Source organism: Rhinolophus sinicus, linkage group LG10 (genome assembly GCF_036562045.2).
Source record: "Rhinolophus sinicus isolate RSC01 linkage group LG10, ASM3656204v1, whole genome shotgun sequence".
Classification (NCBI taxonomy): Eukaryota; Metazoa; Chordata; class Mammalia; order Chiroptera; family Rhinolophidae; genus Rhinolophus; species Rhinolophus sinicus.
In genome coordinates this window covers 104,276,696-104,419,564 of record NC_133759.1, presented here as the reverse complement: position 1 = coordinate 104,419,564, position 142,869 = coordinate 104,276,696, and the positions used below count along the sequence as shown (strand labels likewise).

The following is a 142,869-nucleotide window of genomic DNA, read 5'->3' as shown; positions in this document are numbered from 1 at the left end:
GGAGAGCTATTTGAGAGGCTAAGATGGACAGACCACTTAGAACAATGCTTGGCACACATGAGACCTTTTGAAGCGCTTGTATTCGTATTAGTCTATATTAGTACTCATATTAGTATTAGCTTTAGGATTCGGATTAGGATTACCACAAACAAAGCACTGAGGATACAGAACAAAGACACCTAATCCAGCATGGAGATGGGAGTGGGAGGGGAAGACTTCCTGGAGGAAGTGACATTCAAACTGAGCCCTGAAAGAATGACTAGGAGTTCACTGGGTGAATGTCATGGCAGAAACGTATTCCAGGAAGAGAAAACCTTGTGTGCAAAGGCCCAGAGTGGAGAGAAAGCAGACGGCACACAGGTAACTTCAGGATGTTGGTGCGGGTGACGCACAGAGGTGAAGGGAAATGTGGTAGGAGATGAAGCTGTGGAGGGTAGCAGAGGCAGAGACCAAAAGGCTTGCGAGCCAACTTGGGGAGTTTGGGCTCCATCATGAGGTCACTAGGGCCTTTGATTGCAGAGTTACATGATCAAATTTGGGTTCTAGAAAGCCTTTTCCACGGGCCATGTGGGGAAGGACTGAAGAAGGGTTGGCTGGAGGCAGGGAGGCAGGGAGCTGCCATCATCTAGGGGAGGGCCATCAAACTAGGGCCTTGACCAAGAAGTGGAGCGAAAGGGGCAGGTTCCAGAGATTCAGGGGACTGAGACCAATTATCAGAGCCTACTGGTGATGGGATGAGGGGGAGGAGTAAGCCAGGGGTGGGCGGGCGCCTGGCGTGAGTGACAAGAATTTTGGTTTAAGATCTGTTTTTAACTTCTCATGTTTCCCGTCTGTATCCATAATAAGATAATGAGGTTCTTGGAGGGCAGGGACTGTTTTAAGCATCTGTGAATCCCCAGGGGCCTGGTACACAGTGGGAGCTCAATGAAAGTCTCCCTGACTCTGGCCCCTCCCAGCCACCAGCCAGTTCCCCTGGGCTGAGCCCCTGCCAAAGCCTTTACCACAGAAAACCAAACCGCAGTGGGTTTCCAGAAATGTGGAAAACATCCCCTCAGGAATCCAGACGTCCCCACAGCTCTCCTGTGCTAAAGAGAGGGAGGGGGAGGGGGAGGAGAAGGCAGGCTGGTGAGGAAGGCTCAGGCTAGAGGCCACTACTGCCCAGGAGAGCCGGAAGTGGCCCATGGGGAATGCCTGAAGAGGATTAGGGAGGGAAGTGCAGACCTAGCGTACAGGCCTGTGAAGGATCCAGAACACGAGTTCCCTAACAATCCCAGGCCACCAAGTAAGGCCAGGACGAGCAATAAAAATGTCCTACCCTCCCCCACCCCCCCACCCCCCCACACACACACCACCACCACCACTACCAGCACCCCCTCACCAGCTATGGAGCATCTGTGAGGTGCCCAGTGCTGGCTGGGCTAAGTGTTCTGCACATATCATCTCCCATGATCCTCTACATCCCTAAGAATGAGATCTGAAATGATTGACAGATGAGGAAACTCAGGCCCAGAGAGATGAATTCACTTGCCCAAGATCACACAGCCAGTAAGGGAGGGATGGGGGTTTAAGAACCCAGGCCTGTGTGGTACTAAAGCCCTTGCTTTTAACCACTGGTCCAAAAGGCCAAAGCCTGGAACTGGTGGCCCATGAGGTCAACTCAGCATGCAGGTATGTTTTGTTTGGACCCAATGCTGCTTTAAAAAGTGGGAAATTTCACATAAAAATCCAGATTTCCAGCTTCTCTCTAGAAACTGGGTCTAGCAACCCGGGGCCCACATTTCACAGGGCCCCAGCTGGCTGGGCTGAGGGGTGTCTGCCCTTTAAAGGCAGGGAGTCAGGGAGTGCCCTGCGCTCCCCACGCCCAGCCCACATCCCACATTGCCCCACCAAGTCCCTGAAAGCATCTGAATCTGGACCCCCACAGGCCCAGGAGCTGTCTATCAGGAGGGAGACCCAGATCATAACGGGAAGGTTCTGAGGCCCCTTTCTCAGCATCCTTCTGCATCCCCTTTTCTCTCTTTCCTGTGTTAAGTGCATGATCTTTAAAGTCAGGCCTGGGCCCATGACTTCCCCTTTCTGAGTCTCAGTTTCCTCATCTCTAAAATGGGGATGTGTTTCCCGAAAATAAGACCTAGCCGGACAATCAGCTCTAAGGCATCTTTTGGAGCAAAACTTAATATAAGACCTGGTCTTATTTTACTATAATATAAGACCAGGTCTAATATAATATAATATAATATAATATAATATAATATAATATAATATAATATAATAATACCCAGTCTCATTTTACTATAAAACCTGGGCTAATATAATATAATAAATATAATATAATATAATATATAATAAATATAATATAATATAATACTGGGTGTTATATTAATTTTTGCTCCAAAGGACGCATCAGAGCTGATCTTCTGGCTAGGTCTTATTTTCAGGGAAACACGGTAGTACTTATCTCACAGGGCTATGGAAAGAATGACATGAGCTTCCAAACTTTGGGTTTGGGCTCCCTTCCCCCTTCTGTGGAACAGAATAGGTTCAGGGGATGCTAACAGCCGCTCAGGCCACGGCCAGGCAACATTCGTCAGCGTCAGCTGGGACAGACCACGTTGCGGAGGCCCTGGGCTGGATGAGACACCAGCTCTGGGCCCCGACCGTCCTTGGTCTGACCCTCTCCTGAAGCTTGTTAGCCGAGTGAACTTGCTGGCTTCATCTGTGCATGATGCCCTCTTTCCTTTTCATCCGTATGCTAAGGTCTCTCTATATATTAGTCAAATCTTTTAATAATGGAGAGCCTGAGGCTCAGGCCTTGGTGCTCATCTCTTCTCTGTCTGTGCTCACTCGTTCTGTGATCTTTCCAGTCTCAAGGTTTTCAACACCATTCGCATACCAATGACTCCCAGATTTAGCCCAGATCTGCTCCTGACCCCAGACTACATCTCTAACCGCCTACTCAGCATCACCACTTAGATATCTATTGGACACGTCAGACTCAATACGCCCAACGGGAACTCCTGATCCCCTCAAAACCAGCTCCACCCACAGCCTTCCCCTTCTCAAGTGATGGCAACTCTATCCTGCCGGTTGTTCAGGCATAAAATCACAGTCAGCCTTAATGCCTCTCTTCCTCCCACACCTTACATCGGAAACTGATGTCACTTGCCACCTCCTCTGCTATCAGCCTGGTCCAAACCAGCATCATCTCTTGCCTGGACTGTTACTGTAGCTTCCCTACTGGTCATCACCCTGCTTACACCCTTACTTTGTGACAGGCTACTCTCCACGCGAGAGCCAGAGCGATCCTTTAAAACTCAAGTCTGATCTTGTCTCTCCTGTGGTCAAAACCCTGCAATGGTGCCCCCTTACTCAGTGTAGATGCCCCAGTTCTTAACAAGGGCCTACAAAGTCGTCCATCATCTGGAGCCCTCTCTGACCTCACTTAGTAGCTTGCCCCTGCTTTCACAGAGTTTCAGTGACTTGCACAATGTCAGCAAGCTCGCAGGACAAAGAACCAAGACTAGAACTCAGGACTGTTTTGACTTCAATATTCTCAGTCTTTCTATTACAAAGCACAACTTACCAGGAAGTCCCATTGCTTTCCCTGGACTGAAGTTTCCTCAGCTCTAAAATAAAGATACTCCCTCCTACCTGGACTACATAAGAAGGGGGATGGGATTAAATACTTTCTAAGATTACATTACACCTCCAATATCTGAGGAATCTGAATGAGACTTGAGCAGGAGCTGTGTTCTAGTCATTTCTATATCTCTGGTGCCTGGCACTTAGCAAACATGGAATGGGTGGATGAATGGATGAATGTGTGGGTAAAGGATGGATGGATGCATGGTATACGGATGAGTGGATGGATAGGTGGAAAATGGTTGGATAAATGGATGAGTAGATGAAATGTGGGTGAGTGGCTGGCTGGCTGGATGGATGGATAATGGGTAGATGGAAAGTGGGTGAGTAGATAGATGAATGGATGGTTGGATGAAGGAATAAATTAATGGATAAATTAATGCATAAATAAGGGAAATGCAGAAAGCTGAGAAGAGAGAAAATATTGCTAAAGAGGTGGTTTCCTGGAGCTCTGATTTGGATTGGAGAACTAAGACCATGTTTCCTCAAAAATAAGACCTAGCCGGACAATTGGCTCTAATGTGTCTTTTGGAGCAAAAATTAACGTAAGACCCAGTTTTATTTTACTATAAGACCAGGTCTAATATAATATAATAATATAATATAATATAATATAATATAATATAATATAATATAATATAATATAATATAATATAATACCTGGTCTTATATTAATTTTTGCTCCAAAAGATGAATTAGAGCTGATTGTTCGGCTAGGTCTCATTTTCGGGGAAACACGTGATCATACCAAGGACAGGAGAACCTCGAATACTTGCTTGATGGAAGACCAAACTGAGCAATGGGTCGACAGAGCACAAACTTTCGGGTTAGAAGGACTTGGGCTCAAATCTTGTCATTGCAGCTTACTAGCTGTGTGACACAACCCCAGTTTTCTCAGGGACAGTGGGGATAATACAATCTTCCTCTCTTGTGGTCACTCTAAAGACTAAATGAGATAGTATGTCAGTATCTATTTTAAAGTGCCTGGCACATAATAGGTATGCAGAAACGGTGTAGCCATCATGCTTCTGAAAGGCCTGTACCAGGGAGAGGGGCCTCGGCCAGGTCTGGCACCTCGGAGTGGATTCCCTGTCTTGACACTGCCTGACAAGCTTTGATGAGGAGAGCCAGAGGCAAAGACCAAATGCTCTGTCTCCACCTGCCCACCTCCTGGCTACTGGCTCTGCGGTCCGGCTGGCCAGGGACCTTGTAAAGTACACAGGTCAGGCCTCAAGGCAGAACAGGCCTGGCTGTGCCCCTTCCTGACAGGTTCAGAGGGCCCACTTAAGGGGCCAGCCACCTGCCCTGCCCCCTTTGCACCCCCCTTCCTACGGGGAGAGTTTGGCCTCAGGGTCCAGAGCCCCAACTTCTCAGGAAGCTCTCAGACATGAGGAACTTTCCATCCACATTGCAGGAATTTTTGGTAGAAAAGAAAAAAACTGAAAACCTTCATCCTTTGGCCTCTGGGAGAATATTCCTTTTATGTGAAACTGGCAGGGAGGAAAATTCAAGATTCCTTCTCCTTCGCCTAATTGATATCAACATAAAATATTCTGGTGTTGTTTTAATAAGACTTTGGTTTTCCAGCAAGAGTACGGGAAAAAAAGAAAAAAGATCTTCTCCTGGACCAGAATATTTTTAGCAAAAATATTTTGCTTGCATCTTCCCCACCCCCTCCCGCCCATGTGCCTGCCCTGGCTTCAAAGGCCCACAGTGCCTTCTGGGGTGCTAAGCAGCCGGCCCACACTCGGCAGCCCCCACCCCTCCTTGCATGGCAGGCAGGCCGGCCAGGGAGTGCCAAGCCAGGAAGATATTTTTTCCAGAAGCGGCATCTGGCTCCTTGGCAGCCACACAAGCAGTTGTGCTGGCAGCCAGGGCTGGCCGGGGTCTGTCCAGTGTGTTTAGGCTGCTGCCTCTTCTGACTCTCTCCCACAGACACGATGTTCTCTCTGCTAGGCTGGGCCCCTCCTGCCCTCACTCCTCGAGAGGGTGAGGGGGCCGCAGAGTACCTGAGGGCTTTGCCCCTTGCCTCCCAACAGAGTTTGACACTGGAGACCCACCTGGGCTCCATCTCTTGCCAACTTGACTTTGGGCAGGTGGCTTAACCTGTCTGTGTCCTCAGTTTCCTCAGTTGGGAAAAATGAGTCAGCACGATCTACATAAACGAATCTGCCTGTCTGATCTGGCCTGGACCTGACTTTCCAACAGAACGTCTTACACTCTTCCTATCACACACTCCTCCACCCCACCCCCACCCCCACCCACTAGCATGACCTCCTTTACTTTCTCAAGCTTCCAAAGTCTGCAACTCCAGGGCCTTTGCACTTGGTTGGCCCTTTTTGCCCAACGTTTGAACAGCTGGTTCCCTCTAGCCTTACAGGTCACCACTCAGAGGCCACCTTCTTCCAGAGGCTTCCCTGACTTCTCCATCTCAAGCGCCCCTTGAGCAGCTCTCACAGCCCCCTGGAGGTTTCCTTCAGAGCACGCATCACTGGGTATTTGGTATTCTTTGCCCCTCCCTGCTGCCAGTCTAGGGGGCTCCGTGAGAGCAGGCACCTCGTCTGTTCTGTCACTGCATCTGAGCACTCTGCACAGTGCTTTCCCAATGGCGCTTAGAGGAACGCACAGACTCCCTGGCCTGCTGGAGCTGCCTCCCGATTCTTCCGACAGCCCTCCAGTGTCATGACGTCCCCAGCCCATCCCCTCCGAGAAGGGGAAGTAACAGGATGCAAGCACTCAGCCTGTGCCTCCAACATAACATGTCAAGACTGCCTCGAATATCCTCTTCATCTTCACCCCAACCCTGCACGTAGGAATTACCATCACTGATTGACAAGTGAGGATTCTGAGAAGCTGAGGGACTGGGCTGCTGTCACACAGATGTGACGTTGCTGCTCTGCCTAACCCCATGGCCTCTATCTTCTCCTCCCCAGGGCTGGTCCTGCCACCATGCCTGTCAGCTAGAGGCTCAGGCGTGATGCCATGATACGTACCAATGACAGTTCTCACAGTCTCCTATGCCACGCTGGGTGTTCTCCAATCCTCACCTCATGAAATTCACAACAGCACCACAGGTGGTGACCCTGAAACCCCACTATACAGAGAAGGAAACTGAGGCTCACAGGGATGAAGTGGCTTCCCCGGGTACACACAGGGAGCAGGGAGTTCCTTAAGTACTAAATGGAATGGACCCACTGCCAGAGTGAGGTCCTTTGAGCCTTTGTGCCATGTTTTCTAATGCACCTTCAATAGTCATTATTGATCACACGACTATAATATACCTGTGCTCAACAATTAGTCAATGGATGGATGGATGGATGGACGGACGGACAGATGGATGGATGGATGGATCCCAGAGCTGGATATGAATCTTGGTCTCCCTGGAAAACAGGGACTGAGGTCCCAATTCTGCCTCTACTCCCCACCGCAGGCCTAGACCAGGGTCTAAAGCCCATGGATATCCAGATGCCAGCTTTCAAGCTATGTGGCCTCCTCTGGGGGCTGGCTCCATAGTGAAACCCCTGCAACCAGCCTGTGCAGCTCGCAGTCTCCCCACCTCTCAGAGGGGCCAGGGGTCCGAAATGAAAATCACAGCTAATTAAATCTACTTCTCCAGCCACTGTCTATGTGGCCACCCAACACCATCTCTCCTTGAAACATCAGAGTGAGAATATTGGAGAACATCCCTGATCCTGCAGGGAAACTGAGGCACAATGAGGGGAAGGGACTTGTCGAGGATATTCAGCTTTGGGTCCTGTGGTTAAGCTTGGTCTGGGTGGGAAGAGCTTCAAATGCTGTTGAGGGCCAGGCCAGGCCATTTTCATTATCAGTCAGGTGGGGCCCAGCAGCTACCCAGACCCTCTACCATGGGTACATTATTACAGCTCCATCTTTGCAGATGGTGGCATGTGTGGCCCAAACACAGCCCTAGAATCTGTGGAGAGGAAGGCTGGTCAGCCTCGAGACATCACCTTGCTCCATGGGCAGCTCTTATCCACTCACCAGACACAACTAGACACATCTGGAATGGTTTTTGACACCAGGAAATAAGGCTGGAATATTTCTCAGGTCGAGCTGCCCACCCCTAACGTCCTTTCTGGGTTTAGGCCCACAGCCCAGCCTCGTGCCCCCTGCTGACATTCTAGGAATGCGATCGCACCTGCAAGGCTTTCACAAATACAGATCCTTCTGCTAAGAATGCCCTTCCCTGCTTTACCCCTGGTGGATCCTCACTCCTACCACATCCTCCCATGTCCTCACCTGGGAGCCTTTCCTCCTACCTGGCCCCTCCCACCTCTCTACCTCAGCTCGGCTCAATGATGGCCCGGTGATGGGGTTGTTTCCCACTGGTCCATAAGCTCCATGCAGCAGAAACCTTGCCCAATAATCTCGATACCCACCCCCTTCCTGTGCCAGCCCCAGGACCTGGCACATTTGGGTGGCAGTAACTGATATCCTAATTCTCCCAAGGCTTTATCTTTCCTGCAGTTGCAGAGTCAGTGTTGAGAAGTGATTCGTTTGTCAGTGCTCTTGCTAATTTCAAGTCATCCTCTGTACTGCCAAAGAATGCAGCCTGTACCAGCTTTTTCACATGACCCACCAGGGGCTGGGGATAATTAAGGGGCAGTGCCTCACACAGTGTTAACCTTTTTTCCTCTCTGGTCCCTAGAACCTCCCTGGTCTGCTTCCAGCTGTCTCTCCAGCACCCACCACGAGCCTGGCGCTTACATCTTTGCAGAATGAAGAAATGAATGAATGCAGCTCTCAGCCCAGCAGCCTCTGAGCTGTCCAGATGTGCAGTTTCCCTATCCCCTAGGGCCATAGAGTGCAAATATCATAGGTTTGGAGCTGAAGAGGCCCCGGAGTTGAATCCTAGCCCTGCCTCTTCCCAGAGAGGGAAAGTGCGCAAGTCGCAGGAGTGCCAATGCCTAATTCTAGAGAGTGTTCGAGCCTTAAAAATGTGAGGGCACAGATGGCACATACGACTGCACCTTCAGAAGGGTCTGTCCTGCCCGTGGTTGCCCTGCCTGCCCATAGGCTCTGCCTGCTGTTGCCTATTGCAGGGGCAGGTGGGTCCGGAGGGCCTGCTGGGCCATTTCCTTTCTTCCCACCCCACCTCCAAGCCTGTGCCTCTCGGCAGCCAGCTGTGTGGCAGACATTCCTGGGCCTGCTCATTGATATTCAGGAATGGAACTCGAGCAGGCTCGGGCGCCCAGATCGGGCAGGCACTCAGGCCCTCTGCCTGGGCAATTCTGCCCATATTGGGAAGGCCTAAACACCCTCACCAGCCAGAGAGAGCATCCCAGGCCACCGATACCCGCAGCTGGACAGCGGGAGAAACTGAGGCCTGAAGTGGTGACCTCTCTGCCCCAGGACACTCAGAAGTCGGGGGAGCATGGCTGGATATGTCTCCTGACTCCCTGCGCAGTGCTCATTCTCAGGCAGTCCTCTGAGCTGCAAAGAGTCCCCGGAGCTTCCTGCCTCCTCCAGGTGTTTCCGAGTCCTCCCCAGCCCCACACTGCTCTCCGGAGGCCCTGCCGGAGGCCCCGTGGCAGGAGGGGCGCTGGATTGCAGGCAGGCTCTGGCTGGCCGGCCTTCCCACACTGTCTCCGCAGGAAGACTGACTGACCCAGAGGCTCCTCCCTCACAGCCGCCGGTTGCCAAGCCCCCACCTCACACCTCTGGGTTTTTGCAGATGGGCTTGTTTTTTCTTGGGGTGTGAAAGAGCCGGTCATTGCAGGGGCCTTCTTCCTTCCAAGCAGCTGGCTCAGGCCAGCCACAAATTCCCAGCTCCTTAGGAGATAGGCCTCTGACCCAGGGGTCATAAGGTGGGGAGGGGTGGCACCTCCCAGAGCCAGATGGGACCAGCCCTAGGGGGCCCAGTCCCTGGGACTCAGGGCTCTAACCCAGGAGGCGGAATAAAGGTCCCTCTGCCCGATACCACAGAACCACCCCCCACCACCACCTTGCAGCTTCTGTCACATTGCCAGGCCTCAGCTGAATCCTGCTGGGCCCAGGGGGCCACCCTCTTCCAAGTCACTGGAAGGACCCAGAGCAAGGCCTCACATCTCTGAAGAGAAGCACATCCACTAGAATTCTCATCCCCACACTCTGCCCAGTCTTTCCCCCTGGCCCAGCTTCCCACCTCCCCTCTTTCCAGAACCTTCTCCTGGTGCCCACCAGAACTCCAGCTCCATAAACAGCACACTCCCTCACACACACAGCTTCTGCCTCTTCTCAGACCCCTCCTCCAACCTGCATCAGAGCTGCCTCTCCCTGAGGACATGTTCCTGTCTTGCCCACCCAATGCGAGGCTGGGTTTCCTCTCACACCTCAGAGAAAGAAGCAGAGGTGGCCTTGAGTGGCTCCCCGGGGTCACTTTCTGATCCCCGCTGCTCCACCCTCTTCCCCAAACACCCTGCTCCTTTGGGGTTCAGGCTGACTGGCTGCACCTCACCCCATTATTAATCTCCACCAGCCGCTCAGTCACTCCTCACTCACTGAGGACTCCATCCCCACCCTGCCTCTCACCATTGCCCTGGGTCACACGGACACGCAACCAACAGCCTGGCCTCCCTGTCCTTGGACTTCCTTGGCACCAATGCCCCCTCCTCTGCTCTACCTCCAACAGCAGGCGTTCAAGCCTTGGTTCTCCAACTACAACCCTTTGTCTTGGTGGTTCACTGGCTCCCATCCCCCGCTCTCGAACAGTTAGTTCCCAAATGCATCCCAGCTCCTGATTTCTCTCTGTCCCTCAAATTCCTGAGTCTCTGAGGCTCTTCTCCCCCAGCCCAGGACTGAGGGGTGCTTGGTCATCCGATTTGGGATGCTGCCTGCTCTGTCTATATTAAACTCCCTGAGCTTGAATTTCAACACCTTTTTCCCCACGTCCCCGCTCTGCTCTCCTTCTCCCCGTGTCTCCCACCTTGTACATTACATAAAATCTGCCTGTCAGTGATTCCCATAGGTGGGTCTGCCACCCCGCCCGCTTGTTCACTCCTGGGAGCTGTTTATAGGGCAGGGTCACATGTTACTTGATGCTGCGTCCCCACTGTCTGATGGTTGCCTTAGAAATAGCAGCGGCTAGCACGCAGGGAGTGCTCACCAGGTGCCTGGCGCAGCTTGAAGGGCCTTCTATGAGGTAACTCATTTAATTCCCCATTTTAGAGAAAGGAAAACTGAGGCCATGGAGGAGCAGTGACTTGCCCAGGATCACACTGATAGGAAGCATGGAGCCAGGATGTGGAGCCACGCAACCTGTGTGCAGCTTTACCTGCCTGACCTCCGCACTACGAGGCGTCTCCTTGTGTAGCAGGGAAATTCGCTTGTTTACTGAGCTGAGGTGAACTCAGTTCCCTCCCCACCAGACTCGAAGCAGAGATCCTAGAATTCAACCAACCTCCTCCCGCTCTCAGAACCGTAGCCAGAGGTTCCATTTGCCAAGAACTGAAGAAATATGTAAGGGAGTGGTTAAAAGCTTAATCTGGAAGCAGACATTACTGTTTTTGAATGCCAGCGTTTCACTGCCCAGCTCTTAGACCTTCCCTGAGCAAGTCGTTTATTTCACCTCTCACTTCTCATCTTTAAAATGGGAGCTAGTAATAGTAAGGTTAAGTGAGATCCTAGGCATACGGCACTTAGCACAGCAGCGGGTACAAAGCTGCTGATGACAGATATTTAGTGAGCACCTACTATGTGCTAGGTACTGAGCTGGATGCTGGAGTACAAACTAGGCAGGGGGAGGAGCATTTACAATCATCCGTGTAGGAAAACCAGCTCCTGCAAGGTTTGATTTCTTTGATAACTGAGTTGCTGAGCTGTGGCTAAAACTAGCCTATGCCTGAGGTAAAAAGGAAGCAACTTGTTCATTTGCTCTCACCTCTATGCTTTTGCACAGGTATCTCTGCAAAGAATACCTTTCGCTCGCCCTTGTCTAACTGGTAAACTCCTACTCACTCTATAACCCCCAGTCCAAGTAGTACCCCCGCACCATGCAGTTGCCTCTAATTCCTGCTAAGTCGATCTTTCTTTTCTCTGGCTACCTCTGGCACCTTGTATACACTCTTACCAAAGTAACTCATTCATTCACAAATTTAGTAGAAGATGGTAGATAGATAGATAGATAGATAGATAGATAGATAGATAGATAGACATTTGCTGAGTACCTAGGTACGTACTTTGGGCACTGAGTTTACAAATAATAGCTAACCACTAACATCTATTGAATTCTTATGAGCCAGGCAGTTTTACAACAATTTTATAACGTACAATCTTCACAACAACCTCATAAGAGCTATGATTATCTCCATTTTATAGATTGATACATTGAGGTACAGAGAAGTTAAGCCTCTTACCCAGGTCCCCCAGCCAGTAAGTGCTGAAGTCAGGATTGTGTCCTGGACTCTTACCTACTCTACCACACTGCCTCTCACAGGCTGGATGAGTCAGTCTTTGTCCTTGGGTTTTAGACACATCCTCTGCTTTTTTCTAGGGTGACCCACCCACCTGGTTTGCCTGGGACTGGGGTATTTCAATGTTAAACTCAGGAAAGTCCCAGGCAAACAGGCACAAGTTGGTCACCCTCGTCTTCCTTTGAAAATATCATGGAACCAGATTCACGCCCACACCTGGTTAGACTCCACACTCACCCTCCCAAGCTGCCTCCAAAGGAAAGAAAGAAGGTGGGTCCAAGTGGGATCTTGTCCAAAGACAGGGAAGCCCCTCCTGGCTGCTTGTGACGGCCCACACAGTTCCAGAGGTCGGCAGGCTGGCAAAAATGGACATGCGGAGGAACTGGAGGTGGCCCAAGGGCCAGGAAGACGACCTCAGAGCAGGTGCTGGGCTCACCTCAGGGGCAGGCTTTTTGCCTCGGCCCACTGTCCTTCCATGGCCTCGCTCAGCAGGACTGAGGTGATGCTTTTCCCAGTTCAGCCAGGAACTGGGAAGAACTCCTGCTGTCTCCCAGGCTGAAGGAGATGGAGGCCACCAGACAAGCTAAGATATCTCCCATCTGCCCATTTCCTCCTCCTCCTCACCCACTCTCTGCTCCTTGGGACCCACTCAGACACCCTCCTCACCTATAGAAAGGAGTTACTTAAAGGCGAAGAGAGGGGCAAAATTCTTAAAGTTAATGAGAAACAAGGATGGGGTAAAAAACACTATACCTGGAAAGAGAACACCTTCAGTAAATGCCGACTCAATCCCATTCGCATAAAAATATCCCACATAGTCCTTAGCTTAGAATTAATAAACTCTGTGACTCCCACACCATCACCAGTGATTCCCCCCAGCGTTCTCCTCTCCTTGTGGCAGAAGGTCTCAGAAGAGTCTTGTTCACGATCTCCATCTCCTCTCGTCCCATTCTCCTGACCCACGCCCTTCAGGACGACCACATTTCTGTACCGCCAACGACCTCTGGGCACCACATCCAATGGTGAATTTGCCGTCCTCCTCCACCCAGTAACCCGGCAGCTTTGACACAGGTGATACCTCCCTCCTCCTACTGTTTCTGGACCTGCTCTCCTGGTTCCCCCTCCTACCCTGGCCACTCCTTCCCTTTCTTAGTCTGCTGCTCCTAAATATTGGAGAGCCCAGGGGCACAGTTTCTCACCTACACAGCTCCCCTGGGGGTGGATGCCGGTGGCCTCATTCCTTTAAATACTGTCTCTGAACACCAGTTGCTCCCAATTTACATCCTCAGTCCATCCGGGCCTTTTCCAGAATTGCTGCTGTTTGAATATCCCAGGCCTGCACTTCCATCCAAATCTTTGTGCTCTCTGACTCTTTCTGTAGAGTTATCGCCTAAAGGTCTGCGGCACAAGCTCCAAGGCACCTTCTCCAACCACTTTATATAAAGTGGCTCATGCCTCCCTGAGCAGCTCCCCTAAAACCTGCTCTATTTCTCTTCAGATCGCTTATTACAGCCTGTCATATTATATATTTCTTTTATACAATATATCTCACACAATATAATTTCCTTCCTTCAGTGCAGGCAGTTCCCTACTTTGTTCACTGCTTTAGCTCCAGCACCTTTAAGAAAGAAATAGCATATGTATTCATAATATATGCTCTGGTGCTATACCAGAGCTGTACTTGGCATGGAGTAGGCACATGGTAAATATTTGTGAAACGAATGAATGAGTGAACAAAGCAGTAAATGATAAGCAAGAAAGCAAGTGTTTGAATATGAGTGAATAAGTTAATAAAGAAATGTATGAGTAATGAATGAAACGTGGTATACAATGGAATACACGTCAGGAGTGGGTTACTGAGACCTGCACCAACATGGATGAACCCCCAAAAGCATTAATCAGAACGGAAGGCGACAGACACCAAAGAGCACACACTGATTCCATTTGTACACAATTCTGGGAAATGCAAACTTGTCCACTGTGGCAGAAAGTAGATCAGCGTTTGCCTGGGCACGGGACGGGGTTGGAGCGGGGAATGCACTGCAAAAGGGCACAAAAGTGGAAGTATTGTGTATCTTTGATCGTGGTGGTAGTTGCACTGGTGTGTACACGTGCTGAAACTCTTCAAATTGTTTGCTTTAAGTCGATGCATGCGTGTATACGGTTTATAAATCATACCTCAGTTAAGCTGATGTTTTAGAAAAGAAATAAGTTCGTGAATGAATGGATGAATCCATGTCCTCGCCATGCTTCCCCCACCAACCACTCCACCAGGCTCCAAACATGTAGCTGTAACCCAAAATGACACACCTTACGTCTTTCTTGCCCAGCCAGACTTTTTCCAATGAGGATGAGAACTGGTATTAATTTAGTGCCTACTATGTGCCAGATATTTTGTCCATAATTATTTCAATTCTTCTTCACAAAGGCCTTGTGAGGTGGGCAACATTATCCCATTTTAGAGATAAGGGCACTGAGTCTTAGAAAAGGAAATGACATCTCCAAAGTCATATAGGCCCAAAATGGCAGAGCCAGGATATGAACGCAAGTTTCTCAGACTCCTAAGCTCTATCACAAACTTGTGTGTGTGTGTGTGTGTGTGTGTGCGCGCGCGCGCGCGCGCCTGTGTGTGCACATGGGGCCTTGTACATGTCCCTCTTTTCTTTGGGAGGAAGTATTGCCACTGCCTAGGGGACCAAATGTGTTTCTCATCATCTCTGAGTACCATGAGAAGATTCAAGAAGATTCAAGCAGTAGCCAGGCCCAGATGTTATCTCTGGTCCACTGAGGACAAAGAAACCATCACAGCTGGAACAAGGGGCTCAGCCAGGGGTGTCCGTTTGGGGACGAGGGAGGCTGGGCGGGGAAGGCTGTTCTAAGCCTAAGTGTGGAGCTCAGAGGTCCATCTCAGCCATGTCAAGAATATGCTAGTATTGAATCAGGGGAGAGGAATCCAGAGGACCCTCAGTACAACATTGCCCTGTGCGCCATAAGCTACGCCCCAAGTGTGAGGAAGAAGGAGGCGGAAGGACAGAGGCATGCATAAACTGACATTTTGGAGGCTTTAACAATATTCAGGGCCCTGAGCCAGATACTTGCACACATATCTCGCTTGAGCCAACAGCACCCTGCCAGGTCGAGAGGATCTTATTTCCCCTCTTTTGAGAGGAAGAAACGGAGGCCCAGAGACATGAAGGAGCTTGTATAAATCACATAAAGGGTACATATGTTGCTTTCCTTCTACCAACTCTTTCTTCCATGATGAAGGTTTTGCTGTCTTTATCATTTTCCCAAAGGAATCCATTCCCAGTACATCTATTCACACACCCATGCACTCATTTACCTTCCCTTCCTTGCATTCATACCTCCATCTAATTTATACACTCAATCAATCAGTTATCCATTTACGATCTCATCCACTCATACAAGCAATTCTCACAGCTGTCCCTCAGTGCGTGTATATGTAATCCCACTAGACAACATTCCAAACAACCATTCAACCACCCACTCACACATTCACTACCCAACTAACCACCCTCTCATACACATATCCACCTATCTATCTATCTGTCCCCCCACCCACTTGTTCAACCAATTATTCCACGATGTATCCATCCATCCATCCATCCATCCATCCATCCATCCAAAGTATAACCAACCACATACTACCCACATGTCCAACCATCCACTCATTAGTCATTGATCCGTTCAGTCATCCAAATTCCATGTATCAAAAACACATACTTACTGCAATGTTCATTACATGTGTCATCTTGGCTAAGCCATGGTACCCAGCTATTTGGTCAAACACCAAGCTAGACATTGCAGTGAAGGTATTTTGTACCTTAGATTAACACTGAAATCTGTAGACTTTGAGCAGAGCAGCGTAGCCTGCATAATGTAGATAGGCTTCATCCAATCCATTAAAGGCCTTGGGAGAAAAAATGCTGAAGTCCCCCAAGGAAAAGGGAATTCTGAGGTCTATAGATTTGGGAGACATTTTTAAAGCAGCATTGGAAGGACTTGGTGACTGACAAAAGACAATGGCGTGAAGGAGGACCCCGTGTTTCTGGCTTGAGAGATGAGGTCGGTGGAGGGGTCACTGCCAAGAACAAGGAGAGAGGAGAGGAAGGGAAGGCAGTGGACAGTTCAAGTTTGGCCACACTGGGTTGGCAATTCCTGTGGAACGTCTGGGAGGACATTCAGGAGATGGGGAGATAGGAGCCGCTGGAGCTTAAGGAACAGAGAACTGAGGGTAGAGGCTTGAGTTGAAAGGAAGGAGTAGGTGACAATCCTATTTGAACGGAGGGGCTTCAGGGCCATAAACAGGCTTCTATACGGGGAGCGGCGAGGGGACCCCAGAAGACCTGATTCTCCCTTGGCTGGGGTCTTGACCTCCCCCTGCTCTGAGCTCCTAGAAGAAGTTTGGCCCCTACCAGGGGGCCCTCCAAGTCGCTCCGTTTTTCTCTGGGGTTCATGGAAGGTTCACAGGAGCAGACAGACCCCATAGGGCTCCTGCACAGATGGGAAATGGGGCCATCTCAGGCTCCAGCCAAGGGGTGGGCCCCAGAGATGCAGCTGGAAACCCCATTTGGGGGCTGCAGGGTGTGTGTAAAGCTGCTCCCTGGGTGGCTCAGGCCAGTGCAGCTCAGAGAACAAACTGTTGTCTCTGCCATAAATCCCCTCGGCCATAAAGCCCCTTCCCACCCCTGGCCTCTTGGTTGGTGTGAGAAACTGAGAGCAGGGCAGGGCAGGGCAGGGTGATGACCTCCTGACTCTGGGGCCACTGGCCTCCCAGCCCCCATGTTGCTCCTTTCAAGGCCTCCTAAGCCCGCTCAGGACCCCAACACTTAGGGACAGGCCTGGCCTGGGAGCCCTGGTTGAAGACCCAGCAATGCCCTGGTTTCCCCTCAGGGTCTGTTTTGTCCATATTTCAATTCCTTAATAGCAAATTGTCTTTGTGAATCCCTGTCTTGCCTCTGGAGGGGACAGTGAGAGTCAAAGCAAAGGGGCAGTTTAGTGTCACAGATAAGAAAGACGTTAGCATGCCCCAGTATCATCCAACATCTCTTGGCCTCAGTTTCCTCACCTATAAAATTGAGACAATGATAAGACCTACCTCAAGGGGTTGTGTGGGTAAAGAGATGCTGAATGAGGCATCGCAGGTGAAGTACAGAATCCCAGGCTTTATGGCAAATCCTTTTGAAATGGAAAGCACATGTGTCTCCCTTTGCACAATGTTTAAAGAATGCTAAAATGCTGATACTCGTACAATACTTTGATGGCTAAGGAAGATGTAATTAATAATGATTTTGTAAATTGCCCGGGAAATTGATATTTTTCATGATGTTTTTCAGCACTTCATTTTCCTAGGATTTTTGTTAATTTATTTTACAAATGTATGTATGTACATAAAAATAAATGCTCATAGTACAAAACTAAAAATGTTGAAGTGGAAAGTAAGCCATCTTTACACTCGTCTTTTCCAGGTATCAGCCGTCCTTGACAGTTTATGCGTATTCCTCAAGAAAACTTCACATACATACACACGTATGTGGAGGAGGGAGTAACAGAATGATGAGAATTGAGGTCACTGATGTGGATAACAGGGACCCTGAGAAGCAAGGAAGTGGGAGAGAGGAAGCTGTGACACACCGCAGAGACTGTCCCCTTCAGGACCAAGTTCCCCCAGCGGTCTGCAGTGTTGCCTGATGATGCCACATAGCTGAGTGTCTCTCTAGGAATTGCCTCCAGCCAAAGTGAGCTGCCTCACCCACGGCTCCATCCTTCCCAGGGGCAGCCCATGACTGGACCCTTGCTTCAATTCCAACAACCTGGAAGTGCCATCCCCACTCCAGAGAGCCCCAGGGGATGGGCAAAGCCTTTGTTTCCATGGCATGGCAGCTCAGCCTCTCCCTCTGCCCAGGCCTGCTTTCCTCGCCCCCTCAAAGGACTCTCCTCCAGGCTGCAGTCTGAAAACTGTCACCAGTGGTAAAAGGGGATGGGATGCTGGTGGAAGGAAATATAGCAGAGGTGCAGTACCTCAGACATTGGAGAGGAAACTGGTCATTATAACAATCCTAGAAGCAGATGACTGTTACCCAATGTCACCAATACATTGGAGGAAGACAGTGAAAGGCTAAGAGTTACTAATTACCAATTGAAGGTGAGATGTGAAAATTAGAAGTTCTCCTTGGCACATAAGAAGGGATTCTATCTGCTGCAGGAGAGGTCAGAGGAAGCTGAGGATCAAGCCCGGAGTTAACTAAAAGCGGAACTTCAGAGAAGGTTGAATCCCCATCAAGCTGCAATGCCAGAGTCACAGTGCTGCTTGGAAAGAGGGGGACCCTGAGGGTCAGCATGGGGACATGCGGGCTGCTTCCCTCTTTCTTTCCCTCTGTCTCCATTCTGAGCTGCACGGTGACTGGGGAGCCGTCACTGCTGCAATCCATTCCTAGGTACCTCCCTCTTTCCTAGGCTTTAATGCCATTTGCTCCCATCTCTTGGGTGGTGCAATGGAAAGAACCTTTGGCGTGAACCTGGGTTTGAATCTGTGCTCTGCCATTTATAGTCATTTAATGAGCATTTACCATGTTCCAGGTACTGTTCTATGTGCTTTAAATGTATTGCCAAACTGCAGCCTCAAAGTAGGCACATGACTATCCCCACCAAGGTCACAGAGCCGTAAGTGAAGGAACCAGGATTCACACCCCATCAGCCTGGCTCCAGAGCACAGGATCGCAAGCGCTGCCTCCCTTCCTTGCTCACTCCCCAGGCATAGCCCAGTTTCCATGTCACTTGGTAATTGGATCTGAACAGTATTTCCAAGTGCGAAATATGCTGCCTCCAAGAACCCAAAGAGTCCTACCGGCCACTGTGCTTTCTTCATCATGGTAGCTATGAGATGCAGGAAGTTCTTTACTTTAGAGGGAGTTGACTCAGCCTGCCCCTGGGCGACTAAACCCCTGAAAATGTCACTGATATGGAGGCCCCTGAATCTGCATATAGTTTTTCTCCTGCTCTCTGTAAAGCAGGTTTCTTATCAAAGTCTACAACATACTTGCCAGTTCTTGTTCACCTGGACTGATTTGTGTGCTGTAGCTTTCTGATCTAATGGTCTGCTCTGGTAGTCTATGCAATGTCAGCCTCCCTGTCTCTGAGAGTGGAGATTTGGGTGGGTAGGTGGGTGGATGCGTGGATGCATGGACACATGGAAATATGGAGGGACAGATGGAGAAAAAATGAAGGACCCTTCTTGGGTGTTCAGGGAGGAGAGGTGACTCACTGTCTCTCCAGGTCTCGGGAAGGGAGACAGGTAGGAAGCAGCAGGCGATGGGTGAATTCTCAGATGCTGTTGCCTGACCCAGCACTTCTCCTGCTTCCCATGTGCACACAGACCCTCTCCAAGGAGGGTTACAATTAAACCCAGCTGAACACCGAGCCCCGGGGATGGGAACTCGACATTCTGCACCCCAGTTGACAAGCAAGTGGGGTTGTCAAGCAGAGAGAGGGCGGGCTGCCCAGTATCAGGGCACAGACCTCCCCACTCGGCTGAAGACTTTAATCGGGGGATTAGGAACATGACTATTTTTAGCCAGGTGAAATTTGTGGAAAGCAGACAGGGCTCAAAATGCAGCAGAAACCTGCTTTGAATTTATAGAGCTGACCTCCATGGGAGAGGAGGGGGGTTGACTGAGGGCTCCCTTTCCAAGAGGAGAAGGTGGAGGATATTTGAGAAAAGGTAGGAGAGGACTCATCCTCACTGGACACACATCTCACGTCAGGTAGGATGCTAAGAGGCTTAGAAATGACATCTCGGCGTGGCCCAAACTCCGGTCACTCCAGCCATCCCTCCACCACCTCCATATGCAAGGACCAGCTGTATGTCACCAGTGCTAAGAAGGCAAGCTCTGATCAATAGGAAAAACCACAGCAATGAACTGGACACATCAGAGAGGCCAGCAAACTCTCTGTAAAAAGCCAGATAGTAAATATTTGGGCTTTGCAGGCCATATGGTCTCTGTCGCAACAAATCTACTCCACCATTATAGTGTGAAAATAGCCGTAGACAATAGGTAAACAAAGGGGTGTGGCTGTGTTCCAATAAAACTTTATTTGTAAATAAAATACATTTTAGTTTGGACGGGATTTGGCCCATTGGCTAGGGTCCGCCCAAATGTCAACTTAAAGTTACAAAACACCATAGGCTGTTTTAAATATTAGCACTGAAGAAATTTAAAGATGTTTAACAAGATAGTCCCAAGGTCATTTCAGGATTTTTAAAAAATATCAGCACAGGCAGGACAGTTAGTAAGCCGTATTCTCTTAATCCCAGTGGGGTGGTTCTGGGGTGGTGTGTAGGGTGGTGTGTAGGGTGGCCAGGCAAAGCATAGGATGCCCAGTAAAATTCAAATTTCAGATAAATGACAAATAGCATTTTAATATAGGTATATCCATGCTTGAGAGTTCGAAGAAACTAGAGTATTTGGAACATAGTGACATTGAAAACAATTATTTGTTGTGTTCCTGAAAACGTTGTTTGCTCAATCTGGCGAGCCTAACGGGATGTGTCATCTCATCTGAGGAGTTTGTTGAACATCTGTCTGTATCTATGCTCCCTTGTGACTGTGAGGTGAGGGCCAAATGGAACCGGTGTCCCCGAACTCCCACCACCACCCACAAAGGCGCTGGGCCCAAGCGGGAAGGTCGCTTTTGAAGCCAGCAGATCTAGGTCGGTACACCCATCGCCTGGCACCCAGTGGGAATTCCACAAATCGCGGTTGTGGTTTTTATTCATGGGCAGTGTCTTGATGCGTCTTAGTCTCCCTTTATAAAGTCTATCACCAGTCGTGTGACCTTGGCCAAGTTCTTCAGCTTTTCTTGAGCTTTACTTTCCCCCTCTGTAACATGGGGCTAACGAAGGCACCTCCTTCAGGGGTTGGTGATATGAATTAAATGAACCAGAGTTTGTCAAGTGCTTAGCATCATGTCTGGCACCTAATATGCACTCTACAGATTTTTTAATAAAGTGTAATAACTCATTCCAGCTTGCCATTCCTTCTTCCATTAAACCCTCAAAACAATCAGGGAGGTGGCTATTAAGATCCCCAGTTCATAGACCAGATGAACTGAAACTCTAAGAAGTGACATCACTCACAGGAAATCAGCAGCAGAGATGGGATTTGAACCAGCAGCCCTACCACAGCCAACTCAACAACAGGCAGGGCTAGGCCTGCTCCACACGGCCAGACCATAGAAGGCGACTAGGTTGCAGTTTGGCATCCACAGACCTCAGACTAACGTCCCCCTCACCTGCTGAGCAAGCTCCCAGCTGCCCAGCAGTTGCCACTTGCCTGCAGAACAGTTTTACCTGGATCAGGTTGAACTGCTGGAATCAGACCACCCAGGCTTTTCCTGGCTGCTGTAGAGGAGATGGGGGAGAACCTCTCTGCCCCTCAAATATCCTCTTTCCTCAGCCCTGAGGACCCCTGCCACTGCTCTAGACAGGAGCCCTCCCTTGTGCCCTGGGGCACGGAGGCTTCCTGACCTCCCTCCCCAAAGCACCATCCTTACCCATTTCCAGCCCTGACCCGACCCCATACTTCTCTCAGGAAGCACAAGACACACTTGAAATCATCCATTCAATTATGTGTAATGATTTGCTTAGTGCTTATCTTCACCCCTGGGCTGTGAGCTCTACGGGGGTGAGACTTCATCTGTGTTCCCTTCTAGATCCCCAACACCTAGTGCAGTGCCTGGCACAGGTACGAACCCATTAAACCAGGGGTGTCCAAACTGCGGCTCGCGGGCCAACTGCGGCCCGCAATCCATTTTTAATTGACCCGCAGCAAATTCCAAAAATATATTTAGTTTACTTAAATAAACTAGGTGAGGCAATACGTACTTCACCTCGAGTGAGTGGCCCGGCTGTTTGTGTATTTTACTGCATATGGCCCTTGGTAGAACATGTTGAAAAAAGTTTGGACACCCCTGCACTAAATGCTTGTCAAATGACTGATAAGCTGAAGCAACTAATATTTTTCAGGCATCACTATGTCTGGAGCGCTTTACCTTCATTTTCTATGTCGTTCTATCAGTTCTCTGAGGTTGGAACCAGCAGTCCCACTTTCCAGAGGAGGAAACTGAGGTTCAGAACCACAGACATAGGAAGCACTATGACATGGCAGTTAAGAGTGTGGCCTCTGCCACTTGCTGGCTGTGCAGTCACAGGCAAATTCCACATTTGTAAGATGGGAACAATAATCTTACCTAGTTCAGAGGGCTATCGTCAAGACTCAAACAGAGAATGATAGAAAGTACTCAGCCCAATCTCTGGACCACAGTTAATGCCCCATCGTGATTAGAGTTATGACTTTTACTCACTCACACAGCTAATCAGTCCTGGTGTGGCCGTCTGATTTTACTGTCTATTCCATTACGTCAGAGAGAAGCAAGACAAGAAAAGGGCAGAGCTAGGAGCCTGGAGATCACAGTCCTTTCGTAGCCTCAGCCAGGACTGGACCTTTTCCTAAAAAGCAAGGTCTGGCTTTGCCTTTCCTGACTCTAGGGAGCCGGCGGGGCTGGTAGGCCCAAAAGAGCCATTTATCTCTGTTCTCCTCCAAACCTGGAATGAAAGCTTGATTGCCTCCTAGGAAAAGTATAGGACTCAGAGTGGATGAGTCTTCAAGGGAGCCCGTGCCTGGGTGTATCTCTAGTTCAACAAGCATCGTGGGAAAGACCCAGGCTCTGGAGCCAGACACACCTGAGGTCAAACCCCAGACTCCCCCCACCCCAGAATGTGTGACCTTGGTCAGGCAGCTTCAGCCTTTGGGCTTCGGTTTCACCCACAAAAAAGGTAGAGAAAACATAGCACACTGGGTTGCTGGGGGTCGAATAAAACTAACATAAGAAATGTACTTGGCACACAGTAGGAGCTCCCTCTACGTCAGGTGGGGTTCCCTCCCCCTCTGCTCCCACCTCTGTCTCCCAGTCCCCAGTTCCCTTTGAGTCTCTCTACCCAGCTCATTTCAGGGCAGGAGTTAGAAGAAACTAGAAGACCATCTTGGAGGCAAGCCTGAGGCCCTGCAGAAGGGATCTAGGGCCAAACACAACATCAGGTTATTAAAAATGTGGATTGTAAACACCAGCATAACTGGCCAGAACACAGTGGCCACCAGACCACAGCCCAGCTGCTCCTCATGCCCGTGGCCACCCCTCCTGCCGCCCCTGGATCTGGCTGGGCCCAACTCCACAGGCACCAGGCACAGGCTGGTGCATTCCCCCTGAGGGGAGCCCAGGGGCCCTGGCCAAATCCTGCCCTCATAGTCAGGAGGACTAGGGAACAGCTACAGGGTCTGTACTGAGAGGGGAGAGGGCTTCCCCTATCCCCACCCCCTACCCTTGGCAATCAGACAGGCCCTGAGGAGGTGACCAGAGGGCAGGTACCATGGGGACTGTGACATGACCATGTGGCAGTTAGTGCAGCACACAGACCAGGACGGGAATCCCAGAGCCCCCAGTTAGCAGCTGTGTGAGCTTGGGCAAGTCACTTTACCTCTCTGAGCCCCAGGGTCCTCACCCTAAAAAATGAGGATTTTAAAAATCTTCTCTTCCCCGGATGATAGTATGAGGGTTAAGTGAGATAGCGCATTTTAAACACAGTGCCTGGCAGAATCAAAGGTGGCACTGGGCCTCCCGTATTCTTGGTCCGGACCCAGCTGGACAAGAATGAGGCTGGAGACCAAGGTCCCGTCGTAGCTGGGGGCCATGTGGTCATGGGAGTGGCCACCTCCATTAGCACCCAGAGGTAAGCAGCCTGGGTGCAGAGGTGGTGCCCAACAGCTGGATTTGGACACAACCTGGTCATTTTACAGTTGTCACTGCCACATCTGAGCTCCGATAGCACCCCATACAAATGCTGATATTACCTAGCTCACTGGTCTCACTCGCTCATTCAGTGAATTACTGAAATGGTTGTTGAGCACGGCATTGTGTGCAGCTCGGGCACTCACAGAAGAATGAGGCTGGGTTCCTGTCCTCCCTCAAAACCGTTGTAACGATTCAAGGAGATGCTGTATTCAAGGACAGTGCCTGGCATCTGGCAAGCGCCCAGTAAGTTGCCTTGTATACACTGAGGACTGCCGTTCCTTTCCCTCCCTCCCTTCCTCCTTCCTTCTTCTTTCCTTCCTTCCTTCCTCCCTCCCTCCCGCCCTCCCTTCCCTCCCTCCTTCCTTCCCTCCCTCCCTCGTTCCCTCCCTCCCTTCCTCCTTTCCTTCCATCTTGAGGCATGAATCAGACATTGGACCTCTGGGAATCATTACATGGAGAATGGGGGTAGAGGGTCCAACGTCCGCCATCCCCCTTTCCTCAAACAGGTGCCAACCCCTACTGGCAGGTGCAGACTGGGGCCTGGAAGGAAGAGAGACTCCTCGGCCACAACAGGAGAGAGGGTTTAGAAAAACAACACACTCAAGTTACATTCCTAGAGTTACCTTCCTAACGACTAAAGCTTTGGCCTGCAGACTTTCCTTGTGTCCCTGAAGTTCTCTGACCCTCAGCTCTGAGAGAGAAGGCTTGGGGCTTGGATGACTCAGCAGTCCTCTTAGCATTTTGTTCCAGCTCAGGGGCCCGGGGAAGCCCCTTTGTGGGAGAGGAAATGTTGGTCGCACAAGCTGGGACTGGCCCTGGGACTCCCCAAAGTCATGCCAGGGTCATGACCTTACAGAGAATGGGGCTGCAGGGCCCTCCTGGGCCAAGGCCTCACTGACCTGCCCGCCTATGTCACCGCCCAGCCTGGCTGAAACCGGAGCCAGAGAGATAGAGCCCGGGCCAGCCAGCCAGTTATGTCTTAATGTAATTTAGCTGTAATCGCAGCGTGTTTTCCTTTGCTATAATTAGTAAAATGTGGTTGTTTTCTGTGTTCCTGGAAGATGTCTGAACTGGAGCCAGCTCCCCGTAGCTTTTCTGACAAGCTCTCCCAAACAGGCCCACCAGCAACACGGTGGGTTTACCAACATGTTGTTTTTTTTTCTCCCTTAACTTGAGTCCTCCTGATTCCTGAGCTGGGGCCTCTCCCTCCTGACCCCTGAGGACAGATTTCCAGGGCTCAGCACAGTGCTGGGCACCCTGTAGGTGCCCCCCACCCCCCTATATATATGGGTGGGTATGGAGCCATCAAACCAGTAACAACAACAAAAAGTCACATGGGGAAGGAATTCCTTTTTCACTAATTCTATGAGACCTTCAAAGAAGTGTGTGTGTGTGTGTGTGTGTGTGCGCGCGCACGCGAGCGCGCGCTCACACACATGCAGCTGTCCACATGTGGGTGTATCCATGATAACAGCTATGTGTGGGGCTCTACCAGCTCCTGACGCTGTCTGTGTGTGCCCATCTGACAGCGCTGGAGCCCTGTGTGTAAGTATGAGCACTCTATGTGTCTTGGGGCCCCCTGGAGGATCCCAGGACTGACCCTGAGTGCTCTGATGACCATATGGGAGGTTGGAACAGGGCAAAGGTTGGCAGCACCCAGTCCAACTGTCCTGCAATCCATTTCTCACGTTTTCTGCCTTGGATTATAATTGGGCACAGTCCTTTGTGCTTTCGCTCAGGCATTCAGCAAATATTTATTAAGCCCTACTGTGCCCAATTGTCGCCTGTCACTCTTGGTGGCTCTCCATTGGGTCTCCAAGTAGCATCTTACTCCCCCATTTATTCATTCATTCAATGAACTTTTATTATATAATTACATGGCTAGACTTGGGGAGGGGGATTGGTTTTTGTTTGTTTGGGTTTCCTTGTTTTGTTTTGTTTGCATGAAGGATCAAGAGTCACATTTTCTGCCTTTGTCAAAGTCTCTCCCAATGGGAGACATATTTAAAAGAAGTTTCAGATTTTTAAATTATTTGATCAGTCACTATGTAAAAGGAAACAGCAATAGCACACACTTCATAAAGTTCTTGTGTGCAGTTTACGCCCAAAGTACCTAGTACAGTACCAGGCACACAGGAAGTACTCATTAAATATCAGTGATGACAATTACTGTCTCATAGAAGGTGGTAGAGCCCTTGGGACATGAACCCCACCCCACTGTGTGACCTCAGGCAGGCTACTTAACCTCTCTGAGGGCATTTTGAATGTGATTGATGTGTAAGTGCTCAGTAAATGTTACTGATTATGTTAGTAATTACATGGGTTTTACTTTTCAATTGACTTATAATTCTTGGAAAGTGTTCCCATCAACCACTTCTCCGTTTGAGCCCCAAAAGTTCTGTCATTGGCAGAAGTCAATTACTATCTGGGCCAGCCTGATGCTGCGTCAGAGGAATGCTGAGCCCTGGTTGGCTGAATTAGGCCAGACTGAACATCCTGATTGGCTGGAACATTAGTGGGTGTTACCCATTCTCCAGAGTGCACTTAGCAGTAATTTTTGGAGGGTGATGTCAGACTGTGATTATTGTCCTTTTTATCTTTTCTCAGTAAATCTCACCAGGGTCCAGCTCTATGATATTTGCAGGTAAATGCCTCCAAAACACGTCTCCCCTTACAAAGTGCATAAATGTGGCATTTACCCCATGGGCACTTGGATGACTGCACTGGGAATGTGCTTGTGTGTGGCTGCCGAGTTCCACATTCTCACACGGGCAGGAGGGTGTTCTTGGGGTCCTGGCACCAGGCCCTTGCTCAAGTGAGGAGCCTCTGGTTCTCCTTGAGATAGGGTACCTCCCTCTGCCAAGCCTGCCTCTGGCCAGACGCAGGAAGAGATTCATTTTTGAAACATGAAACCAAATGGATAATTTCTCCACACCCTATACCATCTCTGAGACCTGAAATGGTTATGCTTTGTCATTCTTTCTTTCACTCACTCACTTGCTATGTCTTAGATACAACACACGAAGGCAGTGATACAGAGTGAATATACAATGTGAAATGGCATTTGAAGACAGTACAGAGAACTACAAAGGACCATTGAACATGTGAAACAGTTCTTCACCTCATTGGTGGGTAATCGTAAAACTATATTTAAACAAAAAGGCCCAGGCCCTTCTTCTGCTCTGCCCTGTGCCCTTGGCCACATCCTTGCTTCTCCCTGGGGCCCAAGAGAGGAGGGATGCACCGCTCAGGAGTCTTTCACCAGTGGCCTGGGGAGCCTCAGGCTTCTGTGACCCCACCTCCTCTGCTTTCACCCACTTTTCTCTCTTAAATATTGAATTCCAGATAAGAGTCATCTACAACAAGACAGGCGGCATAGTGGAGACAGTTAAGACTCACAAGCTCTGGAGGCAAACAGACCTGGGTTCAAATGAGTAAGCTTGGGCCAGACAGTTGGCCTCTTTGAGCCTCAGTTTCCCCATATGTAAAATTAAAATCACACTAGAAACATCCCCATTGGGCAGTTTCAAGTATTAGGTGAGCTCATGTCTGTAGAACACTTGGTACTGCGCCCGGCATGTGGTGAGTGCTTCGTGGATGTTACCTACTAATATAATTATTTTTAAAACCTGCTGAATGTTTTTTTGTTGTTGTTTTTTAAGTTTGCAACCATTTCCTTTGGTGGTCTCTGAGTATCTCAGTCCTAGCTGCCATCTCTAGTTCCCATCTCAGCCATCATCCCTCACCTTGATGGCTGACTCTGGGGGCCACTGAGCCCTCAGCTCTGGGCCTGAGACAAACCCTGGTTGGATTTGGATGCTGATCCCAGCTCTGTCTATGACCAGCTGGGTGACCTTGGGTCAGTCATTTCACTTTTCAGGGCCTCAGTTTCATCATCTGTTAAGTGGGTATGATGGCACCCTCTACTTTCTGGGGGTGCTGTGGAGATTGGTATAGCACCTGACTCATATACTCAATAAATGGTGTTTTTTATCATTAAGTTCAGTTGGGGTGAGCATTTTGGTTTTGTTTTTTTAATCACAGTTTGGGGAGTGGTGGGTGCCCTCTAGTGGTGGAGCCCCACATGGAGGGGTGCCTTAGCCTTTAGCCTGGGGGTAGGAATGGAGGACGCTAGGGACCAGATCACACAGGTGAACCTTCTGGACGCTAGGGACCAGATCACACAGGTGAACCTTCTGAAGACTGGGAATGAGTCTCAACCCAAGACCACCACAGCGGTCCTGAGACCAGTGATCTGTAAGCTGGTTTGGAAGGGAGGACATAGTAGAGAGGTCCAGCTTAGACCCTTGGGTAAACTTCCTGCAAAGAAAAAAGAGTGCCCCCCATGGAGGTAGGAGACAGGCATGAGAGCGTGTAGAGAAAATTCTCCTTCCTTCTACTACTAGATCACCCTCACCACTACCCTTCCACTCCATTTAACAGATGGAGAAACAGGCCCACAGAGATGAAGGGACTCTCCTGAGTCATACAGCGTATCCAAGGCAGAATGCAGACCAGAACCTGGACTCCAGGTCCAGTGCTCTCTACCCTACAAGGTCAGCTTGGTCAAACCACGCAATAGGGAGCAGAGGACATTTCATTGAATCACAGAGTGAAGTTTCAAAGGAGAAGGAAAAAAGAAGCAGCCGGCGGAGTTCCCAGGGCTGGAGCCCTGCCCAGCCTGTCCCAGGGCTCAGGGAGGGCGGGAATGACGCAGCCTGGGCCCATGGCGGTCTCAGGAGCAACTTTCGCCGGGAATCTGCCTGTCGAGGCAGCCAGGACTGCAGAGGCTCCGGGAAGGACAGCTGAGCCAGCAGCCTAGGCTGACTCCACGGGGGCCTGTGCATGGGGCACAGTGTATGCTTAGGGTCCCCTCTGTCTCAGCACCCAAGAGAACCCCCACCCACATTCCCAACACGGAAGCACCCAGGCCCGACAGACAGGGCATACCTGGGTGGGCAGCAGGAGCCTCCTTAGCAGCGAAGAGGTTAGCCTGGAGCAGGGAAATCCCCAGAGGCCCATGAGAGGGGCGGCCACGAGCAGGAGTCCAGGCCCGGCTGCGGGCCGAGGCCAAGGTCTGAGGCTGTGGACACAGCCAGTTTACTCCCCCCGCTCCGAAGGCTCCCTTCCGTTCCTCCAACCTGGGAGGCCTCGCTCACTGTGTGTCTTACAGCATTCTCGCACGTTGTAGCTCAGCTGAGACTCATGCTGTCTGAATCTTCCCAGCCTACAGATGGGGAAGCTGAGGTCCAGGGAGGGGAAGGGACTGCAAGTCTCTGGGGCCATTTCTACCTTGTGTGACTGTCCATCATTCTTGGGATCCATGAAATTGGGCTAGTGGAGAGAGGAGTAGATTCTGTTCAGCCAAAGAAGGCCACTGGCCTCCAGGACCCTGGTGAGATGCCAGCGCTAGCCCCCACCCCAGGGCCACTGGCCACCAGCTCCCAATGAACATGCAATCCCAGGGCACATGGTGACAGAAAGCAAGCAGGCTTTGGCACCAACTAGACCTGAGTTCAAATCCTGCCTGCCATCTAGTGTATTTGTTCTAATCACTCTAGCTGCATTAACTCATTGAATCCTTTCAACGGTCCTCTGATGTAGTACTACTGACAGCTCCATTTATAGATGAGGAAACTGGGACAGAGCTGGGAATGGGCAGAGTGGGGCTTTGAACTCAGCCTGCCCGGTCCCTTTAATACAATGTCCATTTATGACGCATGAAAAGCACATCATGCACGTTAGATGTGCTGTGGGGCTGGAAACTTTGGATTGAGTGGAGGTGACATCACCAGAAGAGAAGACCTCAAGGAGGCAGGGAGGGGAGCTCAGAGAACAGCCAACCAGGGAGCACCCGTCCCTGCCAGCATCCTGGGAGACCAAAAGCAACTGAGTCAGGGGAGGGCTCTGGCTAGAGTCTGGGGTCCCACCTCACAGCGCCAACCTCATGCCCTCACCAAAGTCATCTGGACACAAACAACAAGGGAGACAAGGGGCCAACCCTATGGCCTGCTCAAGTGGGGCAGGGCCAGCTAGACGCCATTATGGTGAGGAAGCAGGAAACCAAGGCATCTCTAAGAGGGGCAGCCCCACTAGTTGTGGGAAGGCACTGAGCTCTGACCCCAGGGCCACAAGGCTGAAATCGTCCATGGCCCCTGCCCAGCCCAGCATGCCCCTTTAAGAAGTCTGGCCCTTTAAGAAGAAAGCTGGGGTCAAGACTATTCCTACTGTGTACCACCTCTAGCTGCAGCTGTAAGATTCCTGACTTTCACACCGTGGCAGAGTTGGGGATAGGGAGACCCCTTGCTCCTTGCTTGACCTCCAGGCCACCCCGCCCCCCAGCCCACCCCAGTCCCAGGTCCCTGTGCCTGGGTCCTGGCCCCTCTGCAGCCCCAGTCATCCCATCCACTCTTGATCCTGTTCCCTGGCTGGGACTCCTGGCTAGGGCTGCAGCAGCCCTTCCCTTCCCTCTCCGTGCTTGGCAAAGGGGTGAGTGTCTGTTCTCGAGCCGGGGCCCAGGGGGCCGGCCAGGGCCAGCAATGCAAACGGGGGTGGAGGGCAGGGCTGTCTAGAGGGAACCCCCTTTCCTGAGGAGCTAACTCCGCCCACCACAGGGCTATGGGGTTAGGGCCAGCTGAAGGGAGACCAGCCCACACTGGAGGCTGGAGAGCATCTATCTCCACAGAAGACCAAAGCAAGTGGTTAGGCTTCTAGAGGAACTGACTGAGCAGGGAGAGTGCATTCTTCTGCAAGGACAGAGACCCATCTGCTGCTGCAGGCTTAGCCTTCGATCACAGGAAGGCAGAAAACCGGGAGACTGGGTGGGCACCCACTCTGAGCCTGGCACCTTATAGGCAGATAGCAGTCTGCACCTGTGCCTGCCCCTTCCCACCTAAAGCTCTCACCCAACTAGGAGAACGAGCTCACACCTAGGCTTTGGAGTCTGACAAGTGCTGCATCACATCATGGCTCCATCACTTCTACCTGCGTCATCTTGAATAAGTCATGTCACGTCTCTGGGCCTTACTTCCTTCATCTATAAAATGGAGAGAACGGTACCTGCCACAGGGGGCGGCTGTAATGACTGCCTGGCATGTAGAGCCTGCTCAGTCATTCAAGGTCCTTGTCTTGCGACAGCCTGCCCTGCACATCCACCCAAGTCTCATCCATCCCGTGGAGCCCCAGGCGGGGATGGGACCTGCGCAGCGGTCAGCTCTGCCATCCTGCCTGCGTACAGCCGGGGTTCAGCAGGGGTGAACAAGGTATATCGGAGCTTCTTGCAGAAGCAACTGCAGACCCTCATCCAGAGGCTGCGTAGGACCCAGCCCAAGGCCTCCCTGTGCTGGCACCCCTGGAATCAAAGTGCGGTGGAGAGGGGCCACTGTGAGGGGAATGGTCCTCCCCAGATCCAAGTTAGAAGGCCCAGGGTCAAGTGTCTGCCTGCTGCTCTTAACAGAATGCTCTTGGCCCTTCTCGCCCTGCTTTCCCATTTGAGAAGTGGAGCTCACAGGAGGGTCCCCAGAGACCCCAGCGTGGAGGTGGCTTGTGAGCTCGGCTGAGCAAAGCCAAGGGCTGCAGATTCAGGCCTCAAGGCTGCCCTCGCCTTTGTTTGCTTTATTGAGTAAAAGAAAATACTTTGAACATTTTATGGGGACTTGGGGAGGGGAGGAGGGGTCAGGGAGAGGCTTTATCCAAGAGAAACAGCCTCCAAGGAGGATCCTGCCAAGAAAACCCAAGGGCGGGGGCCAGGAGGGTTCTCCTCTGAGCATGGCCAAGGAGGAGCCTGAGGGGACACAGGAGCCAGGAGGGAAGCCGAAGCATTGTGCATGGTGGAAGGGACCGCTCAGCCGTGAGGTCTCGCCAGATCACGAGCCGAGGCAGCCCCTTTCCCCAGCCCACCAAGGCCTCCTTTCCTGCTGCTGCTGCTGCCTCTGCTGCAGGGGACACCCCAGAATGCCCAGCTCACCCATTCATTCCCACTGAGGCAAGTTCATCCATTTTCTTGCACACTCATGGACTCATTCATTTATTCATTAGCAAAAGCAGCGACTTTTCCGTTCATTCATTCATTCATTCATTCTCTTACTGGTTCATTCATTCATTCACTGACGCACGCACTCAAAAGTGAACAGTCACAGACCTGCTCCCCACAGAGTATCTGAAGGAGAGCCCACTGAAGCTGTAAAGGCCGTGGGTCAGCTGCGAGGCCTCACAGACAAGGGGCCATGTGGAAAGGTGAGTGGAGGGCACCAGGTGGTGAAGGGGAGGAGAGGGCAGGTCAGGAAAATGGCAGAAAGGTGGGCAACAGCACTGTGTATTGCAGAAAGAGGAGAGGAGACCAGAAAAGGGGTGGAGCTCATCACCTATAGTGCAAGGCACTTCACAGGGTCCCCCAGGATTGCTGGGGGCCCTCACCACTGAGCTGGGCCAGGATTCCTGGAATTCTCCAGCATTCCATGTGGGCCTTCTCTCTCCAGCTGGGTCCAGGCCCTTGCTTCCCAGGGGACTGAAGTCAGCCTCCAGCTGGGGCCCCTCCCCTGCAGCCTGGGGAAACCCTGGAGTGCCCTATCTCCCCCAGCCCTCAGGAAACCCCAGCGCTTCCTGCCGTCTGGGTCTCAGAGCTAAAAGCCTTCCTTTGGGCTCCCATTCTCAGAGGCCTCGGGTCTTGAAATTCAAGCTCAGAGACTGCCAAAGCAGCTTGAAAACTGCTGAGTATTTTTCTGAAGGAGGAGGAGGAGAGAGAGTTGAGAGAAGCAAAGAAGACCTGGAAAATGGGCAAAGGGGCCGCATGGCCATCGCTCAAGCTGATGTCTGTCCCCCCCACACACTCCCCTGCAACAAGGGGTGCCCCAGGGTGTGGCCTGGCTCCTCCAAGGTGGGAACCCTGGTTCCAGGCCATGTCTCCCCCCTGAGAGGTCGTTCAACCAAATGTAGGTTTCTCCCCAGGAAGGTCACGCAGGCCCTTTGCCTCGTCTTAGTGCCTGAAGGTTCTAAGAACACCTAGGTCGCCACTCCAGCTGGGAACACTGGCTGTCACCCGGAACTCCAGGGGGAAAGCTCAAGATGACAGACAAGCTCTCTACTTACTCCTCAAAGTGCAGCAGAAAGAGGAAGATCTGAATGCAAGAGCCATCTCTGCCCCTTAGTGAGTGGTCTTCAGTCCATGAAGCAACCTCCCTGAATTTCAGTGTCAGGATAAGATAAGAGCTATGATAATAATAAGAGTTATATTTACTGAGTGCTTACTACTTGCCAGGCTCTGGCTAAGCACATGACTTCATTTAATCTTCATGACAATTCTATGAAATAGGGACTGCTACGATCTACCACTGTACAGATCAGGAAACTAAGCTCAGAGAGGTGACGGAACTTGCCTAACTGAGTTCCAGCAACAAAAGAAAGAGCGAGGATTCCAACCCAGCCACTCCAACTCCAGAGCGTGCAGACTCGACTGTTATGCCGCACGTCACAGAGTTTTCATGCATCCATTGAACAAACAAATAAGGAACATCTTCTGCTGGCACCGCACATAGATAAGTCTTGTAAGTGCTGCCAAGGAACTTCCAGGCTTGAGTGAGACAGATAAGGAACCAATCATAATTCAGCATGATGGTTGTTATAACAGATGAATTATAAGATGCTGGGTGTATTAGTCAGGCCATTCGCTGCAAGCTGCTTCAACAAATAACCCCAGCATCTCAGTGGCTTAACAAGACAGCACACGGTATAACACATCAGTAGGGGCTTCTGCTCCATGAATCACGATGAGATCCAGGCCTCCTGGGAGTCTTCTACTGGAACCCTCCACTGGGTGTCAGCCAACAAGCAAGAGAGAGGCATCATGGACCGCAGGGACATTTTATGGCCCAGAAACCACGTACCTCACTTGTCCACCTTCCCTTGGCTAGAACCCGTTACACTGCCCCACTTGACTACATGGGAGGCGGGGAACAGAGCAGCCAGGATGATGAGGACCTAGCAGGTCTCTGCCATAATGGGGGAGACAAAGGAGAAAGAGATGAACCCTGTCCAGTTGAGCCCAGCAGCTTTCCAGAGGAAGTGAGAATGAAACGGGGTCTGGCAGTGAAGAGGGCAGCAGGAGGGCACTCCAGGCAGAGAGAACTGAATGTGCAAAGCACTGTGTAAGATCATCGATCCAAAAGTGCTTTGCAACGAATTCTATAAATCTCAGTTATTATGATTGAGTAATTTCCTAAGAAATAGAGGGAAGGAAGGTATCTTAGGTCAGACTGCCCAGAGCTGATTCAGCTGAGTGTTTGAGGGCAAAGGGTTTACTAAGGATATGCTTTCCGAGAGGGAGTAGAAGGACCACAGGGGAGGGAAAGAAGCCAAGAGAGGGTACAGCCTCAACCTGAAACCTCAGGGAGACTCCAGAGTGGACAGTGCCCCTGGCATTTGTGCACACAGAGACATGGGCACTGGGCTTTCATACTCCAGTACCAACCAGTCCCTGCTAAGGGAGCCATGGTGCAGGGTGGGAGGAGAACATAAGTTCTCAGGCCCCACTGTCTCTTGACATCTGGGTCAAGCATCTCCAGTGCCAGGAAACCCTGCAAAAAGGGTGCAGGCACAGGCTGATAGGCACAGAGAATGCAGAAGCCAAGGGAGGGGCTCAGAGAGATAGGAAAAGGGAACAAGGAGGGATCTGGGTAGAGTGACAATGGCGGATAGTTCTGGGGACAGACAGTGGCACCAAAGGGAGAGTGGGGACCTGGGGTGAGACTGGAGCTTGGCAAATCCCCATAAGTCACAAAGCCCTTCCCCTAGGGCCTCTCTAACTGGAGGCAGGTGGAATTGGGGAAAGAGCTGTGGAGGCAGAACCTGAGCTCTCATCCAGACTCTGCCACTTGGTGAGCGTGCGGTGACCCTCAGGTCAGCGCCCTGGTCTGTAAATAATAACGAGAACATTAACTTGAAGGGTTGTGAGTTGAGGTGGGGCAGACATACACAACAGGCACTCAATAAGTGGTGACATCCTTGGCATTTTGCTCCTTGAATCCACAGCTCGAGCCGTGGGTGTTCCCAGCAGTGTTACCTGCACAGATTGTGAGGGTAATGTTTAGTCTGTGTCTCAGCACATGCTCTGATTCCCATCCACTTCCCAGTCCTGAAAGCCCCAGGAGGAGGGGGACGCGGGGGCTCCACCTAGACCTGAAAGCCTGCACTACAAGGTATCTTCCCACCCAGTGACTGGAAGATCGTCCATTCCCACACCATCAGAACTGAAACGCACCTTACAGCTCATTTGGGCTGTATTTAATAGGTTGGAAAACTGAGACCCAGAGAAAGGAAGGAATTTTCCTGGGGCCCCACAGTCCCAAAAACAGGACTGGCAAATAGGTTTCAGCTCATGTGTCAACTCTGGTCCATTGGCTGTGGCTGCCTGAATGCCTGTGATAAGATTTCTGGAGCTTATCTGGGCTCAATGGGAGAGAATTCCAGAATTGATTAGTCATGTCTGCCATGAGTGGAGTTTAGAGACTACAGAGTAGGTGTTTACATTACTGCAGAATATGGGGGGGGAAAATGCGTTGGACTTCCTCACCAACCTCTCTACCTTCTCCCTAAAAGGTTTAGCAACATTCTTGTTCATAGAAGATGGTTCCAAAAATAAATCAAAAGGCTTGGGGGACAAACACCTAGTGTCCAAAGTTGCAAAATCACTTAATAAAAGCTAAAGTGTCGCACCTGTAACTCTTGACCATCACCCCAGCACGAAACCTTAGATTCCAGTAAGTGGTCCAAGTAGCCTGAATTATAAGTAGACATTTGTTGTTCCTATTTCCCCTTCCTCATAGTATCCCAACTTCCTCTTGTGGAATTGCCTGTTCCCCATTGTACACAGTCTATTACGTCTCTTCTAACTTGCCTCCCATCCCACCCAAGCCTGGAATTTGAGTCAGAGGCAGGGAGCTAAAGAGACTGGAAATAGTGGAGGCTTGTCGCCTCCAGTGGTGGCTTGCTGAATGGCTCGGAATGAGAGGTACCCGCGTCACAGGTCATTGCCATGGTCTGTGTCTTGTGCTAGTCACTAAGGTCCTTAGGGACAGGGATGCCGTCTTGTTTACCGATGTACTTCCAATGTCCAGCAAGATCTCTGCAGACAGCAAGCATTCAATCGTTTCTGCTGTTGTTGGATGAATTAATGAATACATGAATATAAGAAAATATACCACTTCTGAATCAGAAGACAGGACGTGAGCACTAGTCTTGAGACCTTGGGCAAGCCTGACCCTCACTTCTATCACCTACAAAATGGATACAATTACACCCACCTCCCAGGCTTGCTGACAGGCTTAAAGGAGACAATGGATGTAAGAGTGCTTTCTAAACGGTAAGTGTTACCCTCCTCATCAAGGTAGGTAAGAAGAGGTTGGTAACAGACCTGGATAATACAAATAAAAAGCAGATAATTAGAGTCAGGAAGAAGCAGGCACTGTTCTTGTCCCAAAACAGTTTGTGATTCAATGTCTGTGTCCAATTGAAAGTCACAGAAAACTTCATTCAAACATAAGAATCTGTTAACTCACGACACTGGAAAAACTATTACACTAGCTTCAGTTAAGTTTAAATGAAGTAGCTTAAATAATATCACTAAGGAACTAGCTTCTAAGCACCAAAGAGTCAGTGGCTACATACTAACCAGTGGCCCAGTTACTGAGCACATTTCTGATGAATAAAATAAACAAAACAAAATTGTCCTTACTCCGACATACAGATCACATATAATCTTTGATGATTCAGGAGTCAGGGTCTTTGCATACAACAGAAACTAAGTTAGGAGAGAGAAATTGATTGCAAGAACTGCTGCGAGACTGGAGAGTAAGGTTTGGATGGGAGATGGACAGGAATCAATGATTGGCAGGGCCAGGTCAGGAAGGGCATTGTAAGCCACTGTGAAGAAGCCCAAGGTAAATAAGGAAGCATGGAGGAATTTCAACAGGAGAGAGACATGCTTCTATCTGCATTTGAGAAAACTTTTTCTGGAAAGATGGAAGGGAGAAACAGGAAACAAAGGAGGTCAGAAATGGGGCAGTTGCTGTGCTCCGGGTAAAAGGTGACATCTAGACGTGGTGGTGCACAGTAGAGCTAAAGAAGTGAAAAAATATGAGAAATGGTAATAAAGGGGAATGGAGGTAGATTGGATGTGGCAAAAGAGTCAAGAATTACCCACAGCTGGGGGTGGGGGAGGGAGGGACAATGACACCATTCACTGAAATGGGGGACATGGAGAGGGGATGGCTCCACCCCACCAGTCCATGAGTAGGGATGGTACAGCTGGTGCCATTTGTCCTGCAGAAGACCTAGGCCAGGCAGCCTGCCCAGGGAACTGGCCAGAGAGGGATGGGCTAGCGAAGGATGCCCAGTTTGGTATCAGACGTCAGGGTAATTCCAAACTCTTTTGGGTACAGACATGGGCCTCCAGAGCCAAGTTCAGGGATGCTCTCTGCCTCTGGCATCTCGCCACGGGCATCATCTGCAGAGAATATTCAAAGATGTAAACATGATGATTTCATCAAGGTCCACGTGTCAGGGGACACATGTGCAGGCGATGGCAGCCCATCAAACTGTGGAAATTCTGACCCGGGAGGTTCAGACACAACAATGTGGAGGCCTCCCTCCCCCGCGTCCCCCCTGGCCTGAGCCCAGTGCTCAAACGTGGTTAATTAATGTAATGAATTATGACAAACGTGTATGGCGCCTCTGATTTGCTGACAGCTGATACAAACAGAGGCGGTGGCCAAGAATCCCAATGCGTACATTACACACACACACACCACAACTCCACCAAAAATAGCTTGCAACTGGGTTTGTAATTCAGCGACTTTTCCATCTGTACTGGAACATGGCAAGAAGTGACTGCTGCTGCTAGGGGTAAAGGGAAGGGTTGAAAATATGTTGCTCCACTTTTTTTTTTTTTTTTTTTTTTTACAAAGCCCGCCTTCTATTCTCCAAGGCCTCTCTCTATGACATACATTCATTGGTTACCTTTAGCCAATCCTGTATTCCATGAAAGAAGGGAGGGACCCACATTCACTGAAGACCTACTGTGTGCCAAGGGCTTTATATAAAATCAGAACTCTTGGCTGCAAGCGACAGAACTCCAATGGAATCAGCTTAGGGTAAAACAAAAGGAGGTGGGATGTAGAAATGACCTTGAAATATGTCAATAATCAAACAAAAATTGAATACTCAAACCACAAGAAGGGCAGGAAAGCAGCTAGAGCCAGTGACTCAGACCCTACCAGAGCTAAGCTAAGCTAGTGTTCTCTCTCTCTCTCTCTCTCTCTCTCTCAGTCTCTCTCTCTCTCAGTCTCTCTCTCTTCTCTAGCATCTATCTATCTACAGCTGATTCTCATTTTTCACGGATTCTGTTTTTGTGAATTTGTCTACTTGCTAAAATTTATTTGCAACCCCCAAATCAGTATTTGTGAAATTTTCTCATTCATGGACATACTCAGAGTGGTGAAACATTTGAGTCACTCAACGCACATGTTCCCAGCTGAGGTCGAACAAGGCGACTCTCTGCCTCCTTGTTTCAGCTTTCATACTGTAAACAAGTGTCCTTTCTGTGGTCTGCTTAGTGCCACATTTTTCTCATTTGCGTGTTTTTTGTTGGTGGTTTTACTGTTGAAATGGTCCCCCAGTGTAGTGTTGAAGTGCCTGCTGTCTGTGTTCCTAACCTCAGGAGGGCTGGGATGTGCCTTCTGGAGAAAATATGTGTGTTAGATGGGCTTCCTTTAGGCGTGAGTTACAGCGCTGTTGGCCATGAGTTCAGTGTGAATGAATCAACAATGTATATTAAATAAGGTACTTTCAACAGAAACACAAGTCAAACCAGGTGAAATGATGACCAGTTGGTGAAATGTTGTGACCAGGGGCTCCCAGGAACCTGGACCGCCTATAGGAGCAACGGTTCCATCGTCACTAATTCAGTCCCTGGCCACTTTATGTAAGTCCCGTCAATAATGAGAAGCGACTGTATCTCCTATTTCTCCTTCTCTTTGCCTGCCTCCCTCACTCCAGGTCACTGCCCTTAGTAGGGAAAGGAATAAGACAATGTCTCCCAAGCCTCATGCCTCATAGCTTCTGCCACTAGACAGGGGCTTTTCGTGATTTGAAAATCCTGAACCGACTGAATATGGTGCGAGTAGAGAAGGGCATATATGGACACGGTGTCTCCCAGTGAAGCCACATGAAGTTCAGAAGCAGTAGTTCCTAAACAGGAGTCTGTTCTCACATATTGGAGAAAAGACCAAGCACACAAACATCACGCACGCACACACGCATGTGCCCACGTTAATTATTTCTCACTGCATGAGTTTTACCACAGCCAAGTACCACCTGTAACATTACCGACTAGTTTTCTATACATTCATTCTTTTTTCTTTGCTTAAATATATTGAAAAGGAAGGTTGATCGTTCTGCCATCCATAGAGAAAAGGATTATCAAAATAAACTCATAACTGTTAAAAAGCAAATGTTAGCCTGTGAACCATCTAAAACCCCCTTAGCTGAAAGTGATCACACATTCAGAAACATAGATTTATGTGTTTGTCTCTGTCCCTGGACTGGGAGCTCTGTTCAGAGGGGACCATATCTTGTTCATGTCAGCCCAGCACAGGGACTGGCACAGAATGAATACCTGATAAACGTTTGATATTTAGATTAAGATTGTTGCTACCTGATTCCCCCACTCCCCACCAGGTACATTTGGAGAGGAGACTGATTGAAGAAGGGGAGCCCCGCAAGAGCAATGGAGGGACCGTGACGGGAAAGGTGGGTGCTGCCTAAGCGGGCTGAACCCTGACTGAACTCACCTGTCAGAATTACACCTTCCACACACATACTGTCCCCCCTACCTCATGCACATTTCCTGTTTTCTCAGCTCCTTTGTCTGGGCTGTATCCCTTCTCTTCATGACTCATTCAAGTTCTGCCCCCTCTTCTGTACCAGTTGGGAAGTTTTCAGCAACACATAATAGAAAACACAACTGAAAGAGACAATGTTGTTGCAAGAAAACATTGTTATTTCAGGCAATGAGAAGGCTCACGGCAGGAAGGCCCCATATGGCTTAATTTAGCAAGGGAGGCATCAAAGACCCAGGTTCCTTCCATCTCTTTGCTCTGCCAGCTAGTGCAGAAGCTCATTCTCCTCGTGCTTACAAAAGGGCTACAACAGCTCCAGCCATCACATCCTTACCAAATTCCAGACTCAGGAAAGGGATCATGACTTCCTTTTGTCTGTTTTTAAGAGTTAAGAAACTTCCCTAGAAACATGCCCCGCAGACGTCTCCTAATTCACTGGCCAGAATGCAGCCACCTGCCCGATCTTAAGGCAATCACTGGCAAGGCAAATGCAATGAGCAGGATTGGCTTTGATGAATCAAGACTCACCCCCAAGGAGGAGGATGACACAAAGCTTCTCTGAAGTACATGACCCCCCATAGGAGAGCAGAGGACCCCAAACCTGTGTTCAGTAGTCAGAAGTCTGCCACGTTCTTTTACACAACGAGCCTTCAGGCCACGTGGATAAAACCGCTCTTCAGTCTATGGAAGCCTCATGTCTGATGATTCAAATATCTCTAGTCTTGCCTCCCTTTCTAGGCTCTTCTGCACAAAGACCACTCCATACCAGCCATCTCCATTGTCTAAACTTGTTGAATTACTTTGCCCTTATCACACCGCAGTCAAATTTATAATTTATCTGTTTATGCATCTGTCTTTGTCAATAGGCTGTGAGATCCTTCTGGGGTGGGCCAGAACCATACTGGGACCTAAGGACCTGGCCCGCCCAAGGGGTGCCTGTCAGTGAATGCCAGTTACATTGAATTTACTGAATTGAATTGTGAGGGCAAAGGGCAGAGGTAAGAGGAGAGGAAGCAAGGAGGAAGGAGAGAAGAGGACAAAGCAGTCAATAAAAGACAGGCTTTGGTTGCTGACAAAACATAAGATGCCTGGGGGAGCCCATTCGCTCTCTGGGATGGAGCCTCTCTTGTGGGAAGTAATCATTTGTTAGCTTCAATAAACCCTTTTACCTCAATTACCTGTAACAGAATACAAAGATATTGACTCAGCCTGGGGAGGAAGGCAGAAGTTCAAACCCACCACCACTTCACCAGCAGGCACTAATTGCCCCAAGGTTTAGGTCAAAGGTTATTGCAGGGTTAAAATGAACAGTGAAAACAAAAGCAAGGCCTTGACTCCTGAATTAGCTAATTGCTCCTCTCTTCTGCAGGCTTACCCTGGCTTCTTTCTAATGGACTAGCGCTCTCTTGGCTGGCAGGTCCCTCTGCCCAACAAAGCCACTCCATGCAGCCCTCCCCTGGCCAACCTGAACCCTCCTCACTCACTCAGGCCCCACTCCAGACCATCTGGAGGTCCAGAAAGCAAGTGTCAGAATGCACAGGCGGCTGCGGAAAGCAACTTGGAGGAGTTGGTTTTTGTCCTCAAAATCATTCGATGATCACTTACTGTGTCCCACGCACCATGCTAGCCCAAACCGGCATTTCCCAGGATGCTCTTTCCAAATCTTGAATACTGTCATTCTAATAAATTTCTTTATTGGCTCAAGTCAGTTTTCATGTGTTTCTGTCACTTGTCGCCAAACGAATCCTGAATGACACAGGGACAGAAGTGGAGGGTAGGGAGGAGCGGAGAGGTAGGATTCTAGAACCCAACAGACCTTGTTTCAAATCCTGGCTTCACTAGTCAATGACTATGATTTCGGGCCACTTCAGCTCTCTGACCCTCTGCCCTTGGGTCAAACGGTAACAACAACTCCCTGGAGCTGTTCTGTGGTGTCAGTCATGTGTAGGATTGGGGGCATCAGACAGATGACCTTCAGCAAGTGACTCCCCTTCTCTGAACCTCATTTTCCTCATTGGAAGGAAGCAGATAGAAGTATCTTGGAGGACTGGTGAGAATTACTTAAGAGAACTGGGTGAAATGCCCACACAAAGCTGGCATGCTACAGATGACAATTAGCCCCACGTGGGGTGGGCAAGTGGCACTGAAGTCTATGACAATCTTTTAAAATCAGCCAGCACCTTTGACCCGCCCCAGAGGGTGAAAGAGGGCTCCAGCTGCAGTGTGGTCAGCCTGGGAGCTGGGACATTGAAAGAGTTGCTCCCTCCACAAGCAGAAGAGCTGAGCAGAAATTCTAGCAAGTGCTAATTAGGTCCTGAAGCTACCCCAGGAGGGGGAGGAATGCCTGATTAATTACTGGCCTGCTCTGCAGGGGGCCACACACCGGGCCTACCTGTGGCCTTCCCTCTTTGCCAGAGCTGGAAACCTCAGCCAGGAAGCCAGGCGGTTCCGGACAAGACGGCAAGGGTGAGCCTTGCCGCCATCTGGTCCCCAACTCCCCGACTAATGTTTGTAACAGACCCGCTACCTAATTGCATGGTTGGGGAGCAGCCTTCACATCTTTAACACCTAATTCACTATTGTTTCTTTGGGAGCCCCAATCCTGCGGCTGGCTGCAGAGGGAGGGTTCTGCCAGTTTATGGGGCTTTCAAGCCTGGGGCATCACAGGCCCGCCTTGTTAGGCTCCAGCTGGGCAGGCAGCCAGGAGGGCACCTCCCTCACCTCCTGCATGCAGCCTGGGCTTTATATCCCCCTCTCCCCACAGCTTACCTGGTAGTCAAGAATACCCCAGACACAGCCTCTCCTCCGTGTCACGTCCTCCTCACCCACCCAAACCCATGTCTCTCCCTGACATGGGGACCCATCCCATGATTCTTGCCGGATGGCCCCTTGAAACGCTAGGGCAAGAGTCCATCTATACTCATTTCTGACACTGGGTCACATGGCTCCACTGTAGGGGTGAGGGTGTGTCCAGGGACAGAGGGTGAGGATCTGGGACCCAGAGACCTCAGCTACCTCCTCCCTGCCCTCTGCTTCTTTGGGTCAGAGAAGCAAATTTGGGAAGGATGCTAACAGGGGGAGGCTGGCCACTTAAAGTGTTCCCTGACCTTGAACTCCCTGGAAGAGTCCTGACTCACCTCCTTTTGCCATATCCCACCATGTTTATTGCCACAACCATCACTGGTCTTTGGTCATCTTCCAGGCTCTGTCATTAACCTGTGAGGTGTCCTGGAGCAAGTCACTTCCCCTATCTGGGTCTTGGTTGCTGCCTCTCTAAAGTAATGAGGGTAAAGGAAGATGGAGAGAGAAGACTGACAGGGTTGAAACACCTACATGGGTCCCCCTCCCCAGCTCTTCCTGGGCAGGAATCATCCCGTTATTTTCTCTGCTGTCTCTTTTGAACACCACATTGGCCCCGCAAGGTAAGAACAATTGGAGCGATGAAAAATACCACTCATGGAAAATACATGACGTGCCTAAGGTCAAAGTGGCCAAGCTGAAAACAAACTCAGGTGCCTTGGGTCCCAGATCCCCATACCCTCTGTGACACTGGCCTCCTGGGGAGGGTCCAGACATTTGGGGAAGGGCTGTCATTAGGCACCTGGAAACGGGGCACACCTGCCTCTCTCTGGTGGGTTGAGAGATGATGGACATCACGACTGGATCGGGGGTGGGAGGAAAAGACTAAAACCCTGGACAGATGCTAAGAGCTCCAAGAATCCCAGCTCGGGTCAAGCCACAGCTCTAGGGACAGGTGGACCTGGGTTCAAATCTCAGCTCCACTAATTACTAGCTGTGTAACCTCTGGAAAAGGATTCCATTGCTCTGAGCCTACTAAAGTGTGACCAAAAGTGGCCACCCGAAGGGCTGGATGGGGGGGCTCCAAAAAAGACCATGCTTGGTACATTGTAGGTGCTCCGAGTGGTGGCTGTTATTACTAGGGTTCCCTCCTCACTCTCACGCGGCTCCTCCCTCAAGCGAGTATCCTAAGGAGACATCCTCCGCGGCTGGGAAATCTTCCCGCCCATTCACCGTGCTTATCAGGAACATGTTTCTCATAGCTTGGGAAACGTCCAGAACACTCTGTCTAAAGTAAACAGAAGCTGGGCCCACATCTTCCGAAGTCGGGGAATCTCTAGAGGGGCAGGAAAAGGAAATCGCCACTGGCTCCATGGCCTCTGGGTGGAGCAAAGCAAGGTGTTGGGTATGAGAGCTGCTGGCAGCCTGTGGGCTGGGGATGGAGGACACGCTGGGGACGGTGGGCAGAGCCAGCAGCAGGAGGCAGCAGGGGGTGGTGAGAGCACAGGTTATGGCATCACACCAGGCTCTGCCCGTTCTCTCCACACAGTAGCCAAAGCAGTGCCCCCAAGTGTAAGCAACATCGTGTGGCTCCCCTTTTCACTTTGAATAAAAGCCCCAGTCATGGTCTGGCCCCTTCAAAACTGCTCCCCCTTCCCCCGCTTCACTCTCCAATAGCCTCACTGGCCCCCCCTTATTGTATGACAGGCCTCCAGACCTTAGCACTCTCAGTTCCCTCTTCCTGGAATGCTCTTCCCCTCAGTGTTTGCATGGGTTCCCCTTCCAGAGGCCTCCTAAAATAGGAGCCCCATCATGCTCTATCCCCTCACCCTATTTTATTTTTCCTTATGAATTACCACTGTCTGACACTATGTTTTGTGTCTATTTGGTTTATTATTGCCCTTCCACAAGGGAATGTACGACCATGAGGGCAGGGGCTCTGCTCAGGCCGCTGCTGTATCTTCAGCCCCTGGAAGCTATTCCAGGGCACAGAGTAAACTCGACACACATTTCTTACACGAATAAATGAATGATTGATTGGATTCTGGATTCACGACATTCTAACTTGCTTTGGGAAGGTCATTTCACTTATCTGAAACTTCCAGTGCAAAATACAGTGCACACCCATCTCACAGGGTTATTGTTTAAATTAAATACCAGAATGTGAAAGGAACTAACACATAAGAGGTGCTCAATAAACAACCACCACAACTGCAGTTATGATCACCAAGGGTCTCAGGCTCAGTCACCTGCTCGCTGAGGCCTTGGGCACCTCATGACCTCTAAGCCTGTCCCTCTGCCACATGTGGAAGTTAGGAGTCCCGGTGTCCCACACAGTGATGTATGGTGGATGGCCAGGCAGTGCATGTAAAGCACCTAGCAAGGGGGCTGGCACACAGTAGGCACTGACCGAGTGGCAGCTCCTGCAATCCTGGAGAGCCTAGGATTTGGATACGGCTGCACCATTTTCTTATTCTGTGATCTTGGGGAAGCAATTTACTATTTATGAGCTTCAGTCTCATCTATAAAATTGGGGTAACGGTAGTACCTTCCTCACAGGTTGTCCTGAGGTCACAATGAGATTATGCACTGAAGCCAGGAGATGTGCTGGGATAGACACATGGGACAAGGCCCCAGATGAACAGAGAAATCCTCACAATGCAGAGTAAGGACAGAACCAACAGTTGTGCTTGGACCAAGCTCTGAGGCGGGTCGCAGAGGGAGCACAGAGCTCAGAAGCAGCTGAGCCCTCTCCCCAGCCAGGAGCCCTCTGGAGAGAAGGTACTCCTGCCCCTTTCCACCTGCCCGTCCCCTCCTCTCTCCAGAGGGTCTCATGGGGGACCTCTCCTGGCCAGTCTTGGCAGGGGGAGTTCTCAAGGGAGACAGGTGACAGCAGCGGGACCCCAGAAGAGGCTCCATTCACTTCAGTCATTTTCCTGCCCAATCTGCTAACTAGCTTCTCCCCAACATCCTGAGGCAGCCCTGGGAAAGAAGTCCTAGAACAGGGGTGTCCAAACCTTTTTCAACGTTTTTCACCAAGGGCCATATGTGGTAAAATACACAAACAGCCTGGCCACTCACTCGAGATGAAGTACGTATTGCCTCACCTGGTTTATTTAAGTAAACTAAATATATTTTTGGAATTTGCTGCGGGCCAATTAACAATGGCTCGCGGGCCGTAGTTTGGACCCCCCTGTCCTAGAAGAAAGGACCCTGGAAGTCACAGAGACAAGACAGACTCCTCATGCTCCAGCCTTAAACAAAGCAGATTGAGAGATTACATTCTAATGAGTCACTGATTCGATGATTGATTCAGTTATACAGTCACATACATGTACCCATGAAAGAAGAGAAACACCAGGTCCACACCTGACCTGGGCCCTGTGACTTCTCCACCAGGAGATGGAGGAAAACGGGGACCACCACTGCCTTGATCAACCTGTGTCTGGCAAATGTCAGATATCCCTAGACTGCAAGCTCCATGACGCATGATTTTTTTGGTCTGTTTTGTTCTTTGATGAATTCCCAGTACCTAAAAGAGTAGGCACTTAGTAAGTGCTTAGTAAATATTTGTTGAATAAGTGCATCCATGAATAAATCAATGAATGGAACAATGAGTTGCTGTAAGAGAAGTGCCCTGCAGCTTGGGTGATGTTTGCTTGTGTTCCTTCATAAACTCCCAGTGCCTTGAATAGAGCCTTGGCACATACGAGATGCCAAGTAAATGTATGTGAGAGTACATGTATGTGACCCTATCAGTGCATCAATCATTGAATCAATGACTCACTAGAATGTAATCTCTCTGAAGGCAAGGAGTTCCATCTTCTTTGTTTAAGGCTACATTCTCAGTGCCTGGAGCATAGCAGATGTTCAATGAATCAGTGAATGAATGAATGAATGAATGAATGAATGAATGATGAATGAATGAACCAACTAACGAATGAGCAAGGCACCAGCTCTCAGTGCAAAGACCACAGACCAAAAAGAACAAAACACAAAGGGGGCACCCTGCCCCTGGCCACCACTCAATGCCTCATGGTTTTTTAAATAATTTGTCGATTGTTTTTAATGGTTGAGGCAGTAATACTTGGATCATGAAACTGCAATATACAGAGAGGTGAAATAAATAGCTTATATATATATAATATATATAATATAGCTGGTTTTAAAATATTCCCTTATCATTGGTGTGCTAGGTCACGTGAGTCACGGAAGGTCGATAGCAGCATCCTCCAGAACTGCGAGCAATGCAGGGTCACCATGATTGGACGAGGCCGTCTGTCGTCGGAGGTCGAGGCGCCGAGAATTCCAAGGGGCACGCCTTCCCTGCGCGGTGTCTCAGGACAGCTTGCAGCAGACAATAAATAAATGACTGCAAACCAGAGAGCGATTTTTGTTGGAGTTTGGGGCAGGGACAGGGGCTTGGGAAAGAGGGGGAGTTTGTTGGGGGTGGGGGGTGGGGTGGGTACTACTTTTTCTTTGTTTTTGTTTTTGTTTTGTTTTGTTTTTTTTGCATTTTTTTGTGTGTTTTTTTCTTTTGCTTTCAGAACCTTTGGGAAAAAGGACTTTGGTTTCTTAGAGTGTCGTTTTCCTCATTCAAGTCCTCCTCTGGGGACAAGTTTAGAGTTGTCTGTTCCAAGAGAGAGACAAGCACCTGTGCGTTGACAACAGTCCCTTTGCGTGAGGCTTTTGTCATAGGGGGTTTCAAGTCAACAATAAAATCCTTATCGTTCCCCTTCCCCCAAGAGTTTTGGTTCAGTTTTTGTCTTCTTTTAAACACAATGTACAAAAATAGAGCTTCTTCCTTATTTTTCATGTAAAAATATTCCTCTGATGCAGTTCTCTGTGAGTGTGAGTGTGGGCCAGAGCCACCTGGGGGGCACGGTGGGGAGGCCTAGCCGGGGTGCGTGGGGCGGATCCGCCGAGACCTCTTGGTCACTGTGGTGTACTTGAAGGGCTTCTGCAGCTCTGCCTGCCCCTTGGGGTAGCGCTTCATGAAGTGCACGTCCTGCTGGTTCTCCCGGGTCTTGGGGCCCTTCCTCGGCCGTCCCTTCTTGGTGAAGCCCACGTACCAGCCGGAGTACTTGGCTGACATCAGGGCTGTGTAGTTGTTCTCCAGGACCTTCTCGATGAACACACACTCCTTACTGGTGCCATCAGGCTGTAGGGGAAGAGAGCGGAAGGAGTAAGAAGTGGAAGGGCGGGTACCAGGGGCACAGATACATGGGCAGGTGGCCAAGGTTTGGGGCAACAGAGTAGAGAGGGCCTGACCCAAACTTTGGCCTCAGCAATTTCACTTCCTGGATCTGTGGAGTGGACTTGTCCTATTGGCCCCTATATCCTTCCTTACCGACCAGTTAGGTAACAGACTCCCATATCATTCAGAAACTCATCCCTTCCCCACTCTCCACCCTGTAACCAGCGGCTTCCACCTCAACTCTACTAGAACAAGTGACCCAGACCTAGCCAATCATAACATCATTTCCTGCGATTGGTTCAGGGCTGGACATGTGGCCTGAGCCATCCAATCGGTGCTCTTCGAGACCTTTGTGTAAGCGATGCATAAAAACATAGGCCAATTTAAACTTGGGGAATATGTATGGCTGAAGTGAATGCAGCCATGTTACCACCATGAGGGGAAATACTGTCTGACAACAAAGCCAGCAGGGAGAAAGCAAAGCCAAGAGTAAGAGGATAACAGAAACCAAATCCTCGCCACATCCTTTAGCTTCTGGGCTGAGCTGCATCTGAAGCTCCAGTTACCTCACTGTCACATGGGCCAATAATAGCTCATTTCCTGTAATCCAGTTGAGATTGTGTTCTATCACAAAAGAAAGGAAGTCCAAACGATGTACACAAATTTAACATGAAGTCAGCTGCTCAACTCCACTGTTATATAGTTAAATATAGATCACACTTAAGGTGCATTTAATGTTTGGTGTGAAGAGGGGTGAGAGCCTCCCCAAAATAAGAGTTAAAGCATGGCCAAACTCCAAAGCTGGTGCCTTGCTTCTGAGAGTCAAGTCTCCTGAGCAGATTCATGAACTCCTTGGAAAACAATGCCAGCCAAGGAGCACGAGATTCAGACTCAGAAGCTGAATCAACTAGAATGCTCCCTGGTGTGACCTCAGGTGAGCTAATTCCACTCTCTAAACCTCGGATTCCTTGCCTTACCAAACAGGGACTAGGACCCCTGCATCACAGAAATGTAATGAGGAATGAAGTTTGTAAGTGAGCCTGGCACACAGTAGTAACTTGCTGAAGTATTTCTGAAGACCAGGTGGTTCGGACGGTCTGGCTTCTTTCCTTGGATCTGATCTCAACAAAAGGTGGTTGGGAGGCAGGCTTTGAATCTCCTCCCTGAGAAGGCTGAATTGCTTGATGTGGAAGAGTGAGAAACACACAAAGTTGGAAGGCCTGAATTAGGAGCACTCGAGTTTCCAACTAACATCTCCAAATTTAGGCCGGGCCCACTCCTCGTTCCGGGCAGATGCCCAGCCAAGTTGGAAGCCCAGCAGTCTGGCTGTGCCTGGAGACTGAGGTGCAAGTTCCAGCCTTTTGTTTGAAGTGGAAAACGGGCTGGAGCTTCCAGGAACGTTCACCTTTGAGCGGAGGGCAAGCTTGGGCTCTGCAGACAAAGTGCTGAACTTTGCAGAAAGGGACAGGCAGGGTAAGAAAACATTCTCTGGAGGATGAGATCTTTCGAGGAGGCTGCAGAACAAGCAGAGGTGGGGATGGGAGGACGGTCTGGGAGACATGGGCAAGGTAAGCAGAAAGGGAAGGCAGAGCATATGTGTAATGGGGGTAGAAGGCAGTGGTCTCTGGACTCTGGGTTCCCCATGGATAATTCTGGAAACTGCCTATCCAACCTGCCTCCAGGTCCCTTGGCCGGTCTTGATAGAACAGTTAGAGCAAATGGAACAAAGGCTACACCATGCTGCTTCCCCACCCAGAATACCTGCCTGGAAAACTGCTTTCATCCTTCAAGGCTCAGTTCAGTAACTGCCCCCTCTAGGAAGCCCTCCCTGACTGCCATCTGTCTCCCTGGGTATTTCCTCCTCTTCCTTCAAGATTCCATTCAAGAATCAAGCTTTATTGGGCTCACATACTCCATCATCTGGACTCCCTTGGCACCCATTCCTCCTCTCATCCCCCAACAGAGCAATTCCATATGTGCCTGCCTCCTCATCAGCCCAAGAGCGGCAGGAGGTCAGGGCTGCTCCTCAGTTGCTCTCAGGGCTCAGCACAGATCTTTACCCAAGACAGCGGTGCCCAGAGCATTTGTGGTTCAATGGATGCAAGTTCTGCTGGGATAGAAATGGTGGGGGTGACACAGGAAAGGGTTTTCCTCTAAAAGAAAACAGACTCTGCCTCCTGGGTCCCTTACTAATGTCCCAGAGACAGTCATGAACTAGGAGAGGCCCCTCCTGGGGATGTCCTGAGAAGGCGACAGAGAGAGCAGAAGGCTGGAGCGCTCTGCCTGGCCCACTTGGTCTCATTCATTCAGCATTTATTAATAGCCAACCACAGGCCAGACATTTCCACATCCATTATTTCATTTAATCCTCTTCACTCACCAAGGTAGATTCTACCTGGTAGAAGAAAACAGAGTTCAAAGAGGCAAAGGGCTTGGCCAAGGTCATGGAGCTCGTAAGTAGCAGAGCCAGGATTTTAACCTGCCACCGAATTTGAATTTGCCACCAAAGCTCGCTTCTCCTCTGTCCAGTTCCAGACACACCCACAAGGAGAAAGGGTACAGCAGAGCGGGCACTGCCCATGAAAACACCTCCCCTCCCCAGGCCCACACAGCCACATCAGCATGAAGCAAGGTCTTGGATATGCAAGGGCACACATGCTCATCCACAGCTGGCTTTACTAGAGGATTGGGGAGCTGGGCCTCGGAATGAAAATCCCAACACCTCAGAGCTCAGGAGCCCCTGGGAGGAGTCGTGGGGCCTATGGTGGTCATGAGTTCCCTAGGAGGAACTCAGACACAGAGGAAAAGATGCCAGCGCAGGCCACACCTGAGCCTGACCCTCACCTCTGCTCCCGATGGCCTCTGTGACCCTGCTAGCACCTGCAGAGATTTAAAAATACCTGCGGCTGGGGCTAACCCTGAGCAATGCACACTCAAGGCTGAGGCAAGGCCGATGATCAGTATTTAGAGAGTAAGTGACTCTCCATCCCAAGCACTCAGTGATTTAAAATGTGATCATCTTCCTTCTTTCCAAACTAGAGTCCTGTTGCTTCTACTTGATGTGAAGACTGAATCCTGATGACATCACTTGGCCCCTGGATCCAGTCTTGTGTGAAACGAGAATAACCCCTGGACATTTTTAGTTACATAGGCAAAAGCATTCCTTTTTTGCTTAAGGCATTTTGAGTTGGGTTTCAGTTGCTTACCACCAAAGCAGTCTTCACAAAGATGTGGTGGGGGGCAAGGAAACCCCCCTGCTCTGAAAGGGTCGGGGGCCCTCTGCTGCCCCAGGGGACTCACCAGTGAGCACACAAGAGGGAGCAGGTGAGGGAAAAACCCATCTGAGTTGAGTCTCCAGAGATGGGGAAAAAGTGCATAGGACAGAGTGCTCCACGCTCAACAACTATTTATGGAATGAAAGGGAGCATTGCCTCCTGGGCCAGATGGGTGTGTGGGGGACTCTGCTGGAGAGGTGGAGGGGGGGTGGGGTGAAGAGTAGACCCCGATTCCAAGGAGGTTGGCGTTCGGCTGGGGGGCAAGGCCCTGGCTGATCATTTATCTTATTTATACCTTGTTGGGGGTGGGGAATGACCCCAGTTTCGTTTAAGCCGTGTTTTTGATTTCCTGATCCCCCCACTCTTATCCCTCTTCCCCTGAGCCATACCCCAGTGGCTGGGGAGAGTGTGACAGGCCAGGGACCTGAGCCAGAGTATTGTTGCTTGTTAATAATAAGGGGACCACTCGCCTCCATTATTTGAGCACCTACTTTCGCAGGAGCTGCTCCCCGAGGGGAGGCTGCCTGAGCAGGCAGGGGCACAGAGCACAGCTTTGGCACATGGTTGGTCCAATGTGGCAGGGACGGGGGTGGGGTAGCTCTAGCCAAGGGCCTGGAGCACCTGAAAAGGCTCTGTTGAAGGAGTGACATAATGACCTGGCTTCAAAGGGGAAGGGAACTAACATTTAAGTGCCTCTACGTGCCAACATGATCATTCCCATTTTACAGGTGAGGACACTGAGGCAGAGCGAGGTCCGGGCACTGATGTGTATAATTCTGGTTGTAGGTTAAGGTCAATCCTCAGAAAGCAGACACCATAGTTCTATTTCTTTAGTGCCCTTGCAGCCCTTTGGGCAGTACACAGAGCACAGATAGAAGGATCCAGAATCAGCCCTCAATGAGCTTCCACTGATGTAAGCCCAAAAACAGCCAGTGATGACCTACGTGAGCAGACCAGCAACAGAGGGCTGTGTGAAGGGCCCGGGCCTTCCAGGTGGGGATACCCACTGAGGGCTCAGGGAGGCTGCTGAAGGATGAGCCAGGACTCAGGGCCAATGGACGAAGGAAGGGCAGTCCTGGCAGAGGGTACAGCAGATACAAAGCCTCCAGGGAGCGGAGGTTGGCAGTGCCATGTGTCTGTGGCATAAGGAAAGTGAGGGCAGGGTCATGAGGCCAGGGAGCCTCCCTCAAGAAGTGTGGCCTTTCCCCAGGTAGGTGCTAAGGACCCAGGGACTGGTTCTCAGCTGGGCTGGGGGTGGAGGGCAAGGGAGACCTGATCACTTTTGCCATTTAGAAAAGTGAGGGTGGGCAGTGGGGCCAGGCCTGGAGTGGAGCCTCAGGCTGGGAACTCACTCATGCCCTGAGCAGCTGGGGCAACAGTTCCTGAAGGTGTGAGGCCAGAACAGAGGCAGCACCTAGGGAAGGAGGGCAGCCCAGGGCCTAGGGCCTACTGGCCAGGGAGTCTCTCAAGAACAGAAACCCAAGGACCTAAGGCTTCCAGCTGTAGGAGCCAGAGAAAGTGAGGGGCGCTGGGCTGGGAAGAGGCCAACAAGGGGACTTGCCCTGGGCAAGTCGGGACAGGTGGATTTGGGGGTGCCCTTGGAGGCCCCCAGGCTAGCCCAGAAGACAGAAGCCTGGAAGGGGGGTTGGGGGAGCTGCACCAAGGGGGCGGGCCTCCCTGGGCTGTGCCTCACCTCTCCCTGCCGCCAGCTGAACCGTCCCCAATATTAATGACGGGAGAGAGGGCGAGGGGGCAGAAATCGGAGCCGGCTCCTGTGGAAGCAGTGACTCAGCGGCCAGGCCAGTCGGCGGGCTCAGGGCGGCCGGCGGCGGGGAGCGGCCCGAGGGGACGGGGCTGCTCTTTTAACCCCAGGACGGCCCTCCTGGGGTCAAGATGCCGGGAACCGCACAGACGAGAAGGAGGGGCACGCAAGCACTGGGCACAGCGGGCTGCCGCGTGCCCCTCCTTTAAAGAGGTGGGGGGAGGCCGAGCTTACAACTGCAAGCAGGTTGGGCCTGGGAGGCAGCCCAGCCCGGCAGGAGAACAAAGTGCCTGACGCGGGGCCGCGCCGCCACAGGAAACGCACGGCCAGGCCAGGGGACCCGCGCCCGGCCGCCTGCCCGCCGCCCCTGCCCCAGACCCCTCGCCAGCTGCGGAAAGTGAATCACTAATTAAAACCACTCGTCATCCCACTATGTGATTACTATTATTTTGCTCTTTGAGAAGCTGTAGTTGGTGTGGGCAGCATGACTGGAATCTTTGCCTTCCAAACTGGGCTTTGCCTCCAGCCCAGCTCTAGTGTGGGACCTGGGACAAGTGCCCCGGTGTGGCCACACCTCAGCGTCCACATCTGTGAAATGGGGATGGTAGTGGTACCCACCTCCTGGGATTATTTGGGGGCATTTTTGCTCAGTGGCTAGCAGAAAGTAGGTGCTCAATTAACGGAGGTGAGTGGTCCCTTTTATTAACAAGCAACAATACTCTGGCTCAGGTTCCTGGCCTGTCACACTCTCCCCAGCCACTGGGGTATGGCTCAGGGGAAGAAGGATAAGAGTGGGGGGATCAGGAAATCAAAAACACGGCTTAAACGAAACTGGGGTCATTCCCCACCCCCAACAAGGTATAAATAAGGTAAATGATCAGCCAAGGCCTTGCCCCCCAGCCGAATGACAACCTCCTTGGAATCGGGGTCTACTCTTCACCCCACAGCTCTCCACCTGTCCAGTAGAGCCCCCCACTATCCAAGTTGGATATGGGGGTGAGCAGGGGCCCTGCAGAGAGCAGGGGACACAGGCATGATCCAACATAGAGCTACTGCCAGAAACCCCCCTCACTGGAACACCCAGAGGAAGCGAGTGCGTGAATTTCACCAACAGGCACACCCAGGAAAAAGGGGGGACACTGAGAAGCAGCATCAGTGGGGGCTCAGAGCCCCTGGCACGTGGGTCCCACCCACCGCCCCCCACCCCTGCCCTAATTTGTTACATGCAGTTCTCTTGCCCATTCCAAAGTAATAAAATCTTCCTGAAACGCTAGAACCGTGAGGCCAAGCGCTGACGAGCCCGCCAGGTTCTGGAGGCACCGCCGCTCACACTGAAAACGCCTGGCGATTGTTAAAACAGTGCTGCAGCCCAGCCCTCGGCCTGCTGCTTCCCTGTTCCCAGACACAAGGCACACGCAGGCCAGGAGCCCCAAAGGCCCCAGAGGGGTCTCCCACTACTGGGCCAGCCCGAGCTTCACATCCACCGGGAGAGATCAGGGCCCTGCATAATCCCCAACGCCACTGTCTTGGATACCTCAGCCTGGCAGGCTGCAGGGAGCGGGGAAAGGGACAGAGAAGAAGAAGGAGGCAAAAGGAAGAGACCACAGTGGGATTCACACACGCGCACTCACTGGGCCTGTTTTCCATGTGGGGCTGACAAGGCCCTGGGCACCCTGTGCCAGCTCCCCAGCGCTGCCAGAAGGGACCCGCCCCAGTCCCGGAATTCCAGAACATCACTCACCTTCCCCACGAGCTTGCCTTTCCGGTTCATACACAGGTAGAATTCCGTCTCCTTCCCCTTGATCCGGACTTGACTACCGAAGGTGTCTGTCTCCACTAGGAGCTGGGCTTCGAAAGGCAGAAAGAGAACAAGACATTCTTTTTTTTACCAGGGCAATGGCTTGATCTAAAGACTCGGCGACATGATCCCTGTCACTGTCCCTGGACGCCCACCGCCCCACAATCAGGCATGGGGGAGGCCTCTGCAGGTCCCATTAGAGTACTCTGCCCCCCAGGCAGGGAGAGGAAAGCTGTTGCCACCTGTTCCCCACCCCCAGCCTCTCTTGACTCCACTTGGGACCCAGATGGCTCCAGGGAGCGTTCTGCCCCTTGTGGCTAAATACCAGTGTGTCCTCTCCTCCTCTCATCACCCACCTTCCCCAGCACCTACTCCATTCCCCAAAGCAGGACAGACAGCCATGCAGATAACCTCAGAGAACTAACAGTCTCTGGAATAAGGGACAGAGACATATGCAGGTGAGGTCACATGGACACATACATGCTCATGCACGCAAGCACACACGTGTACACGTGCACACACACAGCCTGCCTTGGGGGACATCTAGGGTCAGAGGCCCTTCCTCCAGGGCAAACGTCTGCAGACCCTGCTTGTGCCCCCAACCCCCAAAGGTGTGGACCTTTGCCACGGGAAGTGTGGAAGGCCCTGGGAGGAGAGGTTCAGGCCCCTGGGGAAGGGAGGCCATCATCAGGATATTTCACTTTCCTCAATCAAGGTCACCAAGGCTGAAAGGCCACTAACTCCCAAGAGCCCAGAAGTCCCATCAGGACCCAATACCCCCTGGTCCTGGACAGGAAACCTCACACTAAACCATCCATCGTCCCTCAGGATGGGGGTGTCCACAGCTGATCTTCTAAAGCCCTGACATCAAATGAGCAAAGGTGACTGTCCCTTGACTAGGCATGCTGTGTCCAGACCCCTCCCTGTCCCTCTGCCAGTCCACATTTTCTCCCCAGTAGGGTACTGTGTGACTTTGGTAGGCCATATGCACTCTGAGCTGGCTCTCCTCTCTGGTCTTGAATCCCCACGCCTGGCCAACCCCTCCTCCCTCCCCTGCCTTCTTTGCCTATGAGTTCCCTCCCCCATTCTCACCCTCCCATCCCTGACCCTTTGCTTCCTTCCCAGCACCTGCCCCTCCCTCACCCACAAAATTTTAATTTCAGTGACAAGGGACTTGCTTCTCCATAACAAAAATCATAGCCCTAAATACAGTATCCTTGGAGCCACAAAGAGCGGACCTCAGTGCCCCTAAAATACACTAGGTATGATTTTAATAAAAAAATTTTAAAATATATACCCTGGTGCCCTGCTGTGAAAATTAAAACCATCTGGAATGCAGGATTTCCAATAATTAATCTAGCCCTCCTTTGACACCACTACTAATTAAAATATGATACCCCACCTTTCCAAGGAAAAAAAGAAGAATTTACATAAAATTTAAAGATCTAACAAGAATTTCGTAATTCTAGAAACAAGGGGAAGGGAACATTCTTCTCTCCACCTTCCCCCATCCCTAGTAAACACTGAGTCAAGAATATTAACCAATGTTGAAATAGGGGGTTACAAACTCCATCCTCCCTGCTCCCCTTAATTCAAACTTCTTATAACTCTCCCTGGAAGCTCAGTCCCTGGGAGCCCAGGGCCAAACATCCCAGCAGCTCTGGAGCTTGCTCTCTGCCTCCTGTCACAGGTCAGGCCCTACTGGAATAGAACTGTGGGGGTCAGGAGGGTCTCCAACACCAGGAGCTTCTGAAGAAGGCAGCGTGTGAGGGAAAGTAAGAGCTTTGGAGTACACAGATCTGGCTCTGAATCCCTGGCCCCACTTCTTAACCATATGACCTTGGGCCTCAGTTTCCTCACTTGTAAAATGGGGGCAATCATCCATAATCTAATCGTTATTATTTTAAAAATCAGATGTGTGTAAAAGGGTGGAGGTGGAGCAGAACTTACCTCACCGAGGGGTGCCCTCTGACCTGAACCTCCTCAGCACCCCCCAGAGCTGCAGGCACCACACACCTCAGAAAAGACTTTGGTCTGGGACTTATGGGGTCTGATTCCATTTCTGACATTGCCGCCCTGGGTTGTGTGACCTCCACACCCCACTGGGAGCCTCAGTTTCCTTACCTATGCAAGGGACAGGGATGGGGGGATATGTGACCCTTTTCTGATTCTCTCTGAGATTGGGGGCGGAGTCTAGGACAGAGTTAGGAATGGAAGGTTGTGGGAAGGAGGTAAGGCCACAGGGCTGGGGCCCAAGCAATCGCAAGTGACTCCAAGGGGACACTGCTCTGTCTGCCCCTCCGCAGCACATGCCCGAGCCTCTGTCCTCAGAACAGCTCTTACTATGCCCCCGATCTGGCTCCCACGTGAGCCCACTGAAGTCACACAACCCCGCAACCTTGGGTGTCTTTTTCCCCATTTTACAGTGTCGGAAAATGAGGTTCAGAGAAGCAACATGGCAGGAGGGGCTGACATCAAGTCTGCCGGCCTCTTTCTGCTGGGGCCTGAGCTCCAGGGGAGGACCCCCAGCTCGGGGAAGACATGTCTCAAAGCACAACCCTCCACGACTCATCAGCCACAGCCCACCACAGGAAGCCCTGGCCGTTGCCTGAGCCACCCAAAGGGCCTGGGGCTGAGGCTGGACTGCACCTCCACCCCCGCAAGCCTAGCTGCCCCCACTCCAGCGTGGGAAGGGTCTGCTCTGGCTGCTGTGCCAGGGGAGCCAGAAGTCTGTTCTCCCCCGACCGCAGCAAGCCATGGAGTGACCTAGACTCCACTCAGTGCATGACATAATGAGGGAGCTGGGCCAGAATTATGTAAAGTCTTTGGGGAGTAATAGCAGCAGCAGTTCTCAGAATGAGAGAGAAAGAGACAGAGAGAGACAGACAGACAGACAGACAGACAGAGACAGACAGAGAGACACAGAGACAGAGAGACCCCACCCCAGCCTCCCCTTGCAGCCTGCCTGGTCTTCAGCATGATGCTGCTGCCACGCCCATAACCTATGACCCAAGCCCCCAAGATGGAGCTCAGAGCGGGACACCTGACCTCTGCTCAGTTCAGTTCCCCAGCCCAGGCAGGAGGAGGTGATGACATTATCACACTTCACTCCTCCTCAGACTTCCACCCCAACCTGGTGTCCCCCTCCAGTCTTCACAATTCAGCAGCCCCCTCCCTCTGTCACTCTTACCTCTCACCAGTCTCCTCTCTACACATCAGCCAGAGAGATCCTTTGAAAATATAGAATTAATTACCTCGCTTCCCTGCTAAAAGCCTTCTAGGGATCTCTAACCCACTCAAAGTCCAGATTCTTTATAGGAGCCCAAAAGAGGCTCCTCCCGCCCTCACCCACAGCTTTCCAGCCAACCAGTCTCCTTGCTGTTCCTCTTACACACCAAGTACACTAGTGCCTCAGGGCCTTTCCACTTGCTAGTCCCTCTCCCTACAGAGTGCTTCGCCCAGAGCTTCCCCTAGAACCTTCTCATCTCCTAGGATGCCATTCAAATGTCACCTCCTCAGAGAAGCCCTCCTGGCCACACAATCCAATGCCATACCAGCCTCCCCCATCTGGCACTACCCAGCCATGCCCTGCTCCATGGTCCTCAGAGCTCTTCTCCAAATTGGCTTCTTTGCTGCCTATTGTATTGCCTGTCTCTATTCACCAGCAGGTAAGCTCCATGAGGCAGGGCCTGACCTAGCTTATTCACCACTGTGATTCCCAGCAGTAGCCCACACCTGACTCACAGTAAATGACCAGTCAGTAAATTTGACCAGCACAAATGGCCTTCTGAGGGAGGTGTGAGTAATACTACTTAAGAATTAAAGGAAACAAGATTCAGGGAGATGAAGGGGTTTGCCCCAAGGCACACAGCTGGTCAAAGCAGGGCAGAAGGTCAAACCCAGTCTGATTCCACAATCAATGCCCTTCGCCACTCTGCTCTCCCCTGGTCACTCCTAGAACTCTGAGCTCCCACCCACCGAACCCCAGCCTCAGTCACATATTCTGACTTGTAACAAAAATCCTGTTCCTCTCTGGGCCAGGACTCGGTGACCTCCAAGGCCTATTTCAGTTCCTCTCCTCTAGGAAGTATCAATAACTTACATTTCTTTAGAGCACATGATGAGCTGGGCACTGTTCTAACTACCTTATATGCATCATCTCCCTTAATCTTTACCACAATCCCAAGAGGCTAGAACCATTATCATCCCCATTTTACAGGTGAGAAAACGGAGGCCCAAAGTCACACCGTGATGGAGTTAAGACCCAAACAGGCTAACCGAGAAGTCTTGGTCCTAGCCTGTCTACCCTACCCCTCACTTATCCCCTACACCAAGCCCTTTTCTGGGGGAACGAGTGAGTGAACACCAAAGGCAGGCAGGGAAGGTCTTCGCTGTGACCTTACTTTCTTGGGGCAGAGGTTTATGGGTGGAGAAGCCCACAGAGGCAGAGGTCGGGGCGCATCCCTCCCAGCTCCATTTCCAAATCACCTTGACAGAGGAGGGGTCCCTAGGGTCGCTCTGAGAAAGACACCTTTGAGCTCATACTGGGAGATGGGAGCACCCAAGGCTCACACCACAGCCAGACAGGCGGAAACGGCTTCAGATCTGGTCGAGGGAAGAAAAGGCTACATGAACCCGAGGAGGAGTGAGTGTAAAATGGGGGACTCCACAACCCAGCTCCTCTGAAAGGAAAGCCCACAGAGACGGTCTCACCAGGCCCAGCACACAGCAGGAGCCCAGCACCTGCCCGTGGCTGGGGTCCAGGAGCTCAAAGGACCCTTCTCTAGCACCCAGAGAGGAAAGCAGAAAAGAGAAGAGAGAGGAGAAGAAGGAACTGGCAAGAAAGCCCTTTCTATAAAAAACACATGCTATCTTTTTGTTCCCGCCTCCCTGTTTCTCTTAAATGCATTGAGTAACAATGATAATTAAAAAAAAGAATAACAGCTAACACTTATTTGAGCATTTACCCTCAGCCAGGCACTGTGCTTAGAGTCTGAACGTCGAATGTCTCACTAGCTCCTCACAACAACACTATGAAGTAGGCACTATTATGCCCATTTTACAGATGAATAAATCGAGGCACTGTGCAGTTTAGTTACTTGCCAGAGTCACACAGCAGGGCCAGGATTTGAACACAGGCAGAGTAACTCCAGAGCTAGTCTGAGACAGACCAAGATTCAGACAGAGGTAGGCAGAGTGGGACAGACATGTGGCAGGCCAGCGATGGAAGAACAGAGAAGTGACATTGATTGATGGATGAATTGGTTAATTTCAGTGTTATTCCCTGACGGGGCCTCCCAGGGAGTGATCCAAGGCCTCACTTTGAAGACTTTGGTTTGAAGGGTAGGAAACAGCAAGGAAAGATATAGGAAGCAGTCAGCCAACCAGAGGAACACGTACAAAGAGAGACACAGGGGACAGGACCAGGAAAGAGGGAGCCAAGAACACAAAGCTGGAGAATGGGTTACTTCTCCCCACCCCCATCCCCACCCCCCAGCCTCGGGGCAAACCCCCCAAGACCTGTGAATGCACTGGGGGAGCTTGGAGCCAGTGAGAGGCTGGGCAGAGCGCCCCCCCAACCTGAGCCCCGCGTGGGGTAGCCAGCAGCTGGCTGGCCGTTACAATTCCAGTGCTGACAGTGCTGTTGGCCACTGTCCAGGCATCATCCTCCAGCGAGGAAATGTCCTTGCCACAAAGGCGTTAGGAGGTCATACGGATTCTGTACTCCCTCCCCTCTTAAGGTGGACCAGGTGGAGAGTAAGGCAGGGGGTGGGGTCGGGGAGAAGGAAGGAATCCTTTATGGAGCTGTTTCAGCATCACCATTCCTCCTCTCTCTCTCTCTCTCTCTCTCTCTCTCTCTCTCTCTCTCTCTCACACACACACACACACACGTTATGGCCTTTCTCCACAAGTGCCCACGGTTCCCCTTCTAAAGTCCCCGAGGAGGTGGCACGTGGGCTCGCTGGAAAGGAAGAGGGAAAGAATCAATAGGATTGATCGGGAGCTATATTTAATCCTAGCTGTAGCGCTAGTGTGGCCATTTCTGCTGCAGAGTCAGTGAGGTGTGGGTGGCCACTCCTCACTGGGGACAGAAGTTGTGGGACGTGAGCACAGAGGGCAGGGGGTTAGACTGAGAAATAAATGTGCTTTCCCAGCTGGGAGAGCCCCTGGGGGAAGCTGGGTCTGCTGCACAATAAGTGGCTGGCTGGCTGGGAGGGTGGAAGGGAGGATGGGAGAGGACGGCAGAAGAGGAGGAGAGAGGGAGCCCTGGAGGACCTACAGTGTGCTGAGCACTTGCCCAGGGGGTGCGATGCCAACCGACCACACTCCCGGACGTGAACCTGGGCATCCATGCATCCTGGGTCACCCACGCATTCGGTGGCTCAAGCATATATGAGCACCTGTTTATGGTTGGCTCTGTGATGGGGAAACAGCAACGAACAAAACACACAACAGCCCCTACGCTCAAGGAGTCTGAATTGTAACAGGAGAGACAGAGAGCAAATAATTAAATACATGATAGGATGTCAGATAGCGGGGAGTGTTGAGGAAGAGAAACAGAGCTGTGACACGACAGAGATGGGAACTCTCTGATAAGGGACAAATGAAGCGAAGCCATGAAGCTATCTGGGCGAAGAGCATTCTCAGCTTGAGAGGACAGCTGGCGCAAAGGCCCTTCACCAGGAACACGCCTGGCAAGATCGGGGGACAGCGGGAAGGCCGCGGGGGTGGAGCAGAGTGAGCAAGGACAGGGCAGTGGAGTCTGAGGTTGGAGCGGCCAGCAGGAGCCAAGCCACCACCAGACTTGGATTTCATTCTAAGTGACAGAAGAGCCTTTGGGAGCAGTGACGCAGTCTCATATTTGAACTGCTTTATGGAGAATGGACTCGGGGGTCAGACTCAGAGAGTAGGGTTCTCTGCCGCCTCAGCCACACCCCCAGCCCAAAGGACCCTGCTCCATGCCCAAACAGCCCTCCAGCAGGTACCAGAATGAGGGAAATGGGGACAAGAGACTCCCACTGTCATCATAACACAGAGAAAGCCCAGGCACACCCCACGTATGTTCCTGTGGGAGCCACACAAGTTGGCCCCTGATTATGCTTTGAGTTACCCCATCATTATTTTATTCATTCATCCCTTAAGGTCAGGGCGGGGGGCTTGTACTGGACATGGGGACACGCAGAAAGGTCACTGCTTTCCAGCTTATATTCTTGGAGAGGGGTGGGGGGGGTGGAGGGGCTCAGGAAGGCAGCCCAGCAGGGCAGACCGACTCCCCATGACCCCAAGCAGCCAGCGGACACACAGCTGAAATCACGGACTCATGCATGCTGAGCTCTAGGAAGCTGAGAGAGCTAACTCCACACCCCGTACCCCACATGCCGGCCCCATTATAGCGAGGAAATCCAGGTACCGGGAGGGAATGGGAACAGCCCACAGTCACACAGGAAGTTAGGGGCCTACTCAGAGTCAGCCCCTAGGAAGGAGCAGGGCTGTGGCCGGGGAGCTCCTTGAGGGCCGGGACCAGGTGTGTCTTACTCAGCACTGTACCCCCAGTGCTCAGTAACTCTGTGCCAAGTGAGTGAACTAAGAGGAGACCAGGCCACACCCAACGTGAGGGTCCAAAGATCCTTCCTCACCTGGCCTGAGACAGCAGCCAGAACACGGCCAGCCTGACCCTGCGTGCTTGTAGTCATGGAGAAGCCTCTTCTACCTGCAGCACACATGCCAGGGCTCACTGATGGGAGGGAGATAGGGTCCCTTCTGGAAGACCCAGGAATCAGCTCCTGAGAAGGGGACAGCCTTCTTCTGTCCCCATACGACTGTGATGAGTACTAATATTTTTGTTTTAATAGTCATAGACTCTTTGGCCTTAAGGTATTCTCTCATTTCAATTACCCCACTGCATAGAAGAGGAAACGGGATGAGGCTAACTTAGGTCTGAGGGCTCGAACTCGTAAGTGGTGGAGCCGAGATTCAAATCTCAACCAGCCCCTGAGCCTACACACTCAACTCAAAAGGCCACCTCCCTGGCCAACACAGCCCTCCAGTGGCCTGTTCGGGGGCTGTCTGGGCACTGCCAGTCCTGGGAGGTTGGCCTATTGCTAAACCCAGGGTTTTAAAACTGTCTTTCTTTTTTATAATCAAATAGAGAAGCCCTTTTTTTTCAAATGAAAGCAGGCAGGAATTTCTAATCACAAGGCTTATAAAAGCAGAGTTGCGCCCCCATACCACCCCCCCAATGCCAGGGTCCCTATGGCCCCAGGCTTCTAAGACTCAAGTCCTGTCACCCACAGCACTGCTTCCTGCAGCCTGGAGGGGCTGCCACCTGCAGTCCTGGGCCTAAGTGCGTCAACCTCGGAGGCAGGTGGAGTGGGGCCTTCTCATCTGCCTTCGCAGATGAAGAAACTGAGCCCAGAGCTACACGTGCTTGCCCCAAGCTCCACAGGCTGCTCAGTGGCCAAGCGGCAACTGGAACCTGGTGTCCTGCCTCCTAGTCCAGTGCTGTTTCTTTGAGGTAGCAGCTGCCTGCAGGACAGAGGTGACCAGGACCAAGGGCTGGGAGGGGCGGGACTAATGCAATAATCCCAGGTGGCCAGGGTGGCCACGCCCCCTGCTTCCCCACCCGGCCAGGTGTCCCACTACCTAAGCCCCAGCCCCATGGCCAGCATACCTCTCTCTCCAGAGCCCAGTCTGAAGCTAAGAAAGGCCCTCATTCCTGGAGTAGCTCACGCTTGGGCCCTCAGAGGGCTCCAGGAAAGCTTTCGGGGGTCTTGGGGGACCCTCTTGCAGACCAACCTCGTGTGCAAGGCCTGCTGCCCGACAGCTGAGCACATTTCACCAGACTACTCACAGCCATAAAGCAGGTCGAGAGCCTCTGGGCAGGGCACCCAGACAAAGGGGGGCCTGTACCCTGTGCCCGTCCACACAGCCTAGTGCCTCAGGAAGCCGTGGAATATGAGATTCTGAGTGTTTTACAGACTCGAACCTGAGATTCCAAGTGTTTGTGGGGATTCCAGATTCCAGGCGTTTGTTTATACTTGGTGTTTGCTCAAATGCCCAGACTGCACTCTGTATGTGAATATGAGTCTCAGATGGCATCACTCTACCAACTGGACGGAGCCCTGCGAAGGAGGGAGCAGGTTCCTGGACCCTCCTGAGCCCCCTGACCAGGGACTTCTAGCCGCCCCTCCCCCACGGGCCCCTAACACAGCCCCATCCTCCTCGCCTGGCTTGGCCACATAAATCACCCTCCCAATAATATTTGTATTGATTATCTAGATTGGAAGCCTCAGTTGGCTCCATTGTTTCACTTGCTCTCCCAGGGCTCACAGATGGGGTCCTGTCCCCTCATCTGGGTTTCTAATGCGACATTTAAATGGAGCACCTCGGCACCAGCAAAGCCGCATGCCGCCCTGGGTGTTGGGGGGCTGGAGGAGTGATAAACATATTCCTTGAGAGAGAATTATTAAATCTAGGGCCCGTGGAGCTGGAGGAGAAGCCACGATGGGCTAGTCCCTGGACAGACCCTCAGGGCCACCTGGACGCTCACCAGAAAGGCAGGGCTCAGGCCCCACCCGGACCCACCGAATCAACATCAGCATTTTAACAAGAGCCCTCGGTGATTCCCATGCACGTTTATGTTTAAGAAGCACTGCTCTCGTCTAACTCGGTATTGTCCAGAAGGGAAACTGAGGCCCAGAGAAGGCAAGGCTTGCCTGAGGACACAGCAGGTGAGATCCCCTGAGTCTCTCTCTAGTTCAGGCAGAGGAAACGAGAGAACAAGTGGCTTCCAGAGAGTGGAGCCCGCCCTTTGCCCGGGCTCCTCTTCCTCCTGAGACCCTGCCTCCTGTCTCAGGGTGTGGACAGATGGTTCAGACCAGAGTCTGACCCCCCTGTACTCTCTCAGCCTGGAGGGGCCAGCAAGAGGGACTCCCCAGGAGGGCACCTCCCTCCCACCCGGGCCAGCCAGCTGCCCCTTCCCTGGCAGCAACTGGACAGCAGATCCCAGGGAAAAGCACCACCTGGGTTTGCCCAGCACAGCCAGACGTCCGAGGGGGGGTGACACAGAAGGACAGAGGCCCCAAAGAGGCTGCCAGCAGAGGGCCTGGGAGAGTGGGGATGAGGGGCAGGGAGCTGTGAGCCAGGGAAGGAGGCAGAAAGAAGGACAGAGATAGTGGGGAGCCCGGAGACAGAGAGAGGGACAGAAACAAAGAGGGGGAAGGATGAGAGCCAGGAAGGAAGGAGGACAGAGAGAAGAGGCCCAGATGAAAGGAGAAACAGCCAGACTGAGAAAGGAGGGGAACGATGGAAGAAGGGAAGGGGAGGCAGTAAAGAGTGATGGGGCAGGAGAAGGGAGGGGAGGCAGCTGGCCCGGAGAAGCGAGCGGGAGCCGGGGTGGCCCAGCCCTGCCTGGCCGGCCTGGCCCAGCCCCCAGTGACAGTGCAGCTGCCACACTTGGGCCCTACCATGAGGTCAGTCCTGCCCTGGGGCTGAGGGAAAATAAATGGTGTCCAAGATAAAAGGGCCAAGAAATTATTTGTCTTGTTGTCACATCTTGACTGCAGTGAGCAGGGGCCAGCGGGCAGGCGGGGCATCATCCCAGAAAAACCTGGGCTGGCAGCTCACAGCACACAGGCGGGACCCAGCCCCAGCCCCGAGCCTGGGCCACCCACAGCCCCAGCTGCCTCCAGCCGCCGCCCTCCCCTGCCCTGGCTCAAGGCTCCTCAGCCACCTCCCAGAACCTGGCCTGAGAAGGCAGGAATGAGGGGGCATGGTCAGTATGTGCTCAGCATCTCTCCCCAAATCCCCTCTAAGCCCTGGGAAGGCGGAGTCCTGTCTATTTCGCTCACTACTAAGGGTCTTTGTGGGCTGGGGGCTTAGGGAGAGAAGCAGGTGATAGTTCCCAAACATCCCAGAGGAGGAGGGCAATTCTAGGGTCAAGGGCAGGTCAAGGGGACCGTGGCCCAAGATGCTGTCCCCATGCCTCACAGGTGCACAAGCTGAAGCTCACAGTGTACACACACACACATACACGCATACACACGCACGTGAACATACAATCATGCCTATGCTCACATGTAAACACACTCACATACCATGCCGATTCCCACCACCACCACCAACATCCAGAAAGCGCTACCCAGAGGCTCCCACCCCCCTGAGCACCTGAACCTGGGTCTGGTGAAGCTATGCCATGGGAAGCAGGCACCTGCTTTAGGTTGTCCCTAAGCAGGCCACTGATAGCCATAACAACTGCCACTTATGGGGCATCATTTATCAGGAAAAGCACTTTTGATTCATGTCTTCAGTCAGTACACCCAACAAGCCTCTCAGGGATGCACCACGGCATCCCCATTTCACAGATGAGGAAACTGAGGCCCAGAAGTATGTGTACGCTGGGGGAGGAAGGGATTGGCACCTACCATACTTGTCCCCGTCCTCGCCACGGGCACTGATCCGGCGGCCCAGGACCTGGATGTGCTTCCCACTTGTCCGGCTGTAGAGCTGGTACAGCCGCAGCTGCTTACGGCTCACGTCGTCCCGAGCCCGCGTCTGGTTCTCCACATGGATGCGGAAGTCCATGTTCTCCTCGGCCACCAGCACCTGGTCAGAGAAAGGGGTGACAGTGAGCCCCCCCTGAAAGTCCTGGTGCCCCTGAGGACCAGAGCCACATTCTCAACAAAGATCCATGGCCTCCTGCCAGCTCTGGGCCAGGCCTCAGCACACACTCATAGCTGTCCCATTAACACCCCCATTTCACAGATGAGACAACTGAGGCTCAGAGAGGTGAGGCAAGTTGCCCGAGGTGGCCCAGCCAGGAAGTGACAAAGATAAGAATCAGGCCTCAGTGTATTTGACAACAAAGCCTGCTATCTTTCCACCAGAGCCCCAAATTAAAGTGAAAAGTGGGAAGCGGAGGTGTCTTGTGTGACCCTGAGCACTCGGTTTGTTCTGCCTCAGATTCCTTCCCGGTAAAACCATAGAGTAGAGCCCCTGCTCTGACTACATCCCAGGGTGGCCATGAGGATAAAGTGAGCAAAGGGGGAGAAAAGTCCCCAAATTCATATGGAGATGGGAGTGGAATGGGGGGCTGGGGCATATAATTGCTGTTTGAGTCCTTGGCAGGGAGGAAGAAGGCTGGCAAGTCTCACCCTGGAAACAAATAGGCCAGAGTCTACTGTCACTTCTCCCCTAGGAGCTGATTTTTTTTTCTGGGGGGGGGGTCCCCTCTCCCTGTCCCGAGGGTCCTCATGCTAGCCCGCATCACCAAGCATTTGTCCACATCTCTGGCCCCTGTAGGAGAAACCTTCACTATGCATCTCCCATCCAAATGTCCTGTATCCCTCAAGCTTTAGTTCATTCATGTCTGATGACATCGTCCGGGAAGCTGCCTCTGGCTACCCCAACATGTATCTCGCCCTCTCCCTTCTCCGAACACAGCCTCACACCTGGACAACTTGCACCCACCTCTTCACTGGCCTCCCGCTTCCACTCTTGCCCCCTGGTTGTCTACCCTCCACCAAACCCAATCGCCTCGTATGGTCCTCCCCTCTACACTCTCTAGGGTTTGCCATCATCACATTTAGATAAAGGTCCTTACCACAGCCTCAAGACCCAGCAGAAAGAACCCCCAAACGCTTTTCCACCTTCATCCCCTACCACTCCCTCCCACCAGTTACAATGGCTGCCTTATTATGTCTCTGGGCATTTCAAACAGAGAATGCACACCTGCCTCGGGGCCTTTGCACATGCTCTTTCCTCTGCTTCCATGCTCTTTCCCAGATTTTTACATTCGGTTTTATTTGGGTCTCTGCTCAAGTGTCCCATCCTGAGACAGGCCTTCCATGACTATTTTGCTGAGGCAGACCCCACCTCTGTCACTTTCCATCTCTCAACCATGCTTTGTTTTTCTTTCTAACATTTATCAACCTGACATAACATTTATTTATCTGGTTTTTGTCTGTCTCCTTCTGACTAGACTGCAGCACCACGAAAGCTGGAGCTGTCTCTCTGTCAGTTGCTGCTACATCCCCTGCATGTAGCACAGTAGAAACACAAACATTTATTGAATGAATGAATGAATGAATGAATGAACGAACAAACATTGAAAAGATCCTGTCATTCCATTTAGCATTAAATTAGGCTTTTCTATGCCCTGTTAACTGTATGCCTGTTCCATCCCATCTTAACCATAAAGCTGAACAATTCTTGAAGCCCAGACAGTGTCCTGAGTTTGATCCATGCACCCATAAGGTCAGACACGATACTAGACACACAGGACCCCAGCCCCACAAAAGCATGGCTCCACTCAGCTCATTGCAGAGCTCTTAGGACCGGGGCTACCCAAGCATTTGTCTCACCCCTCAGCTGTGACTTCCCAAGAACAGGGACAGTATTTCCCTCAGGGCTACCCCCTACACCCAGCCCAGGGTCTCTGTCCCCCAGTTGACCTGCACCTGTCCTCCCACCCCAGCCTGAACCCCACAGGCACTTCAGCTGTGCCTTACTATTTAACTTTCACTACCACCCTCAGGGTAGAAGCATTAACCCAGGTTACAGATGAGGAAACTGAGGCTCCAAAGCTGAACTGACAAGTTCACAGAGCAGGCAATAGCAGCCCAGGCCTTGTAGCCCAAAGCCTGGCTTTTAGCCCTACCACCACCACCACCACCCCCGCTGGGCCCCACCTGCCCCACCAGGAGCGGGACGCAGATTCAAAACCCAGGTCAGCCCTAGATAAGGGACCCTAGACAAGTTACTAACTTCTCTAGGCCTCAGTTTCCTCACCTATAAAATGAGAGTGATGATAATGGCACCCACCTCATGGGTTGCTATGATTAAATATATAAAGTCTTAGAACAGCACTGGCATAGAGTAAGTGTTCAGTAGGGGTAACTGCCAGGAGAACATAAGGCAGCCCTTGAAGAGGCTCTTGGGGAAGCCCTGCAAACAGAAGCCTCTCTGGGGACATGAGTGGATCACACTCCCTGTCCCTACAGACAGGGCACTTCTGCAGTGCAAATAACAGTTTGGGAAGATGATACTGCTTTGGATCTTCCCAACAACCCAAAAACATGGGAATGCTTATCACTCCCATTTAACAGACATAGAAACTGAGGCTCAGAAAAGTGAAGTCGTTTGCTCTGAGCCACACAGCCGGGTGAGGCGGGGCCCGGCCACTGGCCCACTGAGCATACACACCCTTCACTCCTATGACCCTTGTGGCCAGCCCCCCCACACACACATTCCCGTCCCCATTCACAGATAGGATCTGAAACCTGGGACCCACCTCATTTCACATCCTGATGCTCAGGGAGGGAAGAACTCTGGTGCTCTCTGAGGTCCCCCCCTGGTGGGCATGTGGCCCTCGACCTTCCTGGAATGACTTCCTGAGGTGGCCTGGCCCTGTCCCCTCCCCCAGGGGCAGGCCTCCAGCCTCCCTCCCTGTCCTCCAACTCTTCTCCTGCTCACAGGAGCCCTTATCGACCAGAGGTCAAACCAATCTCCTTACCCTAGGTCCCCGAGGGGAGCTGCCCTGCCCCCCGAAGCCAGCCTCCCATTAATGATTTTCTCCCTGGTGCAATGGACAGAGGCAGTGCAGTGACCCAGGGTCAGCAGGGCTATCCAGTGGCCCTTTCCCAGGATGTAGGGGGAACAATCCATCTTGCCCAGCTTCCACCATTTAAGCCACACTCTGTGGCCACATCAATCCCAAGGGAGGTAGACGGACTGGCCTCTGACACGGAAGTAGAGTCCATGCTCCTGAAGAGGTAGGAGGCGCTGGGCTTCCTGGGCAAGACTTCTGGGGGCTGTATGCCTTTGCCCAGGCCAGACCCTCTGCCCAGGGCACCAGGACCCTTCTGCCCACCTGACACCGGCCCTCAGGCGCCTCCTCTGGAAGTCCTTCCTGCCCCACTCTGCCCCAGGCTGAGTTAGGGCCACTGGACACTAACAATAATGGCTGATTGTCCCCAGAGTCCAGCTCGTTGGCTCAGCCCTGGATCTCCAGCTCTGCCCCCAGGAGGCAGCCGGCAAATGTCTGCTAAATGACTGTGGCTAGGACAAGGGAAAGCTGGCAATCAAAATCAGCCCCACCGCTTACTCGCCAGAGTGCCCAAGAGAGGAGGGCAAGCGGTGTTTTGAAAGCTATCAATTGCTAAGCTTTCCTCTCCTAAGAAGCCCCTGGACATGGTACCCCATCTGATTCCCTCAACCACCCGTGGAGGTGGGCAGCCGAGAATGCCCATTGCGCAGATAGGACCTCAAAGGCACCTCTCCATGCTGGGAGCTCCGGGGTCTACCTGCAGAGCTCAGGCAAAGCGGCCGACTCCTTTCCTGCGAGCTGGGTAGCAGGTCACTTGGCCTCACTGGCTAAGGGGGGCCTGTCTTCCGGGCCTTCCTAGAACAGTCAGTGCTGCTCTCTGCTGGGGGAACATCCCTCCAGGTGCATCCTCACCAGGGAATTGAAAGCTACCATGTGAGAAAAATCAAACCACTACAGCTCTCATGAGGCGAGCAGCGTTGGCACACCCAGGACATCTCTTTAGGCACAGAAGATGCCCTCTGTCTCTCTGCTATCTCCCCACCCCATACGCACAGATTCTCTTTTGGGTCCAAGTAGGTTTTGTCACAGCAGCGTGGTCTATAGTGGGGTCCCCCGGCAGCCTGACTAGAACCCCAATTACCCCCACCCAGCCTCTTCCTTGCCCTGAGGCTCTCGTGGAGATATTTACTCCCTGAGCCAGGAACTGCCCAGGGGCAACAAGGGTCTCACAGATTCAACTCTTCCCCCAGCTCTACCGCATGGCCAGGCAGTGACATGGTGCTGAGTGGGACAGAGCCACCACCTTCTGCCAACAGTCAGCGTGGCTCGCTAACGCATGCGAGACAACAGCCACCACTGCTCCCTCTGGCTGATGATTTCAGCTTCACCCACCCTCTCATGGCTCTGAAGACATGTCTGGGGGCTTCCTGTTTCTGCCTGGGCCACACTCCCACCTCCCACAGACATCTGCCACATTGCACGTCACCTGTGTACACATGCTAGATAAACACACACCCACTCACCAGCACTGACCGACCTCAGGTGCTTCCACGCCAAATCACCAACTTCTTTGATTTCTGTAACCCTCATTTTCTCATTGGCAGAATGGGGATTATTTATAATACTTATTTCAGAAAAAGATTATACTGGTAAAAACAGCATGACTTTTTTTCCTTTCGTTTGGGTTTTCTAAACAGCCACTACTTACTGAGCATGTCCTCTGTGCTAAGAACTACTTTAGGAAAATGACCCTATGTGATCACCAGAGTGGTCCTATGACTTAGTGTGGTTATTATCCCCATTTTACAGATGAGGTAACTGAGGCTCAGTGAGGTTACATCACTGGTCCAAAGTCAGAACTCGTGAGAACAGGGAATCAAGATTCAAATCCAACTCGCTCCTCCTCATTCTAGAAGCCAAGCTCTCCGCCACTCCCATGCTCCTTCTCTCCTTCACCCACCTCCTCTCCCTGTTCAGGACAGCAGTTGGTCGTGGCCACAAGCTATGGCTGGGGCAGGGACTGGGGCAGGGGCATTAAAATGAAAGGGCTGAAAGCCTTCAGCTCACTCCCCTCCCAGGAGAAGAGGATGGGGTCACACTGCCCCCTCCTGCCTAGGTCCCCATCCTTGAGGCCTGCCCCTGTCTCCAGGCAGCCTGCCCAGAAAGGGAGGGTCTCCCTGGTCCCAGGAGGGGCAACCCACAGACTTCCGGCCACATTCCACCACCACCTCCAGCGGCAGCAGCATCGGCCAGCCATGCGAGGCCTTTCCGAGCTTCTCCAAACTCCGGGTTAGAACCTGAGACCTGCACCTCATGCTCCAGGAGTGGCCTCTGATAGTCAGCACCACTCTCCACCCCGATATGCAGCTCCCCAAACTCTTCCTCGAGAGCGAGCGGCCTGGGCACAGGCCCAGAAGTTGCCGCCAGCTGCAGGGCTCTGTGGGTCATTATCGCTGAGCGCGAGCCTGACGTTGGCTCCCACTTAGTGGGCATTTGCTGAGTGCCAGGCCCCAGCTAAGCACTTTCCAGGCACCGTCTCCTTCCTCCTCACAGGACCTGGGCAGTTCTGACGATTATCATCCCTGGGACAAAGGGAGACAGAGAGGCCAAGGGGCTCACCCAAGCTGTACAGAAAGTGACAGAGCCAAGATCCGAACCCACCCACATTTGGCTCTAGAGCCCGTGAGTTTCCCCCAGCTGGCACCTTGGACAGAAAGGAGAGAAGGCAGGCTGGGTCCAGCCCTGCATCAGCTTGGCTCAGACTGACACCCCCACCCACAGCTCAACCCCAGGCTTCTCCCTGCTCTCCCGTCACACTCCTCCCACCCAAGCCAGTCCACATAGAGTAAGGCTGCAAAGGGCCCTTCCCCACCCCCAGCCTGTCCATTAAGCTCCTAGGGCTATCAATGTATTGATTGGCAGGGCTGAGCCAACAGCAGGGGGGTGGGGGATGCTACCACCCAAGGCGGCTGACCGGAGTTTCCTCTCCCCATACATCAGCCTTCTCCATACAGATCGTCAATATGGGTGCCACTGGCGGTCAACCCTGGAGACAGCCTGGGGGAGGGGGCTGGACCACTAAAGACTCATGCTCCCTTCTTTCTTCCCTTCCCTTCCCGCCCCCACCCGTTTCAATTCCCTCTCCCTTAAAATCCTTGTGGGGAGAGTGGTCATGTATGCCTGAGAGGTAAAAAAGAACACCTTTATTTCGGCATTCAATGCCCATCATGGCCTTCTACACCACCCCATTCTTGAACTTGATGCTCCAGATACCCCAACTGGCTCGAAGTCCCCTGAGCACATCAGGATGTTCTCTGCTCCATGTAGAGTGTTCTGTGTGCCTGCAATGGCTGCTACACACACACACACACACACACACACACACACACACACACACACACACACACAGGCACAGTGTCTTCACTCGGCTTGCTCCTATTTCAAGGTTCAAATGGGGCACCTTCCCTGGCCAGATCCTCTTGCCCCAGAGTCTGGTTTCATCAGAGTACACACGGCACCCTGGATTCAGGAGAGTGGTGACAGGTCTTGAACCCCCTGTGCCCCACACCTGGCCCCAGGAGGGGAGGGTATTCTATCCAGGTGCCCAGCCACAGAGAAGCTGCTCCCCTCCCCTCCACGCACTGACCCGGCATGCATCCTGCATGCCGGGTCTGTGCCAGGTGCTGTAGGGCCCGTGGGATGTGTCAGGCCTCCCGGGACTTCCAGGAACCAGGAACAGGCAGACAAGCAAGCCTCCAGGTACAGCAGAGTCCTACGTTAACTGCAGCTCACATTCACTTAACACTTGGAATGAGCCGGGCTCAGTGCCAAGCCTTCCCCCAGGCGACCACAACCCACCAGTACACAACCCCAAGAGGGAGGTTCTTTCCAGATGCCCATACGAAAGATGAGCCGCAGGAGGCCAAGCAATTTGCTCAATCCATGGTGACCAAGTGGCCAAGCGGGTGTGAGCAGGGGCCTGGGTCTGGAGTCGGAGCTCCTGTGTGTCCCTGTGAGCCCCAGCAGAGCATGCACTGGGTCACAGGAGAGTGGCCAAGTGCTCAGTGGTTCCAAAACAGAGGTCAGGGAGGGGCGGGAGGGGCTGGGGAAGACTGTGAAGGAAGTTGCCCAGCGTCAGCCATCCCCTCCTGGGGAACACCTCGAGGACAACACTGAAGCTTTGGATGACCTTCATCCGCCTCAAAACCCTGTCGAGGGCCAGCCATGCAGCAGGCATCTCACAAATGTTTCCTGAATGCCAATGAGGAGAAGTGCCATAATTGAGTATCTACTGCACAGCTAGCTGTCTAAAACAGCTTCAGTTACTCCTCCTGACAGGAAGAGAGTAGCAGTTTTACAGCAGGCCCATGTCCCACAGAATAAGGAGGCAGAAACTCAGAGAGGTTAACAATCTTGCCCGAGGCCACACAGCCTCCAAGTGGTACAGTGAGGATTCAGTCCAGACCTGAATCCAAAGCCTCAGACTGGAGGCCTGATGTCACTGATACAAGACGCATGCCCTCCCTAGCTTTCTTTAGCACCCTGCTGCATGTTACATACCTAACATATAGCTGCATCATGTTACATACCTAACACGCGCCTGCAGCATGTTACATACCTAACACGCAGCTGCATCATGTTACATACCTAACATGCACCTGCAGCATGTTACATACCTAACACACGCCTGCAGCATGTTACATGCCTAAACATGCCTGCAGCATGTTACATACCTAACATATACCTGCAGCATGTTACATACCTAACATACAATCAGCTGAGCAATTACTACCACTTAGTTATTTCCTCAGATACTTACTGAGTGTCAGCCATGGTGCTGGCTACTCTGTGCATTATCCCCTTTAGTCCTCACAACAACCCTTAGGAAGTAGGTGACCCCATTTACAGATGGGGAAAACCAAGGTGCAGAGGGGTGAAGGTTAAGAAATTTGCTGAACAGCTGCTCAGCAGCACAGACACCATTCAAACCTAGGTCTCTCCTATGCCAAAGCCCATGCATTCAAGCACTACAGAAGTCACCTAGCTCACCTGGCCGATGCCCAGGTGGGTAAACTGAGGCACAGAGAGGGAGAGCATCCAATGAGCTAGAATTCCAGGGTCCTGAGAGGTGTTCTGCTCTGTGGTCCACAGGAGGGTTGTCCTTGACCCGTCCTTGCCACAGCAGCATTTTAAATGGGCCTGTGGCCTTATGCCATTTCAGTGTCAGAGCAAAAGATACCCAAACATCTGCCAGCCCCTACCAGCAAGGCTGACTAAAGCCCAAGGGGCCCCCTTACCCGCTGATGCTCCAGAACAAATGCCCATACTCAGGCCCAAAGCACCAACAATAGGACTCAGACTGAGGCGTGGCTCCCCTGCCCCCTCCCCTCCAGGCTACACTGGAAGGCCCTTGGCGATGCCTTTCCCTGTGTGCTTCCCCACGGTCCTGGTGAGTTGGGGAGCAGACCCGACCCAGCAAAAAGAATGGGGCCCACAGAGGTGCTCAGCGAGGCTTTGTGCTCAGAAAGGAAACAATCAATACCCTCCCTCTCCCGGTCACCAGGAGGCCGCAGTGCCCTGGGTGAGGGGAGCTTACCACACTGATGGGGCTCCGGGCAAGGGAGCCCTCCCAGAGCGAGAGGTACAGACAGGGGCTAGGTCTTGAAACACACACGAGAGATCAGGGCACCGGGCTGTGCACTGCCCCTGCTCCACACCCTTAGGAAGTAGGAACTGTTCTTTGGTTGTTTTCTTCTCATCTGACATGTGCAGCAGCTGAGACCCAGAGAGGTTAAGTAACTTGTCCAAGGTCACACAGCAAAGACTAGGCAGAGCAACCATTTAAACCAGGCTGGCAGACTCCAGAGTAAGCTGGGGTCCTAGAGCTGCTAATCTTAGACTTGAAGCCAGCTCTTCCTTCTCTCGATTTCATGCCAGTGAGCCTCACCATCTTCATCTGTAGAATTCTCTTATTCCAGGCTGGTTGTGAGGCGTAGCCTAGAAGCTGTGAGAAAGCACCTGCCTGTCACATAGTGAGCACACAGTACCTGGTTCCAGCTACCGGTACCATTATTAGCCTGACACACCGGCACCCTGACTCCCACATGCACAACTTTCCTGCTGAGGACAGACGTCTTCTCCCTGGCCCCTTCCACCTCCCTTTGGGAACCCAGCGTGCCCGCAGAGCTGCCCAGGGCAGGGTGGAGATAGCACTGTGCCCCTGACACCCAAGCCTGCTGACACCACCTGCGGTACCAACTACTAGAAATTTTAGAAATCCACCTTCCCGTCTCAGAGGAGGTGACACTCCTGGGCTGCAGTAATGCTGGCAGGGTGCCCCCCCTCCCATGCTGGGAAAGAAGCTGGGAGGGGACTATTGAATCCCCTAGACACCCTCCAAAATAAGAACTCCACCTCTGGCTCTGAGGCTTTCAGACCAGAACATTCCAGGAAGATCAGGGCCTGCAGACTCGGGAGTCAGGTGTCTTCAACCACAGAGACACCCACCTGGGCTCTGATCATCCCTGACCCTAGAGATTCACTGGGGGGCTCTCACTGAGGACCCCTAACCTGCCTCTTGAGTCTCCATTTCCCCACCAGCAACCTTTCTCAATAATTTCCGTGTTCTTTCTGAAAAAGTCTGCCTGGTGTGGTGGGAAAAAAATACTAGCTCTTGACTCCAGAGTCTTGAGTCAGCCGTGGCCTTGAACAAATCATTCTCTGCTCTGTGCCTCAGTTTCTCCATCTGTGAAGTAGGAATATTAAACCCCTCCTACTGCAGGAGGAAGAATGGTAGGAAGAACGAAACAAGCTTCTGATGTGAAAGCCGCTTTCAAATCTTTATAAACAAGGCTTTTTCACCAGAGGCAGGTCCCTTCCCCAAGCCTTGGTTTCCTCCTGTGTTGGACCGAAGGACATGCCTGCCTCACTAACCTTCACAGCCTGAGAGAGGAGGGGCAGGATAAAAGGAGGTCCTGTTCATCTGGGACTCTCTCCCTCTAGCTGGGGAGTGCTCTGAGGCCATGAACTGACCAGTCTCTTTGCAGGGCCAGCAGGAAGCAGGCTCCCAGCCAAGTATTTGTTGAATGCATACCTGACTTGATGGACAGACAGATGATGTCACTGTTTTAAGAAATTAAAAGTGCTACCCAGTAGGGCTCTTTCCCATCCTCCTTATGACCCAGAGGACTGTCTCCAGCTTCCCCATCCTAGCCAGCTTAGCGAAAGGGTCTAAACGTCACACAGGACAGGTGCAGGGGCAGAGGGAGTATGGAAGGGAACTTCCACACTTGAACACATGGTGGGGTGAGAGGAAGTGGCGCTGTGGGAGGCTCCTCTGTCCTGGTCCCCCTCGGCCTCGCCTGTCTAGGGAAGGCCAGGACCTAGCGGAGCCTGGCGGCAGAACAATGTCAGGCAGGTGCCGGCTGAGCTGTGTGAAAGGCCCAGCCCGGTGTCATTGTCAGCGCTCAGCCAAGTGCAGAAAAGCAATTTACTGGTCACGCCGCTTGCTCCCCTTGGAAATTTTTAAAATTCTTCTGATTTGAGCTATCCACAGTGTCCCAAGTCGTGTGGAGAAGGGATTTTATTAAATTCCCAGCTTCCTGCTTACCAGGGTGGCCAGTGGGTGAAGCGGGTGAGGGCGGGGCTCACCACATGGGCGAGGGGGGGCAGTGTCGGGCATTAACTGTGCTCATGGAAATGTGGCTGCAGGCTGGGGGCAAAGGCTCATTCTGGGTCTGGTGGCTGATGGATGGGAAGGGGGGAGCAGGCCAGAACTCCACTGCTAAGACTGGACTCGTCCCCCAAAACAGGGAGGTAGGGGAAGGAAAGGCACAGGTGGACATTTCTTAGCAGAACACTGCCCTCCTGGGTGGGTGAGAATTCGCAGAACTTCTTACACACCTATTACGCATCACCTCAGCCTCAGCGCTACACATCTCACAAATGATGAAGCGAAGACTCACAGGGGTCTACAGATAGGGCAAGATGGAGCTGGGGTTCAGCCCAGCCGCCTGGCTTGCAAAGCCCTGAGCTCTTCCCACTGTGCAGGGAGGCCTCCCTGGCCCTGCTCACTAAAGGCGCTCTCACTACCACCCTCTAAGCTCCCCCTGTCTAGGAAGTAGCTGCCCTTCCAGGGTCTGCCCAACACCACCTCTGCCAGGAGCAGACTTCAGACTCCCTGCAACTAACACATGGGTCCCACCCCTCATCTCTACCTCTATGAGCATTCTACCTTTGTCCCTCGCTTGAATGGGAACATGAGCCTACTAAGCTTGCCCATAACCACTACGCTATCTTTTTAGGAATCATGGGCACCTTTGAAAATCTGTGGGGAGCTGGGAACTCTCTCCCAAATGTAAGCACAGTTGGGCACCATTTTGGTGTGATGTTTCAGGGACCCTCGTCCCCCATAATCAAATCCTTAGGTACTCTAAGAGTGTATCGGTTAAAAGCATCAGTCCTATGGCAGTTTTGGATGGCGAAAGGCTGCAAAGGAAGGGAGAGGCAGGAAAAGGGGCTCCCTCAGCTGCTTGAAGCCCTAACCCAGATGGACCTAACCCAGACAGACCACCCAGCTCTTTCCCCAAGAGGCTGGCTCTAGGTCTCACCAAGGAGGGAGAGGTGGGATGCAGACAGAGGCCAGGTTCCCTCCCTTGCACTCCCCCAGAGAACACAAAGACCACACAGAAACCCCTCCTGGGTTCCTGCTTCAAGGATCAAGAATCAGTAGGCATCAAAAGACTTGGGCAACAAAGTTTGCCACCATCTCATTACTTGTATGCCCATTTCATTGTCCCCCACCCCACCCCAGGCTCGGCTCAGCACTCAGGAAAAGAGCTCTTGCCCAGGTCAGACAAGCAGATCCCCTGGAGTGACCCTGGGGCCTACCCTCTGCTTGGGGACTCAGCTGCAAACCAGACAGTCCACGCCTGGCACTGGCCTCTCTCTCTGACACCAGCCATCCCCCCACTCCCACCCCCGCCACCACACAGGGTCACATCTGCTTTGGCAAACAGCCAGTCTTAAGTTACTGACTCCAGTTGTATTGATTCAAGGAGTCACTGGGGACCCCAGCCTAGCGAACAGGAGGGAAGAATCCATCAGTCCATCCATCCATCCATCCATCCATCCATCCATCCTTCCAACCCCCAGCCCCAACTAGCTGCCCCCAGCTCAATGCCAATCCTGATGGTAACAATCCTCTCCTAGGAGTGGGAGGGGAGATAAGCAGACCCACCACCACCACCACCACCACCACCACCAAACACTGCAAGAGGTTGCTGACTGTCAACAGCACTCACCACCCAGCATTCCTTGTGCCCCCACACTGGGAGAACCACCATGTTCCCTGCTCAAGGCTCTCTCTGGGCACCTCAGGAACCCAGCAGCCTAGGGCCTGAGCACCCTCTCTAAACTTGTGAGGACACCTGCCTCCAACCCAGAGGGGGAAATGGCAGATAATCTCTTCTGGCCCTAGTCCAACTCCTCCTATGGCCCCTCCTTTGCAGCTCTAGGTGGGTGGGGGGGTTGGGGGGGCGCTAGGGCAGCTGGCACTTCCTATTCCCTTTCCCTTTGCCTCCGCCCCCCCCCCCCAACACACCAGGCTGAGGCAGCCCTGGTCTGCTTCTAATCGGGGCTAAAGTCGGCTCCCTCTTTCCCTCTTCGCTCCACTCCCCCCCAACCCCCCTCCCTTTTTCCTTCATTTCCACGGCTTTGGAAGCCGGAGCGTTCCAACTGTCTGCGTGCCAAGACCTTCCCGAGTCTGAAAGCTGCTGAAGTAACAGATCAGATTTTAGCAAGTGCTTTCCAGGCTGAGCGCCAAGCCCTCTTCTGATTCACGGAGAGCGAGCGAGCGGGGAGCGAGGCGGGGAACCAGCCGAGGGCTGCACCACCTTGGGCGAGGGTGTGCAGAGCGCAGCCGGCTCGGGAGCGGCCTCGCGGGCAACAGCCCCTCAGCCCAGGCACCCCGCTCTGCTCCCTCTCGCCCCAGTCTCCCCTAGCCCTGCGTTTCTCCCTCTGTCTGTCTGAGTGCTACGAACGCCTTTGAAACCACAGAGTAATTTACAACTGAAGCTTTCTCCTTGTACTCAAAATTCACTTGGTTGAAAAGAACCTTTTTGTTTGGAAGAGCGAGCGGAGATATTAAGAGACGGTTGGCAGAGAAAAGCCCTAGGTCCCAACTCCTCGCAGGCTGTGGGCAGGGGGCTTGGAGCCCCGCACATTGCGGGAGCTGAGCCCGCAGGCTCCGGGGATCTCCTACCAGCCAAGGCTGACAGGGGCCGCGCCAGCCTGAGCGCCGCAGCACAGCCCCTTGCACTTGGCCGGTCCGCCGCCGGCGCACGCGGAACCGCCTTCCGCGCCCTGGGAACAGGTGCACTGGGCTCTGCGCCCAGGAGGGGTGGGGCACCGGGAGGGGGCGCGACCCGGGGGAGGGGGTCGACATGTACTGCAGGCAGGGGCGGGGGTAGGTCCGAGTCAGGAGCCCACGTACCTGTACCTGGAAGCACAGCAGCAGGAAGTGTAAACACCTGCGAGAGAGAGAGGGAGAAGTGGTCAGTGGGACTTGAGAGAGAGAGAGGCGCGCGGACAGATACACAGCCGGGAAATCAGACGGCGGGCGGGCAGACAGAGCCACGGGCACACAGATCAGGACAGACGGACAGGCAGGGTGGGCAGCCCCGCGCGCGGGCGCTTACAGGCAAGTGCAGGCGGAGGGCGCTGAATACATCGCTGGGCGGAGGGGAGGCGGCGGCTCCTAGCCCAGCCTGCACATGTCCGCTCCTCGCGGCCGGGACCGGGCGCCTCCGCCGCCGCCGCCGCCGCCGCCGCCGCTGCTGCTGCTCCCTCCTCGCCGGCTGCTGCTGCTGCAGACTCTGCTGCTCCGGGGCGCTCCGCGGCGCGCCCTGCGGCATCAGCGCCCCGCGCGGCTCCTCCCGAGCGCTGCGCCCTCCGGGCTGGCGCGGGTGCTGCGGGGCGGCCGCCGCTGTGCAGGAAGCACCCGGCCGGTGCGGGGAAGCTTGTTCACAGCCGGCCGTCCGGCCGTCCGGGCGTCCACAGGAGGCTGGCTGACCGGCTCACTCTGGTGGCAGCATGCGCGGCGGGGCTGGAAGCTGGGGCGCGCTCTCCGGCGGGGGCGCGGGGCTGCGCGGGGCCAGGGGTCAGCGCTCCGGGGCCGGGGCGAGCGGCTGCAGCACGAAGGCGTCACGGCCGCTCCGTCTGGGCGCCCGCCGGCTCATGTCTCCTCCTCCGCGTCTCTCTGGCCGTGCGCATCGCCGCCTCCCACCACTGGCGGCGGCCGGGGCGTTTTCTACGCGCGGGCGGCGAGGGGGCGGGGGGCCGGGGGCGGGCCCGGGCCCGAGCCGGCACAATGAGGATGCGGGGCCCGGGGGCTCCCCCCTCGGGGCGCGGCCGGACGGGCGCTCAGCTCGCCTGGGTGCGCCGCGCCCACATCAAAGGCGGCCCTGCCTGCTTGCCTGCCTGCCGGGGCCTCTCCACTGCCTCCTCCTCCTTCTCCTGGCGGCTCTGGTCGGAGGGAGGCGCTCAGACTCTCAGCGACCGGACCGGCAGCTCCGAAGGGGCAGAGCCCGCAAGTCTGGAGCTGGTGAGCGCTGAAAGCCGTCGGAGCTCTGCGCGCGGGAGCAATGACCCGCGCCGCGGCGTAAACGCCGCCGGAATTGGGCAGGCGGTAGTCCCCAAGAACGCAGTTAGGTGCAGAAAGCCTCACTCGCCCACATTCGCTCCTAGCACTCACTCAGCACTCTCTCACACCCACCAGTGCTTGAGTGGAGAAGTGGGTCAGGACCAGCCCCCGGGGCGGCCCCACTTAAGGAGGGGTGTCACTTTTATCCGCCCTGTGAATCCACGCAAGATCGTGGCGTGTCCCAGCTGCCCTCTAGGACGGCTGGCCACACTAAGTGACCCCCTTGTAATCTTTTCGTCCCTGCACTGGATACAAGTGCAGAAAATCTTGTGAGGTTGAGGGGGAGGGGTCTCCAGGGTGTCTCTTACTCCCCTCTCCCTGCCCTGGGGCTCCCGGGTGGGTTCTCCGCATTCTAGTCCGGCTCTCCAGTAGGCGAACCAGCTTTGGAAACGCATGGCTGCCACCTAGCGGCCCAGAGGCTTCGCTGCAACCCCAGCCCGGGAGGGCTACCGGCCCCGGGAGGAGCCTGCAGGACTCTGGTCAGCGACCACTCTAGGCCCTCTTTCTGGCCTCCCGGCTGCGATTTGCTTCCCTTTGAATACTGAACAGTTTGACTCCTTCAACCAGGACCCCTCTGAGGACATCTCTTCTCACCGCTTCTGCCCCTTCAGAGGCATCACTCCGTATCCTTCCCACCAACCTCAAAATGTAGCTGTTCTTGTCTCACATAACTGCGTCACTCTAGAGCCCACGACAGCCAGGCTGTTTTTTGGTCTGATACTAAGGGAAAAAGGTCACAGTAGGAAAGAAACTAGAGAATAAACTCAAAAATCAAAAGCTAGGAATCTGGACTACCAGGTTTAAAACCTCCTTGTCATTGGCTGTGGTTGATATACCCATTTCACTAGAGTATAAACTGAGGTAGGTGCTATCAAACAGTGCTATTTGTAATATGTAATAGCAACAATGGTCCCAAATATCACGCTTCTCTGCAAGCTATTTTAAGTTCCTTTTCAAAGCTGAGACTATCTTAGATAGCCTGTGTTTTAGAATTGGACACAAGAGCAGAAAACCTCAAAACTAAGAGCCAAGTGATGGGGAAAGTTGTGTGAAGTGCTGGGCTGAATTTACTTAGACATTCCCATTGCCAGAACTGGTCATGCAGTTACTGGTAAATCCCAAGCCCTAGAGAAATGAACCTATAGGATGCAATGACCAACCACAGACCTGAGCAGAAATGCTCCTTCTGGGGCCTGACTCATCACCACCCTCCTTGACCTTGTTTTATATGAACTCAGACAGAGCAGTCAAGAGGTGGTTTTGGGTAAGTGAGGTGTTTGAAGTATCTCCTGGCTAAGGATCATACTTCAAGTATTCTGTACTATTTCCTCTTACTATGGATAGAATGGGTATATAACTACGTTCCAGCTAAAATGCTTGTAACTTTTTCCAATGCTCAGATAAAGCCTATTTGTCGATTTCACAAAGGAGACTGTCACTCAAATAAGACTGACCAGAAAGTCAAGAGAACAGTTCTACGAGCATAATCTCAAGTCAGAGATCCTGGACTTGAGTATTGCCTCCAACATTTACTTACAAACTCCAACAAATCAGAGACTGTTTCCTCACAACTCAGTTACTGTGTTACTGAAAATCATTCAAGAGTCTGGCATAAAGGCTTCAAAGGTTTTAGCTATTAATAATGCTAACTATGGTTTTCAGGTTATTTTCACATTATTTTCTTCCTAATTTCATCAAGTAGGGAGGCAAGGTCATTCTCAATTTGCAGTTGAAGAGGTGTTTAATCAGAAAGTTTTTTGACTCCACATCTGGTCATTCTACCTTTTCTCAATAATTCACACCCCCAAACCTAGTTTTCGCATACCTATTTTACACATGCATCTTGAGTTGTCTGAATTTGACATGTTCGTATAGCACTTAATACCGTTTCCCCGAAAATAAGACCTAGCCAGACCATCAGCTCTAATGCATCTTTTGGAGCAAAAATTAACGAGCCAGTCTTATATAAGACCCCATCTTTAATATTATATTGTATTATAAGACCTGGTCTTATTTTAACATAAGCACCGGGTCTTATATTAATTTTTGCTCCAAAAGACGCATTAGAGCTGATGGTCCGTTCGGCTAGGTCTTATTTTCGGGGAAACACGGTATGTGCCTCTATTTGATGTAGTCACTTCTCATTAATTCAGTCACTATTTGAGATCCTACTGTGTGTCAGGCCCTAGATGAAGACAAACAAGGTCCCTGCTCTGAAAAAAGCACTTCACTTCTAGGGAAGATGGGCAACAGGCAGATAAGCCAAGATAAATGTTAGCTTGTTATCAGTGCTTTGAAGGAAACCAATGGGCTAGAAAAGACCAATCTTAGTAATACTTCAGCTAAGACCCAAATGTGGGAGAGCCTGCTGTGCAAAGGAATATTCCAAGCAGATGTCAAGGGCCTCAAGTAGAAAAAGGCTAGGTGGCAGGCAGTTAGCCAGAGGGAGTGGCAAGAGATGAGGGTGAAAACAGGCAAATGCTTGATCATTCCTTATGGGACCTCACAGGCCAACAGGTAGGTAGCTGTCAGACCTTGGTTTTTTTAGATATTCCTTACATACAACTTTTAAGTGTACTTGGAGTTTGACAAATGTGTGTGTTATGAAAACACCTTTCTCAGGCAACCTCCCCACACCCATGACTGGTCCCGAGTTACCATTAATCTTTGGCTCTAGAGTTGTTTCATGTAAATGGAACCATATTGTATGTCTAGCTCCTTTTCCACAGCATTTTTGAGATTCATCTTTGTCCCTTTTATTGGTAGTTGTTTCTTTTCATTGCCAATGTGGATATACCAACTTGTTTGACAATTTACCTATGAAAGGCTTTGAAAGGGTCACAATACAGCTTGTTTTTAAAAGCTCACTGTGGGTGGTTAAGTACAGAAGGAATCAGAATGGTGCAACAGTAGCAGGAAGGCGGCCAGTGGAAGGACAGTCCGAATACCGCTGAGCTAGGTGGCTGTGTGCTAGTTGGTGTGGGATTCAGTCAGACCTGTATTTAATTCCCAGTTCTAGGATAGGGAACTGTCAATTTTCTGAGTAGGTTCATACGCATAAAACCCCTGGTTGTCTTAAGGGAAGTAGAGAATGTGTTGACTGCTAGCCCAGTGCAATGCACTGCAGGGCAGTTACCTGTTTTGCTTACTAATCCTAAGCAATTAGAACTTTGGAAGACAGTATGTATTTAAATGGTTTGTTTAGATTCCTCCTACCTCATTTTCAAGTGAAAGTAAACTAACAGAACCACAACCTGACACTGGTTTTTCACCTCTCCAATCAACAAGACTCATGTCAGGTCGTCTGCAGACTACAAGTTATTTTCAAGACGGGAAAACCTCTAGCCTAAGATAAATGCAGCCTCACATCTTCAATAGGATCAATAAGTTTAAGTAGAACCTTAGCAGATGAGGCTCTAAATTTTTCTCCAAACCAGTTCTTGGAATTTTTACATTAAACAAGATCTCTACTGCCAAGTTCATGAGTCAGGGAGCAAGATGCTTTTTGATTAATTGCTGGCTAGAAGGTAGTCATAGACTTTCTGAAATAACTTTAACCCTATTCTCTCAAGCAGACCACTACCTTTGATCTCTATACTCCGTAGAGTTCTTTGATTAATAGGTTTATGTACCTGTGACCCTCAAATCTTTTTTCTTGAATAATCTCAAACGAAAACCCCACACCCTAGACAATAGTTTATCTCCCCTCATTAAGCTAGTTGTCAAAACCACCTAATAATTTCTGCAAGCTTTGTGACATACCACTATAAACCTCATTTAATTACTATCCATCACTTGCACCATCGTTTAGACAGCCCCATCTGCTCTCCCCAAACGCCCTTAACCTATTTTGTTCTCTGGTTGAGGCCAAAGCGAACAGCTCTTCACCTCACATGATTATGTAAGACAACTCCACGTGCAATTTCTCCCTTGCTTCCCAAAGGGTCTGATCACCCCTCAAGTCAGCTAAATTACACAGTATTAATAAACATTGTTCCCACCTAGCCTGTGGTCTTTAAATACCATCCTGTTCTTACAAGGAAACAGCTGTTACAAAAATGGATCATTCCAGGTCTGAGAAAGAAAATGAACAAGATGAACCAGGAACACTTTCTATCACATTAGGAAGCAAGATGGTATCAGATTACTGGAGTTGGTGATGGCAGGAGCAAGCTTGAACGGGATTCCAATGGCCAAAAACAATGGATTGAAATACATAAAAATCTGAATTCAGTATACTTAAACTCAGTTACTTCAGAGATTGCTAGGACATGACATCATTCTGAAAATTTAGAAAACATTAAAAATATTTTTCAAAGTTAGGTACAAATGGAGGCAATAAAGTGGGTTTTACAGAAAAATGCCTGCAGAGTAACAAATAGTATTGCTAATGAGCAAGGCATCAACACTTATGTTCAGCAGACTGGCTTAAGGTAGGTGGTTTATTCCATCAGCAAGTACTTCAAGGCGAACTGAAGACCCACGTAAACCAAGTATTCTTGGGAAATGTACTATAAATTCCCAAATTTGAGAAACCAGCTTCACTTACAGCTTTCTCTACTATATAAACCAAGATTAGTATGTATAAGTAACAAAGGAAAAGTAATTGTTTCTTGCATTTTGGTCTTAGAAAACATCAAAATGCTTTGATTAAAAACAAAAACTTTTAGGGTTTTACATAATAGGTACCTTGATTATATTCTTTTAGCAACTAAACCTGTATTGATCTAAGTATGGCCAATCTCACGCTTAGTTTGCACTGTACAAAGGGAAGTCAGTTTTTAAAGGAATTTCCTAAGTCACAAGCCTCGAAGTTCAATGTTCAGATCACCGAACTTACTCGACTGGTGTCTTAATAACGAGAACTTTTAGTGACTCGAGGAACGCAGAAATAAAGCTTTAATTTCTGCTGTTCCAAAAACAAGACCTACCTGGCACTTTTTTCAAAGACGGATCTGATTAGCTTTTAATGTGTGAACAAACCAGGAAGGCCAATTACTTTCCCTTAGAATGGTGACAAGTCTTTGTTTCCTAAGGTTTAACTTGTACAAAACAAAATTTCAGACCTACATATTGGTTAAGACATTATACTGCAAGCATACTTCTAAACGTTAACTGATTCTAACAATTACCTACCATACTCCAGTATCACATACTGTAACGTGAAACACATTATCTAGGGAAGGAATGATTCAACTTTAATGTAGTTTTCTGTGCCCCTATCTAAACACCAGTAACTTGTACTGTGTAGGTTGGTTTTATTTGGGATTGTCCTATCAATTTAAACTAGATATCTTTTAAACCCGAAGTACACAAGTGTCCTTTAAAATGGACACTTTTGTGCTCTTCAGTGAAACAAAAGAAGTTTACCTTCTCCTACTGAGCCTCTTAAATAACTAGAACAAGGCACTTGATACCTGGAAACGGGGATTAGACAACCAAGTACAAGACCAACCTTTTCCCCACCCTCCAAAGCAAGGTTACTCTGAAAAACCACCTGAGAGATTAGAAGGCTAACAACCTCCGTAGACCCCCATCAAAATATCTGGAACTACAGCCTAGTCAACAAGTGCCACCCTCCTAATCAATATAAAAGATAAAATAGGCTGAGAGGGAGATAAAAGAAAAATGAGTGAACAGTACACTGATGAGAAGAGTTTCTTCAGACTTTAGATTCTGTATCCCCAAAGAACCAAGGAAGAGCATTTGGAAATTAGAAAACATGAATTAACAAATTTGAAGACAGAAAATAGTCTCTCTCCTAAAATTTAAAACAAAATGAGGAAAAACATCCAAGTGAATCAAACATAAGAATGAATGGGAGTTAAGCAGGAGACTGACTCCCAAAATGGCCCAGAATTGGAGGAAGTCTCTGAAGAACAGACCTACAGTCCGCCCAGGGCCCAGAACAAGACTGTAAGATAATTACAGAATCTCAAAACACCTGCAATAAAGCAATCTTAATTAGCCCTCAATAAATGATCACATACAAAATACATGAAAATGGTAAAAAGACTAGGCAAAAAAAGGCAGCACACACTTAAACCCTGAGAAAAAGATTCAGCTTACAAGGCAACACTGAATTTATGTCAAAACGCAAGACATTTTCAGATATACAAGGACTCAGAAAATACTTTGTCCATGTTTTTAGGAAACTACTGGAGAAAATATACCAGAGAAACAAAAGGAATAAAAATGTAATCCCCAACCATCATGCAATTGAATCATGGTAAAACAGATAAAGGGGTCCCAAGTATTAGCCTCCAAATGTCCTCATGTAACCACATGATAAATTTTCTTCCAGGGATTCCCGCCCCGGGGCGGGGACACAAATTAAGAAAATAGTTATAGAAATCGTTTTCCGTTCTGGTTGAGAAAAGATGCTGCTGTTGCAGGCTGTTTAGCATGCCAGAGTTTCTTTTGGGAGTGAAAAGGCTAGGACAGGAGGTCTGATAGAACACTTGGAAACACATTTGCATGGTTATAATTATTAACTACTGTCAGGAAGGTGTAAGCACTAAATCCTCACAATGAAAAAACAGATGTTAACTCTGAGAAGCATAACTATTTGGAGAAGGGCAGGAACTGTTCTCATGAGATTTTAGGATACTAGTTGACACTTAACTATGTATATTTATTTTTCACAAAGTATAAAGAGAGTAAATAACAGAAAGAGAAACAGTACTACTTTATTAAAATACTGAGTTTATTTCACATGTATATTTTTGTCTCCCCACCATTTCCATTTGTCTGACCACCACTACTACTATGTCCTATCATAACATTCCATACATACTTAAAACCAAGCAAAGGGTGGAGTCCCATCTTTAAAAACTAAACAGGCATTTTGGACAACACATTCTTGGCAATGGAACCTGGACAACATTTATCAGACACGGTAGGGCAAGTTCTCACTCTGCATTATAAAAAGGACAGCCAGATAGCAACTGTTACAGAAATGAAATAAGACGGAAAATTTTAACAAACTGTTTAAACTATTTTCTTAAAGAGATTTCCTCCACTGCCAGAGATCTTGAATAGCCTGGAAAAAAAAAAGAAATGTGGTTAAGAAAACCACAACACTTCACAGACACCAATAAATTAAACCACGTCTCTTTGTACAGTTCAACATATCTATTTTTCATTCTACCACCAAAAAAGGTTCATTCTAGATAATTAAGAACTGATTTCAAGGAAATTTATATTCAGACTTGAGTTTAAATACTTCAATTCAGACAAAACCATGATTCTTTGTAAGCAAAGTCAACTATACTAATATACATTTAACAGCTTAGACATCTTTAGTTAAGGAAACCGAGAAAGGGACCAGTTGGGCCAACCTTGCCCCAATGTCATGTTTTATGGCTGCCATATTTAATATACAGAACAGTTAAATATATTTGTTTCTAAGCCTATGCCTTTGTACATGGGACACATACTAAAAAATTATGTTTATCTGAAATTACATCTTTGTATTTCCCTGAAATGGGATCTTAAGTTACTTGTTTTGCAGAATTTGCTCATAAAATCCTTAGTGTATTCCATTTACATTGTAACAGTTCCTACAGTGATCACATCCGATTTCATTTTGTCCAATGAACATTCATTAGCAAGGACATGTTCAGCGTTATATTATGAGATGGTACACTAACCATGTCCTGCCATATTAACTACTCAAGACGTGCTCTTATCTGGTTTGTTAAGCACTTAACACCATCATCCATGACCTAACTTGCTTTTCCATTCTTTCAATCTAATGACTTAAAATGTTGTCTGAACAAAAGCACCACTGTCAATTTCTATGTGGCTCAGCATGACTCTACTTGTTCTCATGCTGATAGTTAGTAACATACATGTAAAATAAAATTCTCCAATTTCAAATGACCATCATGTAAGTACAGCATTATCTACTTCAAGATGGCGTTTCTTTTTCTATTTGTAAATAATGTTCTCTCTTTAAGGACAGCCTTGATGCTTTTGTCAACTTTTTAAAGGATTCAGCAAGTTCCTTTAAAACAATGAATTTGTTTGTTCGTCTTAAAAATTCAGAAAAGAAAAATTCTATGACACTCCAATGTCAAAAGAAACATCAGAAGATTAGCATTCATCTTCTATAGAATCATTCATGATTGGCTTCCACTTTTGAATAAACATTGTTTGCACTCTTACACTCACCAAAATTTTTATGTCTTCCCACAAAAAGCAGTATAATCTTTTTCCACTCTTAATTCAAGTTTCTGCAAAAATTTTCTATTTCTCAAGTCCATCTGGAAGGGATTTTACTAGCCAAATCCTCATAAGCAACTCTTTCACAAGAAAAACTGCACTAGCAATGGGAAACATTTTAATAGTGATTACTTGCATCTGTAGCTATGCCGTAAAAACGTGAGGCATTTAGTTTTGGTAATCTCTGTAATAGTAAATTGAGCTGTTACATTTTTTATTATTACAGAAATTTCATCCTGGCACTTGAAAATATACTTTCAGTTTTGGAGTCAGAAAATACTTCTATTGGCAGTGAGTTCAGTCATTTCAGCTGCAAGACTGATGTTATACTGTGGGGAAGGCCCTTTGCAGCTTTGGCTGTTATTACTTTTATCTTCATCTCAATTTTTCTTAATCAAAAATTTTATTTTGCCACTTTCTTTGGTACTAGTTGAAGAAATCATGCATCTCTTATGCTTAAGTCTACCTGTTAGTACATGCTAGTTTATATCTGACTTTCCGTTTTTAACACTGAATTAACTGCATACTGCACACTTCTAAAGGACTTTTGTTTAATAAAGAACTCACGCTTGTCTTTGAGGGTTCACATACACACACACACAAACACACAGAATAACCAAAAGAATCGAAAAGACTGAACTTGATCATCTTATGACCACCACTATGTCAATCAAGGCCGAACTCAAAATCAACCCTAAGCAGTGCTGACCCATTGAGGATTTCACACCTAAGAAAAGTAGTGCTGCCATTTAAATGATTCAAATAATACTACGGCTCTAGAAAAATAGCTCTAATTGACAAATTTCTTGATTTATTTAAAAAAAGGCAGAATACAGGAGACTTAGGGAGTCCTGAAATAAACAATTAAACCACAGGATGTCCTATACATACATGATGCCTAGCAACCCTATGTAACTGCTTTTATATTTTCCTTTACCACCTGTGTGTCAGTAACTGTAAATAAGAGTAAAAATAAATGCATAAATTTTCTATTGACAAAAGGCATTCATGGTAAGAAATACAAAATCTTAAGAGTTGACTCAGGCTAAAATATTGAGTATTAACTACAATTTGGCTTCTTGCTTCCAGATTTTACACTTTAGGTTGATTTTAGCAAAAATGTGCTTCCCATAAGACCTATGGAGAAAATGGTCTTCCTCGGCCAACTCACAAGAAAGCAAAAGACCAGACCGCGCCAAGCAGCCAAATGGAGCAGCAAGTAAAACCACAGCTCGTTTCCTTAGCCAACATAATACCAAAAGTAAAACTGAGTGCAGCAACCAAGAGATAATTTACCAACTACATAAAAGCTGGGGAAAATGTACTAAAAAAACTTATCTTCTCAGTCTCGACCAACTTAACATTCTTAAGAGTTTCCATGTATTTAATCTGAAGTATTGTCTGTGGTTAAGAACCTTTTAAAAGAAGCCAACACTTAAGGAGACTAAAAGAAAAACCGTAATAAATCAAAATAAAATATTTGGATTTGGTCATGTCTTGAGAAAACTCAGTTACCTCCTGGTCAGTCATCCGGAAGCAATTCTTCACATAATTGATGAACTTGGCTTCCACTTTGGGAAGAGAACCACCCTATCGAGACAAAAGCATTAAGGGTTATGTAGAGAAACAGTTATTTTGTAAGTTATTATGAAATTGCTCATATTTGCATGCTATTACGTCGATCAACTCATTCCTTGTGTCTTCTTTAAAAAATATTGAACAAATCCCTTTTAGGCCCAGAAAGACCTATTGGGCAACTATTAGGACCTAGTACTCCCATACTGATGCACTCAAATGCCAACTTGTCTGTCTACTGTATTATCTAACAAGTCAGTGCTATCACCACCCTCTATCACCCAGAACAAAATAAACAAATGCACACCCCATTTGAATACCATATGCACAAGTGACCAAAATTGTTAAAGATCACTTTAATACATACGAAGAATCTAGGTCCAACACAATGCTAACCTGAAGTCAATTCAGGAGGTATATAAATGGGGGGAAAATTAAAGTTACTACAATTTGTTGACCTCTAAAGTTTGGTATTTCCTTCAATTATGGACACAGAGAAGAAAGTAGCACCAAATTATTTACAAAGCATTACAAATTATTAAAATTATGAAATGTTTATTATTTATCACTACTTTGGAATTATTTAACGTACCAAGTATATTGCCTTTGTTTCCTATTTTGAGAACTAAATTTTAATTTTCCTTGTAACCCAAATCTTTTATGCATTTTAAAAAGATCAAGAAGGCTTCAAGAATGCCAAAGGGACCCCGGTATGAAACAGGTTAGGGATCAGGTATGGTATGATACTTAATTGCCTCTATCCCCTAAAAAACAAACTTCACTATAATTTCCATTTTAAAATTATTGTCACATACATTCTTATTTGATTCATTCAAATATTTATTGAACAGCTAGGGAGACACAAGGGTGATTAAAACATTGTCAGAGGTGAGGCAAATGCACAAGTGAGTAGAAAGTAAAGTATAAGGTTCACTGAATCACAGCAATCAAAAGAAAAGTGCTTTAGGAGATATAAAGAGTGAGATTGCTTCCAGCCTGGAAGGGGGCATGGGTGGGTGGCAAATCAGGAAAGGGGATTGAGATTAAAAATAGAAGACGTCAGTCTGGATTGTTGATGACACTCAGTATGGACTATATTTGTCTCTCCTTTTTCCTCTCTCCCCATCTTTGGGCTTAATTTACCAGTAGTGCCCAGGATTGTTCAATGTGCCTGCAAGGAGATAGGACCATATTAAAATGCGGGGGAGGTCATTTCAGCACTGTATGCAAGGGATAAAAATAAAGCAGCAATACCAGGAAGGCTAAAAGGTTTACAGTAGTACAAAAGCAAAATCAAACAATGCATTTTGGTTCTAAAATGTTTTCTCCAATTGACTCATCACTGCACAGGGAAAGGAAATCTACTGAAGCCATGCAGAACCTAGGGAGCACAGAAAAATACGGGGAAAGGAGACAGCAACTTTTCCTTACCATCCTACATTTACTCTCAGTAACTGAAGTCTAAAAGTACTGTTCATAGAATTAAAGCTCCCAAATGTTTCAAGACATTTCAATCAATTATTTCATATTCTCCCAAGTTCATGAAAGTTTAGTATCCTAGTCAAACAAGCAGCAAGATGAGAGCTAATCCTCTTCTCACACAGTCCCACTATTTAAGACAAAAGGAAACTAAATAAAATCAAGATATAACTAAATGTATTGACTGGTGACACCTTGGTGTAAAAAGGCAAATAGAAATGATTCAGTTTGTTGGAAAATACTGACTAGAGTCAATCATTGAGTATTTATTATTTTAAACTGTAACACCAAGCAGCCAAAGACTAAGTCTACTTATCCAGCTGCTGGCAAATTTATGAAAGACTCATGCGCCCTCTGCTGGTTCTGTAGCATTTCACAACCAGAAAATAAGGCAAAGGAAGTGTCCTTGTTGATCTTATTTTAACATCTGTGGTCAGAATGTAACTTACAACCAACTTACGTGCATTTCTTAAATAAAGCATATGAAACTTCAAATATGCAAAAAACAAATCACCATAGAGATTACAAATGAATATAAGTAACTTGTAATCCATTTTTCAAAAACATTTCATACCACAAAAGGGGTGGGTATAGTAAGGATAAAAAAAATGGGCAAGTGCTGTTACAAACCCCCAGGAAAGGAATAATTTGAGGGAGGGGTTAATAAACCTATCTACTTTCTGAAAGAAAGATAATTTTACTCACTTTTTCTATACTTGCTTGCATTTTTGCTTTAATGTCTTCTACAGAACTAGGCCCTTTCGGTGTTTTAGGAGTTTTTTCCTGTTTTTTGAAGGATTCTTGACCCTGGGAAAAGAGTTCAATTTCAAAAGGTTGTTAAGTTACAGCTCTTAATTAAGACCAATCCTATTTAGATTTTCTACGTTCTTACAATTCTCCCTTTGTAAGACTATACACCAGATAGACACCAAACACACACACACCAGAGCTGAGTTGCTATTATAAATTCACGTCTGAACAATTTTGTTCTTTCAAGTCATTCCTTAAGAAAAATATAGGAATAGTTTGAGCCTACATTTATATTCAACACTAGGATATCATCAAAAACAAAGCCAGAATGGGGGCGGCCAGATGGCTCAGTTGGTTAGAGCACCAGCTCTAAGGTTGCCGGTTCAATTCCCACATGGGATGGTGGGCTGTGCCCCCTGCAACTAAAGATTGAAAATGGTGACTGGTCTTAGAGCTGGGCTGCACCCTCCACAATTAGACTGAAGGACAATTTGACTTGGAGCTGATGGGCCCTGGAGAAAAACGCTGTTCCCCAACATTCCCCAGTAAAAAATAAATTAATTAAAAAAAAAAAAAAAAAAAGCCAGAAGGCACCTAAGAATAAAGAAAATCAATGCAGCTTGATGCCTGGGGCCCATCCCAGAGCATTTAAAGGATAACCTCCAAATCCAAGTATTGGGGGTCTTTTAATCTCCTTACTTGTCGCCAGGGTTGAGAAACTGCATTATGCAATAAATATTCTTTTCAACAAGATCCCTTACAGAAGACACCTCTTTATATCATAAAAGTATTTGTTGGCTTTCTCCCCCACTAGAAAGCCAGCAGCTATAAATATGACAATGACTATCAACAAGCACATTTCAGCCTTTTGAAGACACCAATTACAGGTATTCTCCAAAGGCCTATCAAATTTCAGGTAGACTACATTCTTCCACAGAAGCAGCTTTAACTTTCCTAACTAGTTCAATGAAACCTATATTTGTGTGTATGTTGCCACTTACTTTTGATCTTGGTGTTGATGGTTTTGAGTCTTTTCCATTCTGGTTTGATTTTTGTGCATTTTTGGCTGGAGTATCTCGGACAGACTATAATTAGAAATTAATCTTAATCAATGCATAAAGACATCGGTGCAAATAAAACTGCCCCAAACCATGTAAGAAAAGCAGCCAGGCTAAGATGAACCAATTATTTTGACAAAAACTTGCAAATGGGCTAACAAAGAGGAAGAAAGCTACATGAGTAGAGAATAAATCATTCCCCAGTGTTAGGTAAGTTCTCAGGACAGCCCCACTCCGGACCAATTTTAAGTATGAGATCACATCACTTCTTCCCCAAGCCAGTTTTTGTTAACTACAAAACAGGTGACTAGCACTAGAAAATTTCCACTATTTGTTATTTCTGACAATCTTATAAACATTGTACCCAACTTACTTTCTTTATAGGAGCTTTTTCTTCAGCTTCCTCATCATCAAACTCATCGTCGTCATCGCTACAAATGAAGAACGCCATTATTACTGATTCAATCCACTCAGGGTCTTGAAGAGACATTGCACACTCATGTCCACTGCACCATTATTCACAATCGCCAAGAGGTGGAAGCCACCCAAAATTCTACCAACAGTTAAATGGTTAAAAAAAGGTCATATGTACCTATAATAGAATATTCAGTCTTATGGAAATCCTGCAATATGCTGCACATGAATGCACCTTGAGGGTATTATGCTAAGTGAAACACCAGTCACAAAAAATACTGTATGATTCAGCTCATATGAGTTATCTAGAGTACTCAAACTCTTTATAGAAACCAAAAGGAGATTGATGGTTACCAGGGGCTGGGGAAGTGAAAATGGGGAGTTTTTCTTCAATGTGTGTATTTTCCAGTATTACTAGATGGAAAGGCTTTGCGATTTGTTACACAACAATGTGAATATGGTGAACATGACTAAACTGTACATTTAAAACAATGATTTAAAATGTTAAATGTTATGTATTTTCCAAATTACAAAAATGGAAAAATAACTTGGGGATAGGGTAGTTGAAATTAAAAATAAAAAAACATTCCGTTTTCAGATTTTTGCTAAGGTGGCAACTCTCTCCAAATCAATCTACAGATTCAATGCAATCCTTAAAAGAATCCTAGCTTGCTTCTCTGTAGAAATCAATCCTCAAGTTAATATCGAAATTCAAGGAACCCAAAGTAGCCAAAACCAATCTTGAAAAAGAACAAAGTTGGAGGATCCACACTTAGTGATTTTTGAACAGGAATCTATAAAAAACTATAGAACAACAGAAATCAACAGTGTTTTTGCTGGTTTAAGAATAGACACGTATCAGTAGAGTGGAACTGAAGAGTCCAGAAATAAATCCATGTATTTATGGTAATTATTTCAGACACAAGTACTAAGACCATTCAAAATGGAAATAAGTCTTAACAAATGGTGATGGGACAACTGGATAGCTACATGCAAAAGAATAAAACTGGCCGTCTATCTCACACCATATACAGAAATGAATTCAAAATGGATCAAAGATCTAAATGTAAGAGCTGAAACTGTAAAATTTTTACAAGATTTGGCAATGGTTTTTTAGGTTTGACACCACCAAAAGTATAAGCAATAAAAGGAATGACTTCATGAAGATCCAAAGGATACTATCAAGAGTGGAAAAGACAACCCACAGAATGGGAGAAGATATTTACTAATCTTATCTGACTTGTTTCCAAAATACATAAAATTTTCTTACAACTCAATATAAAGTACTGGTACACGCTACAACATGGATCTTAAAAACATTGTGGTAAGTGAAAGAAACCAGTCACAAAAGAGCATATTTTGTAGGATTCCATTTATATTAAATATCCCAAATAGGCAAATCCAATCACTGCAGAAACCCACAGGAAGTCTATATTAGCAAATAGTGAAACTGGTTCACACTTTACTTCAAAAACCAATTAATTGTATACTGGCCAAAACGTTTCCTTTCCCTACAACATAGCCTCTGTGTATAAGACAGGAAGAAGAATTTCACTGATGTGCAACCAAAGAAACACCCATCTTTTCATCACTGGAGTAAAATTTGCTGTGTTAACTAGAGCAGGTATGTAGTATACAAAAAACCATATATAAACACAGTCCTTTAAGTGATTTTTTAACAGTGACTGTCAATTTTGGCCTTAGAACCCAATCTCTGCATGTGCCTCCCCATACCAGAAACAAGACGGCAATGTTTTCTATAAAACCACTATCATAAGCAGATTCATTAGCATATTCCCTAATAAATTAGGAAAAAAGGTAGTTTTACATGGAATGACATAATATGTATAAATTTTAGTATACGAAGTTTAAACGGACTTTAGCTTTTCTTGTTTATATCAACAGCAACTCAACTAACCCCACACCATACCCTTTCCATCCTCAGAAGCAGAACCCATCAACTTCCCTTTTATCTTGTGGGTTCCAAGTCTTCAGGTACTATGGCTTACAATTTCTGATAAGTTTGTCAACTTACAAACCTTGAGGTACCTCTTCACACTTTCATTGCCACCTAACCAGTAAAATTTTCTAAGGCTTGTTACCCTCAAGGCATCCATGAACTGTACCTATCTATGCATATATCTGACTACCCTTTCTTTTCTTAAGTGAAAATTTACTAATTTAAACCTTAATATCTATACTTTTCATTCCTCGCTCACTGCCTAAGACGTGGAGGACAAAACAACTATCCTGTTCTCACATTATAACTGTCTTCCATTGTGGTTACATCGGAAGTTATCCCTGTTTTAAAGACAGGAAATCTTCCAAAGCCCAAGCAAAATCAAGATACCACACCAATCATGTCCTACTCTAAAGCCTTCCTAGAAAGCACTGTCTTAAGTCTCTGTGACTTTGTGCTTACAAACCTATGCAAAGGTTAACCTGAAATCACCAGAGGAAACTTGAGCCTAATTAAGCACCATATACCATCCAGATTTTTCATTTCTGTCCAAACCCATTTCCCATTACTTTCTTGGCGTGTTATTTTTTAAATTCTTACTAACGGCAAATATTCTTAAAGTAATAAAAATCAAACATCAAGTATACTGAGTTTGTAAGTCTGACATGAATTTTTTAAGCATCCAATTCTTTCATCTTTCGGCCTTTTCCTATTTTCCGCCTTTATTGTCACACTCAAAGGTCTTTTTAAAGAACTACCAGTGTGGCCAGTTGAGGTTACTGAAAACCTAACTTCCAGATTGGATCACTCATCAGTGCAAGTTCTCAAGAGTCTTTCTTAAGATTCTATTTGAATTATGTTTTCAGTAAATATATTTGGACCAACCTGGGGACTCGTGGAAAGTTGACAGGCAATTAAAAATTCAATGTATTAGAAAAGTTACTGATACTGTTGCATATAGGAAAGACAAATTACGAACAGCAGTTTATTCCAGTGTGCATTTAACTATTTACCATAGCCTGACCTAGTTTAATAAACACATCAAATCTTGTTTCCAACCAAACTTGAAATTCTCCATGAAAACCCTATTCTCCTTTAGAATCTTATTTTCTCAGTAAGAACCAGAGAACGACAGGTCAAAATCCTTTATGTGGGAAAAAAATCCTTAAGCGACAACTTACAAAGTGAATGTCGCTAGAGCTACTCAGATTCTCTTTCCCCCCAACCTGCTGATCACGAGCTGTTCACCATGAAATACACCAGACCTCTTAGCGTACAGTAATGTGTCCATGATCACCTTCCCCAGGAAAAAGGCACCTAGTCAAACACATTCGGGAAACGCTACATACCCTAGCCATCTGAAAACCTGCAATGTGCTACAGCATTTTAATGGCTCGCAGTTCCAATAACAACCTTTAACTAAGCTCATTCAACCCAAACTGAAAAGCACTACTTACTGTTTCTTTAATTAAAGCTATTACTTAGTTCCACAAGATTATTTTGGTAAATAATTTTCATGAAACTCCCCCATACAACTATATCACGTTTCTAAGCACATACTACTATACTTACTCTTCGTCGTCGTCATCATCATCATCGTCGTCGTCATCTTCATCAGCAGCAAGTTTTACTTTTTTCTTAAAAAAACAAATGAAAAAAAAAACCCCTCATGAGCAAGTGCCGATCCTAATCACCAAACTAAAAGCCAGAATAATTTGTCTGTATAAATTACATCTATACCTGTGGAACCTTGCTACCACTTCCAGGGGCAGAGCGCTTTCCAGATATACTTAGGAGTTTCACATCCTCCTCCTCGTCATCTTCTGACTCTGCATCTTCCTCTACAGCTAAAATAAAAGGTTTTTAGTCACTACTAGAACTCAACCAAGAAGCAAGAACTCAGAAGAAAGGGTATTTATAGTAAGAATATTTAAGAACAAATTCTAAAAAATCTAAACAAACAGCAAACAGGAATTTTGGAAGCTACTGCTCACTACTAGATTTTATTTTATATATTTTTTTATTATTATTATTTTTACTACTAGATTTTAAATACAAAAAAAAAAAAAAAAAACTCCAGGCTTTTCCAGTTATAAATTACTATATTCCCATTTGAACCTATTATAAAGACAGCAGTACTAGAACTAAGAATGTTTTATAAAGTCCAAATTGGGAATAAGGTAGTTATCTGCATTAAAGAGAATAGCGTAACAGATAAAAATTACATACCTACTAAGTGCTGTCCACTAATATGCACAGGCCCTGAACCACACTTCAACCGTAAGACCACAGGTGGTGTTATTTCAAAGCCCCCAAGGGAAACCTAAAAAGGAGAAACTTTTAAATTACTAAGTATTGTGAAAAAAATAAAAGGTTAAATGTTTGGTATAAAACCTGCTCATAACTTAAAAGCTTGTACAATAGATGTGACAGGCAAACCCATTAAGCCAAACAAACCAATGAACTCGTTTTCCCACCTGGTAAACAAGCAGCAACCACCATGTTCATGAGCTGATCTGACCCTTCAACCCCAGTGACAAGACAATGACGATGTGACCAAAAGAACCAAACCAAATTCACACCTACCTTACTGCAACAGAATTAGACTGACACAAAACTCAAAGTGTAAGTGCCCTTACCGTTGGCTGTACAGACATTTTCAAAGTTGCCAGTGTTACTTTAATTGGACTGCCTTCATAATTCATTGCTTCTGCTTCAACAATGTGCAATTCATCCTTTGCACCAGCCCCTAAACTGACCTGTGAACAGAAAAATAGTACAACTTAAGTTCCTGCTATTTTACAATCCCCCTGAAGTTTCTACGCTTAAAAAACAAAAGAACCAAAACTATAAACTTTTCATTACCACCGATGGAAAACTAATTTGTGTACAATGTTGTCATCAAGTTTCATGTGACCTTGCCAATCAATTTCTCACTATGCATTACCAAACATTAGTCTCTGTGGGGGACAAATAGATGTTTCACACTATTCTAAAGGGCTTTATAATGCAATTGACATATATAAATGTTAAGTTGAATAGTGTGACTAGACTTTTACATGATTGCCACAGGAGTGGTAAAGATGCCAAGTTTTGTATCACAGATATACAGAAAATCAGGTATATACAAAACTCAGTTATAAAAATACTATTATAAAAACTAAGTATTAAGCCACATGAATAGGAATTAAGCTGAAATCAGAAAGGTTAAGCAGTTTATTTTGAAAAGTTTAAGTACCGTTCTTAAAGATAATTGGTGCTCATTTTCATCATTATCCACTTTAAAGTGATAATCTTTGTCGGCCTTTAGTTCACAACCTGTAAATGAAGGAAAAAAGCAACTATAACAAGGAGAAAAATAACACTGAAAGTGCAGTGTGGGTAACCAAAGGTTACGGTTAACTTGTGAACTAATTTTTCACTACTGTAGCTATTAAAAGGTAGTAAGGCACCTCTTTCTGGATTTCTTGAACACAAATGTCTAACAATCAACACTAATGTCTATAAACAATCAAATAACATCCTTACAAGACTTTAGAAATTCTGCTTTCCCATTATACTATTTCATTCTCAACTACACCACTATTACCACCCTCAGGTAGAAACGGGCTCAAAGATTTAGCAGACCTGGAACTAAAACAAGTTACCTGAAACCAAACTTAATGTACAGTATTGCTAAAACCCCCACTATATAAAAAAAAGTTCAGTCACCTACCGAAACTCCCAAGAAAAGCAACCAATTTAGAAATGAGAATGATTACACAAATACCTACACAAACAGCTTGTATTCACAACAGGAAAGCTAAATATAAAAGAACATTTGTTACAGAGTCAACATTTCATCTTTGAAGAGAAATGATGTACATTAAATTATGTTAAAAAATTATGTTTAACGCAATAGAAATATCCTAGGGATATTTCCAATGGAAAGGTTAACAAAAATATCTTAATATAAATTGATCAAAACCCCCCGTTATTCAAAATGCCTAGGAATAAAAGACTTAATGTACAGTGCATGTTATCTACTCCCATTCCTTGAACAAACTTTTAAATACTGTCAGAATAAGTTTTATTAATTTAAATGATTCCATTTAATTGTAATCTAACAGTTACTGTATATCGATGCTTAAATGTTATTGCTCAATTAACAAACCTCAGCATTGTTATACAGAAACAACGAAATTTGGGGCAGGACTTGCAGTTACTTCAAAGCCTGACTGACAAAGAAATGGCTTCAACAAGTTTACTGAGGTTGAAAACCAAAGCGGGTCTCTCCTTAATATGGTACGTACAGTATGTGCGTGTGTGTGTGTGGGGGGGGTGTGATCCCCAAACCTTGGTTTAGTATTACAACATTACCAGGTCTTACTGACCCAAACGGAATCTCATCTTTAAGAAAAAAAGGCTGTTTGCTCAATACCGCACAGAAGGCTGCCTTCGCCCGCCTCCCTCAAAAAAAAAAAAAAAGGAAAAAAAATTGTAACACACCAGCTCTGCAGGCAAGGAGTTTGGTTTAGATCTACCTCTACCTACAAGTGCAACCTTCGTGAAGTCACTTTAGCTCTGAGCATCAGTACCGTCATCTGCCAGGGCTAAGCCCTCTCCCGCGATGAGCTAGAAAAGGGGCTCCATACACGAGAACTGCCATCCTCGATGTGAAGCCCCGAACAAAGACCTCCAGGATCCAGGCGCCACCAGCCCCATCACCTAACAGTTCCCGCCCAACGACCCTCATGAAGCCCAAGGAGCCCAGGCCAGGGGTGGGGTAGGTGACACCACCAGCGAGCCCCGGATGTAGCGCCCACACCCCCCTCCTTCCCCCAAACACGTGGCAACCACGTGCTCCCGGCGCTTGCGGCCTCCACACGCTCGGCCGCGCCTCCCCTCCCCCTGTAACCAGCCGAGGCACCGGGGTCGTCGGCCTTATAACTCCTAACTCCAGAGGGCCGGAGAACAGCGCCAGGCTCCTAACACCCTCTTTCAGGAAAGGGGCGTATGCCTCACAATGCGAGCCCACACAACCTCCTGCAGCCATCCACCCGAGGCCCACCATCAAAGACACCGGCTCGGAATCCCAAGCCGACGCCCTCGCGCACCCCCAGAAAAAAAATAATGTCCAGAGCTCCACTGGGTTACCCAGGAAACGCCGAACCCTCAGCTAGTTGGTTCCACGTTACCTCCGGCCCTGGGCCTCGGACCGCTCACGCCTCAAGCTTCACGCCGCCCCTCCTTCCCACCGCTTCACACAGGCGGCTCTCCCTCCTGGCTTCTCATCCTTAGGTTAGCAGGGCCCCGGCAGCTCGCTTCCCACTCCCTCAGGCCTCCAGCCTGCCTCGCTTTCTTCACCAGCCCCAGGCCTCAGCGGGATTCCCGCCCCCCCACCGCAAAGCCACCAGGCCCTGCTCGGCCTTGCTCCAAACCCACAGTAGTTACCGAAAAGATAGTTCTGGGGCCTCAGGGGGCTCATGTCCATGTCCATCGAATCTTCCATGGGGTGGTGGCACACACTTAGGCAGGAGAGAAGACGGACGGAGATAAACGACTACTGCTCGGCAGCACAGACGCGCAAGACGGAATCGCACCAGGGAAAGGACGCGGGCTCCCTGCGTACATATATAGCACCCTGACGATCTCGCGAGATCTCCAAAGTCCCGTCGCTGCGCGCTTGCTCAAGAGCCCCCCTTACCGTACGGTAGACCTCCCGCGCAAGCGCTCTTCAGCCCCACTCCTTTCTACCTCGCCCCCCACCTCCTCCAGGTACTTCGCGGGCTCCCACCGAGCACGCGCAGTCGTACGCCAGCCCCATTCCTCCAGCGCCGCCGGTGCCTGTGCGCACGCGTGCTTTCTGTGGTAGCGCGCGCCCCCACCCCATCATTCAAGCGTTCCCTGTTCTCTCCCGCTCAGGCGCGCGGGCCTTGCGCCAACAGCCTGCGCAGCCCACCCTGCAAAATGGCGACGACATCCCTTAACTGTGTTAGGAATGCAGGGCGAGCCAGTTTTAAGCCAGAAGGGAGCTTGATTCACCTTTCTCCATCCCCTCATGCCCCGCAGGCCTCCAAACAGGCATAACCACTTCAGGATTTCTGACTTGCCTAAAGGCCTGCGCGCAGAGTTCATTGTTCCCCAAAGTTAAAAGTTTCAGGTGCCATAGACAGATGACTACGGATAATTCTTTGTTGGGAAGAAAAGATGTAGCCGCTGGCCGGACTTACTGTTTTTTCTTTTGTTTGTTTTTTTCTCTGAGGAGTCATCTCCGAAGTTGAAGTCGGCCTTTATGTCGTTTGGGGGCCGAAAGGGGACTGAGACTCTTCCATAAGAGCAGGGCAGGAACCAGGCCTCGTGATTTCTCCAGACAGAAAAGGTCCTTAAAGGGCTATGTATGCACAATGTGTATCCACGTGAGGTCCTGTGAGGCAGATGTGACTGTCCCCACTTTGCAGACTGGGAAACGGCCGAGGGAAGAAGTGCGGTGCCCAAAGGGATGAAGTAATGAAGCCCATTTCTGACATCCTTCTGAAAGCTCAGAGGGTTGTGTGTGGCTCCACTCTCTGAGGCAATGCAGTTCTTAATCTTTAACATTCCTAAGACTGTTCTGACCTGTAAAGAAAGCGTATGACTTGTGAGAGATGCGTAAACCTTAATTAGACTCTTTGGGCATGAGCCTGGAAACTAGCATTCTAAACAAGATTTACCTTGACAAACGAAGCACCCCACAGCCTTTGGGCACTGGTGAGTTTTGAGAATCCTTCTAATTACTATTTTTACATCAACAGATCACACAATAATTTCGTAAGTGCTGTGGAGAATAAGAATGGGGACAATGGTGTCCCTCCCCCCTCTTCTCCAAATACATTCTCGTTGGAAAGATAAACTATAAAACACAGGAACCAATTGTTAATTAATAGAATCAAAGCCCTAAATTTGGAGAAATCAAGCAACCAATACATGAATGGGGCCAAGGTGTTTCCCCCAAATGAAGAAGAGTCTTCACCAGCTTTGTTCTTGGATCTTTTGAGATACAGAGTATGACCAATTGCTAGAGAAAATCCTGAGACTTGGAAGGCTATCTCTGTAAAGGAACCGAGAAAAGGAAGGGGACTGGCTGAGGGAGGGCTAGGATTTAGAAAGAGAAAGTCTCAAGAGGAGCTACAGGAGAGTGGAGGAGAAGGGGTTAATGTTCTTTGAGGCCATGCAAGTAAAAATTGAAATTACTTTGTAATTCCTTTCTGGATTCTGGACTATGGTTATTCAAATGCAGCTCTGAATAGAGCCTAAACCATATGGGAGCTGTGTCATGTTATATAAGTAACATTTGTTATTTTTATATATTAAGCACCTAGTCTAGATATGATCTCACAGAATCACGGGGTTAAAACAAAATCACTGCATTCTTCAGATTTACAAATGTAATGAATACTCATTAGCTTTTTAATAAAAATTATTTAGGCCTACACAAAGTGAAAAAGTAAGAATGCCCCTCGTTCCATATCCCCATCTCTGTCCCCTAGGGTTAATCACTGTTAATAATTGTGTGATTATCCTTCTAGACTATATGTACATATATAAGCAGACTGATACAGTATCTTTGCACGTATATGCTTATGGATATAGTTTCATAAATATAGTCAAAGAAATAGACTTACACAGTAAACAGGTATTTACTTACAAATATATGTACATATAAATGCATCTTTTTATTGTTTACATAACTAAGGTCATGTTTTATACATCGCTGTCTTAGTCTGTTTGGGCTGCTATAACAAAATACCACAGACTGGGTAGCTCATAAACAATAGACATTTATTTCTCACAGTTCTGGACGCTAAGAGTCCAAGATTAGGGTGCCAGCATGGTTGGTCCCGCGAGGTCTGTCTTCCAGGTTTCAGATTTCTGGTTGTATCCTCATGGTGGAAGGCACTAGGGATCTCTGGAATCTCACTAATCACATTCACCAGGGCTCCACCCTCATGACCTAAGCACCTCCCAAAACCCCACCTACTAATACCATCACCTCTGGGGGGTTAGGATTTCAATATATGAATTTCGGGGGGACACAAACATTCAGACCGTAGCAATTGTTCTGCAACTTCCTTTCCTCATTTCATGTTGCTTAGCTATCTTTTCATGATATATTATAATATAAAGGCCTACTGCATTCTTTCTAGGAGTGCATTTTGCATTATATTCCATAGAAAAATTATATATATAATTTTTAAAATTCTAGGTTTTATTTATTTGTTCATTTTTTTTAACACATTTTGTGATGGGAATTTCAAAACATGTACAAAAATAGAAAGAATATTATGAAAAACATCCATGTCCCAATCACCCAGCTTCAACAATTACCAATATATAGCTAATCTTGTGTCATATACCTCTCTCTCTCTCTCTCTCTAGCTCTCTCCTCTCCCGTCCTCTGCCTGGCAAACACTAGCCACCTTGGCCTCTCCAAACTCCCAATTCTGTGTCCTCAACCAGGGAAACCGCTGGGCTCCACTGGCATTGTCTCTCCCTTTTTTGTGGCCTGGAAACTTTCTCCAAGTACTCAGCTGGGCCATCACTTGTTTCATCTCTTTCAAGCATGACGGTCCTGTGCTGTTTGTGGTGATGTTTGAAAATGGTTACTTCATATATTTTGTCAATTTTTCAGTTGTTTAAAATGAAAATGTAAATCCAGTCCCTATAGTCAATGAGCAGCTATTGAAGACTGTTGAAAGGAAAGTGTCGTTAAGATTAATCTGTCTTCAGAATAGAAGATTGCCAATCCATTTGGGTATATTTAATATCCTCTGGTGAACCTCCTCTTTTAGGTAAATTATTTGATTGCAAAGAGGCTTTCCTATATATGATACTGTTTTATGTCAACCTTATTGCAATTCACCATCTAGTGTCTCTAATCAAAGGTGGGCAGCTCACCACCTCCATTTGTCTTCAGGAGTGTTTGCATGAATCTCTCACAAGGGTGCTACTGAGTCTCTTCAAACAAAACAAAGGAAAGGATTGGTAGGGAATGTCACCATTTCTTTTTCATTTGAAACATGTTTGAGACTCTTTTTCTAGTTGCAGGTATTACAGGATGTTAATTGGGATTTTAGCCATTTTCTCAGGCTCTGGGTTCAACCTCAAATCAGATGAAGCGGGCCATCCATGCATAACTTACTAGGAGGTAGCTAAACCAGTCCTATGAGCTATATAGCATCTCCAGACTAGAGAAAAGCAACTAAGAGAGTCATTGAGGAAATGAGAAGTTTCTCTGAAAGGAGTTGTTGGCCTAGCAGTGAGGGCTATTCCCTACCCTTACCTCAAGCCACAGGAGGCTGCAATAGCCCAGTGCTAACATGGACTGGAGCAAAGGTGGTGAGAGAGTTCTGGAAAACTTGACCTGTGTCCCCTGGAGTTTAGATGGGTCCAGAATCTACTGCCTGACTCTTGCCTGGAGAAGTCTGTGATGGCAAAGCAAAGAGAGCTGCAGTGGGCTAGGCCTGTACTTCTAGAATCTGGCACATCCAGAAGGAACCATGTACAGAAGCTTTCTTTTTTTAAAGATTTTATTGGGGGAAGGGGAACAGGACTTTATTGTGGAACAGTGTGCACTTCCAGGACTTTTTTCCAAGTCAAGTTGTTGTCCTTTCAGTCTTAGTTGTGGAGGGCGCAGCTCAGCTCCAGGCCTGGTTGCCGTTTTCCAATTGCAGGAGGCACAGCCCACCATCCATTGCGGGAGTCGAACAGACAACCTTGTAAATTCATGTCATGCACTTTCGTTAAGAATACCACAGAAGCGACCTGTGTCCTTCTCAGCGCGTCACATCAGGAGGCACATAGTGTTTGTCCCATTTCTGATGATGTTCACTTTGATCACCTGCTTAAGGTGATGTCAGCCGGGTTTCTTCACTGTATAGTTAATACTTTTCCCTTTTGTAATTAATACATGGCCTTGGGAAGATCATTGAGATTAAGTCAATATCCCATTTCTCAGGATCTTATAGCCACTTATTCTAACTTCCATTCATGATTCTTACCTAAAAAGTTATTACCACAGTGTTGGCCAAATGGTGATTTTCCTATTTCCATTTACTAGTTGGAATTTGGCTGGAAAGAAGAGCTTGTTCTTCTCGTCTCTGAATTTGTTTATTTAATTATCCACTTATATCACTATGGATTCATGATTCTCATTTTGTTCTGTGGGTTATAATCCATTACTCTTAGTATTTACTTTCTTGCTCAAATTTTCCCACATTTGACCATTGGAGCTCCTTCAAATGGGCTCCTGTACCTTTTGACTTATTCCATCATTTTTTGTGTGTGCAGTTCCTATTTTCTGTTTCACATACATCTTGCACTTTCCCAGACCTAGCCCTGGAAGCAGCCACTTTAATATTTGTGCTCAATTTGTGTCCTTGGCCTTAGAGTATATAGTTAAAATATTCTTTTCCAACGTTGCTTAGGTTAGTTCTTTTCGGCTGCCACCCCCAGAATGATTACGTTGCTTATTTGTAATATGGGGCTGGTGACTATTTTAATCTCTATTAGTTTGCAAGGGCTGCTGTAACAAGGTACCACTGGGTACTTAGACTGGGCAGCTTCAACAACGGAAATTCACTGTCTCATGGTTCTGGAGGCTGGAGGTGTGAGATCAAGGTGTTGGCCAGGTGGTATCTTGGCTTTTGGAAGCATCATCCTGATCTCGCCCTTTATCTTCACATGGCGTTTACAACCCTGTTCCCAAATAAGGTCACATTCTGAAGTACTGGGGGCTACGACTTTGACATAGGAATTTTGAAAGGACACAATTCAACCCATAATGATCCCCATTTTGCAGATGTGAAAGTAGGGTTAAACATGTTCTAAGCAAGTTCATTAAAACACATAGCTGGTAACAGGGAGAGAGATCTCTGCCTGCCTCCTAGCCACGCATTTACCTCTCTGCTATCGGGCTGCCAACCGATAATCATTGCCCAACAGACTATGCTTTCCACTTAGGGCGTGGGACCATTTAACTCAGCACGTATTTTTCTCCCATGTTCAACTGTTAAAAGTGAAGAAACATCGTTTTATATAAATGCATATGGTAGGAATAAAGGTAATGGATTTATCAATACTGCCTCTCCCTGACCCTCTTCTTACATGCCTAGTCCACCTGCCCAAAAAGATTTTGAAAATCTCTTCTTTGAATTAAGAAATGTATTTCCCACTATGCCACTAGAGCACTATCACAAAAGATTTGATGAAGATTTGGATTGCTTTCATTTATATATTTTGTTGAACTATAGTTCATTGAAAAAGGCACCATGCCAGGAGTGTGCAGTATAAAACTGGACGCTAGAGCTAGGGTTTATCCTAAACTGCCATCTTCCGCTCTACTCTTCTATGACCAGGTATTTAATATCCATCCTCTCATCATGTCCTTGCTTGAGACTTCCACTTTTAGAGAGGAGAGGGCAGTTCAATGAGAGAAAGCGTAAGGACCACTATAGGTGGGGTGCTGATTAAGTAATAGCTGTGGCACTGTGAGTTTCAAGATGTGCTTAAACAGCTTCCTTCAGGATGGAAAAATGTTGCTGCAGTTGAGGCTTAAGCTAGTTCGAAAAAGGGACTTTCCTTTCATTGACCTCAACCATTAAACTGTGTCACGTTTTATTATATTTAGATGCCTGTCTTTCTTGCAGTGAGTTCCTTGAGGGTAAGGAACTAATTTTATTTTGTGTGCTCCCCTAACCCTTGGATTTCAATGAAGGCAGGCAGGCAGGCAGGCAGGCAGGAAGGAAGGAAGGAAAGAAACCTATCCCAACCTTCTAATAGCATAGGTGGTCCTGGGAGCAGGCCCTGAGACAAGAATTCACGTTAAGAGTGACTGATGAGGAACTGCTCCCAGGAAAAGCAGGCAGGGTGTGGGGGAGTGGGACGGGAAGGGAATGAGCCCAGTGAGTGATATCCAGCAAAGTCTGTGGAGGGTGACTTTGGCTCAGTCCCACAGGGGAGCTCTGGACACTGCAGCCAAGGCTAATGCTGTCCTAATGGGGGCAAGGAAGCCGACTAGTTACACCTCCATGCCCTTCAGTGATTGGGTAAGGGCTGGGGGAGAAGAGTGGGAATTAAATCCCCAAGCACTTATGGCCTTCTGTGCCCACAGGCACAGCAGTGCTAGCAGCCTGACGGCAGCCCTTTGACAAAGAGATGGAGGTGCTGCCTGTTGGAAGAAAAAGCACATGGGGCGCTGGTGTGTCCCCAAATGGCACAGGAAACCGAGAGGATACAGGGAGAATGCTGATAACTTACATTAGTGTTATGCTGCACGTTAGGTCCAAACCAGTGATTCTCCAGGAGGGCAGACCATTGTAGTTTAGCCAAAGAGACCTATAAGAGGGGAAAGATATGTCATGAGCTGGAGAGCAACTGCTTCTGTAGTTGGTTAAGGCAAAGATTGATCTTGGCTAAAGAGGCTGTAGACCTGGGATGTGACTACCCTTCATGAGCCGCCCAGTTAGGAATTTGTGATCACACCGTTCTCTGTGGTTCCTCCTGCTATGCCCATATGAAACTGGGACAATAAAAACTGGTATCATGAGGCACAAGCCATGATTCTGCTGCTTCTGCTAGCAAGCAAGCCATAGAGGCATTTGGAGTTTCCATGGCATTTGTTTAGGAATCCCAAGGTCCAATCCCAGTCTCATGGAGGTTGAGAGCATCCATTTCGATAGTATGAATCATGACAAAGACTGTGAACCTAGAGCCTGCGGTTGTGAGGACAACTTTCTAATTTGCAGCTTCCTGACACAGGCAGAGGCGGGTCCCTTGGGGAGCCAGTTAAGTGAAGTGGTTCTGTAATTCATTCCTGCGAGCCCAATCAGCCCTCCAATTCTTCTAATGATTTCTTAATAACTGGTAACAAATCCTCTGCTTCCAGCTAGAATGGATTCTCTTATCTGCAATAGAACCTCGACCCATACAAGTGGTAACACCCAGAATCAGTGATGGTTCAAGGAAAAAGGCCCTTTCACATCCCACTGTTTGGAACATCAATTGGTACAACCATTACGCTGTTTCTTGTGTCTTTAGGATTATTACCTTTTGATCCTGTTAGTTACTTGTAGAGATGTATCCCAAGGAAATAATCAGAGATGCACTCAAAGGTTTGTAATACACATAGACAATGACGATATTTGGCAGTTGCTAAAAATAATGTTTCAAACCATAGTAAATGACATGGAAAACATTCATGATGAAAAAGAAAAAGGCAGTCTGCGTACATACATACATACTGCAGTATTGTGAGTGAAATGGCATGATGCTTTGGATTTGTTTCAAGATACTTAAGAAAAAGGAAGAAAGAAAGAAAAAAAGAAAAGGAATAAAAATGGCAGTGGAGGGAGACAGATGGAACACAATTGGCAAAATGTTGATGATGATTGAAGCCAGCTGATGGGCACGTAGAGATTCATTATAGTTTTCTCTCTTTATGTATGTTTGAGAATTTCCATAATGTAAAGTTTTGAAAGTTTAAAAGGAAAATGAAACAGAAAATAGAATTGAATGCATACTATGTGCCCAGTTTTATGATAATATTAATAAATACACATAGACATAGAAGAGAGACTAAAAACTACATCAAGATGAAAAGATCAGTGGTTGCCAGGGGCTGGGGGGGGGGCGGTAAATAAGCAGAGCATGGAGGATTTTAGGGCAGTGAAACTATTCTGTACGATACTATGATGGTGGATACATGACATTATACGTTTATCAAACCCATAGACTCATAGAACACCAAGAATGAACGTAACGTAAACTGTGGCCTCTGAGTAATAATGTGTCAATCTAGATTCATTGATTGTAAGCAAAGTGCCACCAGAGTGGGACTAGTTATAGTTCCTTATAATGGACATGGATTGCACTAAACCCATCAGTTGATAAGAGGGATGTTGATAAGAGGGGAACTGAGTGTGTTGGGGGGCTGGGGGTGTATGGGAAATCTCTGTATCTCACACTTAATTTCGTTGTGCACCTAAAACTGCTCTAAAAAATAACTCTATTTTAAAAAATACATCAAAATGTTAATAGATATTACCTCTGGGTGGTCGGATTAGCCTGATGTTAATTTTTTGAATTGTCTATGTGTTATCAAAATATGTATTATGAATATAATAAGGTGTCTGTGTAAATCAAACTAGCCCAGATAATGTAGAAAATATTTTGATTTGCAAGTATGCCAACTTTTAATTTCCAAGTTTGACTGAAAAATATCACATAAGGGTCTACCAGAACCAGGAAAAGAATTTACCCTCGGTAGGGGACACTATTATAGTAAGCCTCCACACATCATGGCACAGGTGAGCTACATGAAAGCGTGAAACACATCATGAGATTACCCGTAAAGAGACTGATGGGTTTAGTGCAATCCATGTCCATTATAAGGAACTATAACCAGTGTGCAAAGAGCAAGGAAGGAATGTGATTATAACTTAGAAACCTGCAACCAGACCCTTTATTCTCTGCCTTGCCTGATGGAGGAGATGGGAATCAAAAGGGATCCTATCCTGCCCAGATAAAGGATAGCCAGCAAAATATAAACGGGCGCTGGCCTCTCTCTCCAAGCAGGGCTGCCTACCTGGAAATAACATGGTGACATTATTTCCATTTTCACGGAAACTTTTTATTAATACCCTGAAGTTCTACTTCCTATATCTGCTTCCTTAGTCGTTCAATTAACGCAGCAGATATTTACGAAGGGCCCACTACCACCAGGTGAGGGAAAGAGAGAAATCACAGCCAACGCTTAGGTTTGGGGGCTGACTGACAGAGTGAGGGGTGGTCCTTGAACAGAAATGAGAAGACCTGGGGTGGGGGTTGGCCATGTTTGGGCTGGGAGTGGTGAAACAAGAGGCCTGCCTTGGAAGTACAAAATGTAAAACACCCATTATATATCGAGACAGCTGGATGCCGGAGCCACTGAGCTGGGGGGAGAGGAAGGGGATCGAAAGAATTCCTGGGAGCTCAGTCAGAGCGCACTGGTTCCCCGAACCTCCTCGGGTTTGAGTTCACTGTCAGTATTCAGGTCCCGAACCCTAAAGTGCCTCACCTGTGATGACTCTTTCCTGAGGAGGGGGTCCTCTTCTGGCTGAGTTCTGCTCTCTTGGTGTTAGAAGAGTGATACACTTACAGAGTAACAGCAGAGGGCGCTGGGAAATTAAACTGCTCCTGAAGCCCAGTAAAGGTTTATGAGTACTGGGTCAGTTTCAGCTGTTAGCATGTTAAAATACTAATTGAGAAAGGGTCTGTACCAAATCTTGGCTTGTAACCTAAAACAAATTGGACTCTGTAGTACATTACCTCGAAATAATCTCAATTTGTCCTGAAATGCAAAGATACAATTAACAAACATCTAAGAACAAATTGATGTACGCGCTGTGGTTAATGATCTTACAAGACTTCTTTAAAGTTACCATTGTGAATTAGCAAAGAGCTGGGTTTTCAGGAAGGATATATTTTATGCCTAATTACACTTAGAGTAAAATTCTGATCAAGTATTCTTTGAGCAGCAGTTAAAAATGGATAAAATGTGGACACTAATTGCCGTGAACACTTTGTTGGCAAGTGATATTAGCAAGTTTTCCCTCCCAACCAGGTGTGAAGTAGTTCTGATGATAAAAGTGACTTGCAGGGCTTTAAGACACAGACCAAAGGAAAATAAAGGACACAATAGGAAATGTGTGCAATTCAAAATTTTAAAGTAAATGTATTTCTTCATTCGCTTTACAGTTTACAGTGTAGGATTAAACGAGATAGCCTGCTAGTATTTGTGAAATACCACAGAGCCTGGCACACAGCAGGCACTCAATAAGTGCTAGTTGTTTTCTTCCTTTGCTCCTTTGTTGAATTCTCTTCTCAATTTACTTCTTATAAAAACATTGTGTTTCCCACATAGATTAGTAACATTAAATATCATTCTCTGTTATTGATTTGGGATGTTAGGAATGCAAAAGATACAATGTAGGGGCTCATGGCACATAAGAAAGCAAATTTACAATTGAGCAATCACTCAGTGGCTTTGTTGTTGTTGCTGTTTGTTTTTGATAATGTGCAATTATAGAAATTTACAAAGATCCTTTTAAGTGGGCAACATCCAGCTTTCAGAGTCGGTTTGCTCAGGCATAGATCAACTCAGAGACTGACTGTCGCCTTGCTATTGAATTAGAGCTGTATTTTTGACAAGTACGGCAGCCACATCATCACTTCAATCACCCAATAATCTACTGTGTCTCTTTATGCTAATAAATAAAACATCCTTCGTTAAATATTTCCGAGTAAGCAATAGCAGACCTGTAATCTCCACCCCTATATGTTACAAAGTAAAATGATATAATAGTAATCAAATCAAATCAAATCATGTCTAGGAGTTTTACAGACAACTAATAGCTGCGATTGTAAAGTGCACATCAGATACCAATGGAAGGGTACTTTTCTCTTTAATATAATGTACTATGCATATTTCACTAACTGTCTCATGATATCAAATGAATTTAACAAGATGATTATGCAGGTCAAATTACTTAGTAAGTTCTCTTAAGAATGGCTTTTAGACCTATTATGACTTTTAATGGTGCAATTTGTTAAATGATTGGAATTTCTAGAATCCTGCCTGCAAGTGCCTGTCAGAGACACTTGCTCTGCCCTGATGATCTATTTTTAAAACCTACTTCTTGCTTGTGGCAGTGGAAACAAAAAAACGACCACCGCCGAGCAACTTCTCGTAGCTCATTCCTCATTTTCAATTATTTAAACTACTTCCGGATCGCCAAACTATAGTTTAATATTCTATTTTCAAGTAGCCTTCTGACCAAATTCCTTTCATCTCGATATGAAGATGTCCTGAGTCCTTTTTCTTTTTTCCCAAATATTAAATGTGACGCTGCTTAATTTATCTCAGGAACTGTAGACAAAAGAGATACTGCCAAAGTTTAAACTTTTTTAAAAAGGTGGGTTAGTGCTTTTATTGTACATAGGTGACAGTAAACTTAAAGGGAATTCTAATGGACTATAATGGAGATTTTCAGTCTTTGTACTTGGAGTATTGTCTTCGCCGAGGTTGCCGCTCAGAATTTGTAGGTATTTTGATTTTACTCAGTTTAAGAAACCCCCACGAGTGAAGCTGAGTTTTACAGACTTGCCCACTGGAAATCACATACTAATCTCTTTATTTCCTCTCTTTAAAAATTATCTTATAAAGTAACTTGAAAACTCCTCAATGTAATAATTAGTCTTAGAAATCAGCATCCGTTTAAAACGAATCGTCCATCTCTGGTTTCTACACAGCTTACACTGAAATTCTTCTAAAACTCCAAATAGCCTTAGCAACCTTAGTGCTTTCTATAATAGTAACTCTGACCCATAACAGACCCTGCATAACCTAAAGTTTGGGAGCAGACAGCATTCTGGGGTAGAAGAAGTTCCAGATGCAGTTGGAAGATGGTGGTTCTGTGCTTTCTCCACCCCTGGACTCACTGGATGACCCTGGATGAGAGTCCCTCGGCCGCTCGGAGCCCGTGATCACAGCTCAGAAATGAGGCTAACAACTCCTGATTCCTGCTCCTTGGGGTCCTTATAAGGCTTAATGAGCTCCTGGTGCACGTTCTCATTTTCTCTTTCATGTCTTCAGTGAGTTCTAGGCGGTGGGCGGAGGGCAGAGTAAATGCGGAATATGGAAGTCCGCTTGCATGTCTGGGTGAAAGTCACCGTAGAACAGTGTTATTTAATTTTTCTACTTCTTTCAGTTCAATGGATGCAACATTCACAATCCTCTCTAAGCCCATCAACCACAAAAACTTAATTAGATATTATATCTCCTTGGTTTAAAATAGTATTTAATTTTACATAATGTGTTCAGCCAAAATATTAGGATTCCCTAAACAGAAATGTTCCCTCTATTTTTTTCCCTCGAGCTTTTATTTCAATTTTTTTTTGTAGCTTTTAAAAAAATTATTCTCTTTAAAGTATGATTTCGGCAGTTTCCCTCTGTGAAACATCAGTAACTCCCCCGCCACCACCACTTAATTGAAGATGTAATCCCCACTTAGCGACTGTGCAGCCTTCCAAATACCAAGTGTGGCAGTGAGTAAATATTAACATTCCCGTTAAATGCGCGCTGCCTCTTATTCCTTTCCCCCCACAAATTGTCTTCCCGCTCCTCCGAGTGTCATCTAAAGTGAGATTATATTAACTGTGCCTTATATGGGGCTTGGAGCCCTGGAGTTGAAATTAATGGGCAAATATCCTTTTCACTTACAGAGTAAATGAACACTCGACTTTGGGCCATACCCAGGTGTTAGAGAGGCACAGACCAAGGGGGCACCATCCAAGGCATTTGACAGGTTCAGGGTCAAATTCAAGCCCCGTCCTTGTTTGATGGACAAAAAATAAAATCAAAGCGAATTTTTAAATGAATAAGTAACCCTCAGTTCGCAATAGCGAGGGGCTGTATCAAATGTGGCTGATATTACCCTCTTAAGGACGTCTCCAAAATTCTTTGGCGTTCTGTTTCAATCCCCGGGAATCCTGGCATTTGGGCCATTTTGCTTTTCTGCTCCAAGACAGCTCAGTTCGATCGTTGGGGTGAGCCCTGAGGCTGGTGCAACAGGACGCCCCAGGCTCTGTGGGGGACACCTGGCTTCCACCCCAAATACTAACTGGAAACAGAGCCCAATTCAGGTGGAAACGAGCAATCAGTCGAGAGTAGTTGGTTTTCCTTCTTCGCGATAGACGCAGATGGCTCCCTCTAGGAGCGTTCGTTTCTCAAATGACAGTAGAGGGCACTAGAGCCTGCCACACAGCTGAGTAAGGCTGCCTCTTCCCACCCTCTCACCACAAATGTGTGGCGTTCAAAGGTCAGGAACATCTCCATTTTTTAGAAGAGATTTTCCCACCCATCTCTTTTGCTTGTGTAACGTGATGCTGTGAGCGACCCTTGCCGTGGGGACACCCTCCTACGGTTCTCATCTGCGCGGAGGTGTCTCCAAGTGCGCATGTTCCCGTCAGCGTGGACACGTGTGTATGTAGATGCATATGTATCATTTTTAAATCAAAACTAGAAGGGAAAATGATTACATAACAACAGCCTCCGTCCTACGGAGGGCCCCTGTCCCACTGACGCTCAGTGAACATATGCTCAGCACCAGCCCCCACAGAGAAATTATTCTTACGCTCATTTGAAAGACAGGTAAACGAACGAACCGGCACACTGCGAAGACGACTTGCTACAGCTGACAAAACCAGTCTCCATCCGCGAAGCAGTACAGCTTGGGAGCACAGTTAGCAAAGGCTTTCAGAGTCAGACAAGCAAGCATTTGTTATTCCAAACAGCATTTAAGGCTGGCATCAGTGGTGAAGGCCAAAAATCATGGTTAAAAGGCCGCTTCTTTCCTGGAGCACCTGGGAAGCTTCCAGGCCATTAACTGTGCTCAGGGGCCGCTGCTTATTCAGAAAGCATTTGTTATAGAGGAAGTGAGTCAGATGGCTTCCTGACCCATGGAAATGTGGGAGACCCATCTAGTGGTGTCCCAAGCCTGCAGAGTCTATCCTTATCAGAGGGTCCATCCCAGGCCTCCTAAGGGGGCAGTCTGGCCTGGGCTTCCTCTTATAGAAAGGTCCAGAAAGGACTAGTGTTAGGATAAGGCTCTTTGCTGCCTTCTTCATTTGTTTGTCCTTTGCATTCCATTAAGGGTTTCAGAGTAGGGATATTTTGCAGACTCAGGTTTATAAGATGCACAGCTGTTTCTCTACAAGGCAACTCAGTTTCTTTTCTGAGCACCATTCTGCCATATGGCAGAAAGTTCATCTCAGGTAAGACACAGTTGCCCTGGGTTGCTGTCAGTTCTGGGGGGCTAGAGGGCATGGAGGCGAGCCCGACACTTGTCCTCAGCCACTGTCCATGCATGCTGGCGTCTGGGTGAGGACCATCGTCTAACCTGGGTCACATACCCACAGATGATGCTGCCGAACTGTCATTCTCAGCCATACGGCCCCTTCAGATTTGTCTGAGCTCCTCCAGACGCCCCCTCCTGGGACATACCAGCGTCATCTTACATAGTTCCTATGCCCTTAGGTGCAGGACACTCTGGGAGGTGGTCTCAGGCCCATCTGGCTAACGGACACAGCCATTTCTGCCACGGGGTTTGTGCTTTCCCTCTGCTTTGAGTGGGGGGCTTCCTCTGGGACAGATTCCTCCCAGCAAGCTGGATTTTCTGCAGTTCCCTTATTCTCAACTTCCTTTTGCTCCCTTCTCCTCCAGCCTGAGACGTGTCAGCCAGCCTGAAACGTTTCTGTATGACTCGTTACCTCCCCTCTCAAATCTACTGCTCAGACCCACTGTCACGCAGACCTTGGGCTTTGAAACTCAAAAGATTTTTCTCCTCCTTCTACTGTGACATCCCTTCCCTAGGCAAGGATGCCACCTGGTCTTGGTGACTGAATGAAGGAGGGGTGAGTGAAGGGCAGGGTACAAGGAAATAGAGACAAACAAACAAACATCAGTTGAAAATCCAAAATATTATCCTAGCTTACGTACAATAAAAGCAATCATAAATCGAAACACAAATAGAGAACCGGGGACAAAGACTATGTAATAGAAGTAGAAAATAAAATCCAGAGGAGAGAACAGCATTTAACTTGCTGCTCTTATGTCTAACATAAACTTGCCCTTAGAATTTGTCTCTGAGCTTCCTGGGAGCCAAAGAGAAAAAAAAAAAGGAGACATAGTCACTTTATATATTCTTATTTTCAAAACAGAAAATATATAAATTCATCAAGAGACATAAAGAGGTTTTCTTTTGTTTTCAATTTCCAAAGATTTGTCACTTGGGACCTTCCAGTGGCAGTCCCAGAGGAAAGTTGAGGACGTCACAGCAATCTCAAAATGAACTACAGGCTTTCCTGTAATCCTGGTCACTCAGGACTGGACATTTAGAGTGAAAGCAGTGTCCCAAGTCATCAGAGCAAGCATCCTCTGGCTTGGGGTGCTGTGGAAGCTAAGCTGATGGCAAACACAGTTGGGGCTGCCTTAGGAACACACAGGGCGTGCCCAGGACGGAAGGGGATCAGCGGATGCCATGACACAGGAGCGGGGAGGGGAGGCCCAGCTGAGGACGTGGGAAATGCAGGAACCTTTGTAGGTAGGCCCTGGCTTACACACGGCGTGGTAGGCAGGTGCTGCCGTGAGGATTTCCCCCTTTGCAATATAATAGTCTCTCTGTTAAGATGGGACAAAATACTTGAAGTCTCCCACTAACTCAAAGCACCTACTTCTCAGAGTTAGTCCACCGGTCCTGTGAGTAATAGGGGTCTTTCTGTCCCCTCCACTGCACGGGCAGGCTCACTCAGGGCGCGGGTGTCGTCGGCCACGGTCTGCAAGTCCCCAAAGGCCCACTCTTGGTGGAGGGCAAGAAATTCCTTAGCTTTTCCTTACAGGAAATATTGAATGCTGGAATTAGATTTAAATGGTGATTTGTTTGTTTCTTTCTTTGTATTAGAAAAATCTTCCTTAGGGACCTCTGAGCACTGAGCACGTTTTTCAATGAATCAAGTCAATAGAGATGTGCCTTTCACATGTTGACAAGACTGCTTTAAAAACAAACAAACAAAAAACTTTCCCAAGTTTGATCACCATCACCCCCACTCGTCTGGGAGCTGAGAACTTGTACTGCTCAGGAATGGCCCCTTTTGCACAGTTATCCGCCGGCTCCCTCCCTGGGAGATCCTCTCCCGTCGCCTGTGGCCTCCCTGGAGGCAGCTGGCAGCATCAAAGCCAAGACTGTATGGAGAAGGCCAGAGGGAGACAGACAGAGAGAACAGCGGGGGCAGGCGGGCAAATGCATCTGTGGTCTCGGGTATTTCTGCCAGAACCGGCACGCTGCCGCCTTTTTTTTTTTTTCCTTGACAAGAGTCTCCTTGGAAATGAATGCACCCAGACTGGTGTGTGGCTCTCTTTCCCTGTTCAAAGTCCTCCTCGTTGACTGGGCTCCGTGTTGATCTCCCCATAGTCCCACCTGCCCTGCCCTCCGCTCTTGAGCTTAAGCTCAGTGTCACTGCACGTCCCAGAGCTGCTCTGAGGCAAGTGCATCTGTGGACCCGCCCAGTCACCTGCGCACAGGAATCAGCCTCACTATTTACTGAGCAGCTAGGATGTGGTGGGTACAGGGGGGCAAAGCGGGTAGCACTATGCCCAATTACAAGGACGGAAAGTGTGCCTCAGAGAGGTTAAGTAACTTGCTCCGGGTCAGAGCTACGAGGCCGGGGTGCTGGGATTTGACACGCCAGGTCTCATTTTCACCCTGCCTCCCTGTCAGGGGCGACTTGAGCATTCAGGGAAGTCTGGGCTGCAAACAGAACTCTTCAGTCCCCTGGTCTCTGTCCCTCAGGCTCCCTCACCTTCCTTTCCCTCCTCAGAGCTGCCCATTACCCTGGGGGAGGTTTCTAGAGCCCGGGGATGTCCTTCCTCACCCTCCTAGGAGCCCCCCCTTTCACAGCAGAACCTTGAGTCCTGCTTCCAGTCCCACCTCTGGAACCACCTCCACTATGGCAGCCGCAGCCAGAAGGGCTTCCCTAAAACCCAATACCCCTCCCCCACCACATAATCCCTGGCATGAAAATGTCAGGCTCCTCAGTGTCACACACAGGATGACCTCTGAGCTCCTGGACAGGAATTCAGCCCCCAACCCCAGCAGCAGGCCCTCACCCGCTGCGGCTCTGCGGTCCATCTCCTCCCTTCACCGGCTGTTCTACACCCCCGTGCCTATCCCACGCCCCCTTCTTGGGCACTTCTTCACTGGAAAGCCTTTCCCCCTCCTGCCGCTGCCCCCTGCCCCACCTGCACGTCAGCCCAGGCCCCTGAGATGGACAGTCTTTCTTCCATGTCCCTCAGCGCCCAATGCAAGCACCTGCCTCCCTGTTGGTAGACATCTGTCTGCCCACCCCCTCCTGAGCCTTTTATTGTAGTGTCTCCAGCACAGGACACAGAGTGGGGCCCATGGTAGGCGAGCAGGAAATGTTTGTTGAGCCCAGTGATGAATGAACTGACTGATATTTGTAAGAAGGTAACTACACACCTGGAAGCATTCCACTGACCCCCCTCCCTTGCCAGGGAAGGTTTTAACAGCAGGTTTTGATCAAGGAAAGGGGCACTCCAGAGACGTTACTAAGAAAGTGAAAGACTGAGAGGGCATTAGGGGTTGGAAGAAAAGACAAAGGAAACTCAACAATCACAAATGGCCCATTTGGGAACTTGCTGCCAGACATCCCCTTTCTGTGCCTGGCTCACCGACTTGTCCGGTGGCTGGGGCCAGGCAGCGCCGTTTCTCCGCGTAATCTCCCAGGCTTCTGTCCTTGCTGCTCTCTCATCATCTCCACTGAAACTGGCCTGTGTCTCCCACCAATCCCCAGTCCCCACCCCACACATTCTGTGCTACAACCCAGCCAGGGTGAGTAAATATGGTCCATACTTAACATGTATCTAAATTCACTCATTACTGGAAAAGCTATTGGTGTTGACATGTGTAGGGACATCCATTTTAATTATGGAAAGGGACCTCCTTATTAATTATTTAGAACCCACAGAAAATAATACACTGAGAATAAGAGAGAAAAATTAGATCTGTCTTCTGCCTCGAAAATTTGACACGGGCCATCACAGTACATGTACACACACACAGACACGCAGGAACACACACACTTATCACTTTGATTCCATTCTTCCAGATTCTAAGAATGCTACCTTTTGCAAAGGAATCAAACAGCAGAAATCAAAATATTGGCTGTATTTGAGAAAAGCCACTGAAAAACAAACAAAAAAATCGTACAAGTTGGCATTATGAATTGGAAAGAATATTTAGTTCAGGTAACTGATACCCTTCCTGAACTCAAATCAGTCTGCAGAGCTAGCTAGTCAAAACAAAGTGAAAGATTGAGATAATTATCCAAATCATTCAGGGTAAAAATACCTTTGGAAGCGTCCCAATAATTGAGATAAAAAGGTTTCCCTGGGCGTTCGTTGGTCCTCTAGAGTTGCTCAGCTAAAAAGCACCCTTGCACTTGGCACACACAACAGCCATTTTGTCTTGTAAATGTTTTAGGTTCAACATCTCCATGCTGGATTCTGAAAATTGTAAGAAAATGCAGTTAAGTTTTTAAATCTTCAAAAATTGGGATTGAGAACTTAACGAGTTCCTATCATTTTCAAGGCATGGTGCTGGGATCAGAAGGAACAAAAACAGTCCCTGCTTCATCTAAAGCATCATCTTTTGAAGTCTTGCAGGGTTTTCCCATGTCGTTTAAAAATTTTTTTTAGTGTTCTTTTTTAAAAACACAAAAAACTTTGACCGGTATAAACTAAAAAGTTTCTGGTGACAGGACTATGGGTCATTTTCTTTCCCCCTCACTACTCTTCTGCATCTTAGACATTATAATAACTATTGACTTAATTCAAAAAATATATATTTCTTTTCAAAACATCTTTAATTTTCTGCAAATGACAATGTGATATAATAAAAAGTGAAAACCTGCTCCCACTCCAGCATCCTTTTCTCTGCAATAACTGAGCAAATCAGTCAATTGGTGTTTATCCTTTCAGAGCTTTGTCCTGTGTGTCAATACAAGCACACCTGTGTATGTAATTTAAATGGGATATAATACACACGTTATTTTACAACTAAATTGTTTCACTTACTAATGCATCATGGACATCTTGTCATGTCAATATCTAGCAATTTCCCCCATTTTATGTGGCTAATTTCTAAATGACAGATATATGGTTATTTCCAAATTTTCCCTCTTCCAGCCGCTGCTGTGATGTGAACACCAGATATATGTAGCTATTCCTAAAATGCCTTCTTAAAAAAACTGAGGTAAAATTCACATATCAATCACTGTTTTAATGTGTACAATTCAATGGCATTTAGTGTATTTGCACAGTTGTGCAAAAACCACCTCCTCTAGTTTCCAAACGTTTTCATCACCCTAGAAAAACACTCCTTACCCATTAAGTAATTACTCCCAATTCCTCTCTTCCCCTGTCCCCTGGCAACCACTAATCTTTGTTCTGTCTCTGTGGGTTTACCTTTTGTGGACATTTCATATAAATGGATCATACAGTCCTTGACTTTTAGTGGCTTCTTTCACTTAGCAGAATGTTTTGGAGGTCCTTCCAAGTTGTAGTATGTATGGGCCTTCATTCCTTTTCAAGGCTGGGTAATACTCCATTGCATGGATAGGCTACAATGCGTTTATTCACCTCGGTCGTCGGACTAAGCTTCCTTCTTAGAAGGAACAGTTGGGAAGAGCAAGGAGTTCTGGTGAGCCTGACAATGTGGCCCAGACATTATGTTGCTTTTTCTAGAAGCAGCCCAGGCCATTTGACTGCATATCCTGGAGAAATTCTCTGTCCAAGAACTTTCGTTGGTTTTGTTTCTTTTCTCTTTCAATCAAGGGTTGGGTAAAAGAGTCATCAGCCCTCAAGTGCCTCATGCTCTGGAGTTTCTTAAATTGGAGAGAATGTTAGGAAAGTTAAGTGGCGTGGTCAGTTTTTATTATGTGGTTTAGGAAAGAATCAGTTCACCGTGCAAAGGATACCCACTGCTCCTAAGACCTAACCCTTGGGGCTGGAAAAATGGCAGCAGTAACAACCTCTTACACTTCAGTCAGGGTTGTGTGGCCTTGGTGGCCGAGAGGGGGATGATTTCCTGCAGTTCCCCAAAATACATCTATCTAAGGCCAGTAGTTCTCTCAAACACCGCAAGTGGAAACTGTATTCGTCTCTCCTTTTCACTTCCTTTTTTCCCTGGGTCCCTTAAATCATTTTAAAAGGGCCTACTATGTGCCAGGCACTGAGGATCTAAAGAAAGTAAGAAATGGCTCCTGCCCTTGTGTCTCATGTCATAGCAGGGAAGACGGACTCATAAAGAACACTGCCCCCTTGGTGCAGGCAGCCCAGTGAAAGGATGGGCATGCAGGCAGCTGTCCAGATGAAAATGGAAGCGTCCAGTTGCTTGTCTGGACGCCCACTGGCTGACATCATGTGGACAAAAGGTGCCGATCAATAGAGGGGTTGCTGGCCCCTCACAACGGTACTGCCTCAATGGGGTCAGTGTGGTGAGGTTTCCACAGGCTGGGTTCAAATTCTGCTCCACTCACGAGCTGCGTAACCTCAGGCAAGGGCCTTGCCCTTCCAAGGGCTTCACTTCCTGACCCCCCAAATGAGGATAATGCTAGCTCTCAGCTGTTAAGATGAAAGTAGATGTGTGCAAGCAGATGGCCCATAACAGATACTCGGTAAATAACATGTGTCCTTTCCCCAGTTCTATGTCAATCCATTTTCCCCATAGTTTTTGAGTTAGCAGCTTAGCCTCTCAAAGCCCTAGTCCCATCTGGGACTAATGACCAGCGGTGCCCTGGGAAGTATCTCTGGGGGTCTCAGGCTGGGACTGTGTTCCTCTCCTCTGCAGAAAACTTGGTGTCTTTCAAGTTAGGATCAGCGTTCTACACCCTGGTTTCCAATTCCCCTTCCTTAGTGTGAACTCGCTCTATTTAGCTCCCAGCAAACCTCTCTTAAAGGCAGAGTCTCTCACCTCCAGTCTGTGCTTCCAGGAGCCCCAGCAGCGCCTGAGAATCCCCCAAATCCAGCCTCACACAAAAGGCTGCAGCCACCGGCGTCCTCTCCTGACAAACTGAGCCCGAAGCTGTTAAGATCTCTTCTGTTAGAACTTTTTAACAGTGTCATAAATCTTTTATTAACATTTGGTATTATACTAATTAAAACTGTTCTCTGTATGTATTATTAATTTCCCTAGCACTTCTTGCTGGGGTGACGGTTTTAGCCAGCTAAGCAGAATGTAGCACAGTAAATAAGAAGAAACTCATTTCCAGACAATTAGCCTTGCAGAAAAATAAGTTGGTTAATGGAAGGCATGATGATTACAAATTTTACCTAAATAAACAGGGTATCTTAATGGTAACTCTTCAAGCTAAGTAAACAGATTGGGGTGGTAATGTCCTGAGCAATACTTAAATGTAACTGTTTAATAAATTGGTAAATTACTCATTTCATCTTAGAACAAAATGGTAATACTGCAGTAATAACCTAGTATATATTCCGTAAATATGAAGCATTATCACTTTAGCTCTGTAGAAATCACCACAGTGATATGTCAGCATTGATCTAAAACTGCAGCATTTTATCTCAAGTTTATTACCCATTTTTGAGAATCGCTGAGATTTTCAGAGCATAATGGCAATAAAAGAAGAATTTAAAAAGCGCTTTAATGTGCATAAGTTAATCAGAGGTATCCTCGGGGGGAAAAGGAAATTTGGTAAAACATGAATTATAAGCATCATTTAAACTTACTTTGGACACTAGAGATAATAAATGGCACCATAATTTAGAAATAGCTTTTAACATCAATGACGGTAAGTACCACTTTACTGTTCATAAGAATTGCAGAGCAATGGTGCTGAGGCCAATTTTATTAGCCATTTTTTTCTTTATAAAAGCAATCCAGCCCTTTCCACAACTGAGGAGACAGGAACAAGAGTTACGTGCTAATATGCAAAATGCATTTAAGTTTTTTGAAATAGAGAATAATAAATTGTGCCAAAAGATAGAGTCTGGAGACAAATGAATGATCATTTAAAAAGAATAAGGCTCTCTCAGAGTTTACATATTTGGGGAAACTTGATAAAAAAAAAAAGCCAACAAATTGTTCATACATTTTCCCATTTGCCAGCGCATGCGGATGAGCTTTCACATCCGAGTGATGAAGCCATAAATCTCGGCGATCGGGAGATGCCGCAACAGAAATATATTTTTGTAAATTGTCGCCACTGACAAGTCATTTTTAAACTATATAAAGTGCAAGTTCAACTTTCTTTTCAGCGTGTCCAAGCAACCTTCCTGCAGGGAAGCCTCAGACTCTGACCCCCACTTTCCAAGCACAGCCGGATGGGGTGGGGTTGCTGGCAGCGTGGCAGCTCAAGCCCTGCAGCTCAAACTGTGGGTGGGCCAGTTGCCAGGACTCACTGAGCCACCTACTAAGTGCCCAGCGCTCTGAGCATTATGGGGCCTGGGAGAAGCTTATTGGCACAACGCATGGCCAGGTTAGCAAAAACCTGGCTTATATGAAAGAAACAAATCCCAGATCCTGCCCTTCAGGATTTACTCACTCCAGGTTCAGGGTGCGATGGATTTGAGGACAAACAAAATAATCCACCTTACCTGATCTTCAAGTGCTAGATGCAATTGACTAACACAGACATCCTCTCTGCCCTGCTTTTGAACATGAACTATAAAAGGCCTGTGGTCTTTATCAAAAGTAGCTCCTTCTGGAAGTAGGTGGGGACAGACGGAGAGGGAGGCCAGGAGAGAGAAGATGAAGGCAATGAGGTAAGGAGCAGCCCGGGCAGGACTCCTGGCTGTGTCCTTGCAGCAAAGGGCAGGCCTGCTGGCCTCCTGCCCACCTCAGCTCGCTTTCTCTGTTTGTGTTCCTCTTACCTCCAGGCACGCTCTCCATCACTGTCTGCTCACCAAATATCACTGACATTCCCTCCCGCACAGAGTCCCTGAAATACCAAGTTCACTTGCCTCCTCAATGGAGGCCACCTTTTGTGTGAGAACCACACCTTCCATAACCGTGTCTGCCCCCCCTTTCCATAGAGTACCCCAACTTTGGTTGAAGAACTCAACTTTTGAAACAGATAGGGGTGTCCTGGGCTAGGAGACACAGAACTGTTGTAGTCAGCTGTGTGACCTTGAACTGTAAATACACTTTAAAGTCACCGAGCCTTCGCTTTCTCATCTGTAAAATAAGGTTTTAGAAACAAGATTATTGTGAAGATGGAGTGAGGACACACAGGATGTCCTGAATACAGTGGTCAGCATGTGCTGGGCACTCAGTACATATTCAGTTTCTTCCTTCTCTGCAGTCAGAACATCCGGATTCCAACCCAGAATACCTACCCTGTGGGACATCGGTAAGTTATTTAATGGCCCTAAACCTCAAATTTCTCATCTTCAAAGTGGGATATACTTCTTAGGTTTGTTTGAAGGGTTAAAGGTAATCATTTGTACAAAATGCTTAGTTCACTGACTGACCTACAGTAAATGTTCTGGAAATTCTACTTACTGTTTTGTTATTGTATACTCAGTAAAGTATTAACATGTACCGAGCAGTCGCCATGTGCCAAACACCAGTAACCAAAGTAAACAGAAGCCCCAAGAAGCTGTAGGGCACCTGGTTATTCTTCCTTAGAATAATCTAGGTTGCCTACAACTAGTCAACAATCATTCCTAGAAGATTCTTTGGCGGGGAGACATTGCACTTCAGGGCTCTAGACGCTGACATAACTGGGTTTGAATTCCATCTCTACCACTTAATGTGTGACAGTGAGCAAGTTACTCATCTTCTCTGGGTTTGCTTCCTTCTCTCCAGGAGGAGAACAAGTACAATTTATCTTGTGAAAATTCACCCACCACTAATAATAATAACAGTAAATGTATCATAGTGCTTATTGTACATCTGCCCCTGGTGAAGTGCTCAATGGGTTACGTCGTTTAATCCTCAAACAAGCCCATGAGTAAGATCTATCCTTACAGAGGTCAGACGAGGTCACCGAGCTCAGAGAGGCAAAGTGACTTGTCCAAGGCCACACAGCTGGTGGTGGTAAAAGCTGGGATTTTCACCCAGGCCTGTAAAAGCTCCATATGGATTGTGGGCGTTTGGGCGCAGGAGGCAAGCCACAGGTAAGTACCGTCTTCATTCCTGAACTGAAAACCCTCAGCATCTGGCAGCTGAGGGCTCCTCCATGGTTCCTTCACACCCACATGGCCTCCTAGAGCCTAGTGAGCTCCGGCTTAGGGAGCTGGCAGCCAAGACCCCGGAGTCCTTTAGGTAAAATGCAAGACCCAACACCTTCCAACCACCCACACGTGGCTCAAAAGAGAAGCACCAGGGGATAGTAATGGTGTCAGCAGCAGTACCGTAAATACAACCCAAGATGCTCTAGTCTGTATCTGAAATGGTGTAGGGATGATAATTTTCAACTATTTGGGCAAGTCCTAGCATCAGATTGGCTTTGGGGATGTTATGTCACTCCTCAGAGCCTCAGTTTCCTCATCTGTAAAATGGGGGTTACAATAGTAGTACCTCTCCTAGGGTTGGTATGGGGATTACATGAGATTATGCGCATTCTCTCAACAAATGGTACCCTCTGAGCTCCCCTACCGGTGGGGCAGTACACGTGGCCGCAGCTCTGCGGAGGCTGTCGGGCTCCAGGAGCTGGGAACTGGGCGCAGAGCATGGCCCATCCCAGCGTAGAGCGGCCCCTCCAACAAACGCACTTGGAATTGCAGGCGTTAATAAAGGCAACCTCCTCCCAGGGCCCTCTCCCAGCGTCTTCCCCCCGCCCCCCCTCCCAGTTGGGTCTCCTCTCTGCTTTCCCTACACTGTCTCCTCAGTCCCATCACTTCCTAGGAACAAAAGTGTCCCAGCTGTGGCGGCCCAGACAACAGATGCGAATGCCCGCTGTTTAGCATTCTGGATATTCACTGGAGACTTTCTGAGACCGTCGCCACCTTGTCCAGCCCCAGGGTCTCGGCGGGCCTTGCCCATCAGTACCCGTGGAGGCCGACCTCCCTAGAGGCTCAGTCTTCTAGAGCGCTCCGCCTCCGCCTGCGGGCCGTGTCTATGCGGGCTGCGCCTGTGCTGGCAGAAGGGAGTGGGTTTTCCTGCATGGGGGACGAGGGAGGCAAAGAGAGCACTGCCATCCCAGGTTCCAGGCCTTGGCGAGTTTCAGTGCGTTTCAGATAAATCCATGGATCGATAGGGCCTGATAGCATATACATCCCAGGTAGTTGGCCCGCGCAGGAACTGCGCGGGGTCTGGAGGCTTTTAGAGGCAATCTGACTCCCGCTCCACTTGAAGATTCGGCTTCTTTAAAATCGGGGGAGCCTGGGTCAGCACAAATCTCTCTAATGACCCGGAAGCCAGTGGAGCTTTTGCGAGCTGTGATGGGTGGTCAGGTGGGGCACAGCTGGGCTCAGGCCCCACGGCCGGCCAGGCGCCCACCGGTGTTGGAGTCCAGAGCCACGTTAAGGCGCAGGGGGAACCCATGCGGGCTGCCTGCGTTTTCTGCTCCCCAACTTCCTTATTTGTAGAATGAGAACGCAGGACCTTTCTGAGAATTCAGTGGGGTGGTGGAAGGTGTAAAAACCTCTGACTCAATATGTTTTTCTTCTCTCATCCACCCCCTCGCCACACCAACTGGAGCACCATTTAACATCAAAGGGGTTAAATAACTAACTCATTAATTGGCAGCCAGTCTGACACTTACAGTAACAACTTCGTCGAATCATTTCAACTAAAGTGAGAGGCAGATACGCCACAGATCTCAAGTAACACCAAAACACTGACACTTCTAACCAGAGCAAGCAGGGCCCAGTTTCTTAATGACTTCTCTGCCCACGTCACCTTTAGTGCCCGCGAGAGACTTGGCTGCAGTGGGGGACGCTGCCCCACCCCTGCCCTTTCCTCCAAAAGAACAACACCTCTGATGAAAGCCCTCCATCATTAGAAGGCATTTAATTAGATTTCTTATCCATAAATATATTTTTTAAATGCTTCTACTCTCATAATAAATTGACAATCAGCTGCACCATAAGCCATGGGTTTTTACTTTCCCTGGAAGACTCCTTAATGACTATGTAGCCCTAATTTTACAGATGTGGAAACCAAAGGGCAGAGAGTCAAAGCTACTCGCTCAGAGCCACACAGCTAGGGAGCGACAGAACTCAGCGGGGAACACCGTGGGCCCGCTGCTCGGTGGCATGAGCGAAGGCACCCGTCACTGTGGCAATTCAGCAGGAGTTTTCGAAAGTCTGAACCAGAAGAAATTGCACGACGGGTCTGGGCGTCGCTGAGAGAGGACGCTCATAAAGCAGTGGATGCTTGGGAATGTGGGGCTTTCGCCGCCACCCACAGATTTGCGCTAGAAACCCGTCTAGGGTGTTGAGAAACCCCCTCGCTCCAGGACGCAGCGTCTGCGCCACGTATCATCCTCGGCCTAGGGCTGCGGTTTAGTTGCTCTGAGGCCGAGGTTGGGATTTTGGCGAAGGTTCCCAGGAACCCACAGCGCTGTTGCAACCTAAACCCAGTCCTTGGCCCAGCGGTCTGGGCAGGAAGTTGGAGGCCACATTCCGAGGCCCCTTAACCGGAGTGCCTAGCTGGACCTCTGCGGAACAGATGCGCACCGCGCCTGCTGCAGCCCAGGCCCGGCCGCCAAAACCGCGCAGCTGGCGGTCGGACCAGCCTGGGCAAGACCCGGCGTCCTTCGGCCTTGGGTCCGCGAGAAGAGCCACAGGCCCCAGCTGCTCACAAGACAGGCGGGGAGGTTGCCAGGCCCAGGGGCACAGCGGTGCCTCCGGGTCTCCCTGCTGAGCTGAGCCAGCCGCGGCTAAGTCTCCCCGCTCCCGCACCGAGGCCCCGCGCAGGCTTGGGCAGCGAGAGGCGCTGGGTGCCCTTGGAAATCGAGAGCGCCCAAACCGGAGTGGGAAGGCCCTTCTGTCTACCTAGACCCCGGGGTCTACGGTCAGGGTGGCCGCAGGTACCCCTAGGCCGCTGCCGCAGCCCTTACTAGGCAAAGCCCCCACCCCGCCAATGTTAGAGCGTCTGGTTTGGGGGAGAGAGCGCAAGGTCGGCGCCTCTGCCAGACCAGAACTAATTTCTGAACTTATTTGAGCCTTAGTTGTTCCAACTGCAAAATGGGGAGGAACATTCCAGCCTGGCAGAGACGGGCAGGCATCGTAAACCACGCACTGAGTGTAAGGCGCGCAGTCCTGGAGGGCTGTACAGACAGTTGCGAGAGGGGAGCCATTCCCACGTGCGGGAAGTGAGCACCCGCCCCGTCTGTCTGTCTGTCTCTGGCTCTGGATCAACTCCCGGTTACATCCTCCAAGCCCAGACTCCACCAGCAGCGGAGCCTCTGGGGAGAGCTAAGCGTGGCCACACTCCTTGCCCTGGGCCAGACTGCCTCGCTTCTCTTCGCCGACGCCTCCCGCCCAGGCCTCGCCACCTGCGGGCGGCGTCCGGAAACTAGTGCGCCCGCAGGGAGAGCCCGCAGGACCAGCCCGCCTGGGCCGAGAGACTGTCTCTTGCCTCCCTGTCCTCCATCTGTAAAATGGGCGCGGCTTTAGAGACGCTCAAACCCCGGCAAGGGAAAGCCGAGGGGAAGGGCGGCGAGGCTGTCTCCCACCCTCGCCCAAAGGCCGGCTGCTTCTCGCCTGAAGTCCCCTCCGCGGCCGGCTCGGCGTCCACACTCACCCGCCTGCCTCCGGAGCCTCGGCAGCCTCCTCCGGCTGGGATGGGGAGTAAAGTTGGGCGAGGATCGTGAAGGAGAGCGCCTTATGTGGGCCTCCCAGCCTCCTCCAGATTCTCTTTCCCCTAAGCTCAACTTGGGGGTGCCTACTGATCTGTGCCCCGACTCTGCTTCATAGCCCTCCCGTTGTGGAGACTGGAAGCCGCGTCCCTTAACTCCGCGCCCTCGGGCTCTATTCCATCGCGGCTATAGTAGAAAAGGCGACCTACAGGCTTTGCACACCGTGAGGAGGGGTTTAGGCACTAAACACCCTCAACTCACATTGCTCAGCCATCACTCCCACTCGCTCCCCCGCCTGCACTATTCAGGGTGGGCGCAGAGGACAGACAGTTGCCACCCGGCCCCAAACGAGTGAGCTCAGCCCCCTAACTCGAAGAGACTCCTGGCCTGTCTCTGGCTGGGAAAGGCTTGGTTGGGGCAAAGCGCTGAGAAGGTGAACATGAGGGGAAGGGGGGGGGGCCTCAGGCCAGACTGCCTCGCTTCCCTTCGCCAACACCTCCCGCCCAGGCCTCGCCACCTGCGGGCGGCGTCCCGAAACTAGGGCCTCCTTGAGACTAGGTCTGCGTCCCAGAGCCTGCCTGACCCGGAAGGGCCTCGCGGTGAGAGACCTTTTTAAAGCAAGGCACCAGAGAGAAAGAAAAATACGCATGTATTTTTGAGGGTCACTCTGGCAAAAATAACAAAAGTAATTTAGAGAAACAAAAATCACTAAGATTATTGTGCAAAAATAGATTTAAAATGAGGGAAATTGGAAAGCGACGCCAGTCCCCGAGGAACTGGCTGCTTATCCGGGCAAGAAAAATCTCTCTGGTTCTTAGATACTCAAGTCTCCAGCCGAAGGGCCAGCCTTTCAGGTCCCTAAGGTGGCGCGCACCCTGCCTCTTAGCAGAGAAAGCAAAATCGTTTCAGGAAACGCACTCACGGAAAGAGGCCGGAAGCTCTGAGTTGCCCTAGGCCCTCTCTGGGGTGCCCTTAAGTCCCCAGCTCCCCAGCTCCCGAATCGGTAGGGCTTGGAGGTGGAGGCGAGGGTAGGACCTGCGAGCTCCAGCTGTGTTTCCTAGATTCCCTCCCCTTCCTTGAGCTGGGCCAGTACAGACAACGCCGCATCCCGCGTAGGACGAAGACTCCCAAACACCGGAGCTCGCAGGGTATTGCGTGGCCTGGGGGAGGTGGAGACAGGAGGCAGGCGCGGCGGCTACCGGGCCTCTGGGACAGCTCCCCGTGGGTTTAGCTTCAGGGGAGCTACTGGGGCCCAGTCTGGAGGAGGGAAGGAGACAGAAAGATGGAAGCAAAGAGATCTTTGAGAGCAGAAAGAGAACAAAAAGAACAAAAAGGAGAGACACACAAAAAGAGAAACCTAGAGAGAGACAGAGGGCATGACAGTCAGAAATGGGGAGAGGAAGGGGGAGTAAGAGAGTGATACGACAAAGAAAGACAAAGTCAGGAAAGAAAAGCAACAGAGAACAAACTATATCAACATAAAACTGTAAAAAAAGAGGAAAGAGATACGGTAAAGATAAAGATATAGAAACCAAGAGTAACACAGAGGAGAACATAGAGGAGAAAATAGAGACTGTCGTAGAGAAAGAAACGCAGAGGCCAGAATAAGCAAAGGTCTTAAAGCTCGACCGACCGGGAGAATGATAGAAGGAAAAATCAAGGGGCCAGAGGACATGTTCGCAGACACCTCCAGTGTGTTTGTTATTGTTGGGAAGGACGACCCGCTGCCAACCCGGGGATCCCTAAGCTTCCAGCTTTGGAGCGAAAGTAAAGCTGGGTGTTCTGGACCACGCCACTTGCACACCTGAGCTTGGGGCTCTGGGCGTTCCTGGCGCCCCGCCCCCTCCTGTCCACTGATACCGCACGGGCTGCAGTGACGTCACAGACGTCACGCTTCACCTGTGGACCCAAGGAACCCAAAAGGGCGCAGGTGTCCTGGGGCTGTCCGCTGCAGTATTCCCCAGACATCGAGCATTTGGAGACGCAGGATGCTCCCCGGCTCTGCAGAGAGCCCACCCGCGATGCGCCCAAATTCCCTACAGCCAGTGGGTGGATCCTCCCCAGAGTCTCTAGGAGGCCTCACTGGAATAAGAGTGGACAGTGGGTTTTGGGCAAGGGGGCGGGGGAGTCTCCGCATTCCCAGAAGTTCGAGGACACCATACCTCCCACCCCCTAAGTGGGTTTGACCTAGGATGGCCTTTCAATTCCCAACTCTGGCGCTGGTCTGCGACCTCTGGGCCTAGAGGGCCCTTCCCCCCGTGCACCCCATCCTGCAGGTACCCGACTGCGGGTGGCCGGCACACACTGACCTGCACCGCGGATCCTCCGCGGGCCGGGGCCGGGGTTAGAGCTGAGGCGAGTACCGTCGAAGCTTGGAGAAGTGGACGCACCCCGCACGCAGCGTAGGGGTGGGGACCAGGCTGGGGGTCGCTGAGCATTATTGGAACGAAAACGAAATAAAAGCGGCGTTAAGTGAAATAGCTAACTTTTTATTAAATAAAACGACTTAAATAAAAGGAACGGAGAAGGAGAGGAGTGGACCCTGCCTAAACGCAGGGTGCCCCAGCCCCTGGCGCTTCCCCCCAACCACCTGGTAGGCCGCCCCTCCTCCAGCGGCCCCCGTTGGGGAAGCAGGTGGCCAGTTTCTTAAAAAAAAAAAAAAAAAAAAAAAGCCAAAACTTTTATTATTTACACATTTGGGCAAAAGTACAAAGTATAATACAGGCGCCCGGCCCGGGGGAGTGCGGGCGAGGGGCGGAGAAACGTAAGGCGCTTTCTTTGTCAGGCCCGGGCCTGGGGCGGGACTGGGCACGGGGCGGGGGCTCGGATTGTGCAGCCGCGTGGAGCCCGGGCCCAGCCCCCCTCCGCAGCTGGCGGAGATGCGGCAGCGCCCCGGGGCTTCCTGGAGCTTGGCGGCCCCTTCCCCTCTCGGCCTCGGTTACCCCTCAGCCCTGCTGGGGGCCCGGGGCACCCTGCCTCGTGGGGGCGGCGATCCTCGGCGACCATGCGCGCTGGTGGCTCACACCAGAGAGGTGACAGCGGGGACTTTGGCGCTATCTTCCTCCCAGGGCTGCAGATTCTGCAGAGCAAAGAGCGACGAGTTGTGCAGACAGAGCGGGTCGGGCTGGATGGAGTCGTTGAGGCTCTTTTGGAAGGCGTCGTGTTGCAGCTGCAGCATGAGCCGGCTCGCCTGCTGCCGCTCCGCCTCCCGCTCCTCCGCCGTCTGCCGCCTGCACCGGGGGAGGGAGAGGGACAGCACCGTTATGCACCCGGCACCGTGGGGCCGCCGGCGGCGGGGCCCCAGCCTCCCGGGAGCCGAGGCCAGCGCAGAGCCCCTCTGCCTCCCGGCCAGTGCTGTACGCCGTAGGCCCCGCATCCCGGGAGTGGGGTGGGTCGCCTGTTTTTATTGTGCACCAGGCAGTCTCTGAGAAGGGACTCCGCCCGCTGCCCACCTGCACGCCAGGGTATTGTGGCTTCGCCAACAACAAAGATTGTTTCTTTTGCGGGATAGCAAGGGCAGGGCGTATGTAGAACTGATTCTGCCCTGCGGGCAGCGGGATCGCTGGGCTCTGCGGGTGGGCGGGCTGGCTCTGCATCGCCCGCGTGGTGTCCCCGGGCGGGCGGCGGGCGGGGTCAGACTCATCCAGTTCTCCCAGACCCAGCCTCCAACCCCTCTTTCAGGACCACTTCGCTGTTCACGGGTTGGATCGAAATAGGAATCAGATAAAGATGGGGCTGGAGTTGGGATGGGGAGCAAGAGGGGCCTGAAGCCCGCGCAGATTGTCGGAAATCCGAGAGGGCCAGCGGGAGGGAGAAGGGAAGTGCGAGAGACCCCGGGAGGGTGCGGGGTGTTGGAGGGGCAGGTGAGAGAAAACCGAGCGAGCGCAGGAGACATGATAAAACACTGCGAGTGGGAGAGGCGCAGAAGAGCCACGCGAGGATGGGGGACATGGGGGAGAAGCTGAGGCGCGGGAGGGTGGGGACACAAACATAGGCTGGCGGGGACCAGAGAAGGGAGATTAAATCTGGGAAGGAGCGGAGGAGGCGCGGCCCTGAGAGCGTGGGTAGGGGTAGATCCCCAGGGCCAGAGCGCGAGGCGGCGGCGTGGGGCTGGTGCAAGGTGGGACCGGCCGGGCCTCTCTCACCGCCACTTGGTCCTCCGGTTTTGGAACCAGGTCTTGACCTGCGCGTCCGTCATTTTGAGGGACTTGGCGAGCGCCGCCCTCTCGGCCGAGGCCAGGTACTTCTGGCGGTGAAAGCGCTTTTCCAGCTCGCAGATCTGCACCCGAGAAAAGGATGTGCGCGGCTTCTTACGCTTGGGCGGCGTCCTGTTCTGGTAGGGGTGGCCGATGCGCCGGGTCACCGTGAAGGGCGTGAGCGCCGCTGCCGCTGCGGAGACACACGAGGCCCCCTGAGGCCCAGCCTGACTCCACTGCCTTTCAGGCCCCATGTGGACCCTGTGCCGCCCGGTGGGGCTCAGAGTGCTTCGCTATTTCGTTGGTCCCGCTCATCCCCAGCGGCACCGAGCCACTTGGGAGATGCCCCCCTCTTCCCCGGGCACAGGTTTATTTCCCCGAAACTCCCTGATTTGCCTCCCCTTGCGTTTGCCCGGGGCCCTGAGCGCCGAGGCCTACTACACCTTGCTTGGGCCTCCGGAATCATTTCCCGGAGTGGAGCATGCAGGGCGCGGCGTCTCTGGCCCTGGGAGGGCCGAGGCCCGGCGCCTATTTGCTCTCCCAGCTCACCTGTAAAGCGGTCTTTGACGAAGCGGCGGCTGCTCTCCATCCAGGGGAAATTGAGGCCACCCAGGCTGGAGACCGTGGGCACGGAGGGCATGGCGGGCAGCGCGCTAGGCAGAGGCGGCGGCACGGCCCCGGGCAGCGGCCTGTGCGCTGGCACCCGGATCACGCCGGCGGGCGCCAGGCTCAGGTTGACACTGTAAGATCCCGCGTCCTCGAAGGGCGCTCCGAGGCCGGCAAAGGAGGCGGGCAGAGACGGGTAAGTGGCGCCCGGACGGCCCCCGGGGGGCCCTCCCAGGTAGCTGGCGCCGTCGGGGCCCCGCGGGGCTGGTGCGCTGTCCTGGTCCGGGCTGTTGAGTATCTGGTCGATGCCGAAGCTGATGGGCTCGTGCGGGTGTGGGGTCTGCGCGCTGGCGGGCGCCTCCATCCTGGGCGGGCGGAAGGGCTGGGCTGGGCTGGGCGGGGAGGCGGCTGGGTCCCCGTTACGGCGCGGCCATGGAGCGCCCGGCGCCTCTCCTCGCACTGAAACTTTGCCAAGAGTGCGCGGGCCCGACAGGCTCTGTGTCATCTTTCTTGAACCGAACCTGGAGTTTCCGCTGCTAATTCCTCTCCCGCCGCAGCCATTGGCTGCGATCAACAAGCCTCTCTCCTCCCATTGGCTCCCGGCTTTCAATAAAGGCCTAATTCATGGAAATAGGAGCTTAGGGACTGTTCCAAGGTGACATCATTTTAACAAACGAACAATAGGTCAAATTTATTAGCCGGGATAATGGGCGGCGGATATTAGCGCCCGAACCGCAGCCTCCCAAACCCGAAATCTAACGAAGCTGCAATTAGCAGACGCTCCCCGCTCCTCCCGGCCCGGGCCGCTTCTCCGTCGCAGCGCGGGGTAGGCCAGGGTGCTTTGCTTCTGAAATTGTCCTTTGCTGAGGGGGTTTTCGTTTTCTTCCAAATTTTCTCATCTGAGCAAAAACCAAACCTTATGAATCCTTTCAATTACAATGGAGTTGCAACCCCGGAACGACCCTGCAGATCCGCGGAAGCGTCTTGGACACTTCACCGCCGCGGAAGCAACGAAAGGGGCGCACCCCAGGGCGTACGCTTCGCGCTCTCTGCGCGAGAGGTGACGCGAGCACCGCAGCGTGCTCCTCGCTCTCAAGGACATCAACCCGCGTGGGCAGAATTCGGCCCCGCCTGGGCTTCGGCCGCGGCATAGCGGCCACTTTGGAGACACTCCCTGGCTCCCGCCAGGCGGCGGACCGAGGCGTGACTCTCAGGTGCCCACGCGTTCCCGGCCTGGCTGGGCTAGGGACCCGGGGTCGCCCGGTGGGAAGCGGGGATCTGGTACCTCGAAATTCGTTGCAGGGTGGACGGGACTGTGGTCGCTCGTGGGGACCCGCCCGTAGCGCGACAGGTGTGAAGACCTGGGGTTCTCAAGGAGCAAGGGCGGGGCGGCTCACACTTAGAGCAAACAGCCGGATTTCTTGGGGTAACGGGAGCAACGTAACCCTCCCGCTCCAGTGCAGCCTGAGCTCTGGGATCACTCCCTGCTTTGCTCGCGCCCTCGGGGGCTGTCCAGGGGGCCGAGGGGCACCGTGGACCCGACCGCACGCGGGGCGGTCACCCCCTGCACCAGCCTCGTTTTCTACCAGCTAGTAAAATCACTGGGTGCAAACTGACTGCTGCACTCGTGGTCAGGCCTCCCCCTCGCGCTCCCTGTCTTGCGGACGTTGTGAGAGGTCGGATGTGAGGTTAGCCAGAAATTAGTTTAAATTCAGGCCCGTCATTTTCTGGCTGAGTGACCTTGAGCAAGTGACTTCATATCTTTTAGGCTTTGGTTTTTCTTATTCAGAGACAGGACAATGCGTGCATTGCGGGATCGTCGTGAGCCGGCAGTGAGGTGTGGAGAGCTCAGGGTTTAAGGCCTGGCCCAGAGTCGGCACGGAGCCGCGGCAGCTGCCCTCCAACTCCACCCCCCAGCGTGATGGTTGACGTATGATTCTTAGGATTCTTGTTTGTTTGCAGTTTTGTTTTATTTGCGGAGGCTCAGCATCTTGGAGCGGGAGCTGTGTTTGTCTACCGTGGGGTCAGTCTCAGAGGATCAGAAAGGCGGGAGGCAGCATACTGGGGATTCTTCCTAATAATCCGCCCCCAACAACCGAGAGGCCTGCGGATTTGCAATCTTAAGGCCTGGGTCCCTGAGGTAGGTCACTGCCAGCTGTGTGACCTTGAGCAACCTCAATGATGGGTGGGGAGGAGGAGGCCGCCGGCAGTGAGGGTTGAGGAGCACAGGGTGGGGTGGGGTCTGGACAAGCCCTCCCGGCTTCCTCTGGCGGACAGACACCTTCAGTGGGGTAGATGCCATTGCTTGTGGGCTGGGGGCCTCCTGCTTCCAATTCGGGGCTCTGCCACTGGCGGTCTGGGGACTGTTGGGGGCTGTTTGGTCCCTCATGGCCCCTCCTGGAGTCTCATTTTCCTAATTTGTGAAACAGAAGGGGTAATAGCTCCCCGCAGGGTGGCTGTGGGAAATAAATGAGATAAGGTCTGTGGAAGTGCCTGTGAGAAACTATGGCGGTTACATAACTTGAACGACAGCAGTACAGCTACTGTAGGTTGAGAACTTGGTGGGTGCCAGGCAGGCGGTGGGCACTTGTTCCTTACAACAACCCGGTGAGGAAAGGGCTGTTCTTGATCCCATTTTCTTACCTGATGAGGGAACTGAGGGTCAGAGAGCTCCTGCGGCTTTCAGTCCCCTACTCCGGGGCTGGCGTCGGTGCCTCATCAGTTCCATTTCCCTTCTGGCTTCCAGCGCCCTGAGTTCCAGGCCTTTGCTTGCTACTTGGCTCTGTTACATTGGGCTAATGAGGCCCATACCACAGGTATGTGGGCACAGAATTAGGTGTGGGTGGTGTGGCCAATGTTGCTCCCGGGGCATGGAGAGGGGCCCAGTGCTTAAGAATTGGATTCCCACCTCTGTTTACCAGCTATGGGCTCAGGGAATGATCCGTCCGTTTTGTGCCTCCGTTTCCCCGTTTAGTAAAGCAACAGTATCATGGGATTACATGAGTTCTTCCAGATGATTCCATTCACCTCACTGCAAGGGCCCAGCTTTCTGAGACCCTGGGTTTCCATCACCCAGCAGTAGGCACTTTGGGTAGCGGGTCACAAACTCCCTCTTTCCCAGTCCAGACAGAGCACCACTGGCAGGAAGGACATAAATGGGGCAGCCTAGTGCCTGGACCAGTGGGTCTCACAATGTGGTCCTGGAGCAGCAGTAGCAGCATCGCCTAACAAGAGTTTGTTAGAAATGCAAATTCGTGAACCCCAGCCCGACCTCCTGAATCAGAAATTGGGGGAAGGGCTCAGCAGTCCGATTTAACAAGCCCTCCGGGTGATTCTGACGCCTGCTCGGATTTGGAAGCCAGTGCCCAGAATAGGGCCCATTTCATCCCAGTTTTCAAATGTCTTGTTATAACATTGTGACAAGGTTCTCTCATCATTTGAAGCTTTCATGTGATCTGAGCTAATACCATCTGCATTTCGTCCTCAGTGGTTCTCTTGTGCCTTGTGATCATACTTGCCAAAGGTTTGTCTATTTTATTGGTCTTAAAGAAAAGACTTTTATTTCATTATCCTCCTTTTTTAATGTCATCTTATAGGAATGTTTTATTTTTAATTTCTTTTTTGTTGAGGTGAAAATTTAGTTCATTTTTGTCAATCATTCTTGCTTTTTTAATTTTAAATAAACATTACGTAAGGCCACAAATTTACCTCTAAGCACTTTTTTGGCCAAATATGTTTTGATGCATATTTGGTGTTCCTGAGATTATACTTTTGCTGTCCCTGCTTACCTGCTACCAATTGAATAATCTCTCTCTCTCTCACACACACACAAACACACACACAAATACAAATGAAAAATCAAAATTCTATGAACTGGGGCTGTGGGGCCAGGTCTCCTGAGTCCAGATGGGGTTGCAGGATACATGGCGTCTTCTGTTCTTCCCCCTGGAGAATCTGGGAGAAAGGACAGAGTTGGTGGAGGCTTTGCTGGGAGTACCATGGGTGTGTGTGTGTGTGTGTGTGTGTGTGTGTGTGTATGGGGGGGGCTTCAGTGATAAAAGGCAGGATGCTGGAATTTCTAAGTGCCCATGTGCGGGTTCAGGCTCACTCTGCCATTGACTTCCTGTGTGAACTGAACTCAATTCCCTGTCTGTAAAATGGCATAGAGATTGAATCAGGGCTCTTATACATATTTGGGCCAGCAACCTTATTTGAGAGATCGATGACAATATTATGGACAACTTCCAAAGACAAAGACACAAATACGTAACTTGCACACAAGCCATGTCACAGGTTGCTAACCTGTCCATTCCCCATTCTCTACTCACATATCCTAGTTAGGAGTCTCCAGGGGCCCTTCAGTGCTCACGATGGAAGGCTCTAAAGACACCTGCCGAAATTTATTCACTCCTTCATTCATTTATTCAACACGTATTTACTGCTGAGCACCTAGTCAAGTGTTCTGGCCCATGTCCTAACTTGGGGCCTCAGTTTCCCCACCTGCTGGTGGTGATGCCGTTTGTGCTCATCGCCAGTGCCTCCCCGGAGTGGGGGATAGAGGAAGAAACTTCCTGAGGAGGTCGGGAAGGGTCCAAGACTGCCAGCTGGAGGAAGGCAAAGGCCACCTGGTGCTGTGTGCTTCTCAGGGTCCCCAGCACAAGTCAGGAGACTTAAAGGACAGTTGGCTTAGGGAAGTGACCTCAGGTGCTCAGGGGCAGGCAGTGGGAAGGCTGGGGCTGGGGTTTGGAGCCAGCACTGCCGTGACTGCAAAGTCCATGCTTTTCCCTCTACGTCACACCCCCATTTCTACTCTGGGAGGATTCTCAGTCACAGGACTCATTGGGAGGGGAGTCCGTGGCGGGGTCTGGGTGAAAGAGCCCAGGAACGGGGGTGAGGGCTGGCCAGCACGGGGCTCACTTCTGTCTTCCCCACTAGCCCAGGGAGCTCCTTCAGGGCAGAACAGTGCTGACAGCATTCGATTCCATGTCCTGGGGCTGGGCCCAGGGCCTGGCCCACTGGAGGATCACCAAGAGTCTGGGGGATTAAACTGAGGAGCACACAGCAAAGCTAGATGAAGGGATAAGGAAAAGGGGTGAGAGGGTGTCCGGGAATTTGCCAGTACTCAGTTCAGCACTCACCTCCCCCAGCTCTTCCCATCCTTTAAGACCCAGGTCAGCTGTGGCCTCTCTGCCCAGCCTCCTGAGTGCCTCTCCCTGTCAGTCTCTCTCCTTGCTGATTTTCATCATTGCACTTGTTGCCTTCAGAACTGAGATCTTATTCACTCTGCTCACCAGCTGTCTGAGGACGGAGACCGTCTCATTCACTACTCCCTATGGTAGGTGAATGAATGAATGAACAAACGATTTCCAGGATCTTTGTGCTGAGTCAGACCCAGGCTCTGGCCTTGAAGAGGGCACAGCCTGGCAGGGAGGCTGGCAGCAGCAGGAGGAAGCTGGCCATGGGGCTGGGGGTTGGTTAGAAGAGCGGGCAAGACCGGAAGGGGGTGGGGAAGAGAGATTCCTTTCTCCAGGGACGGGTCTGGTGGAGGGGGCTGGTGGAGGGTGCAGAGGCATCTGGGCAGGGCCCAAGTGCATGAGCAGGCACCGAGGGCAGGCACACGCACTGGCCTTCTGAGGGCCTTCAACCCCGTCTTACACCCTGTTTGCTTCCACCACCCAGCAACCATTTTTCCCATTTTGTGTTCTACAACTTTCCTCTCTTCTTGACAGATTTCTCTACTAAATTTGACTTCGTTTCAACACTTTTGTTGGGCAAATTACATTAAGATGGATGTTGCAGGTACCCTTTATGGTTTATTTATCGTGATACGGTTTGTATCTCACACTTATAAATAACTTATGTTATAGCTTTTGTTTGTGGAAATGTAACTTACATATTTTATTACGCTTTCTGTAAACCTCAAACAGAATCTTGTCAAGGAAGCGCTCTTATCAGCAATCCAAACTGTGGGACGTAAAAACCGACACTAGCATTATTTTTTAATATGCCAAGGAGGCAGGTTACTCTTGCTGTAGTTTGAAAGGTTTGCTGTCATCGTAAACTTGCACCTCAATAAAACATTAAAAAGTCTCAAGAATGATTTTATAAAGTTCACGGAAGAGGAAGAATCAGTGGCAGAACCCACAGACACAACACACTGGGGCCCAGGCATTGGATTGGCCTTTCTTTGGGAGGGCCCAGCTCTATGGGCGGGGGGGGGGGGGTCCCACAGGTTTCCAGATGCACCTTCCCTGCCCAACTGTCCCCAGAGTCTAGCTGTGAGGAACTTGCTTAAGGAATTAAGGTGGAAAAAAAACATGAGTTTTGGAGTCAGGCTGACCTGACTTGGCTTGTCTACTTTTTAGCTATGTGGCCTTGGGTCAGACTTTTAGTCTCAGTTTTCTGATCTCTAAAATGGGGATAATAATACTTATTTGACATTTTTATTGGGAAGCATTACATTTAAATGAGATAGCCATTTGCAGTGCTAGGTGGGTGTGCTCAGTAAATGATAGTGGTTCTACTTATTTAATGCTCGTCTTGAAACCGTCGCTTGCCCCCTTTCTACTCTCCCTGCTCTCCCCTTCAGGTGTGCATTTCGCCCCTCGCCATAAGGAGCTGAGTTCTCTCAAATGCCACTTCCCCAAACTGCCGGACTGGCCACATGTACATAAGGTTTCCCCATAATTCAGATCTTTCCGTTTCCCCAGTTTTTCTCACCAAACCCATCCTGCTCTTTGTTCTCATGTTCAGCTCTCGACTGGTCGTTGACCTAAGTCACTGATCTCAGCTCAGGGCTACACGCCAGGCCAGTTCTGCACGTTGAAAGGGGCCTCCAGTCCCATAACACAAAGGCACTCCGAGGTAGTGGAAGGGAGCCCCGGAGCCAAGAGGGCTTTCTGGGCTGCTCAACTCACCACTCAGGGCAGGCACCTTGCACTCCCCCACCGTTCAGCACAGAGAAGCCTGAATAGGACGTGCAGAAAGAGGGAAACATCTAGAATACAGCTTTCTCAGGGGCCAGGTTCTGGAGTCAGTATAGAAGGCAAAAATTGAGCCAATTACCTTCTAGCTGTTTCTTGCGTGAGCATCAGCTGACACCGGTGGCTTGACTCAGAGCCCCGCCCTGCACGCACAGTACGCGTCTGCACCCCAGAATTTCATCAGAAGGGTGTGGTGTGCCCAGAGGCCCACACCTTCCATCTCACCCTCCCTGTGGCCCACACACTTGTTAAGTGGTGGGCCCCGTTCAACTGCCTGTACTAGTGAGTTAGATACACCTGTGGCCTGATTGGAGCATAGAACAGACCCAGCGACCACTCTTTCGGGCAGGCTCCGCAAGTCTGTGTGCCTTGGAACACTTGTGTTATCCTTGGGATAGGATGTCCCAGCAGAGAACTGCCACGTGGGCCTCCAGGTTCTCCCCAGGAGTCCCCACTGTCCCTTACCAAGGCAGACACTGGCAGGCTGGGAGGTGGGACGGCACAGCTCCAAATCCGGTTCCCATGGGCTGGGGGATGAGTACACAGTGTAATGTCTTCCTGAAACATCCCAGCTTCCCCACGCCCTTTCCCTCCTTTTGAAAGGGCACAGAGTGGAACTGAGCTCTCCAAGGAAAATCAGGATTCTTTTCCAGGTTTTAAGGGATAAACTTGTAGCCAGACTCAGCCTCTTCAGCGCAGACCAGCTGAGTGGTAGCAGGCAGCTTTGAAAATGGGTCCTGATGGTCCCTGTCTCCTGGTATCCACGCCCTGTGTACTCTCTCTGCTTGGGTGTGCGCTGGTCCTAGTGAGTTACTTTCTTTCGGTGAACAGAATGCAGCAAAAGCGACGGGCGCCCGTCCTGATACTGGGTAAGACGAGGCTGTGACTCCAGCTTGCTGCTCTCAGGCTCTTCTCTTCTGCTGGTTCTGATGCAGCCAGATGCCATGTTGTGAGCTGCCCTATGGCGAGGCCCATGTGGCATGGAGCTGAGGGTCTCAGTCTGCCAGTCCGTGAGGAACGGAGTCTGCTAACCCCACGAAGGGCCATAGAAGCGCATCCTCCCCAGCGAGCCTTGCGGGTCCCACAGCGCTGGCCAACCACCCTGACTGCAGCCTGTGCAAGGCCCCGAAGCACAGGACCCAGCTACGGGTTCCGACACAGAGGAACCGCGACACAACCCCTGTGTCCTGAGCCACTACATTTTGGGGTAATTTGTTATGTAGCAATAGAGTTCTGACAAACAATTGGAAACGGATGTAAATATTAACGGTTTCAACTCACCACTCTCAACTATGTGTTCCTTGGAAGAGACCAGGAATTCCTTTGAGGTGAAAC

At 49.4% G+C, this 142,869-nt stretch overlaps 3 protein-coding genes across 4 annotated transcripts; all 3 read right to left on the bottom strand.

Moving 5' to 3' along the window:
- Window positions 1-47,083: 47,083 nt before the first annotated feature.
- On the bottom strand, window positions 47,084-80,467 carry FGF18 (fibroblast growth factor 18). Its single transcript, XM_019740164.2, has 5 exons — window positions 79,885-80,467; window positions 79,680-79,716; window positions 66,066-66,246; window positions 54,586-54,692; window positions 47,084-47,771 (listed from the first exon to the last, which is right to left on the bottom strand). The coding sequence occupies exons 1-5, from the start codon at window positions 79,914-79,916 to the stop codon at window positions 47,505-47,507; spliced, it is 624 nt and encodes a 207-aa protein (XP_019595723.1). The 5' UTR covers window positions 79,917-80,467; the 3' UTR covers window positions 47,084-47,504.
- Window positions 80,468-87,573: 7,106 nt separating this feature from the next.
- On the bottom strand, window positions 87,574-101,953 carry NPM1 (nucleophosmin 1). 2 transcript variants are annotated; one of them, XM_019741178.2, is made up of 11 exons: window positions 101,784-101,953; window positions 99,589-99,668; window positions 98,990-99,109; window positions 98,580-98,673; window positions 98,091-98,197; window positions 97,923-97,987; window positions 94,350-94,407; window positions 93,920-94,003; window positions 92,874-92,975; window positions 90,630-90,704; window positions 87,574-87,930 (listed from the first exon to the last, which is right to left on the bottom strand). In XM_019741178.2, the coding sequence occupies exons 1-11, from the start codon at window positions 101,839-101,841 to the stop codon at window positions 87,892-87,894; spliced, it is 882 nt and encodes a 293-aa protein (XP_019596737.1). In that variant the 5' UTR covers window positions 101,842-101,953; the 3' UTR covers window positions 87,574-87,891. The 2 variants fall into 2 exon arrangements, with proteins under 2 accessions (XP_019596737.1, XP_019596741.1); XM_019741182.2 differs by lacking the exons at window positions 87,574-87,930; window positions 90,630-90,704 and adding an exon at window positions 91,517-91,860.
- A 30,304-nt stretch (window positions 101,954-132,257) lies between these two features.
- Window positions 132,258-135,464, bottom strand: TLX3 (T cell leukemia homeobox 3). Its single transcript, XM_019741173.2, has 3 exons — window positions 134,495-135,464; window positions 133,895-134,138; window positions 132,258-132,979 (listed from the first exon to the last, which is right to left on the bottom strand). Exons 1-3 carry the CDS (start codon window positions 135,054-135,056, stop codon window positions 132,769-132,771), a joined length of 1,017 nt encoding a protein of 338 aa, XP_019596732.1. The 5' UTR covers window positions 135,057-135,464; the 3' UTR covers window positions 132,258-132,768.
- Window positions 135,465-142,869: the final 7,405 nt, after the last annotated feature.

Bases quoted from the DNA above. Each gene is read 5' to 3' on its own strand.
- FGF18 (XM_019740164.2), bottom strand. From the start codon at position 79,916: ATGTATTCAGCGCCCTCCGCCTGCACTTGCCT. The intron at 66,247-79,679 runs GTACGTGGGCTC...TTCTCTGACCAG, and splicing joins TGCTGTGCTTCCAGGTACAG to GTGCTGGTGGCCGAGGAGAA. The intron at 54,693-66,065 runs GTAGGTGCCAAT...TGCCTTTCGAAG, and splicing joins CGAGGACGGGGACAAGTATG to CCCAGCTCCTAGTGGAGACA.
- NPM1 (XM_019741178.2), bottom strand. From the start codon at position 101,841: ATGGAAGATTCGATGGACATGGACATGAGCCCCCTGAGGCCCCAGAAC. The intron at 97,988-98,090 runs GTATAGATGTAA...TGTTTTTTTAAG, and splicing joins GTGGTAGCAAGGTTCCACAG to AAAAAAGTAAAACTTGCTGC. The intron at 94,004-94,349 runs GTAAGTTGGGTA...TTCTAATTATAG, and splicing joins AAAAAGCTCCTATAAAGAAA to TCTGTCCGAGATACTCCAGC.
- TLX3 (XM_019741173.2), bottom strand. From the start codon at position 135,056: ATGACACAGAGCCTGTCGGGCCCGCGCACTCTTGGCAAAGTTTCAGTG. The intron at 134,139-134,494 runs GTGAGCTGGGAG...GTGTCTCCGCAG, and splicing joins CGTCAAAGACCGCTTTACAG to CGGCAGCGGCGCTCACGCCC. The intron at 132,980-133,894 runs GTGAGAGAGGCC...CCCCCGGTGCAG, and splicing joins AACCGGAGGACCAAGTGGCG to GCGGCAGACGGCGGAGGAGC.